This window comes from Falco rusticolus, chromosome 7 (assembly GCF_015220075.1).
Source record: "Falco rusticolus isolate bFalRus1 chromosome 7, bFalRus1.pri, whole genome shotgun sequence".
NCBI classification, from domain to species: Eukaryota; Metazoa; Chordata; class Aves; order Falconiformes; family Falconidae; genus Falco; species Falco rusticolus.
The window spans coordinates 33,233,158-33,367,220 of record NC_051193.1 but is presented as its reverse complement, the minus strand read 5'-3'; the positions used below and the strand labels follow the sequence as shown (position 1 = coordinate 33,367,220).

Genomic DNA, 134,063 nt, shown 5'->3' with positions numbered 1-134,063 from the left:
TGGTTTTTCAAATCAAAAGGCTAGCTTTGAGCAGGCAGAACCAGCTAAGTTTGCTGGAGGTTCCAAAAAACATCACTGAGCTGTTTTCCCTGGAAAAGTAGGCAGAGGAGGAAAGGACTCAGTTTATAGAGGCAGACCTCTAATTTTGAGAAGAAAATTGGTATCTGCAGGAACACAGGAAATGGACTTTAAGAGAGTTATCAGGAAATGTGCAAATTCTGAAAGGCAGGTGAAAAACTGAGAGAACCTGGAGAGCAGCACAAAAGAAGAGAAGAATGCCATCTAATAACGGAGCATGCCAGCTGCTCCTGCCGTACCTCTTGTTTAACTACGCTGTGTGATAAATAAGATTAGTGATTATGTAAGGAGAAAAATTTTAAGCTATAATTTAAAAAATGCTTAGATTGAGATAGTAATCTAATTGGTTGGTTAAATGTTCTAAAGGGTGGATTAATTCATGTGAAACATGCCGTTCAGCTGAAGCTGTTATGCAAACTTATAAAACAGAGCTATCCTAAGAATCATTTCACGCAAGTGGTTTGTCCATTGTAATTAGCAGGCAAAAGGTGAATTAACGATTTTACCCAGAATCCAGCCTCTACCTGTTACAGACGTCCACATGCCTGGACGCCATAGTGTGAGTGGAGAGAGTCTCTCTGTTGGAAGGGTTTATATCATGTTCTGTACACCAGGCACCCACCCACCACAGGATTTTTGTGTGCTGGTGTTTGTGTCCCACCTTCCTGTGAGAAATATGGGAGCTGTCTATTCACAGCGGCACTGTGGAGGCTAGCTTTTCTTGTTCACAGGTGTTCAACAAGTACTCCCCAATAAATGGTATCTAGCAATGGAACTCAAAATTCACAGTGAATTAGACGAGGAGACACCTTGCACTTAATAGCAGGAGGTCCTTCCCACATCATGTTCCTTGTTGTTTCCCTCTAGTCTGGAAAAAAGGAGGCTCAGAGGAGACCCTACCACTCCCTGCAACTACCTGAAAGGAGGTTGTAGTGAGTTGGTGGGTGTCAGTCTCTTCTCCCAAGTAACAAGCAATAGAATGAGAGCAAATGGCCTCAAGTTGCACCAGGGGAGGTTTAGGTTGGATATGAGGAAAAATTTACTCACCAAAAGGGTTGGTTGTTAAGCACTGGCACAGGCTGCCCAGGGAGGTGGTTGAGGCACCATCCCTGGAGGTATTTAAAAGCCATGTGGATGTTGCCCTTGGGGACAGCGTTTAGCGGTGGGCTTGGCAGTGCTGGGTTAGCGCTTGGACTTGATGATCTTAAAGGTCTTTTTCAACTTCAGCGATTCTATGATTCTGTGTCTCCAACCCTGTCAAGGTTAGGAGAGCTGCAGTACTCAGGAATGGAGGGCTCCTGCTTTAGATTACTTCGTGCATGCATACCGCTGTAGGTTTGGGTGGAGGAAGGGAGTGAGTGGTGTTTCTTTTCTACCCCTGAGCAGTCTTCTACAACTTCATGCAAGCCATCACCTGTTTTATTATAAGGGTTTGCTCCTAAACCTCTGGATTATAACTCTAGCATGCTCCCGCGTCATGATTGTGCCCCTGCTGAGGGACAGCTCTGTAGTAAGGGAAGTGGGGAAAGGAGGTGCTCTCTGCTTTTTTTTAGAAGTCTGGCTGAGGTCTCTCTGGCAGGCTTGACTGCGCAGCATGCCTTGTTCTTCAGAAAGCACCCACGAACGGATCAGACAGCAAACTAGATCAGGTTAAATTGGCACATGCCTAATCCAACGGTCTTGTGCAACAACTGTGAGACCTCCCTACGGGTGGAGAAAAAGTCAGATGAAGCCTTTCTCCTGGCCTGATGGGCTACGCTTTGCTTTGCAGAAGGGGAAGGGCACATTCTCATGGGTGCTTCAAAAATCTTAGTAAGCCAGTAAACTAGTAAAGTAAGCTTAGTAGTAAACTTGGCAAACTAGATGGCTAGCAGCTCAGGCCTATCACAGCTGAGGTACCTTTGGGCATGACAGACTGAACACAAGGCAGGGAGAGAAACGAGTGATGTGTGGCTTCAGGTGCCTCCAGGGCTGGGCAGCAAATGGGAACACTGGGGAGACTGGGGAGATGACACTGGAAGCCAGAGTTCAAGGAGTTATAAATGACTAAACTTTCCTGTGCATCTCTGTGTGTTCCCTGGTAGTTCCCCAGACAATTTAACTGCTTCTCTGCCTGCTTTGACCATTTTTCCTGTTTTAAGAGGGAGAAAAAACACTTTGAAAACTAAATCAGGAAGACATGATTGAGAGCTAATGTGAGCCTGGACACTCCACGGCAGAGATGGTATCTAACAGTAGTTCTGGTAGGCTCTAGAGGTGATTAAGCCCTGTGTCAGTGGTATTCTTTTAGCTCTTTAAAAAAAACCCCAAGTTTTTAAAATTAAAGGAAGTATTAAAGGGAAAAAGCAAGAATTCTCTTCTGGTACAGAGTGTTCTTTCTTCTACGAGAAGTGCTTGCTACTTGAAGTGCTTACAATTTTGTCACGGGTATAGACTGTATGAAAATGTAGCAGATAACTTTGCAGAAAGACTTTCAAGACTTTCACAAGAGGAGGCCAAAGCATTCTGCAGTCTTAGTATTGCATTTCAGAGGGCTAGAAGAAAACTAACATGCAAATAATTGAAAAGAATAAACATAAGGACCTAAGTAAATATTGGGTTGTCAACCTGACATTTTCCCAAACAAAATAATGGGTATAAATAAGCAAGAAGTTAATATAGAACTCACTTCATTAATAAAATGAATTTGTTTCATTTCATTAAAATTTTGGGTTAATGCCAACTAACATGAATTTAAAGCAAATATACACTGTCAAACTTTTTAGATGAGACTACACATTTCATTGGCAAAGAGAATTGATGTAACAGACCTCTAAAAAATTAAAGTAATGCAAAATCCATGTATAACCCACTAAACAGTAGAAACTGGCTGACCTTTCCAAATGCAGTGGCAATGGGGAACGATCACCAAATGTGTTTTGGAGCCCAACTGTGTTATTTAACACTTTGTGGAAGGTGTGGAAGGAAATGAGGAATTTGCATTGATGAAGTTCACAGAGGGTGCGATGGCTGAGAAGCAGCAGTTACTGGGGGTGCTGAAGCCCTCATTCAAACTCTGATGGTTTGAATGTCTTGGGGAGAAAAAAAAAGTAGATGTTCCAGCACAAGCAGGTGCAAAGGTGTGGATCTGAGAACAGATGCCATCGATACAGGGTGAGAGGAAAAGCAAACCATGGAGTGTCAGAGACCTAATGTGTAGCTTAGGTGGCCGGAAGGACCAGTGCAATCACCAAATGCACAAGGAGCAAAAATGCGGGAGTAGCTGGCACTGGTGTGATTCTCACCAACCCACATATCCCCATTTCTTGGAGAATGTCCAGACCCTGAAGCTTCTTAGAACTCCTGAGCTTCTCAGCAAAATCTCCCGTATTCTTCACCCCTACCGCCTTGCAACCTCCAGCATAGCCTGCCTCTCTCCAAGTGTTGTGTCCAAAGGCTTATACCAAGGTGCCATGGTGAGGAGAGATCTCTCTTCAGGTGTCTTAAGTGCATTCCTCCCACTCCAAATCCTGAATTGTACCAGGAGTAAGACAGGACCAGGAAGCCCACCTTTTCTTGGCTGGTAACTACTGCTGGAGAACAGCTGCTCAGGACCCCAGGAACACCTTCCCACCATGGTCACCTTAACTTACCTCCTGAGCTTGCTAGTCATATTGGGAGACAGAGTCAAAAGCATCACCAGTGTCCGTGTGTGAGACAAATGTCGCCCTCCAAATTCACAAGGCCTGTTCCTCTCACCATAGAAGGGAATTAGTCCACCTAACATGGTTTGGTGTTGTCTCATCTGCTGCCTGTTACTTACCACTACTCAGTAATGTGGTGCTTCTCTAGTTTTCGGGAAGCCCTTTCCTCCTGCCAGGGTCCAAAGGTGACAGCTCCAAGATGGTATATTCCAGTTCCTCAAGTACTTTGGGGTAAACCTGTTACTTCAGATAATTTGTAAGCAGCTGCTTTTTCTACATAATCCAGCCCTTCCCTCCTCTGAATTTTTATCCTATTTTTACCAGCGTTAACTACTTTGGCCATTTGTTAAGAAGCAAACACTGGAACAACAGGGCATTAAACATTCAGTGGCAGTTGTTCTCTACTGAAGCTATCGTAGAAATTTGCTGCACTTGGTCCTATTTGTAGAAGCCCTGCTGAGTTTTAAGTTATAGCAGAGCTTGTGAGTAAGTCCATGTTTGTCCTTCATTACTTTTGCTGTATCCTTCACCATCACCTTGTTCTCATCCTTTAGAGGATGGTAACACTTTAGAAAACACCTGCTCGTCTGGGCAGCCTTGTTTCTTTGACTTATCGCCCATAGGCTCCAGCTTTCTGAATATACTGAGATTTGGTCCTATTCCCCCTCTTTCCCATGGCTGGAGTTCTGCTGGCTTTATTTTGCTGTCACCATCTCCCACATTGCCTTCTGCTGTCCCATCATCTGTTGGCTCAGTCCCCAGACTGGGATCTGAACCTGCACCACGTTGTATCTGCAGCAAGAATTTACTGAACAGTGAGCATGGACAAAATACAAGGTATTACCAACAGCATCTTTTAGGGTGGTGACAACCAAACCCATCTGAAGCAGTGTCCATCCTGAGCGCACCATGGCAGGGAACGCCTGCAGCCCTCAAACCTGAAGGAGCCGTTAGATGAGAGTTTTGTGGATCCCAGTTTGGGAAGCGCAAGCTTCCTTGGAGGAGCTGCTATAGCACCATATGGCTGCCAGTGGGAATCCCAGAAGCACACCTGGGAGTTGTTCCTAAACTCTGTTCCCTTCATGCCATGTGTGGTGGGCTGACCCTGGCTGGGTGCTGGGTGCCCACCCCAGCCACTCCATCACTCCCCTCCCAGAGAGAAAATATAATTAAAGGCTCATGGGTGGAGATAAGAGCAGGGAGAGATTGCTCACCAGTTACCATCATGGGCAAAACAGACGCCACTTGGGGAAACCAGTTTGATTTCCTACCAAACCAGAGTAGGATAATGAGAAATAAAAACTAAAACTTAAGACACCTTGCCCCTGCCTCTCCCTGCTTCCTGGGGTCAGTCCCATGCCCGGGGTCTGTCTCCGAGTGGTGCAGGGCCTGGGGCAGCTCATCTCACGCTGTCGCTGTCGCTCTGCTCCTTCCCCCTCGCACCCTGCCCTGCTCCAGCCTGGCACCCTCCCCCACAGGAGACAGGCCTCCACGAGCTTCTCCCACGGGAGCCCTTCCCACAGGCTTCAGGGGGGAATCTGCTCCCCCATGGACCTCCCCGGGCTGCAGGTGGGGGTTTGCTCCCCCATGGACCTCCCCGGGCTGCAGGTGGGGGTCTGCTCCCCCATGGACCTCCCCGGGCTGCAGGTGGGGGTCTGCTCCCCCATGGACCTCCCCAGGCTGCAGGTGGGGGTCTGCTCCACCATTAACCTCCCTGGGCTGCAGGTGGGGGTCTGCTCCACCATTAACCTCCCTGGGCTGCAGGTGGGTGTCTGGTCCCCTGTGGACCTTCCTAGGCTGCAAGGGGGGATCTCCACCGTTAACCTCCATGGGCTGCAGGTGAGGACCTGCTCCACCGTGGTCCGGCCTGAGCTAAGGGGCACAGCCGGCCTCACCATGGGCTTCACCACCATGTTGTTGCTCTTACATATTCTTGCTCATCTCTCCAACAGCAATTGCTGTAGTGCAGCAACTTTTTCACCTTCTTAAACGTGTTATCCCAGAGGCGCTGCCACCGTCACTGATGGGCTCGGTGCTGGCCAGCAGTGGGTCCATCTGGAAGCCGCTGGCGGGCTCTATCTAGTATTGGGGAAGCTTCTGGAAGCTGCTCACAGAAGCCACCCCTGTAGCCCCCCACTACCAAAACCTTGCCATGCAAACCCAATACACCCACCAACACACCCAAGTTATTCAGGTGCAGGGAACAGGGAATAGTTTTAACTCTCAGTCTGACTCCCCTGTCGACAACAATGCTAAAAAACCCTTGGGACCCTGTATGGGCTCAGCACAGGCCACCTGGATAGGTGCATCTCCTTGATTATCTGGAATTTTTCTTTCTTATTTCCACAAATCTCATGTTGCCATAAGATATGCCAATCTACAGATTTTTGCAGGAATAAGATCGTGATTCATGCAGGGGAGCAGGATCTGAGAGAAAAAAGGCTCCGTTCTCCTAAAACCATGAATCCTCTCTTGTGAGCAGACTGGCAATAAAGTAACTGGCTCTCTCCACCGAGACCCAGATCCAAAGGACCACAAGTTCATTGCCTTCCAGGAGACAGGACAACTACCAGTGTGTTCCCAAGAGGCTCCCAGAAGAAACCAGCATCCTTGGAACTTTAGTATTGGTCCTTAAGGAGCTGCTGCATGTGCAGGATGTCTGGAAGGACAGCAGTCCCACCAGTCTATCCTACATCAATAGGGCCAGAGAGAAGCTGGAAAACATAGGAGCTGTGCTTCTCCCAGAGGAAGGGAGGGCCCACTGCACCCCGAACCAAACCTCACTGCCCGCAAAGGGGCTGTAGGGCTCTCCTAGGAGGCTTCCCATCCAAGATGTGCCTGCTCACCTAGATGGCTCATCCTCAACAAATCATACCAAATACTGATTGAGAGGTGTGAACCCTCATGGAGTTTTTTTTCAAGGACTCACAACCTGGAATGCAACTACAAAAAGGCTGATCCCTTTTCCCCTTCTTGCTTTCACGAGCCTCTGAGAAATCTGGCTGAGCTCTAGATAATATTTTGAAAGCCTGATGCCATATGTAGTGACACATAACAGCAAAGAATTAAATCCAACCCATTTTCTTCCCACCATTTTCTTCCCAATGAGATCAGCTGGTTGCTTTTCATTTTCTCTAGAAAACTATCTCTTCAAGATCTCTTTTTTTCCTTTTTTTTTTTTTTTAAGTCAAATCTGTTTCCCGTTTGGTAGGTGACCCGTTTAATGTTTTCCCTGCGTCTGGGAACTCCTTAGTGTAATTAGCGACCTTTGAACTCCACAACTAATCCTGAGCTATTTTGTATTCCTTACTCATCTTTAAGGCTGGACCTTTCTTTTCTTTTGAGTCCGCTGCCACAATTAAAGAAGAAACAGCTGCATTTCAAAGGGATTCCAATTCCAGAAGCTTAATCGTGATTGACATGTTCTTATTCTAAGCTATAAGAAACTCTAAGAGTCCTTTCTTGGGTTAAAACTTCAATCATTTTCTAAAAAATTATCTCAATATGGATTTTATTCATTTTCTTTGATAACCATTCTTTGCAATTTTTTTAACTTGAAAGATGCTTTGAGTTTGTGATGAATATGAACTGCACCCACCAAAAGAATGGATGGTGTCAGGCGCAGGCTAGATGCAGAAGTGGCTAAATTCCATTTATTGTCAAAATCTGATTATGAAATCTGACGTCCACCATGTAGCTTGACATTCTTCCATATACCCGACAGGTAGGAGAGGTGGAAGCACTTGCAAATGAACCCCAGGATGGCTGGGAAGGAAGGTGGCGTGAAGCATTTTCCAGAAATCTACATTTGTAACTATTTTTCCCAATTTTTATAGAGCAGATGAAAAAGCCATTGCCTTCCAGCCCTGGAAGAGCCCTTCGCTCTTCGAGAAATGAATTCTCCATGAAAACTCAAAGCAACTGCCATAAACCAGGAATAATTCATATGGTTTAAAATCATTGCCACAACAGCACAACGAACCCTGAACAAGGCTGTGGTGCTTAAATCTCTTCTGAGGGCTGATCCTAGAAAATGATGGCAGCCTGTTGGGTCCCGTTATTTAATTAGCTCCATCTCACTTCGAATTCAGCGTGACCTCCGAAAGACAGGCTTAAAAAGAAAAAAAAAAAGCCTGAAAATCCATTTGTGTGCATGTGTTTGCACAGATCCACACATGCGGTGGGCACACCGATCCTGCGGGCATCGCTTGCAGCCGCTGGTATAAACCTGTATGAAATGATCCCAAAAAGCCCCGGGTAAGGCGACAGGCAAGACCCAGTGTTTCTAAGACAAAGGTCAAATAAAAAAAGGATGTTAATAAACAGCCCTCCGGTTTAAAGGGACTTTTTTTTAAGGATTACATCTTAAATTCCAACAAATCAGATTTAGGAGTTACTGAAAGTGAAATTGATCCATCCCTCAGCCAAACTTTGCAATACTTTCCTGTTCTGACATCATTTAGATAGTTAGCTGTATTATCAGATTAAAAACCATTGTACAGGGCCGCTGAAAGGAAAAGGAGCCAAAAAGCTAAACACTGCCTGAATTCTGAACCTTTTAACCTGGCTGAAGTACGTTGGTCCCTGTTATGCAAATACCTTCAATCCTCTGCTAAGTTCAGTGGAAATAATTTTCTTGAATGACAGGTTTATTCAGCAAGGATTCAGTTGGCGATTAATCCCCCTTTGATCTAAGGTATTTCACTTAACTACCAGTTACCTCGTCCTGACAAAGTGCAACCGAGATTAGGGAGATCACTAGAACACGACCAGGGTGTGCGTTTATTCTCCCCAACCGTTCAAAGCGAAGGGCCAAGAATGCAATCTATTTTCAGTATTTGAAGATGGAAAGTCCTGTCTCCTAAGTTAGAAAGTCAATTGAATACCAAATGGTGTTTGGTCCTGACAGAAGGGGACAAACGGCTGAGACATCGTCTTCAAACCCAGGATATTCCCACTAACTGTGATTTTTGCTATGACCTACCCCCAAACCCTGTTTTGCAGCCAGGTTTTCCCTCGCTCTCACAAAGCTGCCTCTTTATTTCAGATTAGCGCGTGGCACGTGTAAAAGATCTTTGCTTTTGAAAAAGCGGATAAGGCACGACATTTTCCAGTTTTGATCTGTTCAATATTATTCCTTAGGATTCACCTTGCTTTTTGCTGAAGAATCCTTTTTCTAATTCTCCAGTGAGTACAGGCATGGTGCAATATTTTTGTGCCAAAACCTGTTCATGAAGGAAAATACATCACAACAGATTACAGAAGTCATTCCCTAAAATAAAAAAAATCAGGCAACGGATCTGTGGCTGCTGACATCTGAAATGATGTATTTTTTTTCCTTTGCTTGTTCATTCACCAATATGTTGTCTTTTTGCTGAATTACGACATCATTTTGTAGAAGTGTAAACTGCAAAAACGGTGCAGCAACCCAGACAGCACCACAGGAGCATGGTCCTGATCCAGGGCTTAGCTGGGTCAGCCCATGAGAAGCTGATTACAGGACTGGGCGTAAAGCTGTATTTTCTTATTGCAAGTGGAAAGGTGGAACAATATAATTTGCGGGATTTTTTTTTGCGGGGGGGGGTGGGGTGGGGGGTGTGTTTATTTGGTTTTTTTTTTGTTAAAGTGGCTGCCAGGATTTTCACTTCAAACTCTCTGATTTTAGGGGTGTTCTTTGTATGTAAATATGCCTGAGAGAGGGAAAAAAAAAATTATTCCACTTCTAGGACTTTACCCATCCTGAGATATTAGGCAGTAACTTAAACAAATTCCTTGTCCATAGAATCTGTATAAATCAACCTTCTAAAGCGAAACAGTGTACTTATGCCTTTGCAGAATCAGGGCTGTATTTGGCCATTTCTATGTTCCACAGGCAATCTTTAAGCTATCCTTCAGATATGTTGTTGGATTTTTTATTCCCTGATGTTAAATACTTTTGAGTTTTTAAAAGCTGCTTTGCAGGGTGAGTACTTTGACCTGAAGTGGCTGTAACCTGCACTGGGGTCCCCCCACCCTGGTTACATCCCCTCCTTGTTTACTTCCATTTCCAGTGAAAATTTCCCAAGCGTTTCCTTGCAGGACTCCTTGCCTGTAACAGCCGCAAAATCCCCCCAAAGGCTCATCGAAGGCCCCCATCACACTTGATCAGGTCAATAATACACAAACTAAGAAGGATTTGCACTCAAGACAGTAACAGCTTCTTAAGAGCCATTACAGTGGAGTGGGTTTAAGAAAGAAATCCCTTTTAAGAAATGCCAAAATCTGGACTAACGTGATAGTCTGTAAAGCTTTAGGGTCCTTCTGGTAAATATAATGTTACATGTACTTATGATTCGGTAAAAATAAAAAAGGAGGATTGTAAAATTTTTTCTACATTTACTATATTGACTATATGAGCTCTATAACGAGCCAGTGACGGAGAGAAATTAAGCTCTGAAAATAAGCCCAAACTTGTCTGCCTAATGTTATAGCATAACAAATACAACACGGTGACCACAAGCAATCAAAGCAAAGACCTGCGAGCCCCATGCTGATCTCTGTACTGCCTCATTGGTGATAGATAACTGATGACTCGATTTAGCTAATGACTAGATTAGATTATTTTTAGAAGCCCTGGGAAGATGGGGTTTATTCATATGATATATAGAAAATGCCTCAACTGCATCACTCGTGTTTTAAGCAAAAAGAAAAATGTGAAGGGGGAGTCCTTTCTTTGCAATGGTTGTGTGAGTCTGTGTTCAAGTATATACAATATATACATATATAAGGATATAGTATAAATAAGACGGGAAATATCTTAAGCCAAAATATCTGAACGGCACTTACCAGTTCCATTGGTTATTTTTCCCAAATAGAGCAACAACAAACTGTCATCAAATACATAGCATAGAATGATACTGTATTCTGATTAAATTAAAAGCTATTTCCTAATTAATCATGGTAATCTGTTGCTTAATTTCTTAAGAAACGGGGTTATTAAAAAAACAGAAGGCATCTCCAACATGCCTAGAGAGAGGATAATTTCTCTTTTCAGCCCGCAGCAGCATTTCTGGAGGACAAATACCTTAAAACACTGCACAGAGCTCTGTCTCAAATGTAACGTACAATAGGTCAACCTGCTCATTTCAATAAAGGGCAGGGATCTATTAATAAAGGAAGAACTTGGCTTCAGCAATGCCAGTTTTCATGGGAAAGGCTGATGCTCTTCACAGGCCTTTTCTGCCCCCCGGTGGTGGCACAAAACCAGCTCCCCAGCTGCAAATCCAGCCTGGCAGGAGGGCTGCCTTCTTAGCTGTCATTTATTTATGTTGCATTTATATGTTGCACTGGCTATCCGGCAGGTCACTGGTTCACTGGTGCAACTGGTTTGCTGCACCCATATATCGTGCAGAGCATTGCAAACTCCTTTGCTCTGCTACCTTGGATTCAGCCAACCTGGTATTCACTTTTTTATTTCATTCTTTCATTTATTGCTCCTCTAGGTAGATGTTTCCTCAGAGTATGATTAGGGGTAGCTTGATTTGGGGGATGGAGTGGGCACTGGTTGTGACTTTATTACCAAAGTTTGGTCTTTGAAAATACTGAGGGTTAACGCCACAGCAGCTCCCATCCCCTCCAGGCCCAGAGCAGTCCTGTCTTCAGCTCAGGCCACAGTAGCTCCCTGCGATGGTCCAGCTCAGCAGAGGTACATCGTGCTAGGAAAACCTCCGATTACTATGATAAGCTGTGCAAAGCTTTAAAATGGACTCAGGATTCTACTCGCAAATTGCTATGAAATCACTTTGCCACTTGCAGGACTTCTCCAAGGTTTCTTCCAGTTCTCAGATGCCACATCTGTAAGATTCAGGAATGCAGTATTATGCGTCTTTCACCCCTAAACCTCATTAAAAATGCAATAGTAAGCATGAACTATGATTTTTGTTTCCATTTATCTACTTACTGGCAGAAGAAGCATGTCCATATTTGACCCTGTGCTTAACTGAAAGACAGTAAGATACAAGGTCAGACTCCAGTCGGTATCATCGCTTTTATTGATACCAGTGGGTGAGCTGAGATTGCAGATTACACAATTAGAAAAATAATGCTTCGCCCTGCTAAAACAGACACATTTGGCCTCTAGCCCCAGAAAGAACAAGCAGCACAAAATGACATCAATCTATTCCTACAAAATCACTTTTCAAATTGCTGCACTCCCAATCCTTGCTCTGCTGCATCGATTATGCTTCTCAATCTCATTTGTGTTTGTTCAAGGAGCAGGCTGGAGGATAACTGGTGCCAGATGAAGGGACTTTTATTGTCTGACCAATTTGAGAAGAGAATCAGAGGCTATCACTATGGGAATAAGTCATCTCTAGATATTTCCTCACCTTCTCAACAGGTGCACATATCTGTTTCTGTGGCTGAAGGGAGATGCTTTCCTACATGAAACCGTAGATCCGCAGGCAGCCTCCTGGTGGCACTTCTAATTCAATTAACTTACTCACTGGAACTACCAGAGAAACTAAATATGACGAGAACAAGAGGAGAAGCTGGGCCAAATTAATAGGACGAGATCCTTTTACAGGCTGGCCAGCAATCCTGATCAGCAGCCCTGAAAAGCAAATTGGAACAAGCAAATTGCTGTTGAAAAATTCTTTCAGCACTTGGCTGTTGCTACTCAGCCGGTCATTGCAGGGAGTCAGAGGTTGAAAAATCCTGGGCTGGTGCTGACAATGGAGGCATTATTATGACAAACATTTACATTTTATTTATTGAAGTGTTGGAGGTAGATTAGTCTCATCTTCAACTGCTCTGGATGGACTGCGCCATTCTGAGGGAAGACTAGCGGAAACAAGCATTTTATTGTAGGGAAAAAAAATAATAATCATATTTCCCACTCCCAGTCTAATGAAAAGAAATTCAGGTTTTGAAGATTACACTCGGGAGAAAGCTTGCATTCCCCAGGACTCCTTCTTTATGGGAAAAAGCACAGTACAGGGGATTTTTTTTTCCTGATTCCAAATAAGTTATCTTGAAAAATAATGTCATTTTATGCATATGGCTGACTTGACATGTGCTTTATGCAAAAGTCCTGCCGCTTTCCTTCATGGAGACCAGGGTACACAGCAAACAATCTGTTCAAAGTGTCCAATCAAAGCTTTATACAGATGCAAACTAGTGTGTGGGTATTGTTTAAGCAGTTGTGTAATTGAATATAGTGATCACCTATGCATGGGATATTCGTTAGCTTGTAAAAAGAATAATTGCATGTTCATAGCTGCAATCTCCACTGAACTTTTTGACTTTAAATAAGCAGTGGAGAAGGAGGGGAAGCTGAGCTGGGGGAGCAGAGACGAGTAACAAATCATATGCACATCATGAAACATCCTTCTTCTGACTTACGTCCTGGATTTTATTGTACAGATAATAAAGCACCAGTGCATCTGTAGAATAAAATGTTGGGGGAAAGAAAAGGGAAACATGCCCAGTTAAAGCCCAAGTGAACAGTTTCAACTGGAAGAACAATTACAGCGATTAAGCTGTAAGTTCCTCTCTTTCGTGGCAGTGCTGGCTCCGACGCCGGTAATACACCAGCACTTGTGCTTCTGGGGAGGGCTCTGACCTCAGATGTCCAGGTGGGGGGCACTGTCTGTGGGGGTCTGACCTAAAAAGCTTGGGGCTTGCTGCTACAGAGGAACAATATCCACTGCCACCCTCCTCCTCAGCACTTGTGTGACAGGGCACATAGCAGAGAGCAGGTCTGGTGTGGATGTTTTTTGCAGTAATGACCTCAAATCCAGCTCTGTCCTTGTCATTTATTTGGGAAAGTTAAGCCCCAAATCCTTTTACTCTCTCCTGCCTGCTGGCCCACAGACAAGAGCCAAGGGAGCACTTGTGCACGTGAAGATTTTTTTCAATTTTTCTGTGGTTTCCTTCTCTTCTCCTTGACATCAGTGGAAGGAAAAGCAAGAGAGAGGGCAGCAGCCAGTGCTTGATCCTTGGGTCAGGAGAGTGCTGGCCCCAGCGCTCGGCACAGACTCCAGGGGCAGGATTTGTGTGTTGGGTGCTCTGGGCCAGTGAGGCTGCTGGTGGCCTGCATGCCCAGACACTGCCTTTCTCTAGAAAGCTGTGAGCCTCCACCACTCTTCTTCCCCAACAGTAGAAGCCACACTTGTCCAGTCTGCCTTGGAGTGCAGTCATGGCACTAGGCAGGGGCTGTGGCAACAGCGTCATGAAGGGCAAGAGCATTTTGGAGATGATGTTTTGCCTTTAAATCCGAAAGTGAAGGCACTTCATGGGCCACAACATCTTCTGACCCACACTCCAGAAGCAGTAGGAAAGTGAGTCCCAAAGCAACCCAGCAAGGTGCATCTTGCACCAAACACATGCCGGTTCACTCTGGCTCTTCCTACACTGCAAAGGCTAGAACAAGCCATAACAACTCCAACCTACACTGGAGGTTTGATGCCATGCTCAGCCAGCCTAAGATCTTGGATGATGGCCAGCATCCATCCTGATCTCCAAAGCTGCACCAGACTGAATTGCAATGAGAGCACTCTGGCCAGTAAAGCTTCTGCTGCCTGACTTGGGTGCCTACAATGGGGCATTGCTTTGTTTTCCTTCCAATGGCCCAAAACTGGCATAAAACATCCTTTGTCACTGCCCCTCCATGTTCGCTCTTCCCCTCCTGTGTCTGGGAGATGGTGCACCCCCAAAGCAAGGACCGCCTTTGCTTTGTCTTGCACAACACTGCCAGCAAGTTTCTTAAAAGCACAACCTAAACAACTTGCTCAAGCAATAATCTGCAGGTGCTCCTGTCCATGCCCAGCTGAACTGTATTCTTCAGTGCAACTTGGAGCATCACCATGCACTAAAGAAGGATGGAGAGGAAAGGTGTCCACTGGTTTTCTTCTGCAAAAGCATGATCATGTACGGAAGGAACTGTTCCACCTATTTTAGATGGGATTAGCAACAAATCTTTATTTATCCCCAGAGAAGGGGTGTAGGATCCTTTTACACACCCTTGTAAGCCCTAAAGCAACCCTAGCAGTGTGACTAGTCAGACTACAGACACCTGGTCCAAAGAGTAAGGTCACTGTATTAAATTCTTTGCACCTTTTTAATTCCAGTGGCTTTATTTAAAGCATTCAATATTTTCTATCATTTTTGTTTCAACTTATTTTTAGCCTTTTTTTCACTCTCAAATGTATTGAAGCTGACATAATTATCACTCTGACTTCCCCAAAGGCATGTATTTACCTACTTGTTAAAAGGCTTTTTCCATGCTGCCATGCTGTTGCTGTGACAAGATGACTTTGAAGGCACAGTAGGTAAAATAATATTGTATATTGCACAGCAACCCCAACAACAAAATGTTAATTTAACCAATAAAGTAACCACATCATAATTATAATAATCACTATTCCTTATCTCTTAACGGGGCTAAAAGTGGAATTCAGATTTGCCATGTAGTGCTTGTCAGCTCTGAAATTACTACACAAATCACTCAAAGCAATGAAGTTTTCAGCCTCACTACCCCTAACTCGTGGAAAGTGAGAAAAGGATTATCTGGAGGAGATCAATGTGGTCTCATAGCCATCATGTTCCTCCTCCAGCTCCCTTCTGCTCCACCTTCCCATCCTGTTATGATTTACCTTGTCAGTGAATGGGATATTTGGTTGGATTTTTGAGATTTTTCCATTTTAGTACGTCTCCAGCTGCTGTTAATTCATCCCTCTGCTCCATAGTACCAGGAGTTAAGCAAAAGAGCCTTCTCTAAAGTAACCAGATTCAACAAATTAACCCTGAGGAGCAGGTGAAGGGCACCACCATCACCCATGGAGCCAGGAGAGCTCTCAGTTTGGCCAAGCCCACCTGATTTCACAGGTTGGACCTACACTTCCCCATGTTCTGTACTGTGCCATGCTGTGCTAGCATGGTCAACCTCACCGTCCAGACTGGGCCAAATTTGGGGAGCATGTGGCTCCCATCTCTTTTACAGGATTTCATCTTCCATCAGAACTGAGGTTCAAGAGCAGCAGTGCTCAGGCAGCTCTCACTCTGGTAGCAAGTCATCCAGGGGGTGTGCCAGGACATACTCTCTGATCGGGTATTTGAAATCAGCCATAGGATTTAGCTATCATTCTTTTGTGCTTCTAAACCTCTCTGATGGCTTTGGAAGTCCCATCCTGATTCTCATTCCCAATGTCACATAAATAAATGGATGCCAAGTTCTCTTTTAGACTCAGAAATGTGTTACTGAAAATACAGTAAATCTGTAGCAATGATGGACATTTAGGAAGGCAGAGAGCTTACAGTGGGAAAGAAAGGGAAAGAGAGAGATGGAGAGTCTTTTTGTCTTTGTAGGCATGGCAAAGAGAGATGACAAAGCTGCAAAAACTCTGTGCTTGCCCTTTTGCTGAACAGCAAGTTAGAAAAACTGTGGTTCAGTGTAGCTTGAGGGAGGATGATCTAAAGCTGTACAAGGGAATTAGCATGTCTTAATCCATGGCTGCTCCCCAAAATGACAAGGCAGGAGCCATCTCAGGGTGGTTGAGGAATAGTCTGGCACTGCAAATCTCACTGCTTGGACTGGCAGCAAAAGGGCGATTAGCCCCAGCCTGTGCCCAGGGTCCCACACGTGGTATGGGAAGACCCACAAGCAGACTCAGGAGGTCCAGGGACCGGGATGTGCTTGGGAACCATGTCCACCTCAAGCAAAAGGGGCTTGTTTTCCTGCCCTTACAACCCCCTTCCATGGCAGAGATGGGTTGTCCAGCTGAGCACTATCTCAGACCTCAGCAAGGGCCAGCTCAAAAGCCTGTGCTGGGCAAGTGCCACAAACCTTCCTGAGATGTGGGGCAAGACTTTTAGTACAAATACACCTGTGCAGGCTGGACAGGAGGAAGCTGCATGCAGAAGACCCCATAGATCTATCAACACAGTCTTAAGCCTGGACTAATATCTGCTCCTGCTCCAGGACATGGCTTCCGGACCAAAGATACCCAGGGTCCCACTGTGGGACAGGGGTGGCTGTTGTCCCCCGAAGGGATAGATCTGTAGGTGATCACAGGAAGGTCTCGGCATCCTCTACAGAGGGGCTTTATGAGGATAATTATGTTACAGGCTGAGCAGCGTTGTGATACTCTAGCACCACGAGCCTGTGTGAGGTCCGAAAACAGATTTTTCCCTTCTCACATTTTATGGGGTGTGGAAATAAAGCCAATCCACATCCCAGGCCAAATCCCTCAGCCAGATGCCAGTCTGGCTCCTGACTGTGATCCTCAAGCTAATATTAACTTGTCACGGAGGCAACAGCAGAAACGCAAAATGTGAAAAGAGGGCCTGGGTCCACACTAGCATAGGTTTTGAAGTTTAGTCCAGAATTTTTGATGTGAAAATTGATTTCTGATTTTGCAACATACTTTAGCAGCCACCATTAAAAACCAGCATACCTAATACTTGCTACAGGCAGGTTTTCAGATTCCATTGACTTAAAAAGCCATGGAAGCAGCATTATTTCAGGTAGCACGGTGCAGTAAACCTTGGTAAATATTGAACTGCAGTCCTTAAACTGCACTGACCAAACCACCCCACCAAGAAATGAAGCAGCTCTTGGAGGGGCCAGTGGATCCTATAAGCCAGGGCTCAAGCTGTCCTTTTGCACTACTAGCCAATATGAATCCAGCAAGGTATTTCCTATATTTCCCATTGCTAATTCAAAAGCTTTCTTCTTTCTTCTCCAAGGATATCGCAGGGACTGGACACCAGAAAATTACGCCCAGCAAACCCATCCTTTCCTCCAGCTAATGAGGAAATGTACTAGTAACTCTTTCCTCTGTGTTAAAAGAGAGGGGGTTTAAGCCATCTCCACATGCCTTCTCGTCACCCCAGTGCTCCCAAGAGCATTTAACACCAAATCTGCAACACGCATGGCATTTCCCAGGTCTCAGTGGTGAGAAACCTTCATTGTCACCGGCAAATGCCACATTGTACGTTCTGGGGACTAATGGTGAGAAAATGTAACTGTGCCTCTTTTTAATTTTCTCATCAGATTAGAGGCATGTACATCGTAGGGGTTAATTGTCAGAAACTTTAATTGTTACCCTATGACTCCTGCTTCCCTTGTGTGTTAGTGGCACGCAGTCAGGGCTAATAGTGAGAAAATTTGACTGTAGCTCTACCACACTCTCTTCATTAGGCTAATGGAACATTTTCCTCTCATTTTCTCCCTAGGGTAGCTGTAGGAGTGCTACCTTATAATTGTTGCTCTTACTGTAATTGGCAGTAGTAGTAGGATGTATAATCTCATTGTCTTTCCTGTGCAGTGGTAGATTTATTTATGACCTATTGATAATTCCCAGCCAGCAGCTGTAGCGCAGTGAGTATTGCATTAGCCTTTCCCCCCAGCAAAGGGAAGACTACACAAAGGCTGTTATTAACTAGAAAGAACATGAACCCAAGATGTCCCACAGGACCAAATATTAACATCAGTAATGGCAAACAAAGGCACTGCTGACCCTGAAGATACATCGGTATCTTATTCCCAGCACTAAGCTCAACCTTTGCGGATTCTCACAGTTTCTGGCATGCCTCATCACAGCAGTAAAACACAGAGGGTTAAATTCATCTCCAGAGCTGCTTCAGCACATTCACACCAAGGCTGGACCAGGCTGTCTTTATGCAGATGCCACCATGCACCATAGTTTTGGCGAGAAAACGGGGTCTTGATTCAGCAGAGCCTGTGAGAGGGGATACTCCAGCCCCACTCGGCAAAGCACATAAAGACATGCTGAATTTTCAGTTACTGCCTTGGGATTTTGCTGAACAGGGACCTCAACTGGTTTGGCATGAATAAACCTGATCCTTTCTCCCAAATGTGACTGTCAGGATCCAGAAGCAGCTTGTAGGTCGCAGCTGCTGTTGCCAGGCTGCTGAAAGGTGCAGCTTTCCCATGGGTGACACCCTGCAAGTGGCTAGTTCCATCCGAGGCTGTCAGCAATCTTATTTATGTCTCCATGTCTTTCCTATCTGGGAGGTGCTGCTCTTCTTGTCCCTGGTTCCAGAAGGCTGTTTGTGATTACTCATGGACCGGTGTTTTCACAGCAGCAGCCTCAGACCTTTAAAAACACTGCAGTCAGTGCAAGCTCTGAAGCTCTCCGGGCTGGAGGAGCATCCTCCTGCAACAGCTTATGGACAGGTGCTTATCCAGCGGGTCCGACAGAGCCAGGACCAGGTCCTGATCCACAGTGTTACACTGTGTTATAGCAGCCACTGTGTTATACTGCTGCTCCATGACCACCTCAGGTGGTGAAAATAAATAGAGGGAAGTAGTGGTGTAAGTCAGTGCAGGATCAGAGCCTGAATGAAGCTAGTGCAGACCTCGACCATTATCTGTTTTTCAGTGGGGGAAGTGGTGATCTTTTTACCACCTCTCATCCTCAAGGCTGAGGCAATCAAAGCAAGATCCATAAAATCCCTGTGTCTCCAAAACAGGGAGTACATGAAAAGCAAATCTCTCCCCTTCATGCTACTAGTTTTTCCATCTTCCCTCTGCTTTTCAAAAAAGCAAAGAAGAGAACAAATAAAATAATAAAAAAGAGAGAAGTAAAGAAAAAAATATTGACCCAGATCCACTGGCAAAGGAAAACTAAAAGAAAGAGGGAGGGAACCACAAGACGTTTGCACCCTGATGCTGTGTTCATGCTTACAAGGGTCCTGCCCACCTTTGCGCCACTCAGTCAGGTCTATCTGTGCTCCCAGCTCCTCCCAGCCCAGGAAAAGCCTGTTTAGAGCTGGCCAAGGGCATTTCATAGCAGGCAAGATTTTCTCGAGCAGAGGCATTTGCCAGCTATGCCCCAGAATGTGACCCAGGTAATGAGCTTTGCCATTTGCCACGTTGTATGTGGGAGCTATTTTGGGAGCAAAACAAGCTTTGCTCCGCTGCTGGAATGCTTTGAACTTGGAGGGCTTGTATCAGGGACGCCTCTATCAATGAGAGCCGTAACACCCACCCTGACATATTTAGCACAGTTTGTGGTGGAAGCTCTCCCAAGAAAGGCTGGGTTTTCCAAAGGGAACGTCATACCTTCAGGTAGGATAGGAGATCCTGCCCATCCAGAGGCATAGATGCTGGAGACAGGGTTGCCCATGTTCGGCTGGAGCCCCGTGTTACTGTGGTGGGAAACCAAAGCAATCAGATGCCCTGCAGGAGCGAGAGCCTATGTTGCCCCACAAGAACAGGAGCCACAGTGGCCCTGGCGAGCTTCAGCCTGAAAACAAAGTTTTCATAGAAAAACAGGCACATGGCCCATCCAGGAGGAGATGGAGGCAGAGCCTGCGGTCTTCGCACACCCCCTTTTGAGCCTTGCGTTCCCCAGCAAAGGGACCACCCTGCCATATTTCTTCTATCCCACCATTGATCCCACTCCTCACTCTCTGTCCATGCCCAGGCCCCGAAGCTGACTGCTTGTCCTTCCCACGGCTGTAACAGGGCCCAGTGCTCCCAGTATGAGCTTCACAGGGTGCCAGTGGAAGTTTTGCTTGCATGAGAGGGAAAACCAGCCCTTATCAGCACAGGATCAGCCCCTACCAACAGCAGCACATGTGTATCAATATACAGGATGGATTTTCAGTGTCAGAAGACTGGTTTTGCTTATCTTTCACTGCACACAGATGAGCTTATTAAAGCAAAGTAGGTCAGGCACATGATATAACAGTATGATCTATGTAAAAGGCACTGGGAGGTGTTCATTGTGCTGAGACACTCCACTCCTGACAGATTCATTCCTCTTCATATGAAAAGACTCCACCAGAGTCAAATCTCCCCAACAAAGCCAGTAGCAAGCTCCCCACTAACTTCAGTGAGACCAAGATTTCAGCATCATCCACTGGTTTGTGCAGTTAATATTTTAATGAGTCCAAGTATGGAAAAAAGAAAAATCACCCAAATAAAATTATATATAAATAAATAAATTAATAGTGAATGAGAGCTGGAGCACAGTGATGACTTCAGAAGGAGGATGAGTTAATTTCCCCAATCTGTAATAGTTCATGCCATCGTTGAACAGAATTGCTGTTGCTCTACCAGACCCAGCCTAGGAAACCTGAGATGAGCCAGATGATCATGTGTTTCACATTCACACCCAGGAAAAAAAAGAAATCTAACACTTTTACAGACTTCTGAATCCAGGAAAAAAGATTTTGCAGTACATGAGATGTGTCTGCTTTGCGGCTGGGCCTCATTCTTCCCAGCGCAGCTGCAGGGATGTGAACAGCCACATGTGCCCCCCCATCCAGCTGAAAACTAACCAGGTTTTCTCCTCCTTCATTCTCTACTGCATCCTCTCCTTGACCTGGCTGGCCACACCATGGGTGCTGATACAAGCCTACAGGCTGGATACAGCCCAGGACTTCATTTCACCTCCTAGACAGAAGATTATTCTTATTTAGGTATTAGCTAACTTATTTAGGTATTAGCAGACTTCTCACTGGTGGCAGCTGGCAGTAGTACCCCCTTCAACTGGTGTTCGATCCAGCAGAAGATGCCTGCCTCCGGCCGGCAGAGATAATCTCCCTCTCGTGAGCTCCCCAGCGACACGCACCATCCAACGTTATCAAATCTAGCTGGTTTGCGTGACTAGCTCTTGCTCAATCAGCAGCTTATTTAGAAAAGTCAGTTTGCTAATTGAGAAAAGTTTAATGAATTTTTGGTGTATGGAAAAAAACCCCTATGATTACTTTATATTACCAATGTGTTCATTTGAAAAATTCATTACATTTATGTATTGTGTTTTCATGTAAATACCTCTGCCAAAATGTATTAGCAAAGAATACAATATTATGGTTCATGGTTCATGTGGTATCTGAAAGGAATAATTGTATAACTAATCAGTGAAAACAAAGTAAATGTTCCTCTTGAGCTTGTACAATAAAAAACTGAATTAAAACTATTCAGGCTCAAAAATTCAAATATGCCATGTTTCCCATCAGCAAGAAAATAAAAAAATAACGTTTAGAAACCCACCTGGAGTACTGCATTCAGCTCTGGGGTCCCAACATAAGAAGGACATGGACCTGCTGGAGCAAGTCCAGAGGAGGCCACGGAGATGCTCAGAGGGCTGGAGCCCCTCTGCTGTGGAGACAGGCTGAGGGAGTTGGGGCTGCTCAGCCTGGAGAAGAGAAGGCTGCGGGGAGACCTGACAGCACCTGCCAGTACCCAAAGGGGCCGACAGGGAAGCTGGGGAGGGGCTTTTTACAGGGGCATGGACTAGCAGGACAAGGGGGAATGACTTTAAACAGAAGGAGGGCAGATTTAGAATGAGATATGAGGAAGAAATTCTTTACTGTGAGGGCGACGAGGCGCTGGCACAGGCTGCCCAGAGCAGCTGTGGGTGCCCCATCCCTGGGAGTGCTCAGGGCCAGGCTGGATGGGGCTGGGAGCAACCTGGGCTGGTGGGAGGTGTCCCTGCCCGTGGCCGGGAGTTGGAACTGGATGGTCTTTAAGGTTCCTTCTAATCCAAACCATTCCATGATTCTATGATCTGGGGTCTCTGGGATTTTCCAGCAAGGCACCAGTCCAGCCGTCGTTCAAAGTACTTCTCTGTAACACCATCATACAGCCCCAACAAACAGTTCAGGGATGGTTTGGATTTGGGTAGTTTATATTTTGGGGGTGATTTTTAAATGCCATTTTCTCAAATGATCTCTCCAGTGTCAGGGCAGAACAGGAGCACGGTGATGCAGAGAAATAACCCAGGGCCTCTCAGAGAACAACCTGCTGTTGAAGAATATATTTGAAGCTATTCCAAGCAGGTAACTGATGCTGGCATTTGTAATTCAGAGTCAGCCCTAGGGGTGGGGAGTTGGGGGAGATGACTGCAGCCTGAGCTGCAATCACCATGACCAGGTCTGAAATGGGACAGAGCTAAGGGATCCTAAATTTTTTCTCTGCTCTGGGTGCTGCTGCATCTCAGCCCAGTTCTGATGGCATCTCCCAGGAGCAGTGGGACTCGGTGACTCTCTTCTCTCCATGAGTCAGTCATCTCAGAAACTGTATGGCACCAGGGCAGGACAGTCTGTCCTGATACGCACACAAGCCCTCAGCCCAGACCCAGGAGGGAGTGGGGAATCAGAGGGAAGGGCTTAGGAAGGATATAAACTCCCTGCTAAGAGCACAACAGAGCCATGCCCAGCACTACGCAGCCAGTGACAATGGCCATTCGCTGAGGAAGAGTTAGTGCAGCTCTCACCCAAACCCTCAGGGGTTACCTAAGGTTACCTGCAAAATACAAATAGGAAGCAACCAGCAATATTGATGAATTAAAGACACTAAAGTCCCAGTTATTTCCCATTCATACATCTCTTTTCATGTATACACATAGCTCAGACTGGAAGCATGAGACAGCTTTTCTCACTGATCTCAGGGGGATCCCTCTTCTTACACAGGCTGCTCTGAAAAGCCACAGATCAGAGCCATACCAAGAAGGTTTTTGGGAATAAGAGAGGCTGGATGAGAAGCACAGCCCATATAACTGGTACAGCAAGGCCACCACCATCGTGTTTTCCAAATGACAGGGAGATGTGGCAAGCAGGTCAGAAGGAGGCAACAAACCAAGGGGAGTCCTCCTGACCCCAGGCACTCCCGAAAGCAGGGAAAAATGAAGTTTTGCTCAGACTACAGAGAACTCAGTGTGGTCACTGATGGATGTGAGAGAGATGATGTCTCTGATGGACTCCAGGACCTCAGACAATGCGCATCGTGGAGCCTCCTGGATGGGATCTATGTGTCCTCACAGCAAAGGGAAAAAAAAGCAAAGCATGAAGCAAAGGGGAAAAAAATAATCCACTTTCAGCACCACTTTGAGACTTTCTGATTTTCACAGCCAAGTGCCAACACCTTTTTCATCACTCAGGTACTAGCAGGCATGACGGGCTTCACCCAAGCTGCCAGTAAAGAAGCAGCCTCCTTCAGCAAAACCACAAAAAGCAGAAGCAGAGGATATTCAGCACAGCCAGGTCAACTGCCAAGGCTGCGGGGTATGAGATGGAGAGCATCCAAAGCTACTGACCTGGGGAGGATGAGTAGGCAGAGCTGCCTGTTCCCAGGATAAATTAAGTCATCCAGGATGCCCTGCACAGGGTGACGTGAATCCCAGTCTTCTTAACTAAGTGGGGACCCCAAACTCCCACCCTCAGTCCGGCAGCTGGGTGTCCCTTTTCCAAGGACCAGGCTCATTCCTGCAGAAGGGTTAATATCTGCAGTGCTAAATTATTAACCGCCTCAGGGCACACACCCGACCTGGATAAAAGCACGCATGCTAGGCTTTTAAAGCATTTTGGGGGTTACCGCAATAGCCTTGATCATTATGGATGCAGTGGCTGAGATGTATTAGCTGGTGCCTTCTTAGTGGGGTGGGTTCAGTGCCCGTTGCCAGCCTGGGCCTCCAGCAGGCAGGGTGATGGTTCCTCAGGGCTGCTGTGTGCAGAAATGGCCTCGTTCAAGTCTGCACTAGCTTTCTCTAACCACAAGAGTGTGCCTGGACCACAGTTTTGGGAAAATGTTAGCATTTTGCTATGATGATGTTAAAAGTTCTCCTCCTCACCTGCAAGAGAAGGGTTCTGGCTCTACCCTCCTACCCATACGGGATCCCCCAAATCATTGCTGTCCTCTCTGGAAGACACCCTGCTTCTCCCAGCCTCCAACCATTACTGCTCCCCCCATCTTGCACCTGCTCTGCCCCCTGCAAAAACGCGTTTTGCCCGACGCATTAAGATAAGGTCAAGCTGTCCTGGGGGAGTCTTGGTCCTCCTCTCCTTAAAGACCAGCTATGACCCTCTGTAGGCTTGGAGAGAAGAACTAGGATTTTGGAGCAAGAACTGTCTTTTGTTACATGTCTGGATAGGGGGTTTCTGCCTCAAAGACTTTTTTATTTCCAGGCATATAGCACTGGGCATCAGTAACATTCCTTAAAGCTGTAAACTCTCGAGATGAGTCCCTGCATCTGCAGGGTGAGATTCTTCTCACAAGTCTCTAAGGGGTGTTCTAACTGCTAACTTCATCTGAGCTGGTTAATCAGGTCCTTTATTACAAATAGGCATTTCTAGGGCAAGACTCATCTGAACTGCTTCAGTCACTGGCTGTAGGATGAGCCTGGACTGCAGGATTAAAAAGCGTATTTCAGCCCATGTAAAGGAAGTCAAGGGTGTCCAGCTATAGGTGTCGGCACTTGTTCGGTCAGTAAATCTCACCATTATCTGGATATGATATGTGTTGGTATGACACTTTGGGGTAAGGTTATCACCTGGAGGATTATTTTAAGGGAAGCCAAACTGATTTGGAAATACAGTCCTGTTGTTTGAGACCTGCTTTCCATGCAGGACTGCTCATATCTGTGCTATCACTCACTTATCTGGGAATGACTGCTCTGAGCATGGCTTGATCTCAGATCATTTGAGCATCAACTCCAACACCTTACTACAAGGACTCTGTTTCACCACTGTCCTCTGAATCAGCTCATACCGATTATTGCCAAAAGTAGGAGGTGGTAGAGTGGTGAGTCAGTGCTGCATGGCTTTGCCTTCTGCACAGATGGGCAGCCTTCTGTAGCCAACACCATCTGCAAGGCCCAACACATAGACAAGAGGTTTTTGTCTGCAGGGGCTTCAGAGTAAAGCCCTGTGCCTTTAAATTCACGGTGACATATGTACCAGACGGATAAAAGTGATTGCTGACCTCCATAGGGTTGAGAGTTTTCACAGCACCCAGCTCCATATGGTGGGCTCACACTGAGGATCTGAGGTCTGATTTGGAGTTGAACACTCCCACGTCCATGGGTATTTGGATAGAGCTGTTTGGGAGCCACTGTAGGAATCAAGCCAAGCTGCCAAGTCTTGGGCTTGGTGCAAAGCAGAGCTCCCTCAAAGTAAAGGTGATGGGGAAGATGGATGTGGGTTGGCAATAGCTCCCTGTCATTTTCCATTTGTGAATGAAGACCAAACTCTGCCGGCAGTTGCCATCTGTATCAGCCTACTTGGACACTGCCATTTCTCCGCATGGGATCCAGGCAAAGTAAGACAGCCAAGATAAACATTTGGTTCAAAAAGTGCTCACAGCCTACCAGGAGCAAAATGACACATCGCTCATCTGAAGGCCAGGGTACCTCCTGGTCCACTGTCTTACCTCTCCAAAATGGGACTGGAGACCTGCCCTATCTGTTTATTGGTCTTGACATCACCTTTTCTTATGCGTATAGGTGGGAGGATTGAACATAATATACGTGCTATGACAACATGAGAACAGAAAACATTTTGGAAGCTACCTGGCTATTTCATTAGCAGTGTTTTCCTTGCCCTTCATCTACTGAACTTCTCAAATAAGCTCATTTTGAACAGCTTTTTTGTATTAATTCAGCAGAGTTGTTTCTGTGGGCCTTTCAAAGGAGGAGGTGACTGTTGCCCTCTGTGCATGCACTTAAATGTTCTCTCCCTGTACTTTGGGATGCAGCAAACTTGGGGAGCATATTCTGACCAGGCTTTCCAGCTCCAGTTTGCCTCTCACAGCAAGGGATAGATTTGGACAGTTCTTCTTTCCTTCATCCCACTTATACAAGAGTCACATATTGTAGGCAATGAACCAAACGTGGTGAAAAATATTCTTCCATATAGATAAGTATATATTACTTTTGAATATCTCCAATTATACCTTACAGATGAGGTAGTGCTGTCAACAGCACCGAACTAGAGCAACCGTTACATTCAACACCGACATCTGGAATATAAATGAGGCTGAAAACAACTGAGTGTTAAATGCCTATTAGTTATTCTGATGGTCTTTAAAAAAAAAAAAAAAAAAAAAAAGTGTGGATTATGTTAGGACACAGATTGTGCCTTCTCTTTCTCTGCCTAGTGTATTACTTATCTTCCTGAGTTTTGCTGGAAATTGAATTCTTGGTTCCACAGACTTATCAATACTGCCACCCAGATTTTTTTTCCTGAGAAGATAATAGGCATTAGAGTCTATCATTACATATATGTAGTCCATTACTTTTTCCCATGTTCATTGTTTGGTACTTATCAACACAGAATTCCCTTGGAGTTTACCTTACAGTCACTAGGCGTTGGGAATTATTCTCTTCCCTTGACACAGATCTTTAGCTTCAGCTATCCCACGTAACTGTGTACTACCAGCGAGCTGTGGCCCCTCAGAAATCTCTTTCTTTTCTGGTCAGCTCCTCAACAGTTTCAGTAGACCTTTAGAGCACCCTGCTTGATAACCTCTCCATGGTGAAAAATGGCCATTATTTCTATATTTTCTTTCTTCTCTTTAAACAACTAGTAATTCCTGACAGGGCTTCCCTCTTACCCCACAATAATGTCATTTCTTTAAAAACAATTGTTGCAATAAACCTGCTAAAAAGCTTTCTGAAGTGACTGATCTTCTCCAATATTTCCAGGTATCCTACTGTAATATTGGCTGATATGTCTTGCCAATTTGCCTGCTACAGAAACAGGACCTGCCACTCTGTGGTTTCCAGGGTACCCCTTGCATCACCCAGCATCATAACTACACCGAATCAGACTGATCCAGCCCACGCTTGCTTTTTATCTTGTCTCCAGCACTGGCCAAAGTGAACATCTAGGAAAAGTACAGGAACAGGATGAGCATAAAGTGATGTTTCCTCTGATACTATCTCAGTCTCCAACAATTTGCCTCTTGGGAACATCCTGAGCCAAATACGCTTGCAGATAGTTAGAAACCCTCAGTCAATGCTTCTCTTTGGCCTCTTGAAGCCACATAAACTGTTGTCATTCACAATTACACTTTATCTACACCCTTTTGCCACCCGCCTATACATATAGATGTATGTCTACCTCCCTCTATATCCATAAAGGAACCAGAACTGAGGTACTCAAGATGGAGTGAGTCATGGATTTACATCATGACACCATGACATAACAATGTTAAAATCTGGTGTCACATCACTTTCCATTCCTCTAGTAAGCATCTGTGTTCAGGAGATTTTTTGGTTACATTTCTGATGCTTATTTTTTCTCTTTATAAGATTCAAATTCAGGAAGTTTGACATTTTCTACCCTGAATGTTTCAGAGGATGCTGGAAAACATCCAGTACTCATTTTATCACTTTACTTTTTGGCCAGATTTCAGTGTAGCCTTTTTTCTTTTGTGCAGAATTAAAAAATCATACAACAGGTTAGTTTTTCGTATGTTTTATTGTTTTAAATAATTAGTTCAATTTAGGCTCCTTTTTTGTTTTCTTTTCACAGACTTTGCAATCAATATGTTTACTAGCAACTGAAGACATCATGAATATATGTGTGTATTAGAGGATAAATGCAGAAATTACATCTTGAATTCACTGACATGAGCTTTTTGAGAGTTTAATCAAGAAACAAAAACTTGTGAGCCCAAACAAAACATCTTGACTTTCTCATTTCAATTGCTAAATAGTCACCCAGGCTGCATATGAATGAATTACCGACCTGAAATTATGTGCATAAATTATTTGCCAAACAAGTCTGTGTAATGAACACATGTGAGTCAATTGCTGTGTTGGGGAAGAAAAAGCGAGGCATGATTCATTCAATCACCTACTTGTTATGGCTGATTCCCTAGGCTCAAATTAGGCAATAATCAAGGATCCTTCAACACAGCGGCTGGGGCGAGCTCGGAGGAGCTGTGAGCCTGCAGAGGATTTGACAGTTCCTGTGTAGCTGCGGCTGGTGCCTCCAGCATCCAACGCTCCTTCATAGCACCAAAGCACCTGGCCAGTTCTGGTGCAGACACTTGGCCATTCCCACATATCAGGAAATTGCAGTTCCTGATCTCACTTCAAAATACTCTCATGTGTCTCTGTGCCATATAATAGTCGATATATGGCCTAAGACAAACCAACTGCTATCTTGTAGTGTAAGCAGGGTTATCACTTAGGCACAGGTAAAACTTACCTTGCATTGTATCTCAGTTTCAGTACTTACACTGGACATGCACTGAAGCCTCGCTAGGATATCTCCTGCAAACTCCACTTCTGGCACATCCCACAGGATAAATCCCAATGAGGATTTGTTTGCAGGAAGCCCTTGTCTTCCAGTCTCAGAATGAAAGGGCCACTCTAAACATCTATCCATAATCTTCATCCTTACTGAGTGATGGGGCAGAGGGAGGAATGGCTGTCACTACTGCTCCCAGGACATCACCCTGAACCCTCCTGAAGGCTCCCTCCAGTCAAGCCGGTGGTGAGTACTGAATCACACTGGCTCCAGCAGTCCCACCACCCTGCCACCATGCCACTGCCTGCAAAGCTCTCCCCTGTGCTCTCCCAATGGATCTAACGAGACTTTGACAACGGGCTTTCTAGTAAGTGGTTATGTTGCAGGATAAACTATCCCTTGTTCTACTATCTGCTGCATGATGACTTCCTGCTATGCCAAGGAACAAGAGGTACTGTTATCATTACGCATATCCACAGAGCAGAACAGCCATTACCCAAAAATGTGAAAATGACGTATAGACCAAATTGGATCCAAATCTTTTCCAACTGTAATTACAGAAGAGGCTTAAGAGTGATTTTAGATCTCTACCTCTTGAATAAGGCTATCTTCTAACGATTTCTTCAAAGGCACATTGCAGCATTATTGGCCTTTTGGATTTTAAGGTTTGCATGGGATTTCTGGAGACCTTGTTCTTGATGAAGGATCCTGACAAACTTGTACACAGCTTACACATTGAGCATGACCTCTAACCAACAGCTGCTCTCCATCCAGCTGTGCCCTCAGTCTCACCTCCTGTCTGCTGAGCCAATGCAACACACAAAGTTCAGCTTCGCAGCTTTCTGGCTGCCCTTTGGCCTCACCAAGCACGTGTTTCATAGCTCTGATGTTCTGGGGAGAAGCACTGTGCAAGCTGTGCTAGATAGTTACCCTGTGCATGCACAAAGCAGAGCTGGTATGCAGAGATCATCCAGGAAGCCAAGGATCAACAAACCATCCTCTATCCTAAGATTTTTGGTTAAGCACCTCTCCAGTCAGACTTTTGGCTACTTGGTCTTCTGTTGAATTACGGGACGCAATGCACACTGAAGTGGAGAGCAGTAGGCAGAGGTTTTATATGCAAACATGGGGCTAAATAGATTATTAGCATGGGTTAAAATGAGCTATGTTCTCCTTTTTCGTGTCCCCATCACATTTTCAGGATCTGCCCCTGAAATGCCCACAGTTTTGGTTTTGGCTTTTGTGCTCATTCAGTGCTTAGGCAATGCAGAATATATATTCAAAATACCTTGAATAATGTAGAAGCTGCTATCCCTTTTAAAGGACAGGAGAAAGAAAGCAGGAAAGAGACTAAAACAAGCAGTCATGTAGTGGAGAAAGATTTTTACCCTGTACAAGTCACCTGCTGTGTTGACAGCTTTACCATTAAATGTCATCTGTTTGTTGCAAAGGCTGGAGCAGTCAGTTTTTTTCCCAATGCATAACTTTTAGATCAAGACCGTAACTGAAACAGTTTTGTCCAGAGTCATGATAGGGCATCAGTGAAAGAACAGAGTAAAAACATCAAGAGTCTTGTTATTTTCCTTTCAGGGAGGATACACAGCGAAACAAGATTGAACATTCAGCTAAATCTGAATTTTGGGTCTGCTGACCATCAAAACAAGAGTAAAGGTGAGATTCCCAGGCAACTTTTACTCCAGCCATCCTCCTCCAGCTGCTCCTGATTTCCTGAGTATCACTAGCAGGTGGTGCAGGAGATACTGCCAAGACTCACTGGGAGGATATTTTTGAAAGCATTAAAAAAATTCCCTTGAACTATTCTGAGCACTGCAGGCAGCACTTTTCTGCCTCAGAAAGGAATGTGGAAACTTGTATTTCCTCACTAAAAGCAAAATGCCACTGCCTATCTCTAGCCCTGCATGAGCCAGCTAAGCCTCAGTGCAGAATAGGCAGTATGAGTTGAATTTTTGCCCCAGGGAAATCAGAGCTAAGTTATTGTTCAGCAGCATCAGGATTTGATTCAGTGTGAATGGGAGAAAAATCAAGGCAAAACTGAGATCCCAGCCAGCAATATACTTAAACCCACATCTAAGCTTAAGGTCATGAATAGTCGCAAATCAAATACAAGTACTGCATGTACCGATCTTAAGTGAATAAAAATGGGTTTAGGCATGCACAGTAATAAATTTTAAGAAGGATGATGTTTTAAGTTGCCTAATTCCCCGCAGCATTTTGGAGTTTCTGTTTCTAGTTATCTTAAATATCTACACCATGATGAAGAGAGAGTGGCAAGATCAGCATTGCCGCAGCATGGTGTGGAGCAAGCGGGAGTTTCACTTCCCAGGCCAGCTATTCTCCCTCTCTGCTCCCTGAGGGAGTCCTGCTGAAGGGGAAGTTTGCCCCTGTAAGTGTCATATAAGAGAAGCGAGCAACAGTTTTGTATGCCATTTTACACTGAAACATTTGTTTAATACTCAGTGTAATGTAACTTCTAATATAATTACATTAGCTGCCACAAAATACTTTGCTAGTTCTGTTCTCAGTGTCCTGACAGTGAAGTTAATGTAGTGAGTGATATGGTGTTAGCTTCCTCTTTGACCACGTGTCTGTGATGCAAAATCCACTTTTGACAATAAAAGATTATTATATTGCTGGAACTTTTAATAAAAGAATATGAAAAGACTTCAAGAACCTTCTCTAATCTATTCCTGTTTAACAAGGCAGGATCAGCTTTATGTTTTTTGTTTTTAAAACCTTTCCATGATAACTCTCTCCAGGAGCTCACTGCAAGACTTCACTGTCCGCACAGTTAACATATTTTCCATCGTTCTCTTGGTCAGTACTTCTCGTCCTGTCCACCATGGACATGAAGAAAAGATGATGGTGTGCAGTGTTAGTTGAATATTTCATAAGCTGAAGAACGCCAGCACGCTTGGCTTTCCTTCACAGGTCCTGTTTTAGAGCCCTCTGTGCACTGCTCTGTGCTACTCTGCACGCTTCTGAATTAGCCCCCATTGTTAGAGCAAAGCCCAAAGCTGGGCTCCAGCTGGTGCTTCCTGACAGCTAAAGGAGAGCAAGGGCTCCTCTTCGTGCTCTTTTCCAAAGACCTCCAGCTGTTCTCCAGTTCTTCTCCAGCCTGTATTTGTGTAGCTGTTCCTTCCTAAGCCTAGCATCTTGTGCTCATCCTTAACACAGTGTACTTCTGTATTTCTCAAGATCCTTTGCAACTCTGGCCCTGCCTTTGCAAGCCATTCTTGCATGGCTTTGCCTCCAAATATAAAAAATATCCTTTCTGGTCCATTGAAAATATTAAATAATACACCAGATCTCATAGAATGTCTGTTACACTGTACTGGTGAACCACTGAGCGTTATTCTCTAAAACACTTTGTACTCGGTCCTTTAAAACTTCACGCATACCACGTTTCCTTGGCTTGCTTAGGAGAATGTCCCACCAAAGTCTAACTAACATCAAGACTTACAACCTGAACTGTTTCTCCTCTGTCTGAAAGCCTGTTACCCTGTCATGTAAGGAAATGAGATTGGTTTGACATGATTTGTTCTTGACAAATCCATGTTGACTGTCACTAATCTTGTTTTCTCTTAAATGCTTACAAATTGTTTATTTGTTCAAGGATTTTTCAGGAAATTGAAGATAAGCTGATGTGTCTATAATTTCCTAACTCCTCCTTCCAATCCTCCACTTTTAAAATAAGTTTCCATCCCCACCTTCTACATCCTCCACAGTTTGTAGGGGCACTTACTCCACCAAATATTTCATACTGTAGGGAGACTATCAGCAAAAGAAAACCAGCAACTAGCAAAGGACCTTCTAAAAAGGTTATCAGACTTCAATGAACAAATATGCTAAATGATATTTTAAATGGTTTCAGGTAGATTACTACTGGGTTTTTGAAAAGGCTGTAGTTTTAGTCAGTCTATTGTACAGTTTTTAGCAAGATCACTTAAAGAGAGTGTCACATGACTTTTTAATACACTGGAACTATATTCTCCTTTTGCTTGACAGCTACAAAACAAACTCAACTGAAGTGATCAAACTGAGCCTAAAACTGTTGGTGGCTGTTATTGCAAGAAAGTATGCCTGAATTTCCTGCCAGCGTGCTCCTTTCACACAATAAAGTGGGATGGGTCAGCATGTGTGGGTGAGCAGTTCATGCAAGAAGAACAACATATTGACTTGCTCAAGTGAAAACATCTCCTTGTGCAATACTGAGAGCACCAAACAATGATGGAACGAGCAACCAGCTGGATGAGAAAGCCAAACATGCATAATTCTCACAGCACTTTCCCTTCTGTGCCAGGGACTGTTTTCAGTGGAGTTGGGTCTATATACACCAGCTGAGATCCTAGCTACCGACTTAGCTTTGCAGCCACACATTGAGCTTTCCTGTACATTACATTTGCAGTTGCACGTTGAACCCTTCCTTCTCTGTGCCTTTTCAATAGAAGGTTGGGAAGAGCTGTCTCCAGCTATTCACAGTGTGGCACATCATTTTAAATTAATCATTCCCCATTAGCTTTGCAGGCCAGATGCCAGACATAGTGGAATCAATCCTCTATGAAATCACCTCTAAATAAGCATCTCTGCTCTGAAGTACATTTTCATTGGGTTTCTAAGCACACATCAAGCCCAGGTTCAACAGAAAGGTGGGGAGATTCCCTCTGCTCTTTCCGTTTTTTTCCCCCCAATACTACTGAGGGCTGCTGTGTCCCATGGGACTGGGAGAAGTGTGAGGAATCTTGGCAGAGTAGCAAAGACAGAAAGAAACTCTTCCTGAAAAGCTCAAGAGCTCCTTACTAGAAGGAGCATTCTTGAATTATGTTACCAACACACCTTTTACTCCTCCTGCTGAGTCATGATTTCTTACTGCCATTGACAGTAGACACAGGAAAGAGAAGTCAGCTCCCAGTTAGTTATCAGAAAGTCACACGATTATACCTATAATAGGGGGAAAAAAAGGTAAGACCAAGAAATGTAATAAATATTGTCATGATTGACTCATACTTCGCAGATTTCTGTGGATTTTTTTTTAACCTGGCAAACCTCTCTCATTGTCGTTTCACACTTGGTTTCAACATAGCTACAAAGATGGAGATGGCAATTCTGATGCTGTATTGATCTTGACGCTACAAGTCCTTGTCTCACCCGGAGAAAAATGTTATCCTCCCAGGGACTGCTGTCAGAAGAGATGCAGGCAGTGACTTTTGTATCTTCCTCTGGTAAAATACACTTGGTTTATGGCCCAGGGTCGCTGCTGTGGGAATTGCAGAGACGCTGCAGTGCTGTACAACACTACCCCCTTGTGATTTCTCTTGTTACAACACTTTCTAAACCGCAGTTTTTCCAGATGGACCATCTTACACGGAAGGTTCCCCTTTCTGAGCACCAATCCTACCATTAAACAGCCAGTTTCCTCAGTGGGAACTGAACAACACCATTTGATGCATACACATACATTTTGGTTTTACTGAATTCCTCTCTTTCTGTGCCTATAACCTTGTATAATTTTTATAGCTTCAGGAACTTGGACAGAGTTGGTATTTCCACCTCTGCCAGCACATTGCATTTCCTCCTGAAATGCAGAGTTCAGTGCAGAAGTTTCAGACTTGCATGTATATCCTTGCTGTCATCTTGTCTGTATTTGAGCTGCTGCTTTAGTTGAATGACAGCATCTTTGCCCACACAGTTCATGACTGGGCTCTGAAGAGATCCCAGCTCAGCTAGAGCAGCTGGAGCAGCCTTGGGGAGGTGCTAGTTCAGCTCCTGACCCAGTACAGCTGCACGAGTACAGCACTCAAAGTACTAAAACTGTGGACATTCAGCCTGGGAACAGAATCCTGTAGCTGGGTTCATGAATCTTCATATCCCAGGCACTTGTTCATACCCCCTCTTTATCCTTAAAGCATCACAAAGACAAGAAAACCAGCACAGGGATCCCTGCTCTCCATCACAAGGAGCATGCGTGCTCTCACACCCAGCTGTCAAGAAACAGCAAAGTTGGACACTGGCCCAGAAGGGGAGGGGAGCCGGGGACTGAGCGTGACAGCAAGGTCGGCTGCGTGGGAAAGGGGAGGACAGCAGGGTGGCCTCCCTGCCAAAGGCACAGCCCAACAGTACCTGAGCAAAGCAAGCAGAGATGTTTTGGTGACAGTGACCAGGTTCAGCTGAGAGTCAGATCGCCAGACAAGTCCATGGCGATGGGGTAAGTGGAAGGTGAAGCAGGCATGGTTGTGCTGGTCAGCCATCGACTGCACAACATCAAAGCTGTCCCTGAGCCCAAATGGGCAAACCCCCAGGAAGGGGGATGCCCTTGAGGCCGTAATACTGACAAGGCCCATGAAAAACCTTTACTTGTCTACCTGAAAAATCAGATTCCAGAGTATCTCGTTTATTCTTGACCTGGACAAGTCGAAAGGGAAAAGAGACATAATTTTATTATTGCTTTGCTGCCAAACTTGGAGTTCAAGTAATGTGGTCACTGTTACATACCGGGTAATTTTTTTAAAGAATCATTGTTGATAAATGAAGAACAATAGACAACATTTTAGTTGGAAGGAATTCTACTTGAATGTCAAACACTCATGTCAGACTACTTCCCTTTCTTTGAGAAAAACAAAAGAATGCTTCATTGTTAAGCATTGACCTGCTCCTACGGTTTATTGCCCAGATTAAGTACAACTCAATATTCTGTCTCCAACATCCTTATTTCTGGTGCAGCTGGGATGTCACCTTTATTATGACAGGGAACGCAGCATGATTTGATGTCCATTTTCCACCAAGGTTTTCTTTGAGTTCAGATCTAATGTAGAGCAACCATGAAATTAAATCAATGTGTAGGTACTTGCCTTAAATACTTAGGAGAAAAAGAGGAAGGCCATCAACTGCTCTCTTTCTTTTCACAGATAATGGAACTAAGCTTCATAACTGAGTGCCGTTTTCTTTATAAATAAATCAGCCATAGAAACCCCCAAGGTCACAGAGTTACTGAACAAAGAACTAGAAACAATGAGGCTTGTGTTCAAGCCCCATTCCTACTTCAGAAGGTGTGGTTTGCAATGGCAGGAGGGTGCTCAGGGCTGCTGGCGGTTCAAAAAGCAGTGTGAGGAAATCTAAGAAATAAAATGCACCTAAAGCTATTTAAAGAAAGGTGCCACTTCTGGTTCAGAACATCCATTGTAAAAGCAGCTGTTGTCATAATAAAGACAATAAATAGGACAACTAAGAGGTACAGTTGGCACTCGGACTGAGAACATCTCAGTCGTGGCCATAGGACACCTTCCACCTAACTTCAGAGAGTGACAGTGGGGTTACCCCTCTGAGATGAACAAATTATGCTTGAAGTCCTTATATTTAATGGGGTGATGGCAATTCCAAAGCACAATTCACCTCACCTGTTTTAGAAATCTACTTTAGGATGAGCTGAATCCCATCACAGGAATGCCTTTTCCTCTCCATCAACATCAAAGGCATCAGCTCAGAGGTGTCTGTCCTAACCATAAGTACCTTTGGTCAGACAGATCCTAGCTATGGACAAAGAACTGTTAAGATCAACATCAGAACTAGGACCTTCTGAGTTTGGAAGTGGTTCAACAGTATCGGAAGCAGAGCACAAAATGTCAGCAGTGTTTTAGAAAGCACACAAAATAGACTTTTTTCCATGGTACCTGCAACCTCATCGTAGGTAAGCGTTTTCATGATGTTAGATCATATTCACCCTCTCTAACAACATTTGCTGGTGCTGGATCATCTTCTCAGCACAGATATCGCCCTAACTTGCAGCTCAGACGCTTTCAATCACACTGCTGCAACGTGGCAAATGAGAACAGAATTTGGGACATCACTACACTGACAAGACATTTATTTCCTCTTGCTGTTTGAAATATCCAAGGACAGTGAACTTAACAGCATTGTCAGTAGGCCACAGCAGTCCTGCTCAGGCCCACAAGCGTCCTTTGGTGCCTGAAAACACACACAAAACCCCATTAAACACTTGAACAAAATTATGTGTATGAACACTTCTGTAGAGCAGATAGAAGTGTCTAAAAACAGATCTGCAGAGCGACTGCAGGACACAAAAAGCCAATATAAGTAGAAATATGCATTAATCTTTCTGAACAGAGTCTTGGAAAAGAAAAAATATCTCTAAAAGGATACAGAGACTAATTTCATTATCAAAATTTATGTATTTCCACCATTATTTTGGATAAAACCCTTATCATTCACTTACTTTCAAATAGGCATTTTACTCTCTCCTACTTTATTTCAGAACTTAGCAATTCATACATGGAAGCCTGTAACCCCAGAGTCTATTTTCTTCCTAATTAAAGAATCTTATTAGGACATGTAGAGTAGTTGCTGGATTTTCCTTTTTAAGTCCAGACCTGTCACTTCCTTGAAAAATAACTAGCAAATGAAAATGAGCAAGTCGTACAACAGTCCTGTAAAGCCTTCACCTAATAAAAGGAAAAATCCACTATTTCTCTGTATTTTAAGGGGTCATGTGTGCATGTTAATAGAAACCTCACATCTCAAGGATTTGTTTGTTGCTGTTCTACTAGCAGTGGGTTCTTAAAACAGAGATTTAACGCCAACAGCAGCGGAGATTGCTTGAGACTGCTTCTCTGTCTTACTGAGTTTTGCTCTTATCAGTTGCACAAAGCAGTCCAAGGCCTGACATTGCCTACGCAAGTGTCCCTCATGCTGCTTTTGAAAGGGAGAGCAAAAGCTCCTGTGCCGTTCTGTGGTCTGCAACACAGCATCACCAAAACACTGCTGGCACCACTCCCTAGACTAAACACCACTGGCAGCGTCCGTGTGGGCAGCAGCTCTGCCCAGTCACGTTTGGGCTGATCAAACAAAGCACTACCGCGACGGTCTCGGCAAAGTGAGATACTTCAGGGCAACGGTGCCGTTGCTGGAGTATTCATAGGCGCAACTAGCGAAACGTGCGCCCGCCAACGCCGGTGCCCAGGCAGAGCGGGAGGACCGGCCAAGGCCGACCGGGCCCCAAGGCCCGAGCCTAATCCCAGTGCCGGCCTCACCCGGGCAGGCCGCGAACCCCAGAGCAGCCCCGGGAGCGGGTGCCCCGAGCCTCCGGGGCAGGCCAGCGGTAACAGCGTGCCCCCGGGGCGGCAGGACCCTGCGGAGCAAAGACGCCGAGCTCCGGGCAGCTAGGCCGGGCCGGCGCCGTGAGGGCGGCCGGGCCCTGCCAGCGGCCCCGTCCCGCCCGGGCCCATGGCACGGCCGCCCCGCCCCGCCGTCGCTAGGCCCCGCCGCCAAGGGAGGAAGTGTCGTAACGGCTGACAGGAAACTTGGCCGCGGGTTACGGCAGCGGCGGCCGCGCTTGGCGGCCGCTGGATGAGCGGAGAGTGGGAGCCGCGGCGCTGAGGAGACGCGGGGGTGAGTGGCCGCGGCGGCGGGCGGGGAGGCCGCGGCGGCGGCGGGCGGGCGGGCGGCCGGGGCCCGCAAGGGACTGGGGAAGGGTCCCGGCGGCGGCGGCAGGGGGAGCGGGACAGCAGGAAGAGGCGACGGCGGGGTGGCGAGGCGGGGCCCGGACACCGTCTCTGCCTTTGTTCGCGCCCCCCCCCCGGCCCCGACCGCGGCCCGTGAGGCCGTCGCCTGTCCCCCTCGTCCCCGTCTCGTCTGACACCCTCCTCCTCGGTGAGTTTTTGTCGGTCTCTCCCGTAGGATATGGCCGAGGTACCGCCGGGGCCTAGCAGCGTCCTGTCCCCGCAGGGGGACACGCTCTCCCCCTTCCCCGGAGGAGGAGGGGGGGCTGCTTCCTCCTCCTCTTCCACCTCCTCTGCTGCCGCCGCCGCCTGCATCGGTGCCCAGGACGAGGAGGCTGAAGAGGAGGAGGAAGAGGAGGGACCCACGGGCGGACGGGAGAAGCAGCAGCGAGGAGGAGGCAGCGACGGCGGCAAGGGGGGACCGCAGCAGCACCGCCTCCACCACCACCACCACCACCCCCCGCACCACAACCACCAGCTCAACGGCCTCATCAGCCCCGAGCTGCGGCACCTGCGGGCTTCCCTCAAAAGCAAGATCCTCAGCTCGGAGGCAGGGGCAGCCCCCGAGGGGCTGGAGAACAAGCGAGCCAGCAAAACAATGGGCTCTGGACAGCAGCAGCAGTCATCGCCCCTGACCACGGCACCGTGCTCATCCCCGCTTACCAACCACCTCCCTCCCCAGGGAAGGACTGCACCCTCTCCTCCTCCTTCTCCCCCAGCAGCAGCAGGAGAGGACAGGAGCCAGCCTGCTGCCACAACAACGACTGCTGCTAAGACTGCAGCCGGCAATGGACTGGAAGGAGAGACTGGCTTGGAGGAGGAAGAGCAGGAGGAGGGGGATGAAGGAGGGGAGGAGGAGGAGTCCCCGCTGCTACTCTCCAGGTCCTTAGCAGCAGCTTGCAGTTTGAAAGGCTCGGGAACGGACTCTCAGCCCGAGGAGGACCTAACGATACGATACGTCCGATATGAGTCTGAGCTGCAGATGCCCGATATAATGAGACTGATCACCAAAGATCTGTCTGAACCCTACTCCATTTACACATATAGGTATTTTATCCACAACTGGCCACAACTTTGCTTTTTGGTAAGTGCTGGAGGGGGCAGGGAGGGCAGGAATTGGGGGTGGTTGGGGTTGGGGGGGAGGCAATTAAAGGATTGACATCTGTGGGAACACTTCTAGTAATCTTTTGTGGATAAGGCCAAGCTTTTTTGGAAGTACCTGTCTTCCTAATGAAGTCCCCTTGTGACCTATACATGCAGAAGTAAAGCATGCGCTTGAAGTTTCTACATTTCTTACTATGTTTTAAGTGGTGGGGAAAGGGGTTGAGCACAGAGATAGGATCCAGGAATTCAAGGCTTCCAGTCTTCGTTTTGACATTGACTTTTGTGACCTTTGGTAGTTTGTTTTATCATTCTGTTTCAGTTTCTAGATTTGTATTTAAAAAAGAAAATACTTAGTCCACTAGTGTCTTATGAGTGCTTAGTAATTCTTACACAATGGTTTTAGAACAGACTTCAGCATAGCTAGCATATAAATGTTAAATGATACATGAAGAGACACTGAAACGTTTTGTAGACTTCTTGATCTGTGAGCTTACTTTGAAAAAGACAAGTAAAACTGTATTGCTTCTTACAGATGTGATACCATATGCGGCATACAGAAATTCTCATGCTGCTTGATTGTCTTGCTGTACTAGTGTTGTATTTAGGTTTATATTCTTTCTACTGCACTAGTGAAAAGAATGATTGAGTTGTCACCTTGTCTTTCTAAATGTTTAGCACTTCTTATGGAAGAGCTTCTGTCTCAGTTGAAAAGCATGCTTTTAGGATGATAGTCCATCCACAGGTATATGGAACTGAGTATAAGTTGGCCTGAGGTGTGTATGTGTGTAGTGGGAGCTCAGCTGTTTCTGATTTACTCATAGGAAAACTTAAATGTGCAAAACAGAACATTATGGGAGTGTATGACACTTCCTTGCTAAGGTAAATGATGAAAACTTCTCTCCTGATGTTTTAATCAAAGCTGGACACCTCTCTGAAAGGTATGATTTAGCCAGAGCCAAGATACCCTTCAATTCAGGAGCATCTCTGTAAAATTTTAATAGGATATGAGTACAGGAGGTGAGACTAATGGAATCCATCTGGCCTTAAACTTCCTGAATGTTCTTGATTTAGTCTGCTATAATTTATAGTGGGATTTATATGATTTATAGGAGGATTTTCAGAACTGTGCCTCTTAGAACCCTGAAGAGGGAATACAGCAAGATTATAGGAAGCTGAGCAAAGCATTACCTTCTGATATCAAAATATTTGAAAACATTGTTTGATGCACAGTCATGTTTGCCATTATAAGGATGCTGATCAGAGCAGAATGGTGTTTTTCAAGCACTGAGCTATGTGTGTGTGACTAGTGTAACTCATACTGAAAATAAATGCCCATGAACTACAAATATCCATACTTTCAGCATCAAGTGTATCACTGGTAATGGCGAGGTAATGTTGGATACTATTAGATCACAATGCCTTTGCTTAGACTTTAAATCTAAAAAAAAAAATTTTCTTAGATTTTTTCTTAAATCTAAAAAGAAATCTAAAAATCTAAAAACTTTTTTTTGTCAGGGAGTAATGAGAATTTTTTTTGAAAAGAGCAATGGCAAGTTGTTTGACAGAGCACTAAACCAGGTGATTTCTAATAAGTGCATTCAAAGAATAAGATATGACTTAAGGAAAAGAAAGTTTCTTAAGCTTATTTTGTAGTGGCAGCTTCCTTTTTAATAGCCTTGAAGAATCAACACAACTTTACTTGAAGGCTGTTTATTTGCCTTTTTTTTTTTTTTTTTTTTGAAAGGTGAAGGTAAAGTACATAAAACTGTAGAGAAGAATATGTGACTATGAATGTCTAAAGCTAGCAAATTGTTATCTACCTAATAATTTGAAGGCCTTGGACTACGTTGTGTCAAATTGCATGGGGTTTTTTTGTGACTGGTTTTAGTATTTTTAAGGTTTGTTTTTTAGAGGCTGTCTTGAAGACTTTCTGTTCTATAAAATTTAATTTGTTCCTGCACTTAGTGGATTCCTGAACTACTGCTATCTAATAATCTCTTTAAAATATTTACCTTCAGTCAGGGACTGCATATTCCAATTAGCAAGAGCAGTGTCAGGATGGTGAACAGAAGCATGGTGCCTAATCTCACAGAATCATTTGTCTTCAATACCTTGTGGCCTCACACCCTTCTGGTTTCAGGTTTTGATTGCTCTTGGGGAGAGGGGTTAGACTGTAATTTAATTGTATTTGAAAGAATATCTGTAGTGGTTCAGTGTGTTCCTTTACTGAATTTTACTATCATAATTTTTTAAATCTTCCAATGTCACCTGTCTTCATTGCACTGTCAAGGGCTCCTTTCCCTTTCTCAAGGTGTGAGGGGAAAGTACTCAAACCATTTAAATTGAAGGTGGGATGTATATTTTCCATAAACAACCAGCAATTGTCCCTTGCTGATATTTATTCAGTAAACCATCTTAAACACCATAATTTTGCTATCTAGCATTCTGGATACCTGACAATGCAGAGCTATTTTCTGGGGTCATTATTGACATTATTCCTGATGATGATTATCTCATGGGTTTGAAACTGGCTGAGTTTTGGCTTGGCCAAGGTGCACTGTTGCTCTAATGGCTAGTGCAACCAAAAGGGCTGCTTGCTTTTCGTTTCTGTTCAACTGCCCCTTCCTGGCTTGTGTCAACCCTTGTGTTTCTCTGATGTTGGCAGCACTCCCAACAACATACACTGTGTGTGTGCGTATGCATGTATATGTTTTATGGTCAGGTTTCTGTTGGTTTATGGCTCAAGATATATTCACAGTAGGATGTCACAGGGACCGCTATTGGTGCCAGAGAAAAGGTGAGAATGCACAGCTGGAGAGGAGGCATAGGACCAAACCTAAATAGCTGCTAGCATGTTTTGCTGTATCAAACCCCTTCCTAGCTGTACGCTCAAAAAAACAAGTTCATATTCACTTTAAAAGGACCTGGAGATACTAGGAGTCTTCAAAACCTGTTCATTTTAATGTCAAATTCATCTGTGTAACTGTCTTCCTGGCTTTAGGGGTAACAAGTTGGCTGATTGATCAGTTCTGATGCGTTACACTACAGCGTTATCTGAGCTGTTGCAAGGTAATAACCTTCTCCATAAACTGCAACTGTCTGCTTGAACTCCGGTTTCGCTTGTCTTTGGAAGAGCAGGTTTGCACTGTGTGCTAGGTGTGGATGTCCTGTAAATGCCTGTTTTTCACTTATTCTCAGGAGCTGTCAGCCCAGTTTCTCTTCAAGTGACCTATGATAACCACTGGTCTGTCAAAAAATTACAGAGGAGAAGGGTATCTTTTGTTTCACATGAAGCATTTTTAAGCATCACTACAGCTGTGTCCCCATATGGATTGTAAATGCAGTTTCAAAGTTGTAGCTTCCTTTAAAGTGTTTTTGCTGTTTCTAGTCTTAGCAGTGTTAAAAGTTCTACTTCAGTTTAGAACTGTTACATTAAATATTTCAGAAAATTGTTTTCAAAATACTTTAGCGTGGGAGAGGTGAGCTTAGGAAACCTTGCTCTGTGCCAAAGTTAGTATAAGACAGGACGTAATAAAAGCGGAGTTCTGGCTGAGTGTTGTAACCTCTCTTGTAATTCATAATACTGCACCGCTCAGCTGCCTTTTAAGAAAAATCTGGAAAATCTGGGCTTTTATTGGGTTCTTAACTTTGCCACTAGCTATAGCAGCATTTATAATTTAAACTTTCACAAGTTTAAAAATAACCTATTAATTCCATGTAAGTGGTTTTAGATGTGTTGTAAATCCTAAATGACTGCAGTTAAGGTCTTGTTTTATACTAATGCTTTGCCTTTTTTTTTTTTTTTAAATTGGATTTTATTCAAGAGTCTGAGCATACTTTGTTGAAATTAAGACTTGTAGGACATCGTCCCTGTTTTTCAGTTGCGGAAAACTTGGGGCATAAAAGAAGAACCAGTCAAGTTAGGAAACTGACTGAGAAGTCTTCCTAGCCTGTAGGAAGAAATTCTGTAACATCCTTTCCCAATTAGCAAACTCTCTCTGTATTCCAGCTTCCTCTTAGAAGTGATCGGTGGTTTCAGATAGTCTTGCTGTGCTACTTCTCACTGTCAGCGACTTCGTGAAAACTTCACTCTTTGCAGCATATGAGTAGGTAACAACAGCTAGTGTAGTTACTCTGGCAATGCCTTTGCACAGGAGGGAGTTACTTGCGTCGGGTTTCAGTGGAAACAGCGACTTAGTGATTTGCCCAGTATCCTAAAGAGCTCTGACTGAACTGCCAGACTTTAGGTTAAAACCATTAGCCTAAATGTATCCTCTAATGGCATTCAGTAACATGATCGCTAAATGTGAGCCAAAGGGTTTATACAGAGCTGTTTTTATGAAACTTTGGGATGGATTTTGGTGCATGTGCACAAGGGATGTTGTATTGCAGTAGTGCAGGTTCTACTGCATTTGAATTGCGAAATATTTCCCTTTCTGGGGCTAGTTAGTAGTTTTAATCTTCTTTAAATGGGAAGAAATGTCACAGGATGTAGGTATTAAATGCATACTCACACTGTGGCTGACAGACTTATTGCAGTTTCTGCTAATGAAATTAATGCCAATTGCTTAATTTTATGAAATGTAATGTTCTTGCTGAGTTACATTTCTGTGCTAACTCTTCTAGTAATACACGGTTGCAATATGAAGACATTGGAATCTAGTTTGTTTTAAACATTTAAATGTACTCATAAGAACAAAGATGTTGCAAATACTTGATTTGAATTCATACATGTTAATCCTGCTAATGATTTAGGATGGCAGTAAATCTTATAGTACTCCACAGGGTTTATAATATATAATAGTAACTGGAGCTGAATTCTGTTCGTAGAAACTTGTATGTTTAGAAGTAGTGTCATATACCTGACAAGAAATTTGGTCCATGACTGTCTTTTCATACATGGTGTTGTCTGGGAAGTACTTTTTCTCTCTCCTCCCCACTCTATTTCAGTCTGTTTCTTTTCATTATTTACATATTCCTTCTCCAAGGAAGTAAATGACAAAGTTTTACATCACATTTTAGGTTCATTTCCCGCTTTAGATGAGGTTTTTGTTGCCTTTCCTCTCCTTTCTCCTTCTCTCCAGCCTTAAGTTGAGGGGGAAATGCAGAATGCTCTCTGTAAGTGGAACAACTGTAGATTAACTGGCAGACTTACCTGCCTAAAGACAGAGAAATAGGTTTGTTTGGGGAACTGGTAACAAAGTCATACTTTATTCAGCTTTCTGGCAACAGTGGTAAAACCAGTGGGTATTTTACTTCTTTGATCACTGAAACAAAATTCTGTGCTGTTCCTTGAGCGTTTTAAATATGATTCATGAACTTTTCAGAAAACTGCCCCAAACAAGAAAGAACATAGTCAATGTCTAGAATGTCACTACTCTTGAAGTGCATAAAAAGAAAAAAGCCCACACATATATCTTTAAAATTCTCTGCATGACTGTTAGAATCAACAATTTGCACGTGTTCGCTTCAGGGCAAAGCGTAACTATAACATGCTGGTTTGTGGTGTGCTTTTTTTTTTTTTTTTTTTTTAGTGAGGTATAAGATTACATCTAGGTACTCTGCATAATTATAGCAATGTTATGAACAGTCTGTCTGATGATACTCTTTATTTAACTCCCTGGTTCTCTCAGGTCTGAGCCAAGATACAAAACTTGCCTTGAGCTGACACTTTGCATACACAGTTTTAGTATAAGTACAGCTTTTCTTTTTTATGGAATAAACTATGTCTTGGAACAAATGACAGACTCCTTAGAGGCTGTGTATTTCAGTCCATTTAGATCATGCTACAGTTCTTATTTGTTGTTTTCAAAAAACCTTTTTAGATTGTTTAGGGTTGTTCTTGGATACTGCTAAAAAAATGTGTTTTCCTGCCAAATAAAAACTTAGCTATAATTATTATTTGCCTGATGAGATTAAACTGTATTAGAAATGGCATTAGGATCACGCTGTATCATAGAGCTTTGGAACTGCAGCTCATACATTTTGGGTTGCTTTGTTTCGCCTTTGATACAGCTCCTGACTGACAGCTAACTTGGTTAATAACCCACTGTCCAGGTAGAGATGCTAGAATACATTATTCTTCTTGGGGCAAAAAACCTGTGTGTCTGTGCCTGCAATATGATCTGCAGGAATGAATCTTCTGTCTGTAGAGTCATAGCCTACAAGCTGTGTACAGAAAGGTTCGGGTGGTTGGAGACTATAGGGTATATACCATAGACTGGAGAAGCAAGCACTGGTTCACAGGTGGGTTGCACTGAGGCCTGGCAATACTGGCTCTGGCAGGTCCTTTTCGTTTGATGTGCCTTACTGTTGTAAATTTGGATTATCTAGAAGCGCTTCTGCCAGCAGATGCTGGTGCCAATCATGGGCTGTAGGCCTGGTTTAGTTGCTGCACTTGAGCCGAAGGCTAGTTCCCCCCTGCAGATACAGGTCTGTCAAAGTCTGTGGATCCACTTATACACCCATACGTACAATTATGAGTTTCTTTTTTATCTCTGTCAATCTTTACTGAATGAATAGTAATTCATTCTCCCCTTGGATGCTATCCTACTCTGCAGCATTATTCAGTTTTACTGCTGCAGGTTATAATGTCATTAATCTCTCATGCTGCCTAATCCTTCAGTTAACACATGACTTAGTTTTTCTTACACTCCCTAATATATTACATTTTGGTGAACACAGTGAGTGGTTGTGCAAGTGGTTTGATATGTGTTCGGGGAGGAGTTGGGTTCTCTTCTTTTTGGGATTTTTTTTCTTAATGTTTCAGAATGACTGTGTCTCCTTGACCATGCGTTTTGTGGCGATACCAGTGGGATTAACTGTCAGCGCATAGCTCTTAACAAATGAAATCTCTGAACAGTTAAAATGTGTGAAATTAACTGTGTGCTTTTTTGTTTGTTCTTTGGGTGTCATATGACTGAAAATGACAGTTTCTAAAGATTAAATGCAGCAACATTTTTCTCTGATCCTTTGTGGCCTTGGCATTAAAACCAGACAAAAATTAAGCATGTTATCTACCATAGCCCTTGTAGGTGAAAATTCAGATCACTATAAAACGGGGATGGACTTTTTGTCCTCTGCAGCAGCTCATGTGGAATGGTGATTTATGCCTTAACCTGGTCTTTTTTTTTTTTTTTTTTTTTTTTTTTAATTCTCCGTTTTCTGCCATGTGTCCTTGCCTGTAGACTTTGTGTAATAATAATATGGTTCTCTCCAGGACAATTCATTGGTTGTTAATTGCCTTGTAACTTTATTTGAATGTAATAAAGAAATTAGAGTCCTTTAATCTTATTTATACTTTTGGAGACTTTTTTTAAAATTTATGTAGGTATTTTTTAATAGCTTTATGCGAACAAATTTTGGGTGGCTGTTTCACTTAAAATGAACTGGTTTACTACTTTTGGTAGCACTGTAGATCACAAACTGAGAATGCATACGTGTATGTTTGTCTTTAAGGCCATGGTAGGTGAGGAGTGTGTAGGTGCCATCGTCTGCAAGCTGGATATGCACAAAAAGATGTTCCGCAGAGGTTATATAGCCATGTTAGCAGTGGATTCCAAATACAGAAGAAAAGGAATTGGTAAGAATAGTCTTTTTTGTTATTTCTTATTTAAATCCTGTGGTTGGGATAACTGTAGCTGTCATAAAGATTTAAGCAGAACTGAACTTCTAGATGTGGTGGTTTGTCTGTCATCCCTGCCTTACTTGACCACATAAGCTCCCTAGTGGCTTTTTTTTTTGTTTTGTTAAAATAACCTGAAATGCCCTAGGAGATTTATGTCTGGGATGCAATAAAGCTAAAAAGAAAGGCAGTCAGCAGCCCCTTACCTCTGCCTACCACAACTGTCAAACAACAGTGGGAATTGCTTTGCATTTTTATATGTGCCCTCATCACTGTATTTCTGTGTCGTGTTCAGTCTTCTCTTTTTTTCAGTAAACTTATGCCCTGGCTTTCCCCTATCGGTTATATGTATATTGGTCACTGGGGAGAATGTATGTAGCTCATTGTTGTATTAATAAGTGAAGAAAAATAGTTGTGTATTGCCATTTGAATGACTGAAAGAGAGATCTATTTTGTTGGGAAGTTACATCATAAAAGAAATCATTCTTGGCAAGGAGTTTGCCCTCCCTTGTTAATCAGTTTTGCCCCGATGAAGAGATTTTCATTCTAATACCAGTTATTCTAGTTGGCTTAATTAAAGATCTGTTCTTACAGAACTTTTTTTTTTTTTATGTTGGTTATTGTAAAATCACATTTTGTAACATTTTTAACTTAAAACATAGATGTCAGCTTTAAAGTCTAGCAATGTGCTTCACCACTTATTCACGCTGAACAGCTCACCCCTTCATGATTAAAGACAGAAAAATTACTTGCAATGGAAAAATATGGTGATACACTGCAGAATGGTACCATTGTGTGTTCTCCTTTAAAAAAAACAAAATTCCCCCAAACTTGACACACTATGTATTATCATGACTATTTAAGAACGTGCATTTTTTTCTTCTCTCAATGCAATTCAAAAGCCATTGTTGGTTTCTATAGTGGAGCAGAGGGAAGAGGATACTGAGAAATCACTGCGTCTCCTTTCCTTTTAGCTGAGTCATGAAGGAGCCTGCCATAATTTAATTGCAGGTGCTTGGATTCATAAGTAAATAAGAACTAATGCTGTTATTATGAAGATCTCTGCAAGATTTTTCCCTTGCTTTAGTCAGTTTGTTATTTTAGAATTACGTAAATAGAATTCATATTTAAAGCCTTGCTTACTTTAGCATTATGTATGTTGACTTTTTCCTACATTTGCCACCTTGCTGTTTCTCAAAGTGTGCTGTTAATCTGACGAATTGTTTTAAATGTAGTACAGTTTTATCATACGTTCAATGAAAATCTTAATTGATTAAAGTTTTAGGAATACTTTAAAACATTCTCTAGATTTCTTGGGATTTTTTTTCCTTTTCCTTAGCCTTCTTATGGAAGTGAGATTTATGCAATTTCATTGAACAGCAGTTTTTTCCACTAATAACTTTGAAATCAACTTTCAATTTCACCCCAATTCTACAGACAGGTAGGGATATTACATTTGTAGAACTGTTGTGAACTAGATGAAAAATAATGATAAAGAATTAAATTAATGCTTGATTGAGGGGAAGGGATGAGCTTCAACCATATTATTAGATACTAGCAAATCCAAATGGGAGTTAGCCACAAGAAAAGTGGTTTCATAAGCTCTGTTACTAATAGAAGTATTTGTTTTAGTAAGAGGAAATTCCCTTGGAAGATGAATGTCCTTCAAGTACGTGCCAGCAGATTTTGACTTTAAATGCAACAAAAAGGAATGAATCACAACTTGGAAGGCTATATATAACACTATGTTAAACATAGAAGCCTGTTTCTAATATCCTTGTGTTAGAAGAATCCTGCACTTAAGCTGAGTCTCTGTATAACTCTATGGATTATTTTAATGTTCAAGCTTGAGACTGCAACTTGACTGCAACTTCTTGTTTCTTTTCTTTCTTTCTTCCCTGCTTTCCCCAGGCGTCACGTCATGTAGGTAGCAGACATGTTAGTCATATATAAACTAGCATCTTTTGCTCTGCAACTCTGACACTTACTGAAATCTATATTTCAGGTACAAACTTGGTTAAGAAAGCTATTTATGCTATGGTTGAAGGAGATTGTGATGAGGTAAGATTTCATAATCAAAAACTTTCGTAATGTAAATTGCATTCTCCTATACGTGGATTCATTTCACAGTTTTGCTTCTACAGGACTTTTTAGGTGGGAAATGGGTTGTAAGAAGCTCTTCCTTTTATTATAAAAGGAAAAATAAAAAAAGTATGGCACAAATAGGAGAAGGATTTTCTAAATTTATCATAAGTGTTCAAATTCAGTGTTTTAGGGTTTTTTGCGAAGCCTTCACTTACAGGCACATTTTCCTCCAAAGACTAGTTTAAGGTGCTGCTGACCTGTGTAATACTTCCATACTTTAAGAATATGCGAAGATACTGGAACAGTGTGTGCTGTAGTATTGCAGAATGTGGTTTTATCGCAGCAGGTCATCAGGCTGTTCTGACAGTGCGTAGCTATATTAAGTAGCACTAACAGAACTCTAATGATTAAGCATGTCAACGAAAACTTGGAAGGGAAGTGACTGAATCACTGTCAAACTTTCTCTGGTTTATCTATTATTAGTCTTACCAGATTACAGTCCTTAGTTGGGGGTGGGGGGGTTGTATATGTATGAAGTAACTATCTTTGTGCCATGTTTAGCTTGTGAGCAACTCTCCCTACATCCATCCTCCTTAATCAGGCTATCTGTCCCTTTAACTTTCATCTCCTTGGTACAATGCAATTGTTAGCTTGTTCCCGATACGTGAGTACTGTGTCATTTCAGTATGTCATAGTTAATGATCCTTTGATCTCTCTGTTACCTTGTTTCAACTGCTCCCTCAATTGTTCTACTGTGGTGTGGTGAAGTTTGTTACGCAAAACTACAATTTTTGTCACAGAACATCTGGCACATGGTCTGTTTTTCCACTTGTGTTGTGCCTCTTGCAGCATCCCTGCATATGTTCTGACTTCATTCATTGCTTGAGATTATTTATTTTTCCTTTCAAGTTCCTTCATGCATGTGCTTAGTGGTGTCTCCCCCCCAATTTATGTTGTACTCAGACAGTATACTGCAATCTGATAGTCTTGTAATTCTTCAAGTTCTTTGGTTTTGCTTGTTGCTATGTTGTCATCATTTGCTATGTTGTCATCATATATAATATGCTTTGCTCTAATCTGTTTTACTACTTGCTATACTGAACTAGTAAAAAAAAGAGGTTTTAACACCCCCCCACCCCACTGCCCTTGCTTTCTACCGTGGTCTTGAATTAATTTGCCATTGCTAGAGTATTGAAGATTAAAAATAAATAATTCAGACATAGTATCACACTGTTTATATTGCAGTTGGAGAACTGAGATGCAGATAAGTGAATTGCCTGCTTTTGTTAGCCAGTTTGCTACTGACTCTTTATTTCTACTCAAGCTGCCAGAGTTGCAATAATTACCATGTGATTTATGAATTTGTGTACTGCTCATGTAAATTCATTTCTAAATTGGACCATCTAACAAGTATACAGGAGAGATCACTATGTGCATCTTTCTTTTTTTTTTCTACCACTGTAATACTAGTCCAAGAGCCCTTCTTACCATTTTGTGTTTAAAAACAAAATACATTTGATAAGGATTGCAGGCTAGTCTGCAGTGAGACCTCATTAAGTATTAGTCACAGATTTTCATCTATGGTGCTGTATAAATGCTTTGTACTAAGTGCAGAGGGCATTTATCAGAGACTTGCTGTCACTCTTTAATCGAAGGCACTACAATTCCAGCTTCTTTAAGTGTGTGCTGGACGGGTGTAGGCATGTTTGATTTCCAATTTGGAAGCTGTGTAGCCGTGTTTGTGGGGTGATGATTCTGAACCAATTATGCCCTGCTTCTTGGGGGCTTTTGCATCAGCTGAGTCTTGTGCTGGCAGAGAATTTTTAAATGGGAGCCCATTATGTCTGGGCAGTTTGGAGTGCAAGCAGAGTGGTTTTCTGACTTTCTACACCAGTCAGCAGAGGCATACCCATGTTGATTTGATACATTTATGTTTTTCTTTTTCACATACTGGTTTTCTCCAACCAAATTTCATGTTTACTTTTTTGATTTGTCACCAAATGTAGGCTTCTTCCAGATATACATGGTATAAAATGATGATGTTGATTACCTGTACCACATGGTGAATTGCTGAGTTTTCAGTCATGACCAGAATCTGAAAAAATCCAACTAGCTTCCCATTAAAAGCTCTATCCAACAGAGCCAAGACACTTGCCCTTGCCACTTTTTAGAACAGTTGTTGGGAGAACAGTCTCTAATCGATGCCTAGAGCTGATCAAACATGGTAGTGCCTCACAGCAATTTGTCTTCATGATTAAGCTATTTACACACCTCATCTCAGCTGCTCTTAAGATATTTTTCTCCATCTCTTAAAATCAGAAGCATGACGAAAATAGAAGGATGCTGCTACTTGATATAAGATGAACTACGGTTAAAAAAATGCTATTTTCTGAAACTTGCTTGGAATAGGATTAAAAACATGAATATGCAGCTGTGGGTGTCATGAAAGATTTCCAAAAGCTGCTTGGAAACTCTTCCCTTCAACCTAATTATGGAATAGATGCAGTAAATGTGCTTAGTTTTAATAACTTGTGGCATATAATCTGATAAATGCTTTGTTGTGTGTGTTACTATTCAAAGTATTGTAGACTGGACTTATGAGGTATCAACACCAAGTCCTGAAAAATACAGGATTTATCCAGCACCATGGATGAAAACCTTGAAAAATTGCTGCTGATGTACTGGCATTTCGAAGTATGCTGCAGTATTTTAGTGATTAAGGACATTCTTTTTTCTGTAAGTTATTTTAGTGGGAATAAACTAAGCCAGGCCTGTGGGACAAGTGATTTACAGTGCAAGCTTGTGTGGTCAGCCAGCTGCCTAAGAGGTGGTTTATGCTGTATGCCATGCTTCAAAACTGAGAGGCAGTATCGTTCCAGCCAGAGGTTGTTTCTCAGCTTGAGGAAGCTATGGGGTGAGTAAGTGAAGAAGGGAATTGGCTGGAAAGGAATCTGTGTGGAGGGGGGGAGATGGTCATGGAGCTGGCCATGGCCTACATTAGGATAGAAACGAGAGAAGTGATTTGATGCTGGGGTGGGTGGTTGAACTAGAAATAACCTTCAAGCCCGAAGAAAGTAGTCAGCAGCATGCTTTGAGCTGGACTGTCTGCATATAGTGTCACAAAACTTGAGAGATCTTTGATTTTTTTTATTTTTTCTTTTTTAACCATGGTGACTTTCTCAGGCATTTGATGTTAATGAATTCTAATATTTGGGGTAGTGAACTGAAGGTTTCCAAGATTATAATGGCCTGAGTTCCCAACAGGTCACAATAATGTAGAATTAACTTGATGGGCTGGTTGCATAGAAAACTGCAAAAATATTTCCGCTGTGAACTGTGGAAATAAATCGGATGAGGGTGAATAGTTTTGCTCCCATCTCCAAAGTTTTGAAGAGATTTTTCTTCCAGTGTAAAAAAGGAAAATATCTGCTAACTCCAGCCAGTTGGGTGTATGGCTGGGTTTTGTACATTTGCTTAGTTCCCAGTGACATTTTTCAAGAATTGTACTGCTTAAGACCTTCTTGTGGAACTGTTATATCCTTTAATCACAATTAGAAAGGAGGAATTGTTCATTCATCTGTAGGTTTTCCATCTGTAACAAATTACTAAGTAATCTGCATACAATTAATTCACTTTGTATTACTGAAATAACGTACCATGTAACTGGTAACTAATCAAAACAAGACCCTATGAAGTGGGACTTCTAAGAGCTTTTTTAAACAAAATGTAGAATGTGAAAAGGAATTGCAACTTCTCATGAGACTTTCCATTGAGAACTTAGGGTGATTTAAAGTGGGACTTTTTTAACCACACTAGTAGGCTATGTCATTTTAATTCAGTATCACACTAGTAAAAATTAAATGTATATTTTCATATAATACTATTTGAAATTATCAAACACTGACAGCTTTTTCTTGATGTAGAAATCATCTAAGATATTGTTACTTTTTTGGGTACTACCTTTCTTTAAAAGTTAAGGCAGTTAAACTGATTAAGGACCCTGGATAAGCGCCCATAACTTGAATCTGATGGTATGTCAGACTTACAAGTAAGAATAGCAACCTCTTCTGTGAGTGCTGAGAGAGTACTTTATTCATTTGCTTATTTGGTTTGGCTGTATTCATTCTATTACTTGTTTTCTAAACTTGAGTTCAGTCGGAGTTTAAACTAAAGAAGTAAGAAAGCTTGACCTCTCAGTTTCTCTTTAGTTTAGGAATAAATTCTAGGTATGGAAAGGTAATAAGAAACATTTCACTCCACTCTCACTATAGAATATTTCTTGGTTCTAGACTCAATTAAAATTAGAGAGTTGAGATAAAATGTTAGGTTTATGAAATTTAAGACGTAAGAGAAAGTAATAGCCTTCAGGAAGTTGCAGCTTGTGCAGAAAATGCTGTTAAATCCAATCAGACCTTTGCTGGTCTCCAGGGGAGGATGTGATTGTGTTATTAGAGGATTTAACAGGCATACGTGTACAACAAAATAGACCCTATGAGACCAGAAATAAATGTCATCATTGAAGTTTTGCAGCTTGTTTAAAAATATCACACAGAAAGAGATGCATCCTTCACAAAACAAAACTGATTAAATTTGGATGAAATACGACACTGTTTCCTTGTTAGAGAATAGAAATACATCTTTACCCCTTTGAAATAAATGCAATGTATTGAGATCAGGGAATTCTTTTTCATTGTGCTGAGTCTCCCTTAGAAATACCAGAGCAAATCTCTTGCATTTGCTTTCAAGATGAGCATTCACTCAGGTAGCGGGATTCCAACAAACCCGAATTTCAACATTTAACCACTCCCTTAAATTCAGTGATTTGTGGTGTTGGAAGTCTTTTAGCATTGCAAGGTGTTCAAGCTTGCAGTTGGGTGCAGACCTGTTGTATCACTCTGCCAGGTTACTACACTTTGAGAGTGAATGGCATTTGTAGCTAAGACTTAGAATAATTAGTCTCTTACACTGTGGATTAAAATGGGTCAGATTTCGTCTTTGGTGTGATGCTTTGTTTTAGTTTGAATTAATAAGTTGTACAATGTGTATAACCATGTAGAAAATGGCACTCTTCAGGAAAACTATTGTGCTTCCATAGCTTGTTATAAATTAATAGTTACACCTTTTAATAAATTAAGAGTGTTACTTCATCAAGTCAAAATACTTGATAGTAGTATTCTGTGTGGTGCCAGCTAGAGAAATTCAATCTTTAATTCTTGCCATAAGACTAAGAATTGAATTAGGTTGTCTTAAGTATGCGGGTACAACAGACTGTCCTGCTGTAATATAAGAACTCTTGACTATTAATATTTTAATGTGTGACTCTTAGTTCCTTTTCAGACATCAAACTGCTTCTAAGTCTTACGTTGTTCACTGGGTTGTTACCTCCAGGTTTGGTATTCTTTCAACATTCTTACACTGAGAAGCGCAGGGGGAATTATTCATTGGAATGTGGTTAGAGTGTAGAATGGCTTGAAACTTGAGTAATGGTGAAATATATACATTAAATGGATTTTTAAATCTTATTGAAGGTGACCGGTCTAACTACTGGCTGCCTCCCTCTTTTATATCGGCTTAGCCACTCCTCAGACTGCAGAAAATGAACCTGATGAAGAGAAAAAGGAAAGGTTTTCTGCCAGATTGCTTTTTGAAGTAGGTCAGCAACAAGTCTGGTGAGCTGACAGAAGAGGTGAGGGGGGAATGGAAATGTCTGCCTGAAGGCAGTGGGGCCACAGAGTCCATGAAGTAGATAACTTAAACTGCTCTACAAATACAGGGTAACGTCTTGTTTCTGGTTTGTGGGGGATGTTAACCAGTTTTCTTGCTTTTTATTGGAAGAGAAGGGAATCCTGAGTTTTGCAGTGTGGTAGATGACTTTTTTTTTTTTTTTTTAAGACTCGGGGAGTTTTCTGTATATAGTTCTAACTACACAGAATGGGTATCAAATGCTGGTTTAGAAATAGCTGTTAGTGGACTTAACACCAGCAGTGATCACTGGTTTGCTTGCAGAAATTGCTTAGGCTGTATTTTCATTATATGGTCTTTCTGCAGTGTCCATCAGCTCTTGTTTAATATGTGAATGTACATTGTTACGGGACTGTATGTAGTCTAGTCAGCTTATTAGTTCAGCCTGTGTTCTTGTACAGCTGTGATCTGCCCTTAATAGCAGAATCCTTAAATAATGGAGTTTGACAACAGTAAAGAGGCAAAACAAGTTTTTATCATATGGAGTGGGTGCATGGCTTACCAGTTATGGCAGAGCTCTATTCAGTGCATTTGGAGAAAAGAGGGGGAGACAGAGGGACATATTTTGGCAGTTTTGTAACTAACTGGTTAATGCCAGTGTGGTTTTTTGCATGTACTTCAGACTTAATTTGGACTACTCTCATGCTTGGGTTTGGTCTGAGCTATTTATGACAGGTCTTTCTGCAACTGGGATCATACCAACACAGGGGGGAAAAAGATGGAAAAAGCTGTTCTTTCTTCCTGGTTTGTGCTCTGATTTGAGTTTGGGATACTTGTGCTGAGCACAACACAAGTTGTGCTTTGTTTTGTTGCAAACACTGGCTGTCACAGCTAGCTGTATCTAGGTCTAAGTTTGTATCTAGGCCTAAATCTATTGAATTAGAGGTCAATGATATTAAATGACTAAAAAAAACCTTATGCCAAGTTCTTGAGAAACATGCAAAAGTTCGGTTGTTCATTCAAAATTTAAAGTATTGTGGATTGTGGACCTTAACCTGGTTTGCAGGTTGGTTTTGGGGGGCATGGATGTTGGGAGGAAGGAGTTGTTTGGTTTGTGCGTGTTTGTTTTTTACCTTGGCTATTAGGTAATAAGTTGAAATGCTGTTTACAGCAAAGAACTAAAATCTTGATATGAATGAAGTAGTTTACAGTTACAGTTCTTGATTAACTGCTATTTTTTTTTTTTTTTTAATGTGGGAAGGGAAAGGGGGTTGCTTGAGTAAGTCAGAACAAGAAGAAATTAATTCCACTTGTTGCTAGTAAGTGTACCTTTAAATAAAAACTTTGAAATTGGTTCAGTAGTCATGTAATTGCAACTGCTTTCTAATATGATATGTTTTTTCCTTTTTTTTTTTTTTTTCCTTAAAGGTCGTATTGGAAACAGAAATCACAAATAAGTCTGCTTTGAAACTTTATGAAAACCTTGGTTTTGTGCGAGACAAGAGGCTGTTCAGATACTATTTAAATGGAGTTGATGCACTGCGTCTTAAACTATGGCTGCGTTAAAAGAAACCATCACATCAAGCAACTGACGTCTCAACAGCGCAGAGTTGTCCTTTGCATGCAATGCAATTTGTATAAAATTGCTTTGCAGGTGGACTTAGTAATTTCCATGCAGCTCTTAATCTGTCAGTGTCTCATTGAGTGTCGCACATATTTGTTGCACTTTGGCATGGCGCATTTGTTCAGAATTAAAACAGATTGTTTCAAACTTCAAGTTCTTTTGGTACCAGCAAGATGTGCCAGTTGATAGCCAAGATAATGTTCATTCATTTGCAAGTCTACTGACTGTATTACATACACAGTGAACATTTTATCAAAGAACCTGTATGTGGAACACGACTTTTGGTTCCAGAAAAAAGCCAATGTAGATTGTAAAATTCTATAAGTATACTAACATTTCATACAAAAATTGCCATAGTTTTCTGGAAAAAGGCTTCAATTTTAGGTTTTATTTTTCAATATTGAATTTTCCATTCTTAAATATTGGTACCTCAGTGATTAGTGAATGAAAAAATGTATTGTAGGGTGGGGTGTGTGTTACAATGAGTAACAGTAACAATTAAATTGCGTCTGCCAGTGCCTGTATAGATAAGTATATTTGTCTTCACCTCTAAGTTTGGAGTGCATGCTTTTGTTCTTTTACTTTCTTCAATTGTCTTTGCAAGAAAATTTCTGCTTTTATTTAAATTCTGGATTTGATAATAAATTATTTCAGATTTTTATAATTTGGATACTTCTCCCAAATGAGGGTTTGGAAGGCCCTTCTTTTCTTATAGCAAGAAGTGTAAGCTATTTTGAAAACCTTGAGTAGCTGCTAAAAGAGAACCTGATGTCACCAGTAAATCTCTGCTGGTTTTAGATGCACTTTTTTCATTAAAAGAGTGAGGGACTTTTAAAAGAAGATATAGGAAATTAATGTAAATTGGTATGATTTTATTTAATCAAAATTATTGATAGAAGCTCTGAAAAACAGCTATTTTAAGATAGGTGGAACAATTTTTTTTCAGATTCAGATTGCTTTGCTTCAGTGTTCTAAAATGCTTCAATCTTTGGTTCTTGGTTTTGGAAATAAATTTCAAGGTGTATTGTATGCATTTTTAGCTGCTCTCATTTTCTCTAGACTTACATGAGCTAAATTATTGGGGGATTTTTTTCCCCTCTAAAATCAAAGCAGCGGGGAAGGACTTCTCTCTTTCTCTTTCTCGCATCTGCTCTTGCTCTGTTTTCTCTTTTTTTTTTTTTTTCCTTTCTTTAATTGGGCTTACATAGGTTTTACCAATACCCATCAATTTTTTTCAGTAATTACAGTGTCTAGGCTTTCCTGTTCAGTGTGATTATATAGCCCAGTTCTATGAATCAGTTGGATTTTTTTCAGTTCGGAGAAAAAAAAAGGTATTAATTGACTTGTGGAAGCACCTATGTAATCTGTGAAAAGGATGAACACTCAGTGAATCTGCTCTTCTTTAGTTGAGCATACTCTTCAGATTTGCCTTACTACACTTTCTTTTTTTATTTTTTATTTTTTATTTTTATTTAGGGTTTGGTTTGAGTCACGGGGGGTTTTTTTTGCTAATTACTGTACAATGAAAAACAAAACCAACAAAACCCCTACCTCCAGTAACATTTGGAAAAGAGCCCTGTGCAGGAAAACTGGATTTAAAGGAAAGCCTTATTTTGCACAGACCAATCGTACATGGTGATGGACATTTCTTACCATGTACAAATTATGAGTTGTATTTGAAAATAAAGATTTTTAATGGAAATTGGCCCTTCTGAGTTTTCTGCTTTTAGACACTATTTGCGCTTTTGAGGGGGTTTGTTCCCCTCGGTAAAGAAAACTCATACTCGAAATGGTGCCCGAGAAAAAGTGTTTTAAACTGGAATCTGTTACTCTCAGAATGTGTGGAGTTCAGCGTAAAGCCTGTATGTTGCCACTACTGCCTTGTGACATGATAAAACCTTTTGTTCACGTCATCCCAATCCCTCAGGTTTGCCAGTATTTCTGGGTGGCTTTTCAGGAGGTTTCGTTCATAGTTAAGCCTTAAATGTTGGCAATGTTTAATCGATCAAAACTGATTTCTCTCAGCCATGGTCCAGTGGTCCAGGACGTAGTGACTGCTCTGGCTTGCTTGAACTAAGGAGACAGATCAGGGAGGCTTCATACCTTGTCGGTAGCTGTTGGACTTGTATCACAAATTGCAAACTAGGCTATCTTGTATGTCTGCTGATGTTTAAAAACTGAAAAGCCAGACAGGCAAGTTTTCTGTTGGTTAATATTTAAGCCGTGGGTGTCTTCAGATTCAAAAGCCGACATAGCAGTTAGCCAAAATCACTTTTCATGAAGGCACTGCCAAAAACGTTGCTTCTGATCAAACTTCAAATACAATTCTGTTTGTTTATTGTAAGAAGTAGTTGTCGCCATGCACGTTTTGAAAACACTGCGCAAAATAGGTTCACATTTCTTTTAAAAGAGGACATTGCCTGAAAGGTTCTGATATTGCTGCTGTGTAACACACAGTTCACTACGGAAGATACAGAAGTTGTATGTGTTGGTTCGTCATAAAAGAAACAGATTTGGTCTCTGTGTTGCTTGGGATTTGGATGTCAAGTGGGAAGTTCTGAATTTGCAAAGAGATGAAAATAGATTTTTTAAAAGAAATCTAGCAATGAAAAGTTGGTTATTTCTTGTGTCTATTGCTAAAACACAGTCCTCTCCCCCTCTCCTTTTGCATTGACAAATCTAACCAAGGAGTTGATCACTTTTATATTTAAATTTGCCCAAATGTTGATACTGGCTGACACGTCAGTATGGATGCTTGCATTATATTGTTTTTTTAAGAAATGTTCAGGTTAATCACCTTTAAGAGAAGTAGGAATAATCTAATTGGCGTTGCATAGTACATCGCAAACTATTTTTGAGGGCACTGCAAGACATTGCTAAAACTGAGTGCTGTGTTGAAAAATTTTCAGGTCTTGTATAAACATTACAACCTGTATTGGAGTTCAGGTATCAGGTGGGCATCTATGAAATTACCAAGTGTATCTCAAAATACTGGACTGCTGTTTTGAGTGGATTATATTCTTCTGTCCCTTTATCCTTTTTGATGAGAACAAAAACAGTGGGGTTATGAAATGTACAAGCTGTCTAAATACAATGCAGTCAAATAAATGGTTACGTTGTTTATCTATTTCCTTTTGAATGGAAATGCTCTAATGATTGCTTTGCTTTTGTCTACAAAATATGAATACACACTTACTCTTGAGAGAGAAATGGTGGAGAGACTTTTACAAGAAAATTGTTTATTGCCACTTGATTTTCATTTCCATGCTTGTGTTGGAAGCATCTCAAATAGCATTTGTATGAACATCAGTGTCACAGCTGAACTAAAATGGATTCTTCTTTCATGTCTGTGAAAATGCAGTCATTCTGGACTTTCCTGGGAGATAAGGAGTGGGGGTTTTATTATTTCAGTTGTAATTAGCAGGAGTTGAGAATTGCTTGCAGCCCTTGCAAAGCTGAGAACTGTCGCTCTTAAAAGTGTATGGAGGAGCCATGGATTTTGCAAATCCTTTGTGCTTTATTCCCTCTACAATTACGATTAGGCTCCTACAACTTGCTGAGAACTTGCCAGGAACTGTTGTGCCTGTTTGGCTGTGTGTTTGGAAAAGGTGTGCAGGTAACAGTTGTAACCAGCTTCTGTTAGAAATTGCTGCTCACCTGCCAGCAGCTCCCGAGTCTTTTGTTCTTCCAGCTTCTTTTCTGATTCCTTATAGCTAGGGTATCTAAATGCCAGACTTTTTTCTGAATTAAGGCTTCACAGATGATGCATCACTTCTTACACTTTTTCTGTTTGTCCCAGTAGTAGGAACTGTTGCCCATAATGGAAGTTTCTGCCCAGCTTCAGGGACTGAGTGCTGCATGTAACTTTTTTACCCAGTCATAAACCAGTGCTTAACAGCCCTGCTGCTTTTTTTTTTAATCCTCTGATTTCTCTAAGTATTGAAATCTGTACAGGATAAGGGTTAAATTATTTTCCCTGTCTTGCACTGCAGGGTATTTATAGCCTTGCTATATCTTGTTAGTATGCATGGGCTAAAATAGATTTGGAGAAGCCTAACATTTCTTTTACTGTGAAATTACAAGAAGTATTTTTCTCATAGCTAGTCCAGACTACACAAGACTGGTTAGGTAATATTTTTAGGAATTGAGTGGTTTGTGTGTTGCCCACCAATGCACACTTTAAAATCCGTGATTTCTTTAAATATGCGGTGCAGAGGGATCCTGTGCTATGACTTGTACAGGGAAAAGAGAAATGTCTCTATGCAGAAAGGTTTTTGGTAAAGAAGTGGAGGCTTTTACCCTTCTACTGCTGTCTGGCCCCCTGTGGGGAGGGTGGGACTATGACTACACTTTACTCTTGATCATTGCTGTTCATTGTGATGCTTAAGGGTGGTAAGGTAAAAAAGTGAAATTCAAAAGAGTGTAGAATAGGTAAGGTATTGATCTTCTTAACTTGATGTCCTCCACAGGAGGACAGACCCCCTTCAGTGAGGTCTGTGTGAGCCCTCTGCAGAGGCAGTTGCGGATGCCTGCAGTTTCTGTGGATTCAAGGGGAGACTGAGCAAACGCTTGAAAGAGGGATCTGTTCAGGGGTGCTAAGTGTACAAACCATATGAGACTCAGGAAGCTTCCAGAGCTGAAAATGCCTCAACAGCTGGGAGACCACCGAGTGAAACATCACCTGCTGTGTATACTTGCCCCATCCGTCCTTTTCCCAAGACATCTCCTTGTGGCAACTCTTCCCGTGTTCCTATTTTGGAGCCAGTACTTCAGCAACTGGACTGTATGGGCTCTTGGGTCTGAGCCAGGGTACGAGTGTAGGACAGAGCGATGCTACCACAGGCAGCTCACAGAGGCTGCTTTCCAACTTCGCAGGCCTTAGAGGCAGAAAAGGCTCTTGATTTGTAGCCTTTGTATCTGGAGCTCTGTAGAAGCAGTGCTTTTGTTCTGTAATATTCCTGTGCTTCAGTGCAGTGTCGGGAAAGCTGCCCTGGGGATAAATCGACTTTTCTATGCATTTTCCTACCAGGCCAGGGGTCTTTCCTCCTGCACGGTCCGAGATAAGTTGCAGTACCCTGTTACAACTAAGAAGTGCTTCCTGACCTTGGATTTTTCTAACGTGCCTCGTTAAATGATGATCAGTTCTTGCACCTTGCTAGGATTGCGTTTGGGGTGATCCATTGCTGAAATACAATTGTTTTCTTACTTCCTTCACTGAACATCTGTTACCATTTGGAAAACACAGCTAAATAAAAGAAACATCTCCTTAGTCTCCCTGCCAGCAATGCCTATTGATCTTTCTTCAGCTACGTAAGACAGGAAAATGGTCGAATCCAGTGTGTGGTTTATGGTCTGCACAGTTCTCTACCAAAGCTCGAGGGCAGGTCACTGCATGCTTTCGTCGTGTATGTTTGTGTTACACACAGGTCTTAGGTTGATTATTCCTTGATGTTTAGGTGATTGAGTAGGAAATAATGATATTTTCCTGGTTTTAAAAGACCTGAGGAGTCGGAACAACATACTGAAAAATTTTAATACAACTTTTTCAGAAATTTTAAGTTCCCTGGGGGGTGTGTTAAATCGCATTATTTTACTTCCTTTAAGTAGGGATGGAGAACGAATGATTCTCCAGGTTTTTAGCCATTCTTGCAGGTAGCTGGAACACTAATCTCCAGGTCTGAGATACAGATTTAAATTCTACCTCTACATCAACAAGAAGTTCCCTTTTGGACCTCAGAAATTCTCCAGAAATCAAAACTTAATCCAAAGAACAACAAAGTTTTCCAAAATGTTTTTTTAACTTTTCTGATAGATGTTTTTCCCATTTTTTTATACCAGCCAATGCCTTGAGTTTTAGAGTTTTCTTAAAAAAAAAAAAAAAAAAAAAAAAAAACAGGAAAAATAATTTCAGAAGTGATTGCATCTCTCCAGCTGCTGGAGAGTGGGAGAAGCTGATGAAGAGGAGGTAGTGGCTACTGATGTGATATGGCAGCTTCATAGTAAGTGGTTTCTACTTTCTTCTTTCTGTTTACAATAGGATGCCACCTGCTGCTTCCTTTTCTGTTTGTAGAATGCCAATAAAGATGAAGGTTGAAAAAGTAGGTGACTGAGCAGCTTTGCTAAAATAAGAAAGGTTTACGCAAAGCTAGAGTTATTACTGATACTATAAAGGAGAGGGACAAGACTGTTAGCTGTGCAGCCCCCACCCAGACAGGACTTTGAAAATACATGTTCTGTCCCTGTGAACGCACTCCTTTCCATGAGTAATTTAGAGCAGATAACTAATTGAAAACTCTCGTGTTGCCACGGCCCCCTCCCAAGGGATGGTTGCACTGGGAAAGGTTCTTAGTCTAAATCAAAATTAGCGTTTAGCGTTGGAAAGAACAAACAAATGAGCCCTCTGAGTTTCATGAAAGTGGTTGATGTGTCACTTCTGAATTGTGCTGTGTGCTTCAGCCTCACTGACTGAAAGCATAAGGGCTTGCTGGAGGAGCTAATTATATTAAGAAGAAAGCCAGCTGCTCTTCAGCCAAATGAAGGATGTCCTTTCTCCTCTCCCTTCTCCAAGCAGCGATACGCTGGTCTGAGGGTCCAGCACCTTTCCAGGGAATGAATGGTAATTTCAGGTGTGTAAAGCTGCCTTTGCCTAATTAAGGGCTTGCACCATACGTAGCTAGTGCTGCCTGTTCAGTGATACAGTTCCCCAGAAAATGTGATACTTGTTTTAAATTTTTTTTCCCCTTCCCTGTATTTTACACAGATGACTCGATCCAGAAGCCTTTTGGTTGCCTTAGGTCCAGAGTCTCTCTTGCTGCTGGCACAGAGTGCGTTTTTGCAGCTCTAAACCAAGCTTGATGGGGATGAGTGAGCTGGGCTGTCTGAAATTGTAAACAGCCTTAAAAAAGTAAATAAATTGGGAAATGGTTCAAGCTGCAAATGACAGTCGGAGTCCTTTTCTGCAAATAGAGATTTTTATCTTGCTATCGGAAAGTGACATTCAAAAAATTGCTCTCTTGGGGCTGGAAAAGAAGTTCTTCATTACAGAAAACAGGGCTGTGTATGATTAAAAAGAGAAAGTGTTCTCCTTGGGGTTTTTTGGTTTATTGAAATGAAAATTGAAAAGCTGGCCATCTCTGGGCTGTCAATGAACCAACAATCGCTTGGACAGTTTCATGCATAAGCTGACAAATGCAATATGTAGAAGGCATCTGTATAGGTGCTACCTTGCAATGGGCAAAGTTAAAGAGACTGCTGTATAGTCTCAGTATACTCAATCCTCTGTACCTTTATGAAAATATGCCAAAAATACATTTACTGAGATGTAAAACTTCTATGTTTTGGCTCTGTCTGTGTAGAAATGGATTGTCTATCTCTTAATAGGAATGTGGTAATGCTCTGTGCTATTATTGGGCAGTAAACTATGTGTTCTTGGAAAGTCCTTTGGAAGAAGTGCGCTCTGAACACTTTTCCAGTGTCAAAATCTCAGGAACATTTTGAAACCTACAGAAAGAACCCTTTTTCTTTCACAGATCCTGGAAATTACTGCTCCTGTTTTTTGCTCATTAGTAAATTCTTCCAAGCATGGAAATAAAAATCAAAGATTTGGAAAAACATTTTAAAAATATCTTTTTAAAGATCTTTTGCCAACTTCATCCCTCTGCCACTCCTGTTTGAGCTTTGTAGACTTTTGGTTTTCAACCTGTTTTAACATTGAAAGAATATAGTATTGTAAGTTTTCTTTGGTAAATATTTTCCAGGGGGATTTAAATTTCTTTAAGCTGCAAATTTCTGATCCTTGAAAATCAAAGATAATTTTCTGAGGTTTCTTCCGATTGTATCCAGCCTCGAAACTATCTTCTGTTAGTGTGCATCAGAAATCTAGCAGTATTGCTGGGGCTGTTGTACACCGAGCTGCTCCTGCAGCATTCCCTGCCGTGTTGCCGTGCTTTGGGAAGCTCTTGCTGCCGCTGTGCGGGGACTGCATTCCTGCAGGCAAGGCAGCGCGCCCACCCCACCTCATCCGTGAGCAAAGAGCATGGTTGTGTGTTCACTTAGATGTGGTCAGCATTGGACAACAGCTCTAGGACAGGTTACCAGAGAGCTGCGCTCCCCAGGGAGAAGAAGAAGAAACTGAGGCAGGAGAGTCTGGGTGCGCTGGCATCCTTTGGATACATGAATTCTGGAGATCAGAACTGCTGCTGCTTCGGTGGTGAGCGCTGTCATGCCTTGGAGGATGTGGATTGTCTGAGTCTTGTACGTACAGGAGGCTTGGGATACACTGTGGGTGTGTATCCTCAGGAAACCTGCAATTTTCATCCTCCGCACTGTTCTTCTCTCTGTGCAAGAAAGAATGTCTTCAGCTAGCGTTAGCTTGCTTAGAACACCGGGTCATATGTTGGTGGGGGAAACGCATGGAAGAAACAGAAAGCAAGGATTTGGTTTGGTGCTTAGTCGTTACAGAAGCCTGATCTCATGGACCTGTGCCAAAGCTGGTTTTGCTGGGGACTTTGTGCAGCTACAGGGATTAATCCTTAAAGCTGGTCCTGACACAGGATGGGGCCTCTGACTCCTGTGACTCAGATGAGGCTTGAGGTTTAGACCGCCTCACTTCACCAAACAAACCAAGTTTTTCTTTAAAATTAGGACTTCAGCAAAAAATGAAGAACGACGGTAAGTTCTTGCTAACAAAACAGTAACACAGCAAACCATCCTTTAGTGGTCACCTGAAATAGAAGCTACATCAAGTGCTGTCTGAGCCTGGGCAGCTCTCTGAAACCTTTCTGGAACTGGCAACAGCTTTAGTTAGCCCTTCTAAGGCCCTGCTGCCCCCACAGCCTACCTGGCTGTAATCCTGCTTTGGGGTGCTGCTCCCCCTTACCCAGCACTGACGGCAGAAGGACTTCCTGGCCATGAAACTACAGCTGCAATTGTACAGCTGGGTATTGGCCATTTGCCCCATTTCTTGTGTTGGCCAGCAAGAAGTTTCACTGAGGTGCCTGCAGACCTGGGCAGCGAAGGCATTGACGCAGGTATAGGGAATAGGGTTGGTTTCAAAAGGCAGCATGAAGAAGCGTATGAAGGTGAATAAAAAGGGGAGTTTGGTGGGTTATTTTCACCATACAAGTATCAAGTGTGGATAAATGTGCAGATCCTCTTCATGGGAAGTCAAATCTCCTTTAGAAATCTGCTGGTCTCCTAGTACGTTTGGCAAGCTGAATTTCATACGCAAAAATCTGCGTAAAACCGTGGTGCTGCACTAAACCCAGGCCATCTTACCCCTGCACACGCCTGGCTTTACGCAGTGAATGAAAGCTAAAACCCCCTTTCCTAAACCTCAGGCTATGCATGATTTAAATGGTGCTCACAGCCCAGTTTTCCGTAGACCAGCACAACTTGCTTGGAAATGAATAGGAAGGTTTTTTTTGTTTGTTTGTTTTGTTTTTTAAATTTAGAGGCTAAGGGAAAGTTGCATTTCTCAGACAAAGCGCTATGTGTTTGCTGGTCTCTGACTGCTTGGCTTACTGCAGATGTATGAGTGAATTTTTAAACTGTTGTTTGTCACAGGCTTACATGTTTAATTTGGTTGATTTAGGCTTGTTTGACTCCTTTGACCACAAGCACACCAGCATCAGTTTGGCTGTGAACACCTGAATACGGTGCTGGGGGGCTTCAGACTTTCCCATGTCCTTGCTCTGGATTCACGATGGTCACTCAAAAATCTCAGGATATGGACCCGGTACAAAGGATTTGTCTTTTCAAGAGAAACATTTTGTTCAGAGTAAACAGGTTTTGCTCCATGTTAATGTCTGGGTACCTTTTAAAGACAAAATGTATCTCAGTTCAAGATTTCCCCCCACCTTGTGAAAGGCTCTGTAAAGCTTCTAACTGCTTTACAGGCTGCTGGCTCCTACAGCTGTGCCCCACACTGCTCTTATCTAGTTTGACAAGTATTACCAGGCTGTTTTCTGAAGATCTGGAGTATCTGCGGTGTGTCTGGATTCTGCTGGGAGTCTGCTCCGCTGCTGCCTGCACGATCCAGCCTGTATGTGTTCGGTGAGTAATCTGCAGCAGCAGCGGTTTGGGCTTGCTGGTTTGTCTGATAAGAGTTTTACATAGAAATGAGGCAAGAGAAGGTTGGGATACACAGGTCTAATCTCTCTGCTTGGTTTTTAATCGGGAAATAAGAGGAAAAGCAGGTAGGCAAGGCTGTGTTGGTGGATAAAGCGGTACCACAGGGCAGAGGATGGAAGGCAAGGACACGTAAGTCCCATATTTTCATGTGCTTAACACACTAGGGTTAACCAAACCTGGTTAAACAGATTCTTCCTTGACAGTAAGTTCTTGGTTACCCACCCCTCAAATTATCCTGCAGGGGTGGGGAAAAGGCATGGTGCTGGAGAGTGATGAGGGGAAGAAGGCGGCAGCGATGGGAAATTAGAAAGGGCAACATTTAAGTCACCTGAGGGGCTGTGTGTGGCCAGAAGGAGAAAATTGAATGGGTCGAGGGTGGACATGAGGAAGACTAACCAAAAAAATTTGATCTCTTGCTGCAGAACAGGCTACCAGACCCTATAGAAAAACAGAAAGAGGGTGAAAAAGCAGTCCTGCCTACAGACCAGGCGTGTGCCCTCCTCAGACGATTGTATGCCTTGGCAAGGATATACGGCTTGTAATATATTTCTGCCAGGTTAGTGAACTCAACCTGCTCCTGGAAAGGTTCAGCTAGTGGAGGAAAGGCTGGGAGCAAAGGAAGGCAAGGTGGACCTCTGTGTACCAGCTGTGATGAGCCAAGAGAGCAGCTCAGCCATCACAAGTAACTCCCCCCGGAGACGGTTCAGCTCTCAGCTGAATGCTGGCAGCGCTGCCTGCCCTCCCTGGGTGTGTTCCCATTGAGTAGCTTCCAACCCTGTTATAAAATAACCCAGATTTTAAACCCAGATTAAACCCTGCTCTTGTGTACATCTCCTCTAGGAACAAAAACACCTGCCCTTCAGCCTCTGGGTTTCCAGCCCCCTCTCGTTAACCTTGCTTCCCTCAGCATGAGGTGGGAGGGATAATCCCCCCAGAGGAGCAGGAAGGCAGAGGGACTTCTCAAGAAGTTGCTCCCAAGTTCTGTGTCTAGCATGTCCCCTGCCCTGACATGCATGTGCCCAGAGAAGGATCACATCCTTCTCGTACAGGCATGCTCTGGGCGCTCTGACACAGAGAGCTGAGCTTACTCCGGGGTGGTGTAAGCAGGCAGGTAAGTGTTTTCATGTTTAAGAGCAGGGAATTAATTACACCTGCCAAATCCTTCTTGGTAAATAAGATTAAGCTTTACCAAGGAAACCTGAAATTATAAATCCTATTTGCTGTTTGAAAACTCCCTTGTCTCCTTTTAGTAAAGCTTTTTCTTTCTTAAGAATGCTTTTGGGGTTATTGTCTGGTTCTGGCCAGTCACTGAGATGGGGAAAAAATAATGAAAATCTGTTCAAGAGCCCCTTCTCCTTCAGGTAGGAGCAGCCACTGCCAGAGCTGTGGGCTGCATCCCCCTGAGCCAGCTGCGTCTGCTCCAGTGCATCGCAGGGAGACAGATGCTCAGAGCTTGCTCCTCAGAGCCTTCACAAAGGCCACAACTTTACTGATAAGACCAGTTTAATAATTGAAATATAATAATTATATATTAATAATGAAATGGAGACAAAATAAGAAGAGAGAAATAAAACCCAAGACAAGTAATGCACAATGCCCACCTCCCACTGACCCATGCCCAGCCAGTCCCCCAGCAGCGATCAGCGCCTCCTGGCCACCCCCCCACCCCCAGTTTATATGCCAGGCATGATGGTCTATGGTATGGAATGTCCCTTTGGGTAGTTTGGGTCAGCTGTCCTGGCTCTGCTCCCTCCCAGCTTCTTGTGACCCTGCTCACTGGCAGAGTGTGGGAGATGGAAAAGTCCTTGACTTAGAGTAAGCACTACTGGGCAAGGACTAAAACATCAGCGTGTTATCAACATCATTCTCATACTAAATCCAAAACATAGCACTGTACCAGCAACTAGGGAGAAAATGAACTCTGTCCCAGCTGAAACCAGGACATAAAGTCCCTCAAGAGGCCCGTGGAGGGAACTTGAGTCCAAGTCCATGTATTTCTGAAAAACCACCATGGGGAGAAATAGGTTGGCTATGAATGACTGAGGAGCTACAACTCTCCAACCTTTAGGAAATGTATCACTGCAGCAGAAGGCATTGCAGGTTGGGAACCTGGGCAGAAGCTGAGCAGCCTCTGATAATGTCACCTCGGGGGACGGGGGGAAAAGCCCATGCGGTTCTTTCAAACCAGGCTCTGCTCTCCTCATCTTCCAGCACATTTAACCCGAGATAGCTATCTGGGAGAAAAGGCTGGGTTTCACGTTAACAGGCTTTAACTGTGTGGGTAATGCACTTGCTTCTCCAGGTGTTGCGTTACTGGCTGTCCTCTGAAAGTAAGGACATTTCTCCTCAAGGTTAGGAGCTTCATGTGCATTTATTTGTCTGGTCACCAATGTAACACCTTCTCGTGACAACAGGAAGGTGGTGGTGCTTTCTGTGCTGTGAGTAACTCATAGGCAGAAAACCTGAGATGATGGTGTTTGGGTGTTTGGGGGCGGTGGTTTGTTTTATTTTTCTGTCTGGGATCTTTTAATTTGTCTTTTTTAAAAAAAAGTCATCTTTCTTGGGCTCTTTGAAATGCACCAAGTGGATGATGAAGGGCAGGAAGCACCCAGTCTCTGGGTGTGATTTGTGTGCTAATCAATGAAACCAGCATCGCTGCATCGTATTACACTTGGACATCAAAGCAGGCCATTCGGGAGCGGCCAGAAGATGATAACCATGGGCCCAGGGAGCTGGCAGCAGTCACTGGAGGCAGCCCCACATAAGTGGAAGGCCCAGCACTGAGCAGGGTAAGACTTGACTTCATACCTGACTCACCAGTGTTGTCTAATAGGGGAATCTGCATATGGTTGGCAAAATCCGCTGCTGAAGGGAAGTAACTTCAGGGAAAACAATACCTTAAAAGCAGTTCATTATTTTTCTTATGACGAAAGCCATCTGATTAGAAGAACTGTGGTACATTGAGCCAAATTTTATAATGCCCTTCTCCCCAGTTGTGTGAAACCTTCTTTGCAAAAACGCTACTGTTTCAAAAACAGCCTTTAACGACCACCTGGCCCATGAACCCCAGAGGCAAAGGACTTCATTCTGTACAAACAAGAAAAAACAAATAGGTAGGGTTGCTATAGGCAGGTGTCATTTTCTCAGTACAAGGCCTAAATCTGAACACACCTGGGTTAAGAGTAATGATTTTCTTTGAAGATTTCTGTTAGCGTGGATTCACTTGCTGCTCCAGATCTTGGCACCCCTCTCCAGTTCCTGGTGTGAGCACAATGGCAGGTCTTATTGTGCTTAACAGAACATCAGTTACAGAATCTGAGCACTTGAAACCTGGGAAATGAAGAGGTAAGACCTGATTTGTTCTAACTATTTCCACATCATAACCACTTACATGACTTTTCTTGATGATAAACAAAAGCCTTTTCGCTCTTTGCAGCTACCTAATTCCAACCCAGACAGATACTTAGTAGCCTTGTCTGGGTGGCTTTTTAATGAGATTTTGTTGTTGTTGTTGTTTAGTGGTTTGTAATTATTTTTTTCTTTCTTACACAGATGAGGACCAGGCTTCTATAATTTAAACACCTGGATCAGAAAACTCATCAGTGCATTGCATCAAAAGAGCGAAGATTGTGGCTAACCTTGTGTTACGTGCAGCTGAACATCTGTTTCCCCATGGTAAGTGAAGATGCATCACACTGGCGGTGTCCCGGGTCCTTCAAGTCCCTTGTCCAGAAGTGACATCTTTCTGTAGAGGCCACAGTCCTACAGAGTGGGCACCAAACATCTGACCCTACAGCTGCAAAACCATAGGCTCTTCTGCTTTACTAGAAGGGAAGCCCTCTGCCACCTTCACAGACCAACAGACCCAGCAGGGCCACCATCACCCCTACAAGCCAGGTGCTCCCACGAGGCCATAAAGCTCATCCCTGCTCTTGCACATCGTTAGAGACCTCCCATCGGCAGAAGCTGGTGCGCGCATTCACCCGAGCCTTTGCCGTACCGAGGTGATGGAAGTTGCAAGAAGGCAACTGATGAAACAGTGTCTCAGTATCACTGTCTTGGAGTAAAACCCCAAAGAGATTGAAGTGTTTCCCCAAGCTCTGCAGAGCTGCTCCCCTTTGCCTTTAGCCTAACTGTGGATTTGCACCCCTGGCTGTTTTCCTGGCCATTAGGTGAGATGGAGAAAAACCTCAAGTTTGATACGCCAAAGACCAGGGGCTTAGACAAGGGCTTTTGCCAGGGGATGGTAGAAAGGAAGAACACAGGGCAGAGCTGGGAAAGTAAGTCAGAGCAGTGAGCACCTGGCTGGTGAAGAAAAGGCAAGGACTGCCTCCAGCCCATATACCCTAATTTTCGAGCTGGAGCCACCAGATCGTCCAGGTCTCCAGCATCGGCAGGGCCACGTTGGCTTTGCCTCCCCATCGTGCTCTTTCTCTAGGAGGTGGCTTGTTTTGTCTGTGCCTGAAGCCATCCCTCTGTATTAGATCTCAATGGGAAATCTGGTTGCTTAAGCATGGAAAAAGTGCTCTGCTTACCGTGCAAGGGTCAGTGCCGCGGTGTGAGATGCTGCAAATGCCCTGGCAGGACCAGTCGATGCTGCGGGAGGTCGGAGTGGGCTCCCCGGGCCAAGAGCAGCGTGTGGGTGTAACAGAAAGGGAGGAGCCCCTTGTCCTTAGAAACTGTGCAAGGCTGGCTGCCTTTAAAGCAATTTCCGAACATTAACGAAGCCACCCAAGATCCCTGCAGGTAGTTAATTAAGTATCATCTTCTTTGAAAGATGGGAGGGAGGAAAAACAAAAAAATAATAAATGAGGGCAGAGCACCGTGATGTGCCCAAAGGATGAAGGAAGTGGTGATCAAAACCCAGAGCGGCAATGGGCTGTTCCCAGCTCCTCGTCCTCAGCTTCAAAAGGGGGGTGTGATTTGGTTTTGGCAGGTAATCCTTCAGCAAAAAAAGAATCAGGGTCTGCAGGCAGATTTTAATCTTTTTTGCTTTATGGCCACTTCCAGTCCTGCTCACACCCACAAAGTGGACCTGGAGAGCCTTAGGAATGAGAGAACTCAAAATAAACGTTGCAAGGAAGGGTTACTACAAAAATTGGTTTTAGAAATAGAAGGGACTTCTTGAGTTTTTGTCTTTTTTTCTGCTCTAGCTTAAGCACAATGGTTTATTCCACATTTTTGTGATTATTTTAGTGATTGGATTGTTGTTACAGATTAACTTTACAAAAATAGCAACAATAACTCTTTGTGGCTGAAAATGGTGATTTCAATAAATCAAAAAGAGAAAACCCCAAACAAAAACCCTGGTCTTAAGCTTGTTTTGCTTTGGTTTGTTGTTGGTTTTTGGGGTTTTTTAAGAGTGGCCAGTTCTTAGGGAAAAATGCAATTTTAAAAATACATTTTGCACAGGCCTTACACATTTTGAACAGAATTAATTTTGCTCAAAATAATATCTACTTCTTTAAGTACTGAGTTTGGAAAAACATCCAGAACTGTGTCAGCACTGTGTGCTAATTCTCCATCTGACCTTAAAAATGCTTTAAGTGTGTTATTTTATCAGTCCTCGTCACACTGAAGCAGTAATGGGCTCACAGTCCCCGTGTAGTGTGACATACCAAAATGAAGCTTCAGTAGCTTCTCCTCCAGACAGAGGAGCACTGTAAGAAAAATCAGCTCCAGCAAGTCTCAGAAGGGAGGCTTTGTGTGGCAAAAAGCTGTATTTTTAGGTCAGCTCGGCTAAACTGACAGAGGTGATTTGTGTGTTAGCTAGAAGGACCACCTGGCTTTTAAGCTCAGCCCTTTTTTGCTGTACTGAATAAGTTGTGAGCCACTTTGATTGCTTTTGGGTGGTGTTTGTAACTGAGATCAAGTGGCTACCAGTGAAAGGCAAGTGTTCAGTTCTCAGTGTTTAATGAAAAGTGTGTTTCTGCAAGGGGTGACTGCAAAGCTGGCACTTTCTTGCTCCTCTTTTCTCCCAGAACAGTTATCTAGCATTTTAATTGAGTACCAAAGTAATTTTGGATGTTAAATCATGTGCTGCATAAAACCTGGTTTAATTAAACGGGTCATTTACAGTCTGCCTGGACTACCAGCCAATGCCAGCACGGGTATCTGCTGCGTCTCAGGGCGACTTAGGAGGGACAGGGAAATTGGAGGCTGGATCAGCAACACAACAGAGTTTTGCGAGTGTGCACTGGCAAAGCACACCGCTGGTGGGAGTGAACATGAAGAAAAGCTGCGTGGACCAAAATGAGAGAAGCTCTGAGCAGATGAAGGATTCCCCAGATTTAAGGCTTCCTAGGACTGACACAGGTATCTCTTAATACAGACGACACTTTGTAAAGGCTCCTGTTTCTGTTAAGAGCCACTGAGAGGCCAAGGGTGAGTGTGTTTGTAAGGACAGAGAGGTGTCAGGTCAGCTGAGCTTCCTTGCAGCTCTGCGAGGGGACAAGAGCTGCATCAGAACTGCGGCTGCAGAGGCGATGCCTTGTTCAGCATCTCTGGCAGGAGACATGAACACGTGCGCTTGGCTCCCTCACAGAGGCTGAAGTCCACTCTGAGCAATGTGTTAGCACTATTAGCTTTGAGCATTGCTGAAGGCATCAAAACAAGATTTAAATTAAGCTTGAGCAATGAGCAGGGTCCTGCAGGGACCTTCTGTCCATTGATCACCAGCCTTCAACAGAGCTAAGGAAGAAGGGAAGTCCCTTGGGTTAAAGGCAAGAGCCGGGCAGGGCTTTGAGAGGGAGATGAAGGGGGGGGGGGGGGGGGGGGGGGGGGCGGGGGCCGGGAATAGATAAAGTGGGGGAAGATAGAAGGGTAAGAAATCAAGGCTTTGTTTTGCAAGTGTGATGCATGATTTCTGCCATGTCCCTGCTCTCTGGAATGATGAAACGAGGTGCTCAAAGGATGGAGCAAGGAGGGAATTATAGCAAGGAACAACCGATCAAATACACATTGCCCTCCTGTCAGTGTGCCAAGTAGAGTATTTACTCTTTCTTTTATTTTTGCAGACCACTTAGCAGATGCTGAATGTGCTCTCAGCCAGAGCCAGCAAGTGATTAAGCCTTTCTTTAGGAATTCACAGGATGAGCCGTTCCCACAACGTGTCAGTAGGTGGCAAAAAGCTACAACCCTTGTGCTAAGCAAGAATTAAATATTTTTCTCACTCCTGCGAGAACAGGAGGTTCTCTGTGGGCAGTTCTGTCACATCGATGGAGATGGAGCGTGTTCTCCCTGGGCCAGAGATCCCTGCACCAGCACTGCTGGGAGGGAGAGGACATCCCAGGAAAGGCAATATCCCATACCGGAGCAGGTAAAGAGGCTCAGAAGAGAAACGGGAGCTGCCTCCCTCCTCTTAATTCATCAGGGGACCCTTGTGCCATCTCTTGACCTTGCTCAGGAATTATTTAAAGCTGGAAACCGTAAATTCTTAATTGCTATTTCCAGCGTTGGAAAGCAACAGGTTTAGGGCTGTGCTATCGCAGTACAGTCTGAGGATAGCTGTTTAGACAAATGAAAACGTGCCATGGCTGATATTTTTCAAGCTGATGATAATACTTTAATCTTCATGTACAGCCTGAAATGGAGCTGCTCAAGTCGATGTTCTTGGGTGCTTTTGTCTCCCGGCTTTGTGTAAGCAGATTGAAGCAATCCCAGCTGCCTGTCACACACCTTCCAGTGAGGCAGGGCAGATAAAAGGTTTAAATAAGGTTAGTGGATACATCCCCGTGGCTTTGATAGTGGGTTTTTTCTGCTTTTGAGTGTGTGTGTGTGTTAGGGAAGGGAGGATGCTGAAAACTCGTGTTCATGAGGAGGTCAAATACTCTGAGCACCAGGTGGGACAGAGCCCAGGGAGGTTAGAAAATCACATTAATCCAGACTATTCTATGAGATCCAGTTACAGCGTGGCTTTGTTCAACTTTATTTACCTAACTCTCTTTAGTAAGCATAAACTAATATTTTTTCTGCTCGGGAGCAATAACAGATATTACAGCAACCTGGCTGCTTTTTTAAATACAGAGGTAAGGTTCATTGATGTCTCCTCTTATAAGTTGTGTATTTATTTACTAATGGTCTTGCCAGACATTGACTGCTGGTGCCGATTTCCCCCAGCTCAGTTGTCTGCTTCAGGCTGAGCATTATCATTGGGTTTTAAGGTTTCAGTAAAACCAGTTCAGCTAATCCTGACCGGGAAGAACTTGGTTTTACCCATGTTCATACCACCACCAGAAATATCTTATAACCATTCCACTAGGAAGATCAAATGCCCCTTATGCTTTGGGGCAGGGGTCTACCTGGCCTACATGGCCCCTTTCTTCAGGGCTGTGCTGTCTGCTGATGCCCATAGCCACATCATTCACTGCATAAAATCTCCACTTTGGTGAAAACTGAAAACATGAATTCTCTGAAGGTGCTGCGTCTGGGCTGAGCAGCTCCTGCCTCAGCAAGCTCCTGTGTGGAGACACGTTTAACCTGCAGGATGGGTCCAGCCTTGCCTCAAAGCTGAGAGGGTGTGTGAGATAGCCACGCAAATGCCTTTTTAACCAGCAGGTAACTCACCCCATCCAAGGACAGATAGAGGAAACCTCACCCCTGGAGACACCCCTTACTCCTTCTCTTGCGCTCTCAGCTATAAACAGAGTAAGTGACTGTTTTATATCACCTTCACAGCCCTTAGATAACCAGAATTAGGTCAGACAAATCTCACTCTACTTCCCTGCTCTGAAACCTTCCCTCTTGGCTCTTCTTCCTCTGACTATGCGTTGCTCTGCACCACCAAAATCAAAGCCTACACAGGTTTCCTCATCATTATCCTTTAAAACTCATCCTGCACCTGTGCCTGCCAGCCAGGATGCAGCAGTGCTGCAGCCCCTCCTCCCCGGGGGGCAGGCGAGCATCAAGGTGAGGGGGTCTGCTGATACACAGCCACGGGTTTCTGTGGTGTGTGACTTGGATTGAAGCTGTGTGCTCTGTTGAGTGGCAAGTTTCATCCTCTCCATATTTGACTGTAATGACTCAACCCTGAAACGATGAGCTAATATCGAGCATTTGGAATCGGGAGCTATTCGACAGAAAAACAGCCCTGTAAAGTCTTCCTTGTTGAGTTGCAGCACACATGTTGTGGGTTTTTTTCCATCTTCTGTAATTTGTAGAAAAGCCTAAGTTTCACCTTTAGTAATAGAGAGAACGTTTTCATTTCCAGCCTCTGGAAGGATGTTAGAAAACATGAGAAGAGGATGAGTTGCCATCTGCCCCTCTACAGGTTATGGTGAATTGATACAACCGAGGGCAGCGCAGTCAAACAATGTCGAGCACCAGAATTAGGAAGTGGGTTTTCTGATTTTATTGCCTCCATTAGAGCACATTTTGCACACTGTAAATTGATAAATTAATGCTCAGAGTCTCTTCTCTGCACAGTCTGTGATATGGATTGACTGGTCCACATACACTTCTCCATGGGCAGCACTCTTCCTCAGGGCTGGCAACATGATTATTGGAAAACTAATCAGCTCTATCTGAAATAAATTGCATTTCCACCAATTATAGCTTAATTGTTGACAGATGGGAACACAGAAGGGAGATGTGTCACATCATTAAGAGAACAGGTGTATAGACAAGTGCCAGATTAATTGTTCCAGCCCATTAAATCATTGACCTTTTCAGCATACCCTCAACGTCGAATCCAAAGCTCTCACGATATTTCCAGCTCACACATGGTGACCATGTTTATCAGCGAAGTTCTCAGGGCGTTTTTAAAACACACAGACTCATTAGCCACGAGCAGTTCTCCTATCTCATTAAAATAATTTTTGTTCTTCTTCCTTCTCTGTGTTGGGGTTTGTTTTCTTGGCTTTTCTGTGAAATCATGCATAAGTGCAGGCTTTCTCCAAGGAACAGTGTTCTCCATGAAGCATAGAGACAGGCTATACATTTAGGGATGTCAAAAAGAGAGAGAGGTGAAATCAGGACAGAGAAGCTCAGTGCTGGGAAGCTGTGCTGGAGGCTCCAGTTTTGATTTGGGGCTTTGGCTGTGATTTCCAACTCCCGCTCTGCCTGGGATTTTCAATAAAGCTTGAGCTAAATAGCATTGAAACTGAGTCAGCCACGGGTGTCTGATTCCCCTAAATACATGTAAAAACGTGTCGTCTGCTCTTTTTCTGGCTCTGTAATCCAGGAAGCTGAGGATGCAGGGCAGACACATCTAAAACAGCTTTGTGGGAGGTTGTGCAGGTTTGAGACAGTGATGCAGGACATGTTTCATCCATCCCAAGCTGCTCAAGCCCTGTGCTGTCCTGGATAATTGAGAACTGACTCCAGATCTAGTTATTCTGGATGCCTCGACTTGAAAAATTAGAGGATAAGATTTCCAGCTGAAGGAAAGGAAAGTCACTGTGATGGGAATTGCATTTGTTACTCCTGGAGTCCCTGCCCTGTGGCAATTAGCTGATTTGAAGATGTTTTACCCCCTGATAGTTTTAGAGACACCAGTTGCTTACGAAAGCAACCTAGGGAGACATGCAGGAGGCACAAGGAAGAGTGAATGCCCTTTGCCAGCTCTGCAACTGCAAACAGAAGCAAAATTGACTCTGGGAACCAGGCAGATCTTTTTGTCATGGCCAGGGCTGGTGGTGGGCTCTCTCCCTCCCTTGTATAGCGCTGGGGCCCTGCATATCCAGTTTGTCACATTGAAATCACTACGTGATGTGTAACTGTAATCTCGGTTTATATATGTGCTTGAATGACTTAATGTGTTCCAGAAAGCTGATGATTTACTGCAGTGGCCTTTACAGACCTATGAAGACAACCAGATAGGAGACAGCACAGGGTGAAGTTCCCTTTCAGATAACAAATGACTTTATAAGGAAAAGCAGATAATTTTATGAAAAAATACAGTTTAGGAGAGATGGAAACTGCAAGAATCTCTTCGATAGATCTGATACCCTTCATATAACCATCTTTTCCAATATACATGGAAATGTCTGATTGCAATGGGGCAGCTTGTTCAAACTCTGGGTGGACACAGGAGCCTTGACCAGCACCACCGGGGTAGTGTCTGCAGGAATCGCTGGGGATCCCTCAGTTTCTACCCTTCACTTTGCAGCACTGAACCCTGAACAGAGAAAACAAGTGACCAAAAGCCAGCTTTTTCAGAAGACTATCTACTATCTATAGAACGGGAGGTTAGAAGCAAAGAAAGTACATGTACTTCTGTATCTAGGGCAGGGGATGAGAGGAGATAAAAAAAAAAAATAATAATTAAAAAAGTTAAAAATGGAATTTTAGAAATGCCAGAGTATTTATTTTAAAGACTTCCTAAATGAATGTTTTTACCTTATATTTTGAACTGGGGGTTTGTGGTTTAGAAAAGGATATAAGGTTAAAAAGTCAAACAGAAAGGTTGAGTAACCCAAAGGCAAGCAAAACGTTTCATTTCAGTGGGAACTTCGTATTTGGGGTTAACCCAGAATTTTTTCCAGCTTCTGCTTGGGTTTTTTTTGCCAACCTCCTCCTCCTCCCTCTGTCCCCACTTCACTGTTGCTCAGTCCAAGCTCCTTTTTCCCTCAGATCAGTCCAAACTGCTTTTCCCCTCAGATATTTTGATTCAGCCACATAACCCAGACAGTCATTATTTACTCCACATCAGTGGTCTCCTCATTTCCAGCTGTCTTTTCCACTGGCCCATACTCCCAGAAATGCCGCTTACAACAAACATTGTGTCTCCACCCTCGGTCCACCCATCTGGGAGGTTTTCAGCCCCACCAGAGCTGCTGGGACATATTTCTTCAGCACATCTCTCTTGCCCCAAGCCATGCCACTAGAAATCCCGGTCAAAGAAGTCATCAAAGAGAGAAATTCTCTCTGTCTTGGTTCTCACAAGCATAGGTTTGCGGTGAATCTTCTCTTCCCTTTCCCAGTCCTCAGACCCTGTGCTGGAGGTGTCCCAGAACAGATCCTTCATCTGCGGCTCCCTGCAGAACCACAGGTCAACCTTCCTGCTCCTGCCTGGAGAGCGTTCGGCCCCGTCATGCTGCCTGGAGAGTCCTCCACCCCACGTATTCCCTTGAGGAGAGGAAAAAAAGAAAAAAAAGTCATAATTTTGCAGAGCTGCATGCCCAGTCCCCTAGAGTTTGGCTGGAAATGGCTATGGGCAGCTGGAGGCGTGCAAAGAAGATCCTGAGAGATCCCTCTAAGACTAGACTCATGCCCGGGGCCGGGCAGGGTAAGGTATAATATAAAGGTTTAATATACTCAGGATTATATTTGGTGAAATTATAGTCTGGCAAGAGGCAATATTGTTTTATCCCCAAGCAGAAGAGAGCTGAGGTGAAGAAACACAAGGGAATAGGAGCAGCCAAGTCTGTTCCCCTTTCTCCTGGTGAAAGTTCACTGCCAGACAAGTTTTTCACCGATTTAAGCGTTTTTACCCTCAGTGATACATTTCCAGCCTCTGCCGAAGGTTGTCACGTGCAAGCAACGCAGAACAGGGCTTGTGCCTCGGGGATGTCAGCACAAAGTGGCAGCTGAGATTTGCTTTGATTTCCCCTTCATTAGGGACAGTGAGGTCACCTTACGTGCCTTAGCACCTTCAACCCCCCCGGCTGCTCCCCCAGCCTGCATCAACCAGCGCAAGCACGAAGGACGGTAGGTCAGCACTCCAGATTCACGCTACCCCTGTTCCTGCTGCTCGCCTGTCCTCAGGGCCGGCGGGGGAAGGAAAAGCCCCTGCTCAGTGTTTGCTGGCATCACCGTCGCGCTGACCATGCCATGCTCCCTCCTGTGATGGACCACGTGCCCAAGGGAGCCTGAGATCTGTCACTGTTAAATGAATTGTACCTGATGCGTTTTCACATCAGATGTTGAAGTAACACGGAGCCATGGCTGGAAATCATCTAACCGGGAGCATCTCACCTTAATTACATATCACCCAGAGGGATGCAAATCTGCGATGGAAATTGCCTGGCCCTGGGCTGTGTGAAATGGTTTCCAAATAAAACTAAACCTGAAACGTGAGTAACCTCAGTGACTGTGAACATTTACCCCATGGTCATTTAAGAATGGCAGATGTCCAGAGGCTACATCATGCATGTGAATGCAACACATCGGTGGACCACGCAATGCTGAAGCCAGGAGCAAATCTCTGGCAGCTGTTGCTCGAGCAGTCCGTTCTCCACTTTTTTCCCTCTGCTGAACCCAGTTCCAGCTTCCCAATGTGCCCAAGGGTCTGCCAGAGAAGATTTACTGCAAGGTGTTGAACATTTTTTTTTGCGGTGTTGTGTGGGTACCCTCTTTCAGTCCTTCATGCATGTCAAAGGGGAGAGGCAAGGCTGACTGTTCTGCCAAAAAACAGTCTCAAAAGATCCCTGAAAATACCCAGCGATCTGTAATCATCCAGGTTTCCTTTTTGCGGCAAGGGATACATCACACATTTTTTCAGAGCAGAAAATTTTGGTATGTGACCAGCCTGGTGCAGTAGAAGAGATCTTCTGAAGCCTGCCCTGCTGGACCCCAGCTGAAGAGGTGAGCTGGCTGTTTGCACCCTGTGCACCACGTCTGCCAGGGAACAGCACAGTTGCGTACCCGTGGGTGCCTGCAGCTGCCCCAGTTCAGCCCTGCACTCCCTCCAGGAAGGGACCAGCTCTGTGCCCGCATGGGCCAGCGTGGGGCTGGGCTTGGCTTCAGCTCCCCAGCTGAGGATGGATGCGTGTTGTGGTGGAGACTGTGCCAGAGTAACTCATGTCTTGTGCTTGAAGGAAAGCTGTCAGGGCACATTTTAATCAGAGACTGCCAATGCTGCCAGAGTCACCACTGTGATGTTGTCACAGCCTGTGTCCACCTGAGCACACCCCAGGCTCAGGCAGGAGGTGTCCCATGCTGGGGCAGAGGGCAGGGGGCAAAACCTGGTAAAAGGGTTGGTCTTCAGGCAGTCATTTTCCTTTTTCTTTTTCTCCTTCATCCCTTTGGCCATTACGTTGGTGGAGCTTCAGAGGTTCCCCCCAGCCTGTGTATGCTCACCTTTGCAGCATCCTGTATGTTCACCACCTGGGACAGTTTTGCCTGATGGACTCCCTGACTCTCCACAGACGTGGGACCCCAGGGACACCCTCTGTCCTCATGCTTAGTTTGCTGTGTAGGGGACATGTGGGACAAGCTAAGACTTTCCTGTCAGTGAGAACTTGCTGCCGCAGGGGCCTGGCCCTAAGGACTTTGGTTTTACGCCCCTATGGCCAGTCCATGGCGCTTAACTCGCATCTGCTTGGGTCCGTTTGGGTGCTGTCAGAGAACCAGACCAGAGACCTGCGTCCTGTTCTGAGGCATCCCAACGCTTTGTCTTATGAACACATCTCTCCGCCTTCCCCCCACCAGTCTTTTGAACTTGCACTGTGCCACTGCAGGAGATGGAGCAGTGCAAGCAGCTTCCATGGGGAAACTTCTCTGACGACATTTAAGAGACTAGCGAGTTCTACATTGCCTTGGAAATTTATTCTACTTACCACGATCGTCTCCGTGAAAACACTGATTGTGCTCAGCAGGGACGAGGTCTTGGCTTTCGGCGCTGTTGCCTCTCTGGAAAGTGTCAAGAACTTTCTTTGGGCTGAATTCCTTGATTTTTTGTTTATTGATTTTTGCCTCCCTGTGGAGATTTCGCTTCAGCTCTGCCTGGGTTTGCAAATGAGTCGTCAACACAAGCACCAGAGGAGCAAACACATTTTAACAGCTCAATGCAGCATATCATTAGGGGGTTAGCGTTGAAAATAATTACACAGCTGAGTAGTTGAACCCAAGCAAATAGTATTTGCCAAACTGGGTATGTGATAGAGCATGAGCCGGCCAGAGATTTTTGGTTTCTCCATGAGCCGCAGCTAAGTGAGGGCAAAATGTTGGAAAATCCACAAATATACAGGGGCCCTGGGGAAGCTCCCCACCTCTCCTCTGCCTGAGCCATAGGAATGCTTCGTTTGACCTTCCCAGCAAGAGGCTTCAAGCATCCCAGTCCGTGGGAGAGGCACTGGGGATGGGCAGACCCCCATACGAGTGTATACCCAGCCTCTCCCCAAATCCATCTCAGCATTACCTCTCGGCGCTTGCGGGTCAAGTCCAGCATCTGCAGCTTGTGCAAGTGCTGACGTCTGCCAGGGAGGTGTCTTGGGCTTTGCCCCCTCTTCTCCAGAGCCTACGAGGTATTAAAAAATGTAAATAAATACACCTGCAGGTTTTGAAAGAGAACGGAACAGCCGCCAGCTTGCAAACCCACGCCCAGCCCCTCAGGGCCTCCCCAGATAAAGGCAGCCAGCATCTCCCTGTGCAGCCAACTTGCAGAAATTTATCACAGATTTCCACTGTGCTTGCAGTTTATCTCACAGCTCTGGGGCATGATGGAAAAAAAAAATCGTCATTAAAACAATGTACACATGCTTCTTCCCCCCAAGGTGTTACTACTTTGAGCCGGCTGTCCAAGAAAATTTCATCATCCAAAGGAAGGAAACACTTTTGCACGTTTGGGACTGCCAGCAGTGGTTACAGCACACAGCGCTTGCGGTCTTCTCCCTGCCAGCTGCAAGTGACGGGTTCGAGTTGCTCAGGTTTAAAGAGTGGTCCTCAAACCTTTAGCCTCAAAAATATTTAAGGTCCTGGCTCAGCAGGTCCTCATTCAGGCAACTGTCACGCTGGAGATTCAGAAGCTTTCCCCTTGTTTCCTTTCACCCACACACCAGTGTTTCAGCAAGTTCCCAGGCTCAGCCAGGGACAGTAGTGCAGCCAGTGCAAACCAGAACTCCTTGGGATGCCCAAACTGTGAGGGAAAGGAGCCTGCAGCCAGCAATGACTCACGCACAGGGCTTGACCTGTGTGCTTACCTTCATTCTGGGGACTGGAGACACTTCTTGCTGACTCCAGGGCTTTGCAGGAGCAATTGCTTGCACAGGACCAGCAGGTTCAAGCCTCTGCAAGTCCAATATTTATAATATTCAGCGTTGGTTGTTCCATACAATCATAAAAACTGATATGAAACTACCTTGACGTTTTTCTAGCTCCAATTCTGGCCCAGCTGCTTAGAATAGAGGGAAGAGATTGACATCTCTAGTGGATGCTCAGCGAGATGAACACTTTGGTCCTTCAGGAGAAGACAAAACTGGGGGGATCTCCTGCATTACAGTCAAAGCAGCAAAAACCCAGTTTGACACTAGTTGCATGCCTGTAGGTATTTCTCTTTGAGTCTCAACAGTGCCCAAGACCAGGGTGAAGACATACCCCAGCTGGGATTGCTTCATGTCAAAGCTGAAGCGTGGACACATATCATAATTTAATAGAAAGTCTCCTAGCAGGTCATCCAAGGGTAGATCCCAGTTACTTGAGACCCAGAGCACCGTCCCCAGTGTCTAACCAATCTCTTTTACATTAACCTAAGACCTTTCCCTGCAGAACTGTGCGTGGTACAAAGTGCCTTTCCTGGAGGCTAATGGAAGTGGGCAGAGACTTGCTTTACAGACTGCTCTGAGCATGGATTGTTATCTTAAGGAGCTAAGTTACCTCCTTAGATGATGCCAAACTACTAGATGATACTGGGTCATTTCATGGCTTGATATTGCTGGTGTCCCCTTCTAGGATGGCAGCTCAGTACGGCTTCCGTAAAAATTAAAGGGAGCATCAAGGACTTCATCGGTAAGACCTGACTTACACTTTATGAGGGACATCATTAACTCCTTGAATACGAACTAGTGTCCAATAAATGGTGACATGTCTCTGCGTGCACTGAACTGCTGCCAAAGCCTGAGCTATAATTTTGAAGCATCCTCTAAATCAGTGCAAAAATGCAGGAGAAAAGAAGTCAGCAGCATCATGTAAAGGGGGAATTTCCCGTTAGCCAACACCAAGTTCACCTGTCTCTCAGCATCAAAAAAAAAAACCCCACAAAACTGAATATGAAACTTAAAAAATGGCACTAGATGGCAGCATGTGACACCACAAACTGTGGTCTGGGCTGTGCATCACTCCCGAGGTGCCATCAAGGCAGCCAGCGGCAGGTCACTGAAGGCACAGAAACTCCCACATCTATCTGCCCATCTCGCTGTGCCTGGCAGGGAAGCCAGTTTTTAGGCTTTCGGATAAAGTTCTGTCACAGGCTGGAAAACTGACTCTTTTCTTTCATCTCTGTGAACCTCACAGGATTTTTCTCTGCAAATACGCTCTGACCGAAATCCTCTAAAAGTCCTTGAGAAGGACACGTCATCCTGCTCTGCTGTCTTTGAAAATATTCCCATAGGAAAAAAGCCTTTTGCTGGAGCTGTTTACAGTCCCTAACAGCAACGGCAGAAGTATGGGGTAGGATTAACAGTGTCTTCATCCTGCAGTGAGTATTATCAGTGTTTAAATAATACATTAATACAGCCATAATGGAATTAAGATCAATGACAAAAAATTACGTGCAGTTAGGAGATTTCTAAAGGTGGCTGTGATTCCACGTGACAGTTCACACGGCGTAGCTGGGCTCCTTCCAGGTGCTGCCGCCTCATCCTCCCACCAAATCCAGGGACATGTTATTCAATAGTTGGTGGCCACCCATGCTCTCTGAAGCGACCAGTCATGGCCAGAGCCACAGCCCTAAGTGGAGCGGGTTTAACTGACCCTGTCTGGTGGCAATTCTGTCCTTTATTATAGTAAAAAGACCTTAATCACCTCAAGGAAGGCTTGAGCAAAGCACCCCAGCTTCAGCAGGTGTGCTGTTGGGCAACATATGGAGCAGGTTTGTCACCAAATTTTGGGAGAGCGGAGATGCTCTCAGGGAGAAACAGGGGTGTCTCAAAGCAGTGCAGGGAGGCAAGATGTTTGCCTAAGGATTTTAATTGCAAGGGGTAATAGAGGTGGCTGGGAAGGAGGATTACCAGTGTGGGCAGCTCTTTGCTGCTGTAACGCACAGCAGTGCCGGGGCTGCTCGAAGCTGCAGGACCCACGGGAGTGCTACAGAGGCACACAGCCAGGTGGGACACGTACATCTCTTCCAGAGATTAAACAGCCAGGAACTGTGTTCGGCCCCATTTATCCCCCAACCCCGAGGACTCCCTCCAGCTGCCTAGTTAGGCTGCTGATACGTCCCATTACAGCTGGGCTCTTTTAGAGTGGTCTCAGCAGCAGGTACAACATTGGTCTTTAATTTCTAATTGAAAGTCCTGCCTACATGAGAGCAGGGGTGGGGGCGTGTGGTTATTTCCAGCAGCTGAGTGGTTTCCCAAGTAAAACACCCTGCTGCACCTGTGCTTGGAGGGGTTTGGACAAGTGGTTCTTTTTCCCTGCCTGATTTTATCCCTCTGAGACCTCTTTGCTCTCAGTTTTGAAGCCCCTGGACCTGGGTCAAGCAGCAGGGAAGAAACACAGCTAAAAGCCTCAAGCAGGAGTTCTGAAAGAGAAAGTTCTGAGGAGTAAAGTGGAAGAGCTGTAGCTCTGGGGCAATCCAGAGCAGGGCTGAACCTGGTGTCTACAATGACCTTCTGTGGGCACATAGGGAAGAGGGGAGAACTGAGTCTGAGTCAAACTCTGGCAGCTTTGCATCCTCAGTGATGAGCAGGTAAGAGATTGAATGTTGGAAGGTGTGCTGGCGGGTATGGGAGGGTGTGGAGAAGCAATGAAAAGTCAGGTGGAGCACAGAAAGCAGTGTGATTCTCGGGCTTTGGGTTTTAAATAACCGGATTTATGGCAAGAGTTGTACGATCCTGGTAATACAGCTCCAGCTTGGCCCTGCGAGCACATGGTGGGGGGTCTCCAAGGCCTGAGCCCCACCCCAGTTTTGTATTGTATGTAAGCATCAGTGCAGAAAAATAACAGCACAGAAAACGCATGTGGAGGGCTTCTTGTCACTGTTGTTTTTTAGTTTTCTTTTAATGAAATAGCAACTTTAGTCTTTGTGCAGCATGGTATGTTAGCTGTGTCTCCTTTCCTCCTCTGCAGTAAATTATATGGATATAAATATATCTCTAGAGTGCTAGTTATGTTATGGTGACTCCTGGGGGGGAAAGCCCAATTGCCAGGTCAGGCAGAGTCATGGGTTTCAGGGCTGGGAGGGGAAGGGATCTGGGAAGTGTAAAAAGGGGAAAGGAAGGAATTCAAGGAGGAATGAACAAATTTTTGGGGGGGGATTTTTTTTTATGCCTCTAGATATACAGGGGTGTGTATGCATATGTATATACCATGCTGTTGAGAGGAGAAGGTAAAGGTATGTGTGGGTACATAGCGTGCATAGCAAATATGGAATCCTAAAATACTTGCTCTGTATTTTCACCGACCCCATTGCAAAGTGCGTCTGTCTGCTGGTACCAGACACTGGTGGGATATTTGGCCTGAAGAGGCAAACCCAGCCCCACATGATGCAAGTTGGACCCCTTCTGCCAAGGGCTTAGTCTTGGCCACATCAGCCACATGGGAGCACTAAAATTTGGCTGGGGCATGTGTCTGCACTGGGTGCCTCCATAGCATGTGAGGGCTGGCCAGCGAGGAGTCGGGCAGGTGGGCAAAGTCCAGGGCCTGGCTGCACTGGCCCCTCTTTGGCTGTTTTAGAAGATGTAGCCTTTGTCTTGTGCTAAGGAACCAAAAATAACTTCTCTGCGGTCAGTATATCTGCTCTGGCCCAGATAACAAACTTGGGTGGTGATAAAGCTCATCTAGGGAGGATCATCTAAAGGCAGGACCTCCTGCTTGCGTTACTGTATGGTATTTGTTTTCCCCTCTGTGGTGCTGTGACTTGTGCCCATGTCCCCGAGAAAGCCCACGTCAACAGGTCGATAAGAGCAACTCATAGGGAGCTTTTCAAACTCGCCTTACTTGAGGTCTTCGAGGTGGGTGCTGCTTAATGATGCTGGCTTCTCCCTTTTCTGGCACGGTGTTGAAAGAAAGGGGCCCTTAAAGATGAAAGAAAAAGTGGATGAAGTAACTATTGGGCGATCATCAGCTGCTAGGCTGTACTCAGCAATGTTTTTCTGCTCTATTTTTTAGTTGACATGTCCTACTAAAGTGTCTCTTGGCGTACTCCAGGAACATGTGGTATAAAAATTATTCTATTAGCTGCAGAAATAAAGTGAGGATGTACCTGTGCCTGAGGCATCTAAAAAATGTCTGCCACATGCCTCTCCTACTTCCCTCTACAACCTCTCATTCATCTTGTATGTGACAATAACCATCCTCTGCAACTCCTGTGGCCTCCTCAACTCCCTGGGTCCCACGTGCGACCAAGGGTCCTTTTCTCTTGCCACAACCTGTGACCGTCAGCTGGCCAAGAAACCTCTGAGCTTTGCCCCTTTCTCACTGCCTGCCCTTTTGAAGCAGGGAACAGGCAGCAGTTTGAGTCTTTTCTTTGCTGCTCAGTGCCTGAGACTTTATAACTGTTACTTCTTAGTTCCACCAAAAAAATATCTCTGATGCTTTTACCAACCACAGCAGAACTGGGATGCAGCCAGCCAGTGCGCTCAGAATTTAGTGGGTTACAGTCGGACAAGTGGTACAATCACAGAACCTCATCTTTGGAAATCAGCCTGAAATAAGGTGCTACACCCCCAGCACTCGCCTGTTAGTTATTAAAGCAGTGCTTTTGCTGAGGCCTGAATGTGACCTGAGCTCAGGTCTGTCCTGCACTGATGCTCTCAGCTGGCTGCCTTTCCCTCCCGCCCCTTGCGCAAATAAATACTTGCATGCGCAGTAAGTATTTGGCTTACAAAAGAGTTTTTCTATTCCATCTGCTCTCCAAAAAAACTGTCCTGGGTCATTGAAATGCCATTTTATATGGTGGAGTCAAGTGAGTTGTTGCTGAGCAGCTTCTGTTCCCGTGTGGTGGGAGCCCCAAGGTGGCCACAGGGGAGGAGACTTGGGGATAAGGTGCAGGAATTACATTATAGCTGATGCTAAATGTAATAGTTATATTAAAAAGAATAATTTGGAGGTGACCTTATGGGGACTTCAGTGGTCCCTTTAAATGAGCCCGATGGAAGATTGCCAAGGCAGGGCACTTGGACAAGACAGAGGAGGTGAAGGAGCATGTTGGGGTATGGGAAGAGATGGTGACTCCATCAGATAAATGTTTGCTGGGCTCTGCAGAGCACCAGCAATGATTAACCACTGAGCAAAGCTGCGGCTGCTCCACACATGCAGGAATGTGTCCCTGAAGTGAAAATTTCCAGTGCAGGAGGCTTCTCCATAGACAATCTTCAGCTGCTGAGGAACATGTACTGAAACAGCAGCTTGTAATAGCAAGAGGAGGGTGATTAAATTATTGCTTCTCAATCTGCAGGAAAAATTGGTGCATAGGGAATTTCTAATGGGGAAGTACAATGTAAGGAGGTGGCTTGTGGTGCTGGGAACATGGCACAGGCAAGGGGCTGGGACTCGGAAGAAGGTTGTTCTGGTGAGAGGTATGGCTTTGGGGAATTTCTCCCTTGTGAGATTTGATGGTTTGTTTTGTGTGTGTTTGGTTTGGCGTTTTTTGTTTGTTTGTTTTAAATTATTTCCACTCATTCTATCCATGCTTATGTCTTGTATGAGACTTGCCCTTATCCTCTGTAGACACAGAACTGGGGGCCAAGTACTTGCTGTCCCCGAACCTGCTTGTTCCTGGTGCAGGGATGGTCCCTGGCACACCTGCATGATGCCAGCAATAGAGACCATCGCCTCACTGTACCGTGCTGCCAGTGCCAAGCCCGAGCTGAAGGCGTTCTCATGGCTTTTATTTTTCACCCTTGCACTCCAGTAGCAGCAGATTCTCCCCACTGGAGGAAGTGGGATTTAACACAAGTCAGGATGAACCATCATAAACCAAACAAAACTTACTCTCTTGGAGGCTTTGCTTATTTAGACAGCAGCTCAAGCTAATACGTCGCTCAAGTACTCTTGAGCATACTCTTTTTATTTCTGAAAATGAAAAGTAATAGAAAATGACATTTATTGAGGGATTTTAAAACTTTTTATAAAAATATATGGTTCTTTACAAGCACTTGTTAAATGCCCAGTGATGATAGTTTTCCAGAACAGGAATATTTGGTCGTACTTGCTGTCATGAAGTACTTGAAGCCCCCTGCTGTACAGCCAGACCTGATCTGTATTCTCTCCAAGACCTCCAGCTCTGGGAACGTCACTCTATTGTGCCAGAGGTTTATTTGCTTTCACAGTTTACCTGATGCCTCTTGGTGAATGACCCTGAAGGAAATATCTACCCCCCGGTGAAGCAGCACTGCTTAATGCTGCTCGGTGTGTGTCAGAAATCCGTTTTTGGAAATGGAAAAGCAGGGAGGAGGGTGCTAGGGCTGCTGATCCTGCGTCCTCTGCGCTGCCCTTTCTCAAACCACTCCGGCGTTCGTGGGCATTTCTCCCTACGCCCAGCTAACACGGCTGGGGAGGCCGTTCGTCACCATCCCACTCGTTGTACAGAGCTACACATCCACTTTCAGATGGGTCCAAACCTCCTTCCTCACCTCCAGGAAGGGCTTGGGTATGGATGGAATTTAAACCCTGCTCTGAAAGGCTGCAGGAGAGGCTGCACGGCGCCACTTGTAGAAAAACACACACAGCTATATAGTGTCTGCCTTCCTCTGCCTCTTGGCTTATGAAATTAGCCCTGTGCAAGACATGGCTATGATTTTTTTTGATGCTGAGTTTTACCCTGCTGAGCACATTACCCAGAATCGAATTCTAATTAAGCTAATGATTTTATATACCCAGCAGCTGCAGGTGAGCAGGATGCATATATGGCCAAGAGTTATGGGGCTGCTGTGCAAGGGCTTGCTCAGACTCAGGCTGGGGTCATTGCGTGCCAGGACGATGCTGGGGAGTGGGGCCATGCCCAGAGGGATGACTGATGGAGTAAGGATCCTGAAATCTGGTGACCCAGATGCTTTCTGAAACAGGTCTGGGGGAATGAGTTTTCCCAAAGCTAAAATGTCCTGGAAATGGCAAAAAGCTGCTGATGCAGAATGGCATGTGCACGCCCCTGCACCCAGCCCATGCTGCAGCAAGCAAACCAACAGCCCCAGCTGAGCCCCCTTGGTTCTCTGCCCTGCACTTTGCAATATTTCAGTGATGACCTCCTTACCTGTAGAAGCTCTCCCATACCAGGTTTCCCGGAGAGGTGGAAGTTCCTGGTGAAAGGTGGGTTTTCCCCACTTTGCTGCAGCTGGCGGGTGCAGGCTGGGCTGTCCCAGCACACCAGGGAGCTGGTACGGGGTGGCAAGAGCAGGCATGTCCTCCCCAGCACCCATTGGTGCCACCTTGGTCACCTTGGGGTGCGCCTTGGAAGAGCTCAGGCCCATTCTGCAGGGCGGTGGCTTTGAAAGGAGAAGGAAAATCCGCTCGCACACTGTCCTCCCTGAACATGGAGGGGCCTTTGTGAGCAGCTTTGGAGCCGGAGGAGCTCCCTGCCAAGGCTGGGGCTGGCTCCAGTGGACATGCTCACACGTCCTTCCCAGGTCAGTTAAACATTGACCCATCCCTGGCCATTCCCCCGCAGGGACGAGAGGAAGCTGCTGCTAACAGAGAAGTGGAAAGCAGCTCAAGGAGCCAGCACCAAGCTCCAGGGAAGCTTTGATTTTCACCTGCAAGTGGTTTTCAACCAGGAGCACCACCTTAGCTGACTGTTGGGTGAGATGCAGGTATTTCTACAAGCAGCTCTCTTGCTAAATCTTCAGGGTTTGGAAGGGAAATTCGATCCTTGAAGAACAAGAAGGGTCAAACTGTCTCCCACCCCCCATGGGAGAAGCGGTCTAGGGACAGGGGCTGGCCAGGGAGCATCACCCACCCTTGCTCCTGCCAGAAAAAATGCAGCTTCAGCACAAACCCACCTGAAAATCCAGGCCAAAGTGAGTCATATTTTCAAATGAAAATACAAAATCAACACCCTGCTTTTCTCCTGAGTTTCTCAGTGCTTAATGTCTATTTTTCCTTCCCCCTCCCCTGCTGAGAACAGGTAATTCCTGTTAAGCAGCTTGTGAAAACTGTGAATTAAATGCAATGATGGATGTGTCGGAGCAGTGGAAAACCTACGTGGATGTTAAAGCTAGTGTCTGTTGTGCTGTATTTGGGTGTTTCACCTTGGGTGCAATGCTGTGGCCTTGGCCCTGCCAAAGTCCTCGGAGGGTTCCCCTGCTCCACATGCCACCGAAGCCCCCCTCTTGGCCAGGTTTCTTTCCAAGCCATATGGGTTTTGCCACCTGCCACGCAGGATGGCACCACAGCCTGTTGCACAGTGATTTAGGGAAGGGAATTGCAAAGGGACGGATATACCTGGGGTTGATACTGCTCCAAGCACTTAATCTCTGAGCGAAGAGATGCTCCTTGCAGTTAAAGGTGATGCAGTTCCTTCTGGCTGGATCATGAGTGCCAGGTCCCACCCCCCTTGCTGCAGTACAGCTCTGTGCCTCAAGGATGTTAGCCTGACAGCACTGCACAACACCTTAATGCTGCATCAGTTAATGACCGGTATCACCCAGCAAATCCCTAAACAGGCACACGCTGCAACACGGGGAGTTCCACCTGAATGTAAGGAAAAACGTCTTTACCGTGAGGGTGCCGGAGCGCTGGGCCGGGCCGCCCAGAGAGGCGGTGGGGTCTCCTTCTCTGGAGACATCCAAACCCGCCTGGGCTGTGCAGCCCGCTCTAGGAGACCCTGCTTGAGCAGGGGGTGGGCTGGGTGAGCTCCAGAGGTCCCTTCCAGCCCCGCCAGGCTGGGGTCCTGTGATTTTCCCATGGAGGGGCAGAGTTTTTTACTCACCTGCACATGGAGCAAAGGTGAACCAGGGGGAGGATTCAGCACAGGGCACCAGTCTCACATCCAACTGCAAGAGCAGATTGCCTCTGCCTTAAAACTACTCCTTAAAATGAGTTTTAAATTACAAAAGACACAGGCACAGGAGGAGATGGAAGCTGGGTGGCATGGATTTTTGCCAAAATAACACCTGGACTTTATGCAAATCTTCAGTGAGTAAAGCAGAAAGAATTGTAACAATGAAATAATCTAGCACTGTTTCACTGGCTGGAATGCGTACTGGTGTGGCTAATAGATCCCATTATTATGCATCTGTAACGCTAAGAAATATGGCTTGTTCCTCTCTCTGCTGCTTGTCACTTGCATTAACAAGGGATGTTCATCTTATCCCAGCCAAGGCTGAGGATACCGGTGGTGCTGATGTAACGCTGCCTGCAGTGCCTGGTCGCGGAGCCCTGCGGTGAGGGTGCGTGCAGGCAGCGATGCTCAAGGCAGGTTATCACAGCACGTTTTGCTTTTCTTCCAGACAGCCAGGCCCTGGCGTGAAGGAGAGTCTGATAGTGTAGCTGCCAGATCGAAACCGGCATTTTCCATGGGGTGGAAATGAGACAGCGCAACTGAAATGAAACCTTCACGTTGCTGGGGATGATAGAAGGGCTCGTCAAAGATGCCCACAGTGGCAACAGCAGCCACATCTGATTGGTCACTTGACAGCAGTGATTATCGGTTTGCATTCCTCTAATGGATAACGCATCACACAAAACAGCCTCTGTTTATTGTCTGATTTCTTGCGTTTAATACATTTTCTCTAGCTGAAAGGCTGAGCTGCACTCTAAGGAAAACAATTACCTTCCTCACTTAATAAGGATGATAAACTGGGGGTTGGGCAGCAGATGAATGACAGGACTTTAAGGAATTGGTGAGTGAGATGCACATCCCTGGAGAGCTCATAAAAGCTGGGCTGCAGGAAAAACCATGGGCTCAGTACTGGGGTCACTTTGCAGACAGCACCAAGCTGGGAGCGGGAGTGTTGATCTGCCAGAGGGCAGGAGGCTCTGCAGAGGGGTCTGGGCAGGCTGGGTCAATGGGGCAAGGCTGGTGGTGTGAGGTTCAACCAGGCTCAGTGCTGGGTCCTGCCCATGGGTCACAGCAACCTCGCGCAATGCTACGGGCTTGGGAAGGAGCAGCTGGGAGCTGCCTGGTGGAGAAGGACCTGGGGGTGCTGGTCGACAGCCGGCTGGACATGAGCCAGCAGTGTGCCCAGGTGGCCAAGGAAGCCAGCAGCATCCTGGCTAGTGTCTGAAACAGTGTGGCCAGCAGGACTAGGACAGTGATGGCCCCCCTCTGTGCGGCAGTGGTGAGGCTGCACCTTGAATAGCACGTTCAGTTTTGGGCCCCTCACTTCAAGAGGGATGCAGAGGTGCTCGAGCGTGTCCAGAGAAGGGCAATGGGGCTGGGGAAGGGTCCGGAGCACAGCTCTGACGAGGAGCCCCTGAGGGAACAGGGGGGGTTCAGCCCAGACAAAAGGAGGCTGAGGGGAGACCTTGCCGCTCTCTCCAGCTGCCTGACAGGAGGGTGTAGGCAGGTGGGGGTCCGTCTCTGCTGCCAGAGGACAAGAGGAAACGGCCTCAAGTTGTGCCAGGGGAGGTGTAGATTGGGGATCAGGAATAACTTCTTCACTGAAAGGGTGGTGAAGCACTGGAACAGGCTGCCCGGGGAGGTGGTGGAATCACCATCCCTGGAGGTGTTTTTGAAATGCGTAGATGTGGTGCTTGGGGACAGGGTTTAGTGGTGGGCTTGGTGGTGCTGGGTTAATGGTTGGACTTGATCTCAAAGGTGTTTTCCAACATGAAAGATTCCATGAAAGCATCTGGGTACAATGCAACCAAGGGATTAGATACCTGCTTGCCCCTGGGGATCAGGGGCACTCATGGCTGCTGTGGTGGTCACTGCCTGGAGCTAGTGGTGGGGTCGGGTTGCAGGAGCAAATCCCCTGACCACCCACAGCAGGGTCTGGGGGGAGCGTGGTGGTGGCAGAGAGGGGAAAGCCTTCCCCAGCCCTGGTTCAACCCTCAGCTTTGTGCACTGTGCAGGCAGCAGCGTGGGGGATGCTCGCCCCTAGCAGAAAGCCTGGGTTGGGTTAGGCGATGTCTGCTAAGCCTGATGTGAGGCAGAAAGTGGCTGCTGGGCTCGGCTCTTCTCCCTGGAGAAATGCAAGGCTGATCGCTAGTCTCTGGAGATGGGACGTGCACAGGGCCTGCTTGTAGAGAGTGACAGGCTGGCAGAGTAACACACTGTGCCCCTGGCCATGGAGTGTCTCGAGTAGGGGAAAACTGACTCAGACACAGGGATTTCACGTGATCCCTGTGTACTACTCCATGAGGTTCCTTGAAGGATCCAGTTCTGGGCCTGAAGATGCTGCCATGAGGCCGCTTGCCAAAATATACTCATCAATGCATACTAAAAGGAAACGTTTGTTTTTCCCATGTGTTCAGTTTGGCAGGAGCTAGTTTCAGTAAAACACATCTCTCAAAACTATCTAGTACTGTAAATGAACATATCAACTCCAGAATCGGCTTGGGGTGGTGCGCAAGCTGTCATGTACTATGTGTTTTTAGCTGTATTGTCCCATCAGTATCTCCTGTTGGATATAATCCATTTCCTTAGACTCTTTTTAACGTTTAGCTCCTTTTGAAAGCAGCGTAAGAGTAGCTGGGCCCATATTCTCAAATGCTGGAAGAGATTTTTAAAAGATCACGTATGTGTGTCTGTGTGTGTAGCTAAACCTTAGGCCTCCGGTTTTAGTGTGAAGGGGATGGTTGGTTGGATTGGCTTCCACAGCCCTAATTCTGCAGCAGTGTGATGAAGGACTCCGACTTTGGTGGGTTTGGTTTGGTGGTTTTGGGTTTTTATAATATACACAGGTATTTTGTCAGCTCTGCTGGTCACAAGGAACAGTTTAGACATGACTGTTAAAAGATAACCATCGAATCAGCGGGAGTCAAACAAAAAGGTGCTTTTGTTACTATTCACATGCATTGCTTTGCAGCAGTATTAAGCCCTAATGGCTGTGGGGACAGGCTGGCTGCCTGCCACCCTCCAGCCTTGTCACTGCCACCTCTGCTCCTGGAGCCAGTGTTGTCCCAGGGCACTTCTCCAGACCACGGGGCTCACACGGGACCCCACACGCAGCAGGGCAGCATGAGGGGCTCGCCAGGACACGCCAGCCAGGATGTCCTCCAGGAGAGGTGAGCCTGCAGCCAGCCCCGACTACAAACGGCAGCTTTGTGCTGGGTGGGCTCTTGCTATCATACAACTTGCATTATTAATAACAAACCCTTTCTCTTTTTTTTTTTTCTTTTTGTTTCCTGGCAAAAAAAACCAAAAACCCACCCTACTAGCTGCTAATCAAACTCACAACAGTGGCCAGACCAGTAGAGCACAGAAATCTCCAATACTTTCCAGGTTTTTTTGTTTTGTGGTTTGTTTTTTTTTTCAGGGAATAATAGAAACAAGTGCTTGTCTGCATATCAAGTGCTCTCAAATAAAAGTAATCTTGCATGGTTGATCCTAGGAACACTACAAGAAAACAGCCAGCCTGAATTATGCAGTGCCAGGCTTAGGGAAGAAACTGGGTAGGCTGGCTGGTTTGTTTTGGCTTTTGAAAGGCTTTTCTACGGTGGAGGTTAAGAAAAATATTTGTTTGGCCCAAAGTTCTAGAAAATAGGAACTGATGTTTCCCAGGGATGCTGGCAATTCGGGGTGTTCAGTCTCTCATGAGATGCTTGTTGTTCAGCTGGGAGTGCAGCGGCTCAGGGGCCAGGGCCGAGAAGAGATAAGTAAGGCTGGTTTTGGCTTTACTAAAGGCACCCAAAACCCAGCGCCACCTCTTGAAAGTTGGTGTTGGCAAGAGGCAGAGCTCAGCGTGGCTCTGGGAGGATGTGGGGCTAGTACTGGAGCCTGGCGCATTTGAGGGGCAAAACTATGGGTATTCAAGTTCATGAGATGTTTGCAGCTACATGGTCACAGGCTGGAGCAGACCACGGGTGTCATGAGCAGGACTGGCTTTTAGCAAAGGCTCGGACAAGATGTGAAGCCAGCTAAGGGTGTAGCAGCAGTCCCGGAGTCAAGGGTATGATCAGCATCAGCTCAACTGCTCGGTTTGGGTGACGAGGGCAGGTAGAGATCCTACAAATCTGCAGACTAGTTCAAACTGTTTTAATTAGCAACAGCTCACGTAAATACGCTTTTCTCCTATGTTCAGCAATGGACTTCTCTCTTCCAACCAGACTGGGAGGCACGGTGTCTCAGCAGTGCCACTGCCCCCCGTGATGTCCTGGGTGTCGTGTGAGTTAGCATGTCAGTACTGAGCCATGGATTTCCACTGGCTGCAGGCACAACATTCAGTAGAGACAAGCTTGCAGTGCCGTGTCTCTGGGCTAACAGCACTGTACCATGTCCAGCTTGTGTGTGAAACAGCTTTTATTGTATATTTCACAATAACATAACTTAATGAAAAATTAATGTTTTGCACATTACGAATATTTATTTTGATGGTAATTCCTAGTACCAAAGGGGAACATCAGCCTCTTCCAGAAATGAATTATCAAAGATGTTAGGAGAGGTTTAAATGGCTTTCCAAAACTACTACCTCACGGAAAGGTCACTTTATTGAAAGTAGGTCAACATGTTCAATTTTGAGATTCAGCTGGAAATATCCGGGATTTGTATCCTTGAGAATGGGCTCTACTTTTGCCAGCAAAAGGAGATAAATGATGTAGACTTGATCCCTATTATAAACCCACCCGTTCAGTAAGACAAAAGCTTACGTGTTTTTTATTACAAAACATTTTATTGTAGTTATGTACAGCCGTTCCTTGATAAGTGTATAAATGTAAACATTTATTATAGATGTATTTCTCTTATGTTACAGTTCATCTCCATTCCAGAGTAAATGTCATTTCTAAGCATACAGATAGTGAGGAAATTTAAGCTATATTCACAGAATATACATCCGCGTGCAGTTAAAAGTCCACCAGCCCTAAGCTAGTGGTATAGACACTGTCCCATTAGCTCTGCTTCTGCTTCTCGTGTGTATGCTGGAGTCTGTGATGTCGTCGGCATGATCCTCACTTTTCTTCTCTTTCAAGCTGTTGATGAACCTCAGGGTTATTTCATCCCATTCCTCAGGGAGCAGCATGAGCAGAAACCCAATGCAAATGATGATGGTGGCTCCCAATCTCACTACGCTGAAGATCATTTTGTGCTTCAACAGATCCACAGCTGTGAAGAAGGAACAGCAATGTCATCAAAACTGCAGCAGGATGAACTACAGCATCAGACCAGCCTGGCACATCTCTGTAACCTGCATGTCGCACTCTGGCTGTGATACCGGCCACGTTGCTCTCAATCCTGTAAGTGACCAGCTCCTTTAGTTTAGAGAACAGCTGTGACCCCTGACAGTGTAGTACTCAAAGTGCCAAGTCTCCTCCATGCCTCACCACCTTCATGCAGGCTCTGAGGAAGCCCTGTAAGGCTGGTCTAAAGCCTCAAGGTTTCCTTTTCTCCTCTGAGGGAAGGTACGTTATGGTAACTCTTATCCAACTGCACGTTGCATCAGCATAACATTTCCTTGGGCTGCACAGACCACTGATGGGGAGACAGCAGCATGCAGGTCAGAAAGCTGGAATCAGTGCCTCCAGGCCCAGCCTCCGAACTCCACAACCAGCAACAACAGCGCATCTGAGCCCTTCAGCAGTTTCTTACAGGTAATGACTGTTTCACAGCTCTGACCTGCATTCCCCTAAAAAAAGGTGTTTCTTTGAAAATATGCTCAAATATCTGGAGTGGCGAGGCTAAGAGAGTGGAGGAGGAGACTGGAAGAGCAGAGGTTATTCAGCAAGGTAAGACTCTGGAGAAAACTTCCTTGCTGCTGTGTGGCAAGTCACCAGCGCAGGTGCTGAACCACAGCAGCACACCGACACTGGTGTGTTTCAGCAGCAACCAGCAGCTTTGAGCTGCTGGTTGGGGATCAGCCTGCCCTCTCCTCTGCATGGTATGGACACATTCCATTGCTCCAAGAGAAAGGAGGCAAGACAAATATCAAAGGCTTTCACCAACTGAAACACCCACCATCACCAGATGCATCTATGGAAGCCAAAGGAGATTGATCTGCTTTTGAAATACGTGACAACAGCTTTTGACTATTCAGACAATACACTGCTCCTGCTGTCTGCATGCCTGTGTGCTTATTTTCCCACCAACGACCACGGTACTTGTACCTGCATTTCCAGGGACGCTGAGCACTGTGCCGATGGAGATCAGAATGGGGTATGTAAGCACAACGCCAACGTTAACCAGAATATTGAAGGCTAGGGAAAAACAGAGAAAATAATACATGATTATGGGGAAAAACACTAGTGAGACTTTTTCTTTTTCCTCTACCTTGACCCTACAAGTATGATATATGCTCAGTATGCACACCACAATGATGTAGTTGTCACAAAGTGACTGATTTCTGTTTTTTTTATATAGAAGTAGAAGCTCTGCATGGGGGAAGAGGGAGGGCTGTACATCCTTTCACAAACTCTAATGCTGAGCTCATGACGCTCGTATTTCAAAGGTTTTTGCACGCTTTAATCAGATACCAACAACCTAGTTTTGCTGCCGTAAGTCATCATTTCTCCTCCTGCCAGAAGGATGGTGATTCCCAGCGTCCTCTCTCACCAGAGACTGTGTTGGTTTTGTCTTAATAGGACATTTCACAGGCGAAAGGCTGCCACCCCTCTAGCGGGACCATACACCAAAGGTGTTATCAGCAGGAGCTCATAATCTAAAGGACGCTCAATACAATTAGCTGATGAAGTTACCTGTGAACTAAGCAGACTGGAGTGAGACCATGGTCTTGCTGCCACGCTGAAGGCAAAATGAAAGCTGACAGAAGTACAAATGTTCAACACCTTTATGATTTGGTATTATTTTACATGACAGCATTTCCAGGCAGCTTGAATTTCCTCGAGGGATCAAAAGCAAACCGCAAAAACTTCCCCTTCATACCGTTCCCCAGGGGGCTCTTGCAGCCAGGGGCTGGTGCTGTGTGCTTGTGACAGGACCCCAGGTTCCCCTGATCACCCACCACCTGGTCCTGCTGGTAAGTTCCCTACGTATAAGGAGCAAGTCTGTCTGCTCTGCAAGGCTGTTCCTGCAGGGATGGGATTATACACTTAGGGATAATTCATCACCCAGTGATCTGCCTATATTTTGACCCTTAGGGCCTTGCAGAGCAGCTGCAATTCTGCTTAAAGTGGTTTCAAGGTGCTCACAGCACCTCTGCTGTCAGCTCAACCATGTCTCAGGATGGCTGTGCAGATGGGCTATGTGCTGGGCAATGACATCCTCTTTGTTTCCATTTAATATACTTGTAGTGGAGACAAAAACATCTTCAATTACAAAATAATAGAGACTTTACTACAGGAAAGGATGTTGTTACACCTAGAAATCAAAATATCCCTGGGCTGAATCCAACAGATTGCTTGGCTAGATAGCAATTGTGGCTCTGAAAGAGGGAGCGCTGTGGCAGGGCAGAGGGGAGGTGAAGAGCACAGGCAGTGAAACGCCACCAGCCTTTGCAGCCAACGCAAAAGCTGTGCGAGTTCTGCCCAGAGCCCTGCAGCACCCACAGGAAGGTGCCCCAGCACTGTGGGTCCCTGTGCCAGTGCGCCCCCCCCCCCCCCCCCCGCCCCGAGCGTGCCAGGAACCCACTGAGTACATGCAGCCTTTTGAAATCAGACCTCCAGCAATTAAGCTGTGAGACCGAGACAGGGGACTATCAATGAAACTACAGTAGGAAGGTAAAGATGAAAAGCGGACAATTAGTACGACTGCTTCATGTTTATTTTCTGCTATTAGTAATAGTATTATGGCTTCTTATGAAAAGTATTAATAAAACTTCTCAAGGAGTACCTGTTTGCACAGGGATCAGATTTGATCAGTGAGAGCTCTGCTGCTTAAGGGGGTGGGGGAAAATTGTACCTGAGGCTAATTTTGTACTGGGGGTGAGGGGTGGGGGGGGATGGAGAAGAAGCTAGGAAAATGAGTAAATTTTTTATCACATACCTAACCAGAGGCCGGCTACTCCACACAGGTAACCCCATGGCACGGCAGAGAAGGGGGACCAGTACTCCACTTTTGTAAAATACAGTATGATAGGGGTAACAGAGATGAAAATTAAATTGAAGAAGCCCAAGGTAGAAACAAAATGAGCTGCTTCCCCAAAGTTTGCACTTCCAAGAAACATTTTGAACAAAACCTGCAAAGGAGAGGAGAGAGAAGGGTTTTAGACTTCATGCCTGTCATGGGATGCAACGTTCTCCCGCACAGTCTCCACTCCCCTGAGGACAGTGGGACACAGGACAGCCCTGACCAGCACAGCATGGCACTACTCGGCTCTTTCCGACAGATGAGTTTTGCAAGGGGATCTTTGGTCCAATTTTTGCCCTTTCCTGCATTTTAGCAGAGGGGGATGCCATGCTATTACTGTGGGGACGGTTGAATCTTACAACAAAGCTTAAAACAAGGAGCCAATGTAACTAAGAGCCCAAGGACAACACCACTCATGCAACAAAGTTACAGGATTTTTGCCCTGCTTGGCACTGTCAGAATTTGTGAGAGGACCCTGGTGACTTCCACAGCATGAACCTGCCCGTGAGAGGAAAGCCTAGCCTGGAGGGACTCGCTTCAAATTCACAGGCAGCACAAGCCTCATGGAGAATTTGTCCTACATGGGCCTAAATTCATGCATTTTGAGTGACTCGGTCACAACAAATTTATAAGCGAGACAAGCAAAGTTTAAAGCAGGCAGGCAGCTCCTTATCCCACTACAACCAACTCCAAACTTCTGCTCCTCTTTACACACACTTCGCCCTCCCCAGGCTGACAATACATACACATTTAGCCCAGCCTATTTCTAACCCAGACAGGTCCCTGCTTTCTTCGCCCCTCCCCTTCAAGAGCAGCCACTACTTTCAAGCAGGGGGCAAAGCCCTATGTGTCTTTAATGCATTGCCTGCACCAGGCACACACAGGGGCTCCAAGCCCAGCACGAGCGCAGAATATGCAAGAGAGCTGCAGTGCAGAGCAGGGATGAGCCGTGCATCCCCGCTCAGGGAAGGCAGCACTACATTCAGGCTCTCCTCCCTGCTGCACGTGGCAAGTCCCTTCGAAATAGTGTCAATAAACTGCGGTGGCAGGAAATGATTAAAACATGATCCTAAACTCCTTGCAGCATAGTAATGGAGATCTCATTAAAGGCTCATAAAGCAAAGTCATTCTGACTATTTGGCAGCTAACAACTAATTACCCTCATAGTAGATTTCCTGACATCGTGACATTGCCTGGTCACAGTATGAATGATGCAGGAGGGATGAATAAAACAAAACATTTTTTTTACAGTGATTCACCTTGTACTCATGCATTTTTAACCACCATGTTACAGAATATAAGAATACTAATAAACAGTTATGACCTACCTTATACAATGCAGATGTAGAGGCTGATCCAACAGCATATGCTACCCCGATAATTGAATCACCCTGGAAACCATCTGCATATGCCATCATTACGATTCCTGTGATTGCCATTATTGCTGCAACTATCTGCACAGACAAAGCAAAGCAATGTAAAGCTCAGTGCAATTCCATTACACAGAAAGAGATTATCACTGCATGGGGTTTTAATGAGTATCACTAGCTCCTTTCTCTGACTTGAGGCTTTCTTGCTTTCCCTTAAATAGGGAAAATTATGTACGGCTGGGAGAGATGTAAAACATAATGAAAGTGTATGCACTGCTAGCGATATGGATCTAAAGCATTGCAAATTCTCCTGGGACCTACTGAGAGAGCATCCATCACTGAGTATTTTATAAGCTGAATATCCACGTTGGAGATACGACTCCAAGATCAAGACGTTTTAAGACATTATGCTCTACTATAAAACATAAGAAATATTTAGCAATGCCACCAATTTGACTTGAAATGCAAACATTTAGAAGGCCAACCTTCCCAGACATCAGTCCAGGAGAATGACCCCAGTATTGCTGAATACCAATGTACCACTGGCAGCTTTTCCAAGTCTGCTCCAGCTGTGCATGGTACTTCCTAACAGCACTGCCAGCTTTCTTGGACAGACATGACCAAATTTCTTTACGAAGCCTTTACTTTTGTGCTTAGGTTTTTGACCTCATTTGAAAGCCCAGATAGCGGTTCTAAGGAGCTTCAAAGAAAAATAACAGAAATAATAACTCCGTATCTGAAATCCTGGGTCTTGACTCCAGGGACCTCAAGGAAGTGGTAGGGATTCTAACATATTTTATTCTTTGAAAACCTCCCTCTTCCTAATTGCCCTCAGCAGGTAAGTACAGAATCTGAATTTCAAAGACACTGAATGCCTAGCTTCCACGGACTGCAGTGGAAAATGTGCTTCCTTGAACCTGTAGAAAATCACAGCCCTATTTCTCAAAGATAGGGGGTTTTCCAGAGATTTTTTAAAAATCAGTATTGCGTTAAACATTTTATCATTATAAAAAGGCAGTTCATGTACTAGACCCGGGTGTAGAGCAGAAGACGCACAAATGCAGTTACCCAAAGCTGGCTGTTACAGAATCAGCAGCAACATTTAAGGCTCAGACCCTGTTTTCTCTTCCCAGATAGCCATTAAATCACACAACTCCCCAGCGGTTAGGCAAGGCAGGCCCCCCGGTTCATACAATGCAGTTCACCTCGACAGCACTAACCTCTGCAATCACGGCCACACTGACTGGCTCCCAAACTCCACTGCTGAGCCAGGCAGGGCATTTTGCCTTCTTGCTCCTGCGGCTCTGGTACAACTCCTGAGCCAACACCAACGTGAGACGGACACTTGTTTAATGAGGTTTTCCAGGAAGCTTCATTTACTACTAGACAAGCTTCTCACGCTTCACATGACACACTTTAAAGTCATATTGATCAAACCACGTGTCCTTTTGCAGAAAAGCCCCACTTTCAGATCTCACACAGCTTTACTGACAGCCCCAGAAAACCCACTACTGCTCATACGAAGCAGATGTGAGCTAGACTGAGGCTATAAGCACAAAAATCCCACACAAGAATTTCAACAGAGCCAGTGAGGAGAGCAAAACCATTTCAAGGGACACACAGGATGGGGACACATGCCTGACCCAGGTAAAGGTGACTATACATGGGAGACAACAGGGAACCAGGAATCAACTCCCAGGGTAAAGCCAATCTCTCAGACTACAGGTCAAAATGTTAGTGCTCCTAAATCCCACCTAGGCCAACACCTTCACTGGGGAACTGATCTCCTGGTTGCAACTTGAAGTGTTTTCCCTCTCACCATTAGCCCTATTTAACCAGTAACTGAGGCACACAGGCACTCCCCTCTCATTGGCACCGCAGTGTCCAAGGCAGTCACAAACCACAGTGCATGTCTATATCCCACCTCACTTCTATTTGAAACACCCAAGCTCCAACATACAGTTCAACAAAGCTGCCTAGCTGTCACCTAAACCCAAAGATACCATTGATACCTCCAAATTCACTATGAAATGGCACTTGAAAACTTATTGACAAGGACTGGAGTCACATATGTACTCGCAGTCTCCAGGTGTAATGTGCTGATTCGATGAGATCTGGAAGGACTTTAGTAAGAGGGCACCAGATGGCTTCCCTCCTTCCCTTCCCAGAATAACACATCCCAGCAGTCAGGCCATACTGGAGGAGGGCTCGAGTCCCTTCACCTGGAGGAGGGACACTGATCCAAGACTGCCGTCTCTGGACTTAGAGCTCTCACCAGCAAGCTGCTGAGGAGGGCAGGGGAGAATGCTGCATTTTCCAGTGCCTAAACAGGAATGTGGCCTTCAGTCCTTAAAGGAGCTGGGGTGCTGGAAGACATCACCCCGGGCTGCTCACCCTGCTGAAACTCAGGGCACATCTGGCACAGGACACACATACCATCACCCGAGATGCAGCAAGGCTTATTTTGATCCCTGACCTTACACCTACCCAAGGACCTATGAGTAAAACAAAGTTAAATTCTCTTAAAAGAATGTTTCGGTCCCATTAGGCAGGCACAGTTCCCACAGAACTTCTCTCTCCTACCTTCGGTTTAGTGAGCAGGTTGTTAGTAACATAATTGTGCAATACTGCTGTTCTCCTTACAGCTTATGCCAAGACACAACTACCACAAAAGTCCCAGCCTTGAAGCAACAGAGAATTAAACCCAGGACCTCTCAGCCATCAGCATGGCCCCTCCTGTGAGTTTCCAGAAGTCCCCCTTTGCCCTGCTACATTGCAAAGATGAAGCCAGGCTTCATCTCAGGCTGCACTACGCATCTTGCCTTGCACACAGATTCACATGCAGCATTTCAGCTGTCAGCTGGAATATTTCAGCTGAAACATTTCAAGCAACGTCTCCCACAAGGCAAAACAGAAAAGTCCAATGTATTTATCCCCTCCTTCTAAGGGAAAGGATTGAGATTTAACTCTTCATGCACACATCGCTCAGAACCAGCAAGTGAGTCCTTTCCTTGTATTAGTGAAAATGAGTAGGTCCACCATCCCCAATAGGTTCTTCCTATCCGGAAAAACATCTTCCCAGTCTGACTACACCAAATTTAGAGCCAGTTTCCTAAATTAATCCAATTATTCAGAAAGCCAAGCACTTTTTTTCCCTGAAACAACTAAAATGATAGGCACACATGGAGCACCATCTCATGAGACGTTAGATAAATCTGACACTAGAAAACAGCAAGAACATTATTTAAGTTTCACATTCAAGGCTCTTCCTGCAAATTATATACCACTGCATTAGCACAGTTAACCTCTGCCTAGCGATTGTCATGCGTTTTCTTTAGAAACCTGAGAGCACATCCTGCAGGCTTCTGTAAGCTGACAAGAAGCAGCAAGGTCACAGCAAAGCAAAACTCGTTGTTGTAGCTGACAGCTTCTTAAACAAGGCTTTTAATTAATGTAATAGGGTAGGAGCCTCCTTGGTAAGGAATAAAATTAGCCTGCCACCTTTTTTTCTCCCCCCACCCCACCCCGAAGAGAGCAAGGCCAACCATCATTTTACCCAGGAACATTTTTTTCCCATGTGGAGCACAGCAGAAGATGAGTTGCTATAGTAAAGAAACCTCCCTCCATGCTAGTCAACCTTTTCTTGGGGGAAAAAGTGTCCCCAAACCGCTCCATACCTACCTAGTAAGTATTAATTCAACTTCCCAGATGAAACACAACCAAGGGCTCAAACATGCAAGCATTCAAGCACGTGGCTAAATCTAAGCAACACAAGCCAACAAAACTACCCAAATATGCCACTTTTTTAAAACATTTGTGCTTGCTCTGAGCCAAAGCTGTCTGGACTTCCAGAAGCCTCAGTGTAACATGGATACATTATTAAGCTGGGAGACACTAGATGTGTTCAAGCGAAAATGATTACGGTGCAGGCAGGGATTGTGCTGTTTCCTTGTGCTGGGCAGTAGGTACTTCAAGGTACCCAAGGTCTACCTGCACTGCTCCTTTCGGTAAAGAGCTATACAGCCATATACGTCCTTCTCATCTGAATACTCTTTCTCCAGCTAGTGTTCTTCTCTCTTGGGTTGGGTGAAAGCTTCTTCCCACACTACAGCATTGCCGCTGACGGCACGTGGCTCTCACTGCAGAACACACACTCTGGGTCGCTCAAATACAGCCAGGGCAGCCGAACCCTTGTGTGCAGCCCCCAGCAGTCCTTCTGCAGCTAGCCAACTCTTCCATGGGCAAGAATATGCCATACCATAAGGTGGCCATCAAGACAGGTTTGTCTTTAGACAGCCCGTCTGAAAATGCAGCCCTGCAGCCTGGCTGGCAGCTGCATTTCAGGGTGTGCAGGAGCAGTGCATGGGCAGGCAGCCAGGGGACCCCAGAGCCCTCAGGCAGCTGGCCATGTGGCTCCCATGCACCTGTCCCACACACGCATGGGCTCTGCGGTCAGCTCACAGGCTGCCTGCAGCAACACAGGGAGCTGGTGATGCTGGGAATCCGCTGCAGAGCCACTGAGCCTTGATGACTGCTGGTTCTCAAGCCCAAGCAGATGAAAGCTGTCTTGGATATACAGGTGCTGGCTGCATCCCCACCTCCGACGCACCACAGACGTGCCCAATGGCTCTGAAGCTGAGCTCCTTTGAAAAACTGGCCGTGCTCCTGGGTGCTGAGTACTTTTCCAAAAACACTGGCTCACAGTATATGATTAAGCCCTTATTTCTTTTTGTCTCCTTACTGTCTAAATATCGTAATTACACTTGGTCTCTGAGAGGCTGGGGGGTGAAAGCAGTAGAGGCATTCAAAGCACAAAAGAAGGGCTGGGTCCGTGCTGCTTTGTTGTATTTCAGTTCTCAAACACTCTCCTGCATGGTCATTAACATCATTAAGTGTTATTCTGGCAGGAGGGCTGGTGGAAAATGCTGTTAATTACCTTCCCAGCAATGTGCATCCAGAATCTGCCAGTTAGCAGCAAAACAGTTTCTTTTACGTGCAGAATTTGCTGCTCACTTTTTCTGCCAGGTTTTTCTTATGCAAACCTCATGGTGTTTACAGCATTAATATTAATGCATATTTATAGTAACTTTTTTTTAGTTAGTGAAAAATAATAACTGAAAATAGCTTTAGTGTTTTTCATCTAGGTTTCTTTAAGGGAGTAGGTTAGGAAAATGCAAGAGCTATGCCTGCTCTTCAGAAAGATGTTGCTTTGAGACAAAAATTAGCTTAAAGCGTACAAAATTTCCTATTTTTTCAGCTGGAACCTGATAATCGAGGGGCAGAGAACCTACCATTCCTGTTAATTTCTGTAGAGAACTGAGGATTTCAGACCCTGCTTATTCTTTAAGTCATCAGCAGGCTGAGGGTAGGTCACATTCACCTGGTGCTTCTGTATTTTAAGTTGTATATGAAATAGAGACACAGGTGTCTGCCTTTAGCGCTGCAAGTCAAAACATCTGTGTCCTTACCTTCAAGGGCATGTGGCTGAGGTCTGTGAAACACGGGTACACCTCCTCAACATTGCCTAGCCTGGACAGACCCTCCACTGAGCCCATCCAACAAAACCCTCCTAGCCGATGGCTACCCAAGAGCTTAGTCATGTGACAGCACATGTGTCTTGAGGTGCTCAGGCCCCATGTCATTACTAACTTCCCAGCCAGCCCTGTCGCACCAGGAAATTAGAAGAACTGGTTTACTTTAAACAATTTCCTCTTCCATTCCCAAACCCCAAGCACAGCACTCTGTTCAGTGTGCTGGTGGCAGCTCCAAGAGCTAGATCAGACAGATGCCTGTAAAACAAGGATGCCTTTTCCTTTCATTCCTGAACTCTTCTATGACGCTATTAATAAATAAAAAAGCTGCTGTGCTCATTTTTTTAAAAAACAAACTCACTCAGATGAGTTCCATGGAAAGCGTGATGGATCAGGACACTCAAATCCAATTGCTGGCATCACACCTGCCCCCAGCCACTCCCTAATGAAGTTCAAGGCTCTTGATAATTCCGTCAGGATGGTACCCAACACAACCACTGGGCCTTGAGCCACCTCAATGGGGGAATCCGCATCAGCAGAAATGGCAGAAAGCCTAGCTACTCCTCAGCTAAGGTATAAAGTGAACAGTTTAAATTACTGCATATTAGGAGATTGGTGTATGTAAAATTACAAGAAACACACTTGCTTTCCCCTAGTTCCAGACGCACATCATTTCGCTTGAGTTCTTTTTTCTCTTTTTCCAAGGTCCATATTACTTGCCAGTGAGTCCTGTAACGCTTCAGCACAAAATACACCTTCATGCAAAACAGCTGCTGTTCCTTTTAAACCAAATTTAGCACACGTATGTGTGTGTGTGTAAAAAGTAACAGGGTGGCACAAGAAAAATACACTGCATGTTGAAAACAGCTATCTACCCAAACAAGGAATAAAATTGCTTTGGTTAGAACCTAAGCATTCATCACTAAGTTTAAAATAACATTAACTGACTGTACTTCAGCACTGTAACCCAAGACAGAGTAGATTTATATGAACTGAAAGTCCTCCTATTCTAATTTATCAAATTACACTTAGCTGTAATAGCTTCTTGAAATTCCCACATCAAATTATCTCTGGAGTCTGAGATCTCTAACTGATATTCAGGCTTAGGTTTGCATCATAAAATTAAATGAGAAATGGTTTCATGGTGTGTATGTATGTACATACACACCCACCCCATAATGTGGCAGTACTATGGCAGCACAACAGCTTGTGGATTTAAAGGCAATTATGAAAAGAAGAGAGAATTGAAAATCAGGCATGTCATTACCCTTGCTCCCATGAACCTGTCTTTCAGCACAATCCAAGAAAGCAAGAAGACAAAAGCTTTGTTACAACAGAATAGGGCAGAGACGTCTGTGGCTGTCAGCTTCTTTAAAGCCAGTAAATACAGGTAGTTAGTTAAAGTCCACAGAATAGAAAAGGGAGCAGTCCTTTTAAGAAAGAGTTTCAGCGTCAGACCATCTTCACCAAAAATCCGACTGCATTCCCTAAGAAAAGAAGAGAGTTTAAAACTCAGCTAGGATTTTCCTTAGCGCGTACTCCAACACAACATTCATTAGACTTTTATCACATTCAATTAAGTGCTTTTCCTAACTCCTCCATGCACCCATAAGAATCAATTGTTTAAATCACACAGACAAAATAACGTACAATCTTCCTAAAACAGCAATTTCACAAATAGAAAAGAAGTAACTTACCTGGAATAATCACACTCCTACGCAACAATAATCCCAGGGACTCGCACACAGAAATGAAGGTTAATCTGTAATGCACTGACAGTTCTCAGACTCTGCCTTCGAGGCCATGAACTGAGGGATTATAACCGCAATTTCTTCTCTTGAAAGATTTCTGTAGCTTGACAATTTTTTCTTGCTTTGCTCCAAAACCTGTTTTTATTCTTATTGAAATATATTCTCACATATGGCCAAGAAAGCTTTAAGAATTGCCTAAAGACAGTGAAAAATACTGCCAGACACATCACTATGGTGGGAAAGTCAGCCACCAGCCAGTGGGACCGAGCCAGTCAAACGAGAGTGTGAGAAAGGGAAGGGATGGTATTTAACAGCTTTATTTTATTATGCAGTGAAAAGTTGTGTTTGTTTAGACATTTCCTTGTGGTTTAAATTGCAAGCAAAATCTCCAGATTCCCAGGCGCTGTGTCACATACAACTGAAGTGAGCTGTTCACTTCTTAGGGTTTCACGAAAGGGAAGGGTCAGCTCAGAAGACACTGCTTTCGGGGACAGCACTGCTGTGCAAAGTGGTCCCTGCACAGGCTAAGGGGAGACCAACTACTCAAGCACGCAGCTTGATTAAAGCCACATCACTGCACCCCTCCTGAAACACCTCTACCTTTCCCAAATTGGGAAGGCTGTTTTTTTAGCAACTCCACTGTCTTCATTCTTGGTTAAAGGTATTCCTCAAGATACTCCCAGTACGCTTCATTTCTTGACGTGGCAGGCTGTCCGACATGTCTATTTAAAACATGAGAGGGCCCACAAGTGAATGCTTCATACAACTGAAACACCAACAGAGCAAACCACGGTACCGTTAATCTGCAACACATCCTTAGGAAGCGACATTAAGGGACTAATCTAAATGCCACGAGGCCTCAGGGCCCCAAAGTATTCACAGCTGTTTATGGCTGTGTTTGGAAGATTGCTAAAACATTAATTATGTAGAACTAATTAGTAACTTCAAAGATTGCAATGCAACGTGAAGTCAAAAACACTTGTTATTTTGGGGGGTGGTGGCGCCAGTGTAATAATTATCTTGATTTGGCTTTGCCTTTAAGGACAGATTTGTTTTCAGGACTCCTAAACCATTTTTAGTAATTCTGGGGAATTCTGCTGTTAAAAATATTGCAGTTTTTTACTATTAAGATTGGAAACCATCGCTCTCATTTTGAGGAAAGTAGAATAATAACATCTTCGCAATACTTGAGATTGGCTATGTCTTAACCTAAATGATTCTGTGACTCTACTTAATAACCACTCATTTCATACTGCCACTACAACGACCTGGGGTTACAAAGCAGTCATTTCGGGGAATAATAAACTCCTTTCTCAAACTCTGTGCCAGGGTGTCCAACAAGTCGACACTCAGGCAGGCGGATCTGCTAATTATCTCCCTCACTCCAGTTGAGCTCAGTGTTCTCAGAAGCCAGCTTGTCCTCCAAAGATCAGAACAGAAACACTACACCTTGAAACAGAACAGCTAGTGGTGAATATCATTTATCTGAGATGCAAAGCAAACTCAATGAAGCAAATGAGTTAATGCTTAAGTTTGACTGTAGGCTTTTGTATCGCTGATTTCAACAGGAGCTAAAGATGAGTTTCCTTGTGTGAGGATGGACTCACAGACTTGAATGCTCACTGAATGCAGATAGAGCAGCTTATGTTTAAAGGATGTTTTTCTCCCCTTGAGACTTGGGTGGATGCAGAGGGTGATTCTGAGCTCAACTACATCTCACTTCAAGACAGGTGGCCTCTGACCTGGACATGCCACGGCTGTGTCACCATTACATGACGTCAGAACCAGGACGCCCCATCTCCTGGCAAGAACAGATCTGTAACATGAACTACAGACCTGTATGGAGCCTGCTCTCTCCAACCCAGCAGGAACTCTGCCATTGGTTCTGATGCATGATTGGATTGTTACACAGTTGTAAATCCAACCTGTCTCAGAAGCTGTCAGGATCTGTCTTAGAAGAAACAAGCTTGTGCTGTGTTAAAACAAGAAAGGTGCGTGGGCTGCTTACAGTAATGCAGGGCACAGTTAAGTGCCCCAGGGCTACGCTGACAGCGTACAAAGGCAACAGCCAAGCCATCCAAGTACATCATTCCAGTGGAGTCTGCCAGGCAGCAGGAAAAGCTCTTCTACAAATATGCCATGGGAAATTATACCCCAGTCATCCATCGTGGGACCCCACTGCCAGGGAGATGCTGGGAATAAGCCCACTGTTTCTGCTCCTCCATTCATGGGGAGGGCTTCCAAAGCCAAAAAGGACGAGGAAGATGCCAGAATGGGTCAGGTTTTGTTGTCCTGCAGATCCCTGGCATGTCTGCACACAGACAAACTCAGAGCAGAGTGAGGAGGATGGAGTCCAAAGTCCCCTGACTATGAGCCTTTGGAAGGAGGAAGACTCAGTGATGCAGCCATCATTCTGGGTTGGACTCTGTGGGCTGGTTGACTATTTGGGAGAGGCAGCTGTGGCAACCCTGCAGACGTCACTTATCTCTGAGTTCCTGGATGCAGTGGGAGGTTCACAGGTAGGAGAAGAAATCTGGAAATGTTTCACAGGCCCCAAGCTGTTTAAGCAGATGGAAGAGCCTCCATCACACACAGCAGTGTACAATGACCATGCAACCAGAGGCCAGCGGTTCCTCCCTTCTCAATTAAAAAAATACAGCAAAGACTCGTGACAGGGTCATGCCGAGTGAGACAGAGACTTGATGAATTTACCTCCATGCCTAGGAGAACTCCATGAATAATGCTCAGTGAATGAGGAGATAGGGAGAATACTTTATCTTCCCAGTCAAGGCTACAGTAGATTGCCTTGGGCTTTGTGAGGGCTGGATGCTCAGTGGTTAACTCAGCCTCTTTGGCGTGCAACTAAAATTAAACTTGCAGGAGTCATCAGATATGACAGTGATTAAACTCTGGGCTCAGGAGAGAGGGCTCCATGGATCCCTCCCCATACAGATAATAATGTGTAGGCTGTTGACTTAAAGACAGAGATGTCTAAGGGCAGCTGACCCTGAAACTATGACACAAACTATTTCCAAATGCACAAGAAGTCTATTTAAAACCTGCCCTCTAACATAAATAGCTCTTTTTATTTGCAGGTAGCCATCAGCTCTGGGCAGTGTGCCATGCTCTCAGGAATTACAGCACCTCAGGCAGTCATGTAGCTTTGCCTCTGGCACCCACTAAATAGCTTGCATTGCCTCTTAGTTATTCTAATGCCAGCCCCTGCAGAAGAATGAGTTTATTCACCCCTGACGCACAGCAGACTCTGGACTGTAATGCAGCAGCTGGTTTTAAAACAGCTTAAAGAAAAAAAACAGAGCTAACAGATGCTAGCTGAGGTAACGTGAATATGGCAAATGTAATTACATCACCTGGATTAAAACTTGGCACGGACACCAATGCCATGACGGTAGCAAGAAGCACCACAGGACCTTCTGTGAGCGCAAGTTGTTACTATGTCATTTGGTCCTTCTATCTAAATGATGGCATTTGCTGTGATAAAATATCTTCAGCTCCATTTCAGGAGACAGACACCAAACAGAGTAATGGTGGAACTGGTGAACTGTTTTCCAGGACTGACCAAGTCTGAACATTATGAAAGAGCCTGGCCAGCTGTATTTGTCGACGCAAGAGCTGGAGCAAAGGCAAGGGAATTGTGTGTAAACCTCTCACAAAAGCAGTGTCTGGCTCTGGGGGCAGCACTGCAGGAATGCTGTCTCCCAACAGGAATGGTCCAAGAGAAGCTGCCCTGGTTTTGTGCTGACGGTCTTCCTCCCTACTGTTAAGCCATACAGGGTTGAGCATCTTCAAGCAATAGAGATCCTCATCTCTCCTCTGAAAAGCACTTTGCAGTGAAGATCTAGATTTGCAGCGCGATTCTGTAAGCGGCTGAGAAAGCTGGACTGAGCTACTGCTGCAACATAGTTGGAGATATTTGTAGGTGACAAGCTTGCAGATGACAGCAAATGCCAGCTACTTACTTATGCCTGTCTTTACTCCAAGCGATGTTCACATCTTGTTATTGTTCTTGCTAGAAAACTAACTCTTCCCAACATGTTCATATTTATTAAACCTGCATCTACCAACACCCTTCCTAGCCAGTGCCTCAAGGTTGCATAGCGCCGGGTAGGGCTAGCCTCAGCTGTTGCATTGTGGATCTATTCTGGCAGAATTTGCCACAGTATTTGCCCTTGAGCAGCCAAGATGGCAGATGGCAAGGCAAAATTTATTAACATTGAAAATACCATTCACCTATTCCAAATCATAACTCTATTAGGATCCTGTGTCCAGTCTGTGGAGTATCTTCTGCTGTGGGAGAACCGGCAGGGTTAGATTTCCTATTCCTGAGCTTACTAAGCTTCAGATCATTTTATCCACCACTAATGCAAAGCGTTTCAAGCTCTTTATGTAAGACATACCTTTTATCTACAATACTGAGGGGATACCAAGAGCTGTGTCTTCTGCCCCAAGACAACCAAGATACTTTACTGAAATGCTGCGGGGTGGTAATAACCATGAATTAGCTTCTAAGACCACAAAATTTAATCTCCAAGGTAAAATGCAAAAGGTAAGAAATACACAATTTACAATCTCAAAGTTTATAAACCTTTCAGAAAGCCAGTCTAAAGCTAAAGATTGAGAATTCCACCCTTCTGAGTGGGATTTATTAAAGTAACAGTGGCCCTATTCAGCTTTGCCAGCCTCGGGCAGCACTTTGCAAGTCACTCGCATGATCACTGATCTCTGCCAAGATATCACAGACACTGTTTGTCCTGATCCACTGGGAATATCTGCTGGACAAAAAGCCGTATGTCTTTAAAGCTCCTAGTGAGTAACTACATCCTCCCGAAACACAAAGACAAATCACCCCTGGACTCTGAGACAGGCCTGGAATCGCTGCAGAATGGGATTTATTAACAAGAATTAGCTAGCTCACAGAAATAAGATCAGCAAATGAAGCAACAAGAAATCTTACAAAGTGTAATAAAAAGCCTTGTAACAGGAACAATATCAAGAAACCAAACAGTTACACAAACAATTGACCTAGCTTTGAAAATAACCCTGTTCTGGAGTAGGAGGCTGGGATAAATGACCTCCGAAGATCCCTTCTGAACTAAATCTGTCTATAAATCTCTGAATTTAAAAACTACAAATGATGCTTTTCAACTCTTTAAGTCATGGGAAAATCAAGGGCTCATCCTGAAGAGATGTTCATTCCCATACCCAAACTGGAAGAGTGACTTGCCAAGTCATAACACTGCGCAGACCAAGCAGTTGGTCCCTATGATAAAGTCAGTATCGGCCAGCAGCTACCTCCTCCTTGGGATGTGAGTTCATGACGTACCTAGAATAGGAAATACTCTGGGAAGATGCCCATCAGCTCTAACACCTGTCTGCTGTTTCCACACGTTCACAAACCTACTTCACATCTCCGTGTGTGCAGAACTTCCTCTGGGCATGTAAGCATGTGTCCTGAACTTTAAAATCTGAACTCCTAACAGCCTGGGAAATGCATCAATTATTTAAGCATACTTGTATTATGTATTGCCACAAATGCCCAGAATTTTGCTCTGATGGATATATAAGCAACCAGCGAACGGCAGAGGATCCACCCGCAGGGATATTTATTCTCACCTTCTTCCTTACCTGTTGTGCATTTGTTATTACTTTACCCCATGCCCAGAAGCCAAGCTGACACTGTTAATGTTCTCACAAATACTCCGGCAAGAATCTGAATGAAGGCATCATTAATGTACAAAGCACTAGGGTTTTCAGAGAAGCAGTTAATTAAGTGCAACTGTTCAATTTCAGTCACGCTGATTTGACAGAGATGATTATTTAGGGCCAAATTACATCCCAGAAAGCAGCCAAGGGAAGAATATGGCCCTGCTACGCTCCAGCTTGACAGTCACAAATTGACTTCCCTGTGTGCTCAATGACAGCTGTGCTGAATCCTCTGTCAACGGGAACAAGGTACGGGCCATACGCTGGTTAATACCTTGCAGAACAATTCTGCTGAAGTCAGTAAGATTGTTTTCAAAGCAAGTCTGCACTGGAGTAACAGAATTGGGTCCCAGCTCAAAATTATGCTGTGAATTTCTTCCCTTCATGGGCAAGGTGTGTTACCTCTTCACAAGCTGAATTTAGATCCATCTTTTAAAGCCGCTTCTACATCACTGTCCCATCAGTAGAATAATGGAAGTGGGGGAGGAACTGAGGAATGAATTGTCCCAGAGTGTGGTGGTACTTCCAAGCCCTGAGCACACTTTAGATGCAGCTTGCTTAAGAACTGGCTAGAGTGAAGCTAAGCCAGCTTGGTCCTGCTGCAGCACTGGTGGCTGGATCAGGTGATCTCTTTGGGTCCCCCTCTAACCTTGTATTTCTATGATTTCACAGTAGCTACTGAAGAGGGATTTATAAATTTCTACCTCTGCAGACTAATGTTACAGTTAGTACTGTGGGCTCCTTTACACTTGAGGTTGAGAGTTCAATTATAACATGCAGCCATGTGGTGTAAGAAAAGACTGGAGTTAGAGGGATGTCTTCCCCTGGCTCTCACAATTCAGAGGAAGAGGTGGTTCCACATGGAGCCTGACAGAAAATGGAACAAAGCCTTCACATCAGTCCCTGAGGATGACAGCCACTCAGCAATGCCAACTTACCCCCCTCGGAGCTACAGGAGGAGGAAAACCAAGAGTCCACCACCTGCTCCAATTCCTGCCCCACACAAAAGAGAGCAGAGAAGGCTGCTAGGATGCTCTTCCTCCATGCTGTGATCCAGTGGGAAGCAAGGGCAGTTTTCATCCTGCTATACTTGCTGAGCATAGAGAGCAAGCTATGGTTTTCCACATGAGAACCATCTCCTCAGCTTTGAGCATTTCTTCCCAACTATGAATCACTGTGGATGCACTTCATACTACTGGTCTATCATAAATGGGCCTGAACAGATTAATTAACCTGACCCAGACAAGAACACAAAATATCAAGGTATTAGATAACATAGCAAGATTATAAGCAAATTACTGACCTATTAACTCAGGGAAAAAACCACTCTAACAATCAATTACCCATTTTTTCAAGCATATATCACTCATCTGTTAGCCTTCTGTAAGCTATTTATGAATGAGATTTTCTGCAGCATGGCCTTTATTCTGCCTTCTCACACCAAGGGTCAAATGGAGAAGAGCAGTGACCTCAGTCCACAGAAATCAGGTTGTTTAAAGGGATATCGCCACAATAAAGCCCACCTGAATTTTTTGATTGGAGACTGCTTTTCCTGTGCAGTTGCAAGGTGCCCAGAATAATAAATGGGAAAAGCCATAATGTTCCAGTTTGTTGAGAACCAAGTCATGAAAAAAGGACAGTCAAAGGTCTCATACGTGATTTTGACAAACTGCGTGGTCCCAACCCAGGAGGAAGAGACGGACAAAATGATCAGGAATCTCCAGATAAGCTTGAGAAATGTGGATGTGCAAGACTGGCATCGTGTCTGTCCTTCAGCTTCTTGGCTGCTGCTCTCTGTGTGCATTTGTGTTCCTTCCTCTCCTGGAAAAAAAAAAAAAAAAGTAGAAAAAGAGAAGAGTTGCACACATAATGAATGCATTCAAAACAATTCTTGGCAAAGTCTCCCCTTCTGATCCAGACACAAACCATCCCTTGCCTTCTCCCTATAATTCCTCTATGTCCCACAAACACTGAAATCCTGCGCAGAAATACTTCAGTAATACTTTCTCTGTCACTTCAAGGGGATAGGAAAAAAATCACAGTACTGATGCCTGAGGTAAAAAAGTTACAGTTAAGCTGTTGCCACTGTTCCCTTTATCAGCCCTTTTTGCCTTCTGTCAGCCAAACCTCTAGAATAGAGCTACATCCCTTGGAACCAATGACATTATAAAGTCAATTACTGTGCATGTGTACAACGTAAAAGCTGTCTGAGCCAGGAAGAAGTTCTTATTAGTCAAGATTTTAACTCAACAATCACTTTTTTATTTGCAAGCTGGGAGGGGAAAAAGAAACAGTTTGGTGGTTTTATATACCCAAGCAGAGAAAGGCTCTTTTCAGTCAAGTTAGTGTACTTACATTTTTGAAGTTAAAAAAGGTAACTGGACGAAACTGAAGATTGGCATGCCTAGAATAAACCTCTACACATAAACAAGGAGGAATCAGAAAGCTGTCATTTCCCATCTTAGTACAGTACTTTTGAGATTTATTAGCAGATTGCTGGAGATTTCCTAGCAGAAGAGAATATAATCTTCCTGACTGGTGACTTGCTCTTCCAGACACATCTTCCAGAGGTGTAACCCATTAAACCTATCTTGATTTCACAGATCCCAGCTGAAAACAACAGACTGAACTGTGCTGGAAACTGAGGAGCACTGACACTGTTGCCCCATAAGCTCAGGTGGCAGCTCCAAAATTTGCCTCATTCAGCCCCAACCATTTACCTCATTAGACCATATTACATCAGTTTGATAGAAGAAACAGGAGTTCCTTCTAAAAATCATGACCTGCAGCTATTCTTAACTATTACTATCAGTTATCAGTCGTGTCAACACATGATGTGATGTATGTAAGAAACAATACAAATTGTTGATGTCAAGAGGAGCTATAGATGATCCACTGCAGTGAGAGCATACACTGTTCAACTTAAATGTGAAAAAGGTACCCGTTCAGACTCAGGTTTACTTTCTTTTTATATTACTCTTTCTGCTACAGCCGTAACAAAATGTCAAACCAAGGTTCCAAGTTATTACGTTAGACTGACATTGCATCTAAAGAACCACAATTCATCGTAGCAGGGAGCGCATTTGCAATCAAGAGTTTTCCTAACAAATATATGGAGCTTTTTATGATTGTATGATGTGTTTTGTTCCTAAAAATAGTCAGTATTCAGTGGCTCCATTGTTTAGTGGTGAATCAAGAATTTAAATAAAATTACAGGTTTATTAAAAACATCCAGAGGATAATCAGACACAGGCCTGAAAAAGCAAGCATTATTTTAGCATTCTCTTTGGCTGCTGAGAGAAAAATAGATATTTTTATGATACTAATAATGACTGACATCTTCTATTAAAAGGTAAATTACCATTTATTTGCAAGTTAGATGGCTTAATTACGTAACATCCAATTGCAGGTTTTCCTGCTAAGCAAAACTACCATGCAATTAGCCCTTCTTCAGCTAACAGTTAAAATAATCATAAGATAACAGAAGACTAAAGCACCTTTATCCATGCTTTCTATTTTTCAATTACCAAATAACTATGTAATTGCCGTTACTATGCATGACACTACCACTAGCGTTTGACTTGGACTTCACAGTCCCAGGTTTGAATGTTAGGGAAAGGCACAGAAATAAACACTTGTTGCAAGTCCTGCCTTGGACTTAGAAGACTTTTGTTAAGTTTTAGCCCGATTAAGTATACAGTGGGGAGTTCTTGGAAGTGCTTAATGGGCAGGACTCATCCCACGTAATGTAGTTAGTAAGTAATTGTGTATTCAGACTAAACATGTTGTCTACGGCTCCTTCATATTTAATGATAATGGACATGCATGGTGAGAAGGTAGCTGATTTCATTCTCATATATATCTAAGCCCACTGCAGGTGCTTAGCTCTCCCTAGACTAGATATTTACATTTAATCTAAGCGAAATTAAGATGGATCCCCGGCCAAAGTGCCATAGTAGCTTGACAGCTGCTTTCCAAATCCTTGGGCTATGCCACCTAAATCTTGGCCAAATAATCAAAAGGACAAGGTAAGAAATACCTTTAAGAATAATGACAGGGCTTGAACTCAAAGACACATGGCAAGCAGGCACACAATTCATACTAAATAGGTTTAAGGACTTCCAAGTCATGAAGCTGGGGCTTGAGTAAGCTAGAAAGTAGCACCTGTGTTCAGATACAAAATTATATGCTAATGAGGAGAAAACAAATTGATCAGCCAAAGTGCTTGGTGGATAGCATTTTACAATTAGCAAGGTAGTAGAAATCCTTTGTGTCTGCATTTAGTTCAGTCTGAAATAAACCAACAGACTCACCCTGTCAAGAGCACAGAAGCAATCTCAGAACTCAACAAGGATGAAATGACAGGGAAAGAATGCAGATGACACTGCAGGTGACACACAGAGATGACACTGGTCAATGGCAAACTGTGTTGAAAGGCAGCTAGCAGTAGCACCCCTGCACAGTCCTGTCTATAACACAATTCTTGCTTGTGATGTCTCTGTGACAAGATGGTAACAGAAAAGCCTTTTGCTTTCATTTTTCAGAAGAGTGAGATGTGGAAAACCAAAACCTACAGCTTTTCTTCTGAACTCTTGACTATTTGGCAACTACATCCTAGAAAATAATACCCTTTATATTTGTTTACCTACCTGTCAGGTCAGTCCTGCTTAGACCACACTGATGAGAAAGGGAAGATCAGGATAAAAGGGAAATTAATAAATGTGAAATAAATGTTTCGAAGAGTATGACGACAAGGCACTACTCTCTTCTCAAGTGACCTGAAGTCCTTTCTTAGAGAAGACTGATTCTGATTTTGGATGTACCCTAGTGCTAACATGCACAGAGTTATTTCAGCCTAACAGCTGCAAAAATGAGAACAGATCAGGTTTCTGGTATTTTAGATATGATCTTTACTGCAAGATGCTGTATCATCCAGTCTTTGCAGCAATAATCACCTCCAATATTTTTTCTGAGGTTTTCCATCAAAAGAGTACTCCTGGGGTACGAGATCCCTCCATTTTCCAGCACAAGAAGAAAACGGCTGACTCTTGCTGCCATCGGTGGTGAAGTGACAAGAGGAAGGTTCATCTCCCACAATTCCAGTTCGCAAGGGAGATCCAGCCTGTTCTTCCTCCCCTTTTTGCTCACAGTATCTACACAGTCTTCCAAAGAACTTGGACAGTTAAATTACTTCAGTCGTTTAACATCTCTCTCCTCCTCAACAGACTCAAAGGCCTGTGGCTGGATACTGCAACTGCGCCCATCCCATCCCAGCTGGTGATGGATGGACATCATGGTGAAGAAGTCAGTGTGTTCACCCTACCTACAGGTGCATTTGATCTAAACTCCTGCAGTGAAGTGGGTGACACATTCCTGATGGAAGCCCTGAGGTGCAGCTGATCGATGATCTGAACTGCGATGGTCTTCCCTAGATATCTTTCCACCTGTTGCTCCTTCCCTTCTTCTTCACCACACTGTTCATGGTCTGAGCTGAGATTTTGTCAATGTCTTTGAGAAGGAACACGGCTCTTAAGGGTCCTGGTCTCTGGCCAGGCTGAAGCTGAGGAAACATAACCACTTTGTAAAAACTAACTTGTGTGCTTATGTTAATTATTTTGTCAAGATGTTCTGTGCCTACTGGCCTTACAATTTCTCAGATATCTAACACATTACATGTACCTACTCAGGCCCAGGCCTTTTCCTCCCATCCTTGCTTCCTTCCCGTCTAACCCCAGTTTGCACACAGGTACAGGAAGGACTTTCATGCGTCTTTGCTGTTCGCAGCACCGTAAACCAACGTCAACATGCTCGGATTCTGCACCATCTTTCAAAAGACAGACGAAAGAGGCCTTTTGCAGGCATGCTGTGACGCCAGGAATGTGGCTGTTATGCCTACCTGATCTGCTCTGCCTCTCGACTCTGCTGTGCCGACAGATTCCCGAAGGACTTCGATTCTGCAGCTCAAGAATGGGAGCAGCAGAATCTTCAGCAACAGATAGAGGGGAGAGCTGCCTAGTCATGCCTCTGTGTCTGCTGGGGCAGTTGCCTCCTGGCTTGCATTGGATGACAGATGATCGTGAGGCACCTGAGAAGAAAGAGTTTGCATCAGTTTGGCTGTAAACCCCCTGGAGGAAAGCGGGGCTTTCAAATACGCTGTCAGTGAAATGCATACAAACGATTCAGCCGGAGAAAGGAAGCACACTGCAAAAATCAAGGTTTCAGCTCTGGTCAGAATAAAGGAAATAAGTAAATAAATACTTAACTCTCTCCCCCCTTACAGATAAAAAGGTGCTGTATGAAAACCAGTCTTTCCCCTGAAGAAAAAGAGAGCCCTATGCTGCAGTATATTCTTAGCCCCACGGCTCCATCCATAGGGTCTGAACAGTCAAAGGAATTTGTACTCACGTGGGCCCCTTCCTGAGCACTGACACTGAGTCAGGCAAAAGGAGAGGTCACGTTTCTCCCTTCGGGTGGAAAGGAGGGCTGAGGAACCACTGCCTCCCAGGGTCAGTGCTGAGAGCCTCTCCAGAGGAGAGCTTCCTCTTTCCATCCTGCAGAATGATCCTTGATGCTTTTTTATGGAATGAAGCCATGGTGACTGACAGGTCTTTTGGATGAAGACTTTTGCTAAACTATTGAAGATGCCGGTTTTGAGCCTTTACATGCACCAAATCAGAATCTCCACATCTTCAGAGAAGTTGCTTTTTCTTCTTCTGCTAGGTGCAGACAACACCGAGATGCTGCATTTCGCGTGGAGGCTGCATGGAGGCACAAGGCAGCAGAGAAGACCCAGAAATACCAGATGAAAAATTTTCCAGTGAGTGGGACACCACATTTTATGAGTAAGAGCTTGAAGGACTGGATTAAGAACCAGCAAACAACAAAAAAGCATGCAGTGCTGGAATCTGGCAGTGTGCTTGGTGATCTTGCCTGTACCAAATTACTGAAGGTGTGTGTATAAGAGGTCAACACATGAGCAGTACAAGACAGTCCTCTTCTTAGTCAGAAAGTCAAGATGACAGGTCATTTTGCTCGATATAAATGTGTGGTCATGGTCAGCTGAGATCACCCACTGCTTGTCTTGCAGCTGCTACTTAGGCTGGTGACCATCTTACCTAAACACATACAGCCAGAGCAGCCTCTGACCTTGCCATGACTTGGGGAGGATTTAATATGATAATTACTTCTATTGCTCATTGAAAAGAATACAAAAATGGACACAAACTCCATGTGTAAGGTGTCAAATTTGCAACAAATATAGCAGACATCTCAGAGGGCAACATTCTTCATTGCAACATGAGCCATTTGAGGACACTGAGTGCAAATAACTACATGCCAAACAACAACATAAAAATATATACTAAAGCAAGGACCGTATTCAAGATTCAAAAGACTGCATAAACCAAGTCAACACTCTTTTGCCAGAGGAAAAGGGTTCATATAACCTTTAATGAACTTAAAGCTATGTTTGATTCACCAGGTCTAACTACAAAGGTCACAAAGGAAGAGATGTACAGAATATGGTATTACACAGAAAAATCCTCTCTCAGCCTATTTAGAATCTCCAAAGTTAGTTTTTATCCACCAAGTAAACAGGTGAATGAACCAGCAGCTAACCTGCTGGAGATGATCTTTCTCAAAGATGTTCTTGCCTTTCTCCTCTCTCCAGTATGCGGGAACTCTGACATCAGGGGGACAACCCAGGCTGGGTTCCACTTTGCCATGTCGTCCCATCTCGCCATGTAGTCCTATCCAGTCAGTGCAGTATACAACCCACAGGCCCTGACAGTAGACCCACAGAAGTAGACTTTGAAAAATTAAGACCTATTTGATGTCTAAGCACTGTATTGGCTCTCTGCATCTTTTGGTGAGCATTACTCTCCAAGGAGCTTTTTAGAGCCTACTGGATACTTTCAGACCTTTATAAAGCCTTTCACCTTCATACATTTGGTTTTTAATAGAGAAATAAATGATCTAACAGCCACACAACTCCCCCCGTGACTTTATTCCACTTGTTTCATAACTACGTTTTACTTCTCCCACTTGTCAAACAAGGATAACATTACATATTTCATAAGACCTCATAAACATTTTGCAAGTCACTCTGAGGTTGAAAAGTACATCAGAAATGGCAGCCCTTGGCCATTCACCACTCCAGAAGCACCATAACACTTTTAACAGACATCTGAAAGTTAGTTCCAGGCTCCACAAGGTTAAGACAATCAGTATTTTTTGGGCTAAATATTCAAAAAGGCACCTAGAATTTTTCAGGTCCCTAAATTACAGTTTTATTTTTAGAAAGCATTTGTTGACTGCCTGTCCTCAGAGAAGCAGCCACAAAGGTGCCTCAACCCAAATCACTGCTCACTTTGATATGCATAATTTAAAAAGATTTCATGAAGTTGAAAGACACATGCTACATCTCAATTCAGAAACAATTTAGAACAAGATCAAGATTCACATTATCCTCAGAAGAAGTCTAGCAGATGATCCGCAACCAAAATTGCAAGGAAACTTATTTTTTCTCACATGCAAAAAGAGCTCAGTTATTTATATCTGGTACAACAAAGCAGCATCAATCTTTTCCTGTACATTGAGAAACCCAGCAGTTGAGACCAAAACTGCTATTCAAGAGATTGCATTTAATCGAAAGTCACTGCTTGACTTAGTGAAATCTTCTACCCTTGTACTTCAAAGCAATCAGATAGCACAGCAATTTACCAATATTTCATTGTAACAGCTAGAAAGCCTGGGCCATCTAACGCTACTGAATCTGAACATTTTTTAAGGATATACTTTGACAGGGAAGACAAATAGATGTATGCTGGGCTAACATAGCCAAACCTGGACCAGAAGCAATGAAACCTTGCACATGTGCAATGCTACCCCCCACACGAGAGGAAGGGAAGGCAGAACTCGAGTAACTCCAGTTCTTAGTCTCACACAGAAATTATCAGCTATCAAGCAGGGATCCACTAATAACCTCCAAATTTAGAGGGATCAAGAGCAGCATTTTCCACTGAACTTCTGTATACCTTCATAAATCCCACACATTTATGGAGACCTCATGATCTTAGGCAATGAAACCACGTCCTCTCCAGAAAGGACGACAGCAGGCTGTCAGCCACAACTGGCCACATGCAAATGGAAAACCAACCGTGTACTAAAAAGGTACCATAACACACCTCCTCCAGAGCAAAGGAGGTGTGACACTGCTTGGGTTGGATTCACTTGATTTATTGTAGACATCAGCCTTAGGATGAGAAAAGTAGTGCCCTGGGACTATCTCCATCCCCCTATGACTACACAGGGAATAACAGAATCATAGAATGATTTGGGTTGGAAGGGACCTTTAAAAACCATCCAGTCCAACCCCTCCTGCAATGAGCAGGGACATCTTCGACTAGATCAGGTTGCTCAGAGCCCCATCCAACCTGACATTAGATAACCATCCTGAGTAGAGATGTTTACACTGGGTGGGACTTTTTACCTGACTACTTTACCTGACCTTCTTTTAACCTCACTATTCGATGCAAGAAGATGCACGGGTATCTGTAACTCACAGTGTACAGAAGCCTCATCCAGTTTCTGTAGGCTGACACAGCCAATGTTCATGCTTTTAGCAGAGGTGAATCACAGGCTGAGAATGAATCTACATTTTGGACATCATTTGATATTTTAAGGGAATGCTACTGAAAGAGATTGAGGAAAAACTAACAAATAGGGAAAACCTCGCCAGACTGACAGATCTTGCTGCTAGAAGTGTTCCTTTATTACTCGGAGGTTACAATCAAGTGTTAGAGCAACACTCAGCCTATGGGATTGACAAAGGAGAACTAGAAAGGAACACACATGATTGTATCAAGTATGTCTTAATGAGTCAAATCCATCTGGATGACTTTTCATTATTCAATAAAACCAAATTCCTGCTATTTCCCATTTTTTAAAGGATATTTTTAGTTTATTAATCTATTTCAGCAAATCTTTCTCCTTGCCCTGCAAATGTGGATTCTTTATAGCGTAAGTAGTAAGGCCATTTCTCTGCAAATGGAGACCAAAGGAAAACCAGCAAGGGGAACCCATGGCTTTTCCACATGCTTCTGACAAAGTGTGCCCTTGTAATGAATAATTATTATATACTTATCCCAGCATACTTCAATTTAGCAAGGTAATTATGCTTGTGACTAACCTAAACCACATGATTAATATCACTGAAGTCCATGCCTTTTCATGTACTTGAACACCATTCTGAGGCCTGGCTGCAGGAGGAGGTGACCGGTGTGCACTGCTGCTGTGTCCGTTCAAACCAAGAAGCAGCAGCACAAGCCTTGTCCTGACAACCATTTTCATCATCCATCTGTAAACTATGTGCAGCTCCTTTGCCCCTTCACCCACTGAAAGATGTGATACATGACTTGTGGCTTTTAGTTCATATACAAATTTCCACATGCAGCTTGCACAGTGAGAAAATACGTCCTCACTTTGGCTAGAAAAAACATTTCATTATTTTGCAAGGGGCTTGGAGAGAAGAGATTACGCTTTGAGGTTCAAAAGCAATTACTTTCAAATTATCTTGATGTATATGACATATTCAGCATGTGACAGCAGTGCTTGGAATACAAAAAAAGCCCCATACCATTTCATTTGGGACAACTTTTCTGCTCTCAAAGTTGTTACTAAAAACAGATCAAACGGACTGCCAGTAAAATATTCAGTACAACATAAAAATGCAGCCCTGGAAATAACTTTTATGGCCAGATCATCACAGGATTGATTTTTTTCTTTTTCTTTTCTTTTTTAACCAACTGCCCTGATGGAAATTTATAACTCTCAAACAGGTAACCGAATTCCCTTCTGAAAGCCATCTGTGCATTCACGACACTGAATTACTGACCCAAAATGTTGGTTTATTTAGAGACAGCAACATCTGGCTTGCTGGTATGCACCAAAATACATACTCTTTTTTTCTTTTTTTTTTTTTTAAATTACATAGCTAAATCAATGACTAAATAGGTGATGTAAATTAGCTGTACAGTTTCTTTGTACTGTGTTCCCAAAGCTCTGCAGAGCAGTGGTCACCTGTGGCTACCACTGTAGGCAGGAGAGAGACCAGCTTTGCCAAAAAAGTTAGGCAAGGCATCTACAATCTACCTTTTACTCATTCAGTATTAAATTATGCTTATTTTACAGTGTCCTCAAAATCTCAGCTCCTAATATGTCAATGTTTTTGCATTGTCAAAATGATCCCTTCATACCACTGCTGTGGAAACAATTGCTGGGTTTTGACAGATGGATGGAGGTAGAAGCCAGTCTGGTGTTATGTGGAAAGTACGTCAGTTGAATGTTCCTGCTAAATTGGGCTCCAGTGAAAGAATTGACAACCTTGCCTTTGAACTACGACGTTACCTGTTAAGAGTGAGCATCCGCGGTGATGACGGACTCGCTCACAGATCACAAGCCTATTGTTTCCAGCAGCCTGTACACACAACACTGATAGCAGTCAGTTCATGTTCGTGAGGGCTGGAGACTTTTGCAATGAAATTCTGGTCTTAATGCTGCACAGTAAGAAGATGATGTGAATTTTGTGTCCAGAGGAATACTGGATGTACATGGCCCTACAGGCAAGGGGACTGAGTTGCACTGTTATTGGTAGAGGTGAAGAGCTTATTTTGTCCATTTTACAACAATAAAACCTCATTAGGCTGGATTAGCCATGGCTTTAATTGGATTGCTTGCTACTGCTAGCACGCAACTGGGGGCAGGGCTATTCAACACCATCAGTCCAATGGTGAGTTAGGCCCATAGTTCATTTTATTTCAGCCAAAGGGACTGCCTGTGAAGTAAAATCCTCCCCTTCATTACACTGGTGTAAGCCCACAGCAGCTCAGCACAACCAGTCCAGCTTACACTGCACATACACTGCCATACCTGAAGGTAACAGCTGACCTGGGAAGTTAAAATTGAAGGGCAAACTCTCCTCAACTTTTTAAAATAAGTTCAGAACTAGCAGTTTAACTCAGGAAATGAAGCCATAATTGCATTTAATAAAACCAAGCAAACCAGCAATAGGGAGGGTATCTTTGCAGACAGCACGATACACAGGTTGTTTGAGGAGTAAGCATCTCTTGTTCGGTGAAGACAAATCACTTCACCATGTATCAGACATTTAGAGATGACGTTCTTCATTTAAACACATCCTTCCGAGACACTGCAACGGTCTCTGTGTATTGGTTATGCACATATGTCCATTCAGATTAATGCCTTGTTCATTCACTCTTTGTTTGTTCTAGAAGTTTAATGTTTGAAGGAGACGAGAAGGTTACAACAATTTTTTTTGCCCTAGTGGAAAAAAAGATTTTCAGATTTTAATGAAAAACAAATGACTCAGTGATGGTATACAGCAGTTCTCTTGTACTATGATTAACTATTGTCAAGAGCAGAAAGCAAAAAGGCAGATATTTTTGTTGTAGTTTAACGGTGACATCCATCAGCAATTTTTGCCAATTATCCCTTCAGTGTCTGTACACAGGCGTTCACTTCAAATCAGCAGACAGCAACTTCACTTACAATTAGAAATCTCAACAACTTCCATGTGCCCTCCTATCCTTCCAATAAAGTGAACAAAGAGGCAGCAGAGGGAGCAAATAACTTAAATTTCACAGCCTGTAACTAACTTAGTGCCTGATCAAGGGATGTGTCACTGTACTGCCTTGCACCTAATTAGCCTTCCAGATGAGCAGTTCCAGCCTAATTGTCAGGGGAGGAAATCCAAGTTGGTAAAAAAAAAAATCCCTCCTGGACACACCAGTCATGTCTTATGCTTAGGTACCAAATCTGACCCACGCAGCTTCCCAGCTCCCACTCCTCTGGCTACTGCCAATGCACTGCCTCCAGACTGGAACAGACACTGCGATGGCAGTGCCACCATCCCTCCCTCTTACACCATCCAACATCTGGGGAACCACCTTCACAGCCCACATCACACATGGGGAGAATGAAAGCTCTGACCACAGTGACCATTAAGTGCCTGAAAAATGGATGGCTCTGTCTTACACAGAGACAAATGACAGAGATACACCTTGACCATCCCTGACAGGTATCTGACTCTGCCTTAGAGGGATGACGACACAGATAACTTCCTGAAGTCACCTTCCAGCTCTGCATCTCTTTGGCTTTATGATGGTAACAGTGTTGAGACCTGTAACCTGTAACTCCTGATTTAAGATCCAGACTGCTGAACAATAAGGCCATGGACCTTGATTCCACTTACAATTAAGATCTGGAAAAGAAGTACAACACTCTAAGCAACAAGAAAACCTGACAACAACTGGACAGACTGAGAATGCACCATTAAATCAAAGAGAAAAGACGTGCCCAGCTCTGCCAATTACAATACCATAAGTCAGTTTTGAGCAAAAGAAATATAAAGAGCTAACAAGAAATTGAGTGCATCTACATCTAACACTATAAGAACTGACAACTTAAGGAATTCAGAATTAAATTACAACAACTGGAATCAGGCAGGACCATCCCTATATGGCCCATGCCAGTTGTGAAAACAACCTGGGATTCCACTTGGTCTTGGCACCTGCAGCATGTATTTGCTCCCAGCTTCTTTGGTTGCCACACAGAAGTTTTTTGACTGCACTGCCAATATAGAAATACATCATGTTACTGTCCCAGTGCCTGATATGATCTGCTAGATGAAATCTGCAACCAGAGCATTAGTGGCATTTATATAAACTTTAAGGTATGTGAAAGGCCCTAGCAAGACAAAGCGTAGTATTTTTACACACTGTCTGTGCTTGAAATGAAAAGACAGAAAGATCTGTACAGAAAATACATGCAAATGCACCGTACTATTGTTAGAAGTAGTAGTGGTAACAATACTGAGATTTAACACCCATATATTGAAGAGTCAAGGAGCTGGTGTTTATGCTTAATACAGCCAAGACATACCGGTAGATATAGATATGATTATTCACCTTTTGCAGATAATAAAGTATGAAATAGTTGCTAAATAAGTTGCACAAAGGCATCTACTCATGCCATGGTTGATTCTTATCTCCCCGGATCCCCATAGCTGGCTGCCGATCCCTGAGACTGGGGTCCCCATATTAGTGGCCATATGTTTGATACCTTGGCTTCTGCATGCAAACCTGATAAACACTTTCAGCTCTGTAAAATGCATCTTTCTGCAAACTACATGTTTTTCTTAAGAACATGCTCCGAGATGGATGTGTTCCAGGTAAACCAGCAAATGTGATGTGCATGATCTGCATCCAGTGCTGTGTCCTAAAACCTCTGACTGGGGCTGCAGCACAAAATGAATCCAGGCTGCAACATCCGTTACGTTCAACATAACTGCGATCATTAAAAACCAAAACAAAAGACCTTTGCAGAAAGCATATAAAGGCTTTGCTGGCTGTAAGCAATCTGCAGAATAACTTTTCAGGAGCCCTGATGCATGAGTCTACTGGTCAGCTATCTCTGGAGGAGTTCTCAACTTCTTACTGAAGTAAATGGCTCCCTCTTTGTATTGCTCCAGATTGAGACTCTTCCTCAAAACACATAAAGACAATTATTAAAAAAAACAAATCTCTGTTCAAGTCTTTGTTCCACTTGTTCATCTATCTACATTTTACTGAAAGTATAGTTAAAAGCATGGAAATAATTTTTCCCAGGCTTTTTTTCCCCCTTACTCACTTAAAGCCAAGACGACTTTTTTTCCCCATTCTGGTTGTACCAGGGGAGGTTTAGATTGGATTATTAGGAAAAATTTCTTCACTGAAAAGGTTGTCAAGCATTGAAACAGGCTGCCCAAGGAAGCGGTTAAGCCATCATCCCCGGAGGTATTTAAAAGAGATGTTGATGTGGCGCTTGGGGACATGGCTCAGTGGTGGGCTTGGCAGTGCTGGGTTCATGTTTGGACTTAGTCTTAAAGGTCTCTTCTAACCTAAGTGATTCTATGTTTCTACGAAATTTATCACTCACTCTGGTTAAGCACTGACAAGGAATTCTCTGGATTTGACACCAAAAATAATACACCAGCACCAGTGTGGGGGTGTCAGAACAGATCTTGGAAAAAAACGTTTGAGAACATCAGCAGTGGAACAGGCAGCTGGAGTATGCATTTTGAAACACACTAGCTACACATATTTTAAAATTACTGAGCACAACATAGCATGATTAGAGTTTGAAGGAATGTATAAGAAAGTGCTGCAAAGAATGATTTTTGTAAGCTGAAATAAAAATTTCTACAGCTTCTACACAGAATGAGCTACACAAAAAGATCTAAAACATCCATTTGGAGTGGAATATTTTGGACTGAATTCTGCTGTCAGAAAACATTGCTGGCATCTCCATTTGCCTTGAAAAATGAACACTGCGTCAAAATCTCATACTTAGCTGTGATGACTCTGGAGTTAGAAAAACATTGAAATCCAGTAAGGGTATGAACATCTCCTTCAGCACAGAACTTTTCCCATGTGAAGATCCTCTGTTTATTGCTCCTTCCTTACCCATCTGGAGACTGTATCCAGAACGAAGCCTGGGCAGGGCACGACCATACACACAAATATTCTCTCATTCTACTACCTGTGCAACTCACAAAGAAGTCATGTGAAAGACTGTAAGACCCCTCCGTACCTTCTCGCTAAGTGCTGCCGGGGAAAGCCAAGCCAAGCTGCCCGGGTGCCGCAGAGGAAGAAGAGGGCAGCACAGAGGCATCCAAAAGTATGGTTGCACCCTGCTGTCCAGCCGAGCGAAGCCCATGCCAGCAACCAACTCCAGATCACGGGGACTGCTCCAATTTCTGATGTATTTCCTGGGAGGACCAACGCATTTCAGCGAGCGTTGGCTCAGCCTCCAAGGAGGACAGCAGGGGTACTTCCACAACAGACTACTCTGTGGGGAGGAGGGAGCTGCACTGTCAGATGTTTTTATTCCAGTGAAGCCAACACGTAGCTGTCTGAGGGAACAATCCCCAGGGACCTACAACTCTTTGTCCCCTTGCTGCAGCTCCAGAGCAGGGACTTTAAGCTTTTGCTTACATATACTGTGAGACCACCTACATAACAACTTCTGAATGAGTCCCTTGAACACGTTTAAAAAGTTATCCTTTGCTGCAACAGATCTATGTGACTTTCTTTCCCCAGATATACCTGACCTTACACCAGCCCAAGCCAATCGCAGGATTCATTGGCCTGGGATCATATCAGCTTGTCACCACTGACTGAGCAACAGATAAATACAAATCATTTGATTCAAAGCTGTACAACATCCAGTTAAAGAAAACCTCCGTTAAAAACTCTGCAATAAATTCTACCAGATGTACCTCCAGTAGTTTCACAATTTATACACTTTATTCTGAAAGAAAAGGTGATGAATCTATAAAAAAATCCTTTGAAAATTAGATCTTGTAATTGCAAAAATTTAGTGACATTTCCAAAAATAAACATACATTCTGAGTTAAACTCATTTTTACTTTCACTGCAGTAAATCAAAAGTAGTTTCAATATAAGCCATGAAGCTGCTTTGACATAGTTCTTGTGAAAGCAGTTTAGACCCAGGATGCTCCAGAAATCACTCATGCATCTCATTATTAAATAATTATGATATAGCTTTTACTTTCCAGAAACATTGCAATAAATCCAGGGTGGTTCATGAGTCTCCTAAAATGCAAGCGTAAAGGCAGTCAGCACACTGACACACAACTCAGTATCAAATTGCTTGTATTTATCTCCTACACAAACTATTGCCTCTCCTGTTTGATGGGTGCCTCCAGAGAGTGATTCATTCCAGCAGCCTTAGATATCAATCTTAGGAGATGAATCACCTCTCAGAAGTGTCCAGCTCTCCTGCTCACTTAGGAAGCTAAGACAACTTTCTTAATTCTTACTGGCACTTACATTTAGGTGCACCTGGATGAGTCCAAATCCGACTCTCAGGCCCAGTCCATGGCAGCACTGCAGTACATGCATTAAGCACATGCTTCAATTTCCTTGCCTGACTCAAAGCCTAATTAAAAACATTTGAGGAAGGGTGGGTTAAAAGAACGTTTTACAGGTAAGCCGCTGGGGCAAAAAGTAAGTATTTATCACTGCATTGCGGCATTTTGTAACCCCAGGAGATACTTCTGTTTTCTTCAGTGCCCTTGGGGCAATAGCTGGGTCTTACGCCTGCCTTTCCATGATGGCACGATTGGGGTAAGTATCCTCCACGCAGTGTCTGTACAACCCACCTGGCTTAGGCACTTGCACACATGCTAGTGCAGATGCTGTGCTGGGAAATGAGGGCTGGCCAGACTAAGCTGAAGACATGTCCTCAAAAGTATTTGGTGGCTGTGGTCTTAGCTTGATACACACCTCACATCCTCCAGAACCACTCAGCCCGTGTGCTAACCCTTCTCGGCAGCTGTCTCTGCTCCACTTCTTTCCACATGAGCAGCACTTTCTGACCAGTGATCTGCAAATATCTGGGTGCCTCTTTACTACTGAAGGAGCCTTCTTGCCTGCATTTCATTCCAGTCCAGGAGTCAGCAGTTTCTGTGGTTCTACCAGAAGGTATCAAGGAAGCCACAAACCTCAATTGCTTCAAAACTGCCAACACTGCTCACCTTCTCTTCCCTTAGCACACAGGTCCACAACCCAAGTTGCTGCGGCATCTCTTCCAAGTGCCCTCCCAATGCCTGGGAAGGACAGGGGGGACAGGCACAGTGCTCCTGAGAAGCTGGCTGCCCTACCCCATTAGGATTCTTTGGGAATCCCTGCTAAAATCTTTGCTGATCTGTAAAACTAGCTGCATACACTCACTTTTAATATATGGGTCTGATATTAGTTCAGCTTGGCCAGCTTCATCCCTAGCAAGAACCTTTCCATTTTCAGCCTGTTGGATATGACAAGTGCTGTCATGTAGTCACTTCCAGTCTATTGCCCTTTTTTCCTACAACAACTGGATTTTCCCTCCCTGAGGAAACAGGTAGTGCAGTACTTGACAGTGCTGCTGCAGCCTGGCACAGTGAGAAAGTTAAGACTGGACTGAACAGAGGCACCTGACAGCAGCTGGGACCGGTTAAGTTGGTGTCAACTACAGTTTGTGAGATGTCTTAGACCCTACAGGGTAGGGATAGTGTTTAATCCTCTGCATTCACTGCCTGGCATGACACGAGCCCGGTCTGTGCTGGGAGCTCTCAGGAAATAAAGAACAGCAAATCTCCCCATTTAACCAGCACAGAAAGCCAGCTCACCCAGCTGTAATGCTGCTCCTTTAAAAGCAGGTGACTGTATGAATTACAGGATCACACACGCTAAAATCTGGTGCTGTGCAACAACAGTGGACTGACATAAATAGCAGGTCTGTTAGCTCCTTCAGCTTTCTTTAAGGCATTTTTCTCTCAAGACAGAAACACCAGGTAACCAAGCCTGCAGAATTCTCAGTATCACACACGTACTCCCAAGGAAAATGACACAAACTATTGCCTGCTCTATCAAAATCCAGCCCCATTTGTAATTTAAGCCAGCCTGACCAAGGTAAATTGAAGAACTGGAAGTCATGCTCTGCTGACAATCACTGGACCACATCTCTTGCTTTGTTTTATTCTGGATGTAGCGCTGAATTTAACTCACAAAAAGGAATCACATTTTCATTGCTGGTCGGCATAACAAAGCTCAAACCAGAGACAGCACACACCTTGCAATTTTACGGCTCAAGTGTTCATAACAATGTACCACACCTGGTGGGAAAAGAGTTCATTTCTGGCAGAACAAGCAACTTCAGAAAGTATCACTCAGCTCTTTAAAGCAACTGACACTGAAAACAATAAACTTGCAAAAGTGCAGTTAAAGCCTGAGTTATCAGCAGACATTTAAAACAAAAACTTGAACCTGAATATTAGGAATATTTTTAAAAAAGCTTTCCTTTTGACTTTGGATTTATACTGCCTAAATACCCATTGTATATTTTAAGCATTTCTATCAGAGCCTCCCATCTGCATCACAGCTATTAGCGCAGTCATATCTCATGCTGGACAACATCAGCACATTTGCAGTTGACACAGAAGTGTGATGTGAAGTTGGTGTACACTTTTAAAGGAATGAGGCTGTCACGTCTGATCAAGAGCATACAACAGATTTCACAATTTCTGTCTTGTGAGTTTTGTATTAAGGAACTGCTTTGGAGCTGACGCTTCTGAAAATAAGGGGGGGGGGAGCAGTTCAAGGGAACAATCGCTATCTCAAGCTGAGGGACAGCAAGCACAAAAAAGTTGGTGGCTCTGTCTTTAAAGCAAGAGAGATAAATCTAGAGCACAATATTAAACTACTACAGAAAAATCAGTAACATTACATGGTCCCAACTTCACATAATTTTAAAAGCCAGAATTGAAGTACAACTACTTTATCAGTTGTTCACATCTCACCGTTTGTTTTTTTCATCAGAAATCATTCACACAGAAGTTGAACACAAGCAATAGAAATTTAACTGCATTTATCTCAGATGATGTTAAAGTGCTAAAAATGCTACCCGAGCATCAGCTACTTTAAAAATACACATACACAAACACACACATTCACATTACTTCGCATGGAACGGAGCAGGAGGAGCATGCAAAATAAATTCCTGCCTATGGTTCAATATATAGGAAAAAAAACATTTACCGTCTGGCACAGGCGAATTTAATTCAGAAACATTATAAGACGGTAATGGTGCCACTCTTGCCGAATGTTTCTTCATCCTTTGAAAATGCTCTCCTGCTCAGATGTTCACTTTGTCTTTAGTCTGCATCGCTTTTGGCCCCGTGTACTATAGTAAACACTCGGCTATGTTGTTCTGGAGATGCTGCAGTAGGCTATGAGTACTGATTTGCTGTTTCCCTGGGAAACCATTTGCAACACATCCAAACAATGCTTGACCTCTGCTAACACTTTTCTTTCATTCAATTGTTAAGTGCAGCAGATAGAATATAAATATATTAGCTATTGCGCTTTGTAAACTTGAAAGCGTGGCAGCCCCTTTGCATGAAAGGAAGAATTTCACATCAAATATCTGTGCTGTGTTAGCAAAGCAGACCGGAGATTTCTCAGACAACTGCAAGGGAATTATGCAATGCAATTTTCTGGTTCCTTACACTGTGACAATATATGGATGAATACAGAAATTATTCTAAATAAACTTTGAATAATGTAACTCCTATAGAGCCGCTAAATCAGGAATGCCTCGGGCAAAA

General features: G+C 44.2%; 3 protein-coding genes across 9 annotated transcripts; 1 reads left to right on the top strand and 2 right to left on the bottom strand.

The window, feature by feature from the left end:
* The first annotated feature begins 38,072 nt into the window (after positions 1 to 38,072).
* NAA30 (N-alpha-acetyltransferase 30, NatC catalytic subunit) lies at positions 38,073 to 59,524 on the top strand. 4 transcript variants are annotated; one of them, XM_037394851.1, is made up of 5 exons: positions 38,073 to 38,168; positions 38,457 to 39,362; positions 46,841 to 46,964; positions 49,012 to 49,067; positions 56,202 to 59,524. In XM_037394851.1, the coding sequence occupies exons 2-5, from the start codon at positions 38,460 to 38,462 to the stop codon at positions 56,337 to 56,339; spliced, it is 1,221 nt and encodes a 406-aa protein (XP_037250748.1). In that variant the 5' UTR covers positions 38,073 to 38,168; positions 38,457 to 38,459; the 3' UTR covers positions 56,340 to 59,524. The 4 variants fall into 4 exon arrangements, with proteins under 4 accessions (XP_037250748.1, XP_037250751.1, XP_037250752.1 ...); XM_037394854.1 differs by lacking the exon at positions 49,012 to 49,067 and having other exon boundaries at positions 56,202 to 56,350; XM_037394852.1 differs by lacking the exon at positions 38,073 to 38,168 and having other exon boundaries at positions 38,243 to 39,362; positions 56,202 to 56,544.
* A 16,330-nt stretch (positions 59,525 to 75,854) lies between these two features.
* CCDC198 (coiled-coil domain containing 198) lies at positions 75,855 to 89,942 on the bottom strand. Of its 2 annotated transcripts, none has more exons than XM_037395765.1 (6): positions 89,597 to 89,942; positions 86,344 to 86,420; positions 82,389 to 82,475; positions 81,608 to 81,706; positions 81,027 to 81,192; positions 75,855 to 78,594 (listed from the first exon to the last, which is right to left on the bottom strand). In XM_037395765.1, the coding sequence occupies exons 1-6, from the start codon at positions 89,811 to 89,813 to the stop codon at positions 78,350 to 78,352; spliced, it is 891 nt and encodes a 296-aa protein (XP_037251662.1). In that variant the 5' UTR covers positions 89,814 to 89,942; the 3' UTR covers positions 75,855 to 78,349. The 2 variants fall into 2 exon arrangements, with proteins under 2 accessions (XP_037251662.1, XP_037251663.1); XM_037395766.1 differs by having other exon boundaries at positions 81,027 to 81,099.
* A 6,157-nt stretch (positions 89,943 to 96,099) lies between these two features.
* On the bottom strand, positions 96,100 to 119,918 carry SLC35F4 (solute carrier family 35 member F4). Of its 3 annotated transcripts, XM_037395993.1 has the most exons (6): positions 119,736 to 119,918; positions 115,363 to 115,660; positions 107,632 to 107,851; positions 100,792 to 100,917; positions 99,380 to 99,572; positions 96,455 to 97,635 (listed from the first exon to the last, which is right to left on the bottom strand). In XM_037395993.1, the coding sequence occupies exons 1-6, from the start codon at positions 119,857 to 119,859 to the stop codon at positions 97,472 to 97,474; spliced, it is 1,125 nt and encodes a 374-aa protein (XP_037251890.1). In that variant the 5' UTR covers positions 119,860 to 119,918; the 3' UTR covers positions 96,455 to 97,471. The 3 variants fall into 3 exon arrangements, with proteins under 3 accessions (XP_037251892.1, XP_037251891.1, XP_037251890.1); XM_037395995.1 differs by lacking the exons at positions 107,632 to 107,851; positions 119,736 to 119,918 and having other exon boundaries at positions 96,100 to 96,547; positions 97,546 to 97,635; positions 115,363 to 115,438; XM_037395994.1 differs by lacking the exons at positions 115,363 to 115,660; positions 119,736 to 119,918 and having other exon boundaries at positions 96,100 to 96,547; positions 97,546 to 97,635; positions 107,632 to 109,752.
* Between the last annotated feature and the right edge of the window lie 14,145 nt (positions 119,919 to 134,063).

Excerpts from the sequence above, each read along its gene's own strand:
- CCDC198 (XM_037395765.1), bottom strand. The coding sequence starts at position 89,813 with ATGGGCCTGAGCTCTTCCAAGGCGCACCCCAAGGTGACCAAGGTGGCA. Across the intron at positions 81,707-82,388 it reads CTCCAGTCCCCAGAATGAAG|GCTCTGGAGAAGAGGGGGCA; the intron begins GTAAGCACACAG and ends AATACCTCGTAG. Across the intron at positions 81,193-81,607 it reads TGACCCGCAAGCGCCGAGAG|GCAGAGCTGAAGCGAAATCT; the intron begins GTAATGCTGAGA and ends TTGCAAACCCAG.
- SLC35F4 (XM_037395993.1), bottom strand. The coding sequence starts at position 119,859 with ATGACTAGGCAGCTCTCCCCTCTATCTGTTGCTGAAGATTCTGCTGCT. Across the intron at positions 115,661-119,735 it reads CGAGAGGCAGAGCAGATCAG|GAGAGGAAGGAACACAAATG; the intron begins GTAGGCATAACA and ends TTTTTTTTCCAG. Across the intron at positions 99,573-100,791 it reads CTACATCTGCATTGTATAAG|GTTTTGTTCAAAATGTTTCT; the intron begins GTAGGTCATAAC and ends TCTCCTTTGCAG.
- NAA30 (XM_037394851.1), top strand. The coding sequence starts at position 38,460 with ATGGCCGAGGTACCGCCGGGGCCTAGCAGCGTCCTGTCCCCGCAGGGG. Across the intron at positions 46,965-49,011 it reads ATACAGAAGAAAAGGAATTG|GTACAAACTTGGTTAAGAAA; the intron begins GTAAGAATAGTC and ends TCTATATTTCAG. Across the intron at positions 49,068-56,201 it reads TTGAAGGAGATTGTGATGAG|GTCGTATTGGAAACAGAAAT; the intron begins GTAAGATTTCAT and ends TTTTCCTTAAAG.